The sequence below is a fragment of the Callospermophilus lateralis genome, chromosome 11 (assembly GCF_048772815.1).
Source record: "Callospermophilus lateralis isolate mCalLat2 chromosome 11, mCalLat2.hap1, whole genome shotgun sequence".
NCBI classification, from domain to species: domain Eukaryota; kingdom Metazoa; phylum Chordata; class Mammalia; order Rodentia; family Sciuridae; genus Callospermophilus; species Callospermophilus lateralis.
The window spans coordinates 81,406,497-81,550,675 of record NC_135315.1 but is presented as its reverse complement, the minus strand read 5'-3'; positions in this window follow the sequence as shown (position 1 = coordinate 81,550,675).

Sequence of the window (144,179 nt, the reverse complement as noted above, 5' to 3'; positions counted from 1 at the left end):
CCAGCTCCTGGAATCATACCACCAACTTTGATAGCATTTTTGAAAGTCTGAAAGCCATTTCTTATAGAATCTTTGACTTGAGTTAGCATGGGCTTATAATTAAGGCCTTTGACCAATGAAGTGACAAAATGGAGATTATTACATTTATAGAAAAGCTAAAACTCTCTTCTCCTGATATATGCTCACAACAAATTCTGCCTGTGCCAGTTAGAATGTAAATCATCAAAGGAACATAGAGCTGCCCACCACAAGCAAGAGTTGGCTTCTTTATATTCCTCCTTTTAACACAGAGCTACTCTGTCATCTTTTGCAAGAGTTTCATTTTGAGACCTTCTCTCTTGGTTTGTAAGTAGAAGCTATCTCAGTATACACTCACATGACCTCTTCATTGGCATTCAGAGAAAGCTGTTGGGGGCCGCGATCAAGTCAAGATGGTGCCTGGCAGTTTGCCAGGAGGAGTGGTTTGTGAGGCAATGCCAACCAGCTATTAAGATGGTAGGGATTCCTTATTGGCTGATTGCTGTATCTGGATGATGCTAATTGAGTCAAGCTGTGTGTAATCAGTTAGGTATATATACCTCTGCTGTTTGGCAATAAGGCAGCTCCTACTACCTTGGGTGCCTGCTACCTTGAGTTCCCGCTCAGTTCCCACTGAGTTTCCCCACAATAAAGCAGTTCCCACTTCAGCCTTCAAGTTGCTTGCCACCTCCCAATTATTTTGCCCAGCTGGACTGTGGCAGAAAGCAAACCAGTTATTTGGTGTCTCTTTTTATAAAGGCCTAATTCTATAGGATCATTTATCATAATTGATTCCATAAAGGCTCTTTCTCAAAATTCAGTCATGATAGTGGATTAGGGCTTTAAAATATGACTTTGTAGAAAACAGAACTATTCAGTCCACAGAATTTTTGAGTGTAGTTGGTGATACACTCCAAAAAGTCAACTGTGAGAAATTAAAGTATAATATAAAACTATATTATATTCAAAATATAAAATAACCACATACTGATTATTAGGAAAATACAGGCAAATTATTAGCTTTTTTATTTGTAATATAATTATATTAGTTATAAAATAGCTCCGATTTATCTTTACTTGTTAATTGATAATGAAATTGAATGTTTAGAACTAGTTATTTGTAGATTATGGAAATGTTATAATTTGACTGTGAGGTGTCCCCTAAAAGCTCACATGTGAGACAATGCAAGAAGTTTCAGAGGGGAAATGATTGAGTTAAAAGAGTCTTAACCAATCAGTGAATTAATCCCCTGAAAGGGATTAATTAATAACTGAAGTGGTAGGGTGTGACTGGAAGAGGTGTGACTTGGGCATTTGGTTTTAGGGTACGTATTTTGTATCTGGAGAGTAGGAACTCTCTCTCTCTGATTCCTGATCATGAGGTAAGCTACTTCCCTCCACCACACTCTCCGGCCTGATGCTCAACCTTGCCTTGAGCACCAAGGAATGGAGCCAGCCTTCTATGGAACAAGACCTCTGAAACTGAGTCCTCAAATAAATTTTTCCTTCTTTACAATTGTTCTGGTCAGGTCCTTTAGTCACAGCAGTGAGAAAAACTGACTAAAACAAGAGAACTAAGAAAATTATAATATAGGACTACACAACTGAAAATATTGTGATTTTAAGTTGTAAGATGTTTTTGTGATTTTTTATGTATTTATACATATGTGCATATATATATATATATATATATATATATATATATATATATATATATATATATATATATAAACACACCTCACAAATGTTCATTAATACAAATCTATATAGGTATGCAGATATACCAAGATAGTTTCAATTTAAACTGATAAATTGATGTAGCATTTTAGTTTTTTTCCCCTACCCACTCTCCAAATATTTTTGCACACACAAGCAAAGTTTTATAGGTAGGTATATTTTTTGGACTTTTCATTAATATTTTATTAAGAAATTATGCAACATAATTATTAATAATTATGGTCAATAGCACAATATTAGACTACTGATTAAAGTTATTAACATGGTAAAATCTTTATGTGAACATATGCTCTTTCATTAAAGAGCCTACTATAATTCATTGTACTACATTAGGATAAATTTCACTATTGGTGATGCTTGAGGGTGTTTTTAGTTTTAAAATAAGATTTATATTCATAATCTTCATTTTATAGTCCCTCTAACAGAAAAAAATTAGACTAACATTGTTCAAGACCAAACTAAATGTATTTGATTTGCTCTGATTTTAATCCTATATAACGATATAGCTTGGGAAAATTACAAGACATATATAGGCTTTAGTTTCTCATCATATTAAAGAAGATAAATAATACATGGTTTAAAATAGAATTCAAGCAAAATCTACCATATAAGAGATGAGTTTTGCAATAAGGGTTTAAATGTCTCATTCAGTTATATTCAGTATAACTGAATTGTATTTAATTTATTTCATATTATATTCTATGTAGGCAGTATTTGTTCTCAGCTAATTTTTTTGTAGAAAATAATACTTTTTCTATTCTCATAAAGGTATATGTCTGACTTTAATTTTACTGATATTTTATACACTTTATTTTGATTCTGATATGATTCCCACAGATAATAGATATATTTGTAAAACATTATGTGAATACAGTATTTTATTTTATTTAACTTTATTTAGTTTTATTTTATTCTAGAATGCTACTGGTGTTTTCCTATAATATATTCTTCCTCAAAGTATCCATCCTAAAGAAAATATTATATTTATTCAAGTTTTGACACATATAATTATTTTAAAAACAGTGGCTAAATTGAGAACACACATGATTGCTCATTATAAAATGAATTTTCAACTATATTTCACTCCAAAAATATACTAACAAAATTTGTTTTTATTAATAACTATCACTTAGAACTGGTTCATACAAATGAGTTATCTTAATTTTTAGTTATTGAAATAACAAGAAAATTACTCTGAATAATAAATAAAATTTGTCAAATAATCACTTCAAACAAAGAATTCCAAATAGTTAGAATTTAATCCCTTTTGTTTAAAAACAATCTCAAAGTCTTGTATATTTTCAGAATGAGAATAGTTGAAAGAAATAAGTGATGAACCTATGAGGTTCCAACATTGTTAAAAACCTTGCCCAGCAATGGAATTACACAACAATTACTGAATTCCAGCATGATAAATGGAAATAATATGAACTTTAAAAATATTAGAAACTTCATAATCTGAATCATACTCTATAAAGTATTGATTTAACATTTAATAAAAACATATGTATTAAATTAGCATGTATATTTCCCTGTTGACATCTTCTCAGTTGTTGGATTGTCCTGAAACTCCTTCCCAGAGGATTTTCTATCCTCACATCCATTGATGAAACAGTGATTTTAGGAAGCTCATTAGCAGTACATGTTCCTTGAGTTTATTTTGTTCAATTTTGGTTGGCTTTGAAGTATACAACCAATCACTTCATATATTCTTCAAAGGCACAATACTGGAAGCTTCACAGAAAGGTAATGCTCTATTTTTCAAACAAAAACAAAGTGAAAAAAAGAGGGATAAATAAGTTGGAAATGGTAGTAACAAATGTGAAAAATGAGGGTTGCCAGGCAATAATTATATTTTTGATAGGAGGAAAATTGACTATACTTGGTAAAATCTTTATGAATGGAGAATCTGATGAGAAAGAATTATTGACCAGACAAATATGTCATTTCTATACAGTCAAAATTACTAATTCTGATTGAATGAACTGAAACCAATACATGAACCTGTTTTCACAGCACTACATCTATTCATGTAATTAACTTTAAACAATAAGGATTCACCAAAATAAGTTCAATTGAAATTCTTAGGAATGAGAGACATTATTTTTACTCTAATTTTTAAAGACACACTGGGGAAATCAATTGAAATTTTTTATACACAGTCATACATAATTTTATAGATTCTTAAAATAATTGGATATTAAAACCAAGGGAAAGCTTAGACCAAAGATTTTGCTCTTAACTTGCTTGCAAAGATATGAGCTTTGTGGAAACAAATGAATTTTGTGTGATTAAACATTCAGTACAGAAATTCCACACATAAAGGGTGGACCAATTATTAAAATTTACTCCTGTCTTCTGGTTGCAGCTGAGACTCATTCACTGCTTTATTCTTGGCACATTAATTCTCTTCAGAGTTCTGGGTTCTGAACCATAAGTAGTATTGCTGTAAAATGGGCAAATTATTGTGCTCTGGTGTTATTCAAGATATTTTTGTCTATTATCTAAAACAAAGGGTAAGTGTAGCTCATGTTCCTGAAATGTTAATTTTATGAATGTAGTCATTTGAAATGTTATTTGTGGATTAGAATAAAGATATGATATTCAACAGAATCCATTTGTTAGGGTAAAAATGAGAATCCCAAATATATTGACCCTTTCAAAGAGCATATTAGAATTTAACCCTTTAGCACTGTGTTGTCATTGATGAATGTTATTAGCTAAAATGAATTTGCAACATTTTATAGAATATTCTAGGAGAAGTTAAATGCCATATTATATTGGATTGCCAATATTTGATAAAATAAAACTTGGTTACTTTAGAGGGGAAGTAGTGAACAAGAAGTACGTGTTAAATATGGTCTTTATGTGTGCTTGGCTTAGAGATAACATTATTTCTAAAATTAAAATATTTATGCATTAGTCACATTAAAAATTTAATTAAATTCTTAGGAAAACAAAAGCTGACTGGATTTGTATATTCTCTTGAAAACCTGCAAGCTAAAAGAACACTGTTACCACACTGTCTCTAGAAGACAGCAATTGGGGCAAGCCTTCTGTTGGTAAAGCACATATTCTTCTTGATGCACGCTCCATCCTTCACTATTGTTTACCTCCTCTTTCTTCATTCATTTGCTATACTAGTACATACTTAAGTGCCCATGGGTTTACAAAATAAAGAGTTTTTTTTTTTTTCCAAACAACAACAACAACAAATCTTGAAAACAGAATGAGGCTACTGTGGTTTCTTTGAAGAAAGTACCCCATTCATCATGCAAATACAAGCACAGTTACCTTTTGGAATTTTATCACATTTATCATTTGGCAATTATAATGTTAATAAAATTATCAGTGGAACTCTATCACAAATACTGTATCTGGAGGGAAAGCCCCATTTTTAACAAGTTACAATCCATCTGTGAACAACAACTCAATTGAGGTAGAAAAGAAGAATCAAGAAAGAGGTACAAGATTTAATCAGGAAAGAGGTTTACAAGATTTTATAAGTTTCTGAGATCCATAAAAAGAGAGGTGTAATTAAAATGAGAAAATTTGAAATGTCAAACTGACTGAATTTAATAAAAATGGATCTGATGAAATTATTATACTTAAAACATATTTTTCTAGTGTGTTCTAACACCAGAAAAATGTGGAAGAAAATTCACTAGGATAAACTCTAATTTGTTTCTGAGAAGAGGAGGTTTGATTAATGAGGCTGTAAGAATGCCATTTATTAGAAACAACAACAAAAAATCTTACTTTCTTATGTTCCATAAAAGAGTTTTAGTAGTTTTCAAAACCTTGCTATAGGCAAATGAAATGTGAAACAACTCAGTGCCAATGTAAGTTTTGTTCCTTTGCACTGAGTGACAGAAGTTCCTTGACTATACGAAAGACAGCAAGAATTAGAAAAATCTGCAAATGATTTAAAAAGCATTGTTTCAATGCATGTTGTCTTTCTTTTATCTCCTTTCTGCTTACTTCTTTGTTTATTAGGATCTCCTGCTCTGAAGATACCATTGAAAGCTAATGTGTCAGTGTTTGCCTATTAAAGTTACTGCTTTATGTCCCAAGCAACCCACTCATTCATTAATCAGTATTCAGGGAATTTATATTACAGTTGGGACCCAGAGGTATGAACGAACATAAAAGTATGTATGACTGACAGGTCAGGACTGTTGTTTAGTAAAATATGTCTAAAGAAAGAAGTAGGGATGTTGACAGTATCTCAGAGTTATTGTGATCTAGAGAAGAGCAACTCTAGAGATACAGCAAATTTGATCTTAATCATTCATGGACACAGTGTGCAAACCTTTGTCACTGAAGATACATTTAATCTAGAGCTCTTATTACTAAAGACATAAAAATTTTAATTAAGAAACAAATTTGTGTTTTTAAAGACATAGCTCTGAGCACCAGTATAAGTTGTTTTAGGAAAGATGTTGAATATAAAATCCAGAGCCAAATATAAATATTTTTCTCTTTAAATGTGACTCCTATTGTCATGTGGAAGAGACTCAGGTAATCAGGTATTAAAACTCATTTATTTGTCCTACTGAATAAATACAAAAGAGGTAGTATAGTTGGGCATGGTGGTGCTATGCCTATAATCCCAGCAGCTCAGGAGCCTGAGGCAGGATAATCATGAGTTCAAAGCCAGCCTTAGCAACTTAGCAAAGCCCTAAGTAACTCAGTGAGACCCTGTCTTTACATAAAAAAGACAAAAAAAATGGATAGATATTTGGCTAATTGTTAAGGGCCCCTATACTCTCTTCCAAGTTAAAAAAAAAGGACAGAGTTTTGATTCATCACTGTACAAGAATCCTCCAAAATGGGGATGGGAGATATGCACTATGCACTAATTCTACAAAAAGAAAGGAAAGGGTGACAAGAGAAGAAGGAAACAACAAAATAAAACTTTCTAGGTTTAAGTTGAGAGATTTATCTTTTTACCCTATATTTTATATCCTAATTTATAGCATGTGACAATAAGAGAATTACAGATAATGGTTTGTGTTAAATTTACATCTTGTATAAATGTCCAATATTAAATCTTTTGCTTAATAGGAAATAAAAAATGTGAATTATTTATAGATTTAAAAATAAAGCAGAAGACACCTAAGTGTCTCTGTGGTAACTTTGTCATTATTATTTTGAAAGATATATATTACTTTTAGAAACAGAGATTAATAATCTAGTGAATATAAAATTATACATAAAATTCTATCATACTGATGAATAATATGTCTTAGTTTTGGTCTTTTAATGTGTGCATTATGATTTTATTGTGGAATTATTTTGAAAAGATAAGCAGAATAAATAACTGAGACAGAAAAAAATTTTATTCAAAGCCTGCATATTGACTATTATTTTACTACAAAGTATTTTCATTAGGCATTTCTTTAAACTTATTTTAATTATGCAAGGTGTATGTGTGTGTGTGTGTGTGTGTGTGTGTGTGTGTGTGTGTATATATATATATATATATATATATATATATATATATATATGAATTTGAGAAAGATAAATTAATCACATATCTATCTGATGTGTGAGGGGTAAAGATTTGCTGCCAAGATATAGGCTCTCTATTCACCTCAAAGATTATTTCTTTTGCTGAGAAGAAACTTTTTAGATTGAGTCCACCCCATTTACTGATTCTTGATTTTAATTCTTGTGCTATAGAAGTCTTATTAAGGAAGTTAGGATCTAATCCCACATGATAGAGATTAGGGCATATTTTTTCTTCTATTAGATGTAGGGTCTCTGGTTTTATTTTTAAGTCCTTGATCCATTTTTAGTTGAGTTTTGTGCATGGTGAGAGATAGGGGTTTATTTCATTTTGTTGCATATGGATTTCCAGTTTTCCCAGCACCATTTGTTGAAGAAGCTATCTTTTCTCCAATGCATTTCTTCAGCAAATTTGTCTAATATTTATGTAATTGTAATTTTGTGGGTTCATCTCTGTGTCCTCTGTTCTGTACTATTGGTCTACCAGTCTGTTTTGGTGCCAATATCGTGCTGTTTTTGTTACTATTGCTCTGTAACATCTAGTATAGAGATGCCACCTGCTTCACTCTTCCTGCTAAGGATTGCTTAGGCTATTCTTGGTCTCTTATTTTTACAGATGAATTTCATGATTACTTTTTCTACTTCTATGAGGAATGTCATTGGAAATTTGTTCGGAATTGCATTAAATATGTATATTGCTTTTGGAAGTATGGTCATTTTGATAATATTAATTCTGCCTATCCAAGAGCAAGGTAGATCTTTTCATCTTCTAAGGTCTTCTTTGATTTCTTTCTTTAGGGTTCTGTAATTTTCATTATATAGATATTTCACCTCTTTTGTTAAGTTGATTTCAAAATATTTTATGTATTTTTTGAGGCTATTGAAAATGTGGTATATTTTCTCCTTTCCGTTTCTGAGGATTTGTCACTTATATACAGAAATGCCTTCAATTTATGGGTGCTGATTTTATATCCTGCTACTTTGCTGAATTCATTTACTAGGTATAGAAGGTGCATGCTGGAACTTTTAGGATCTTCTAGGTATAAAATCATGTCATCAGCAAATAGTGCCAATTTGAGTTCTTTTTCTATGTGTATCCCTTTAATTTCTTTCATCTGTCTAATTGCTCTGACCAGTGTTTCAAGAACTGTGTTAAATAGAAGTGGTGAAAGAGGGCATCCTTGTATTGTTCCAGTTTTTAGAGGGAATGCTTTCAATTTTTCTCCATTTGGAGTGATGTTGGCCTGGGGCTTTGCATTGATAGACTTTATGATATTGAGATATATTCCTGTTATCCCTAGTTTTCTTAGAGTTTTGAACATAAAGGCGTGCTGTATTTTGATAAATGCTTTCTCTCCATCAATTCATGCAATCATATGATTCTTATCTTTGAGTCTATTGATGTGATGAATTACATTTATTGATTTCCATATGTTGAACCAACCTTGCATCCCTGGGATGAATCCCACTTGATCATGGTGCACGATCTTTTTGATGTGTTTCTGTATTCGATTTGTCAGAATTTTATTGAGAATTTCTGCATCTATGTTCATTAGAGATATTGGTCTGAAGTTTTCTTTCTTTGATGTATCTTTACCTGGTTTTGAAGTCAGAGTGATATTGGCCTGAGAATGTGTTTTGAAGTGCTGCCTCCCCCTTTTTGTTTACTTCCTGAAATAAATGGAAGAGTATTGGTATTTGTTCTTTTTTAAAGGTCTTGTAGAACTTGGCTCTATATCCATCCAGTCCTGGGATTTTCTTGTTTGGTTAGCTTCTGATGGTATCTTCTATTTAATCTCTTGATATTGGTCTATTTAAATTGTGTATGTCTTCCTGATTCAATCTGGGCAAATTGCATGATTCAAGAAATTTGTTGGTGCCTTCAATGTCTTCTATTTTATTGGAGTGTAAGTTTCCAAAATAATTTTAAATTACCCTCTGTATTTCTATAATGTCTGTTGTGATATTACCTATTTCATGTCATATGCTAGTAATTTGAATTTTCTCTCTCCTTCTCCTCATTAGCATGTCTAAGGGTTTGTCAATTTTATTTATTTTTTCAGAGAACTAACTTTTTTCTATCATTTTTTCAATTGTTTCTTTTTTTTTCAATTTCATTGATTTCACCTCTTATTTTAATTATTTCCTGTCTTCTTATGGTATTGGTGTTGACTTGTTCTTCTTTATCTAGGGCTTTAAGATGTAAAGTTAAGTCATTTATTTGTTGACTTTTTATTCTTTTAAGAAATGAACTCCATGCAATGAACTTTCCTCTTAGAACTGCTTTCATAGTGTCCTTGAAATTTTGATATGTTTTATCTGTGTTCTTATTCACCTTTAAAACCTTTTTAATCTCCCACTTGATGTCTTCTGTAACCCATTGTTCATTCAGTAGCATATTATTTAGTCTCCAGCTGTTGGAGTGGATGTTATTTCTTATTTTATCATTGATTCCTAATTTCATTCCATTATGATCTGATAAAATGCAGGGTAGTATCTCTACTTTTTTAAATATATGTTAATAGTTGCTTTGTGGCATATTATATGGTCTATTTTAGAGAAGAATCCATGTGCTGCTGAGAAGAAAGTGTATTCTCTCAATGAAGGATGGAATATTCTATATATGTCAGTTAAGTCTAAGTTATTGATTGTATTATTGCGTTCTATAGTTTCTTTGTTCAGCTTTTGTTTGAAAGATCTATCTAGTGATGAAAGAGGTGTGTTAAAGTCACCCAAAATTATTGTGTTGTGGTGTATTTGACTCTTGAACTTGAGAAGAGTTTGTTTGATAAATGTAGATGCTCCATTGTTTGGGGCATATATATTTATAGTTGTTAAATCTTTCTGGTAAATGGTTCCCTTGAGCAGTTTGTAGTGCCCTTCTTTATCCTTTTTAATTGACTGTAGTTTGAAGTCTGCTTGCTTCTGCAGTCAATTTGAGCGGTATGATTTTTTCCAACCCTTCACATTCAGTCTGTGGTTGTCTTTTTGTATAATATGAGTCTCTTGGAGGCAGCATATTATTGGGTCTTTTTTTAAAAATCTAATCTGCTGCTCTATGTCTTTTGATTGCTGAGTTTAGGCCATTAATATTCAAGGTTATTATTGAGACATGATTTGTATTCCCAGTTATTTTTGTCTATTTTTGGTATTTAACATGACTTGGTTTCTCCTCTGATTACATTTTCCTTTAATATAATATTTACTTCTGCTGATTTTCATCTTTTTTTTAATTGCCTCTTAGTGGAACATTTTGCTGAGGATGTTCTGTAATGCACGCTTTCTAGTTGTAAATTCTCTTAACTTTTGTTAACCATGGAAGGTTTTTATTTCATCATCAAATCTAAAGTTTAGTTTGGCTTTATATAAGATTCTTGGTTGGCATCCATTTTCTTTCAGAGCTTGGTATTTTTTCCTTCCATGATCTCTTAGCTTTTTTTTATTGGTTGTTCAAAACATTGCAAAGCTCTTAACATCATATTTCATACTTTAGATTCAAGTGGGTTATGAACTCCCATTTTTACCCCTTATACAGATTGCAGAATCACATCGGTTACACATCCACCTTTTCACATAATGCCATACCAGTGACTGTTGTATTCTGTTACCTTTCCTATCCTCTACTATCCCCTCTCCCCTTCCCTAGCATCTTCTCTCTCTATCCCATCTGCAGTAATTTAATTCTCTCCCTTGTTTTTTTTTTATATTTTTCCCTGTTCCCTCACAACCTCTTATATGTAATTTTGCATAACAATGAGGGTCTCCTTCCATTTCCATGCAATTTCCCTTTTCTCTCCCTTTCCCTCCCACCTCATGTCTCTGATTAATATTAATCTTTTCCTCTTGCTCTTCCTCCCTGCTCTGTTCTTAGATGCTCTCATTATATCAAAGAAGACATTGGGCATTTGTTTTTAGGGATTGGCTAGGTTCACTTAGCATAATATGCTCTAATGCCATCCATTTCCCTGCAAATTCCATGATTTTGTCATTTTTTCGTGCTGTGTAATACTCCATTGTATAAAAATGCCAATTTTTTTTTATCCATTCATCTATTGAAGGGCATCTGGGTTGCTTCCACAGTCTAGCTATTGTGAATTGTGCTGTTATAAACATGGATGTGGCAGTATCCCTGTAGTACGCTCTTTTAAGGTCTTCAGGGAATAGTCCGAGAAGGGCAATAGCTGGGTCAAATGGTGGTTCCATTCCCAGCTTTCCCAGGAATCTCCATACTGCTTTCAAAATTGGCCGCACCAATTTGCAGTTCCACCAGCAATGTACAAGAGTACCCCTTTCCCCACATCCTCGCCAGCACTTGTTGTTGTTTGACTTCATAATGGCTGCTAATCTTACTGGAGTGAGATGGTATCTTAGGGTGGTTTTGATTTGTATTTCTCTCACTGCTAGAGATGGTGAACATTTTTTCATGTACTTGTTTATTGATTGTATGTCCTCCTCTGAGAAGTGTCTGTTCAGGTCCTTGCCCATTTGTTGCATGATTCACACTTCCTGCTTAGAATTGCTTTGCTATTCTGGGTCTTTTGTTTTTCCATATGAATTTCATGATTGCTTTATCTATTTCTACAAGAAATGCCTTTGGGATTTTGATTGGCATTGCATTAAACCTATAGAGAACTTTATTGCCATTTTGATGATGTTAGTTCTTCCTATCCATGAACAGGGTATATTTTTCCATCTTCTAAGGTCTTCTTCTATTTCTCTTTTTAGGGTTCTGTGGTTTTCATTTTATAAAGCTTTCACCTCTTTTGTTAGGTTGATTCCCAAGTATTTTTTTTTTTTTGAGGATATTGTTAATGGAGTGTTTATCCTCATTTCCATTTCAGAAGTTTTGTCACTGATATACAGAAATGCCTTTGATTTATGCGTGTTGATTTTATATCCTGCCACTTTGCTGAATTCATTTATTAGTTCTAGTAGTTTTTTTGTAGACCCTTTTGGGTCTTCTAGGTATAGAATCATGTCATCCACAAATAATGATAATTTAAGTTCTTCTTTTCCTATTTTTATGCCTTTTTTTGTCTATCTAATTGCTCTGGCCAGTGTTTTGAGAACTATATTGAATAGCAGTGGTGATAGAGGGCATCCCTGTCTTGTTCCAGATTTTAGAGGGAATGCCTTCAGTTTTTCTCCATTCAGGTTGATGCTAGCATGGGGCTTAGCATATATAGCTTTTACAATGTTGAGGTAAGTTCCTGTTTTCCCTAGTTTTTCTAGTGTTTTGAACATAAAGGGATGCTGTACTTTGTTGAATGCTTTTTCTGCATCTATGGAGATGATCATGTGGTTCTTATCTTGAAGTCTTTTGATGTGGTGAATAGCATTTATTGATTTCTGTATATTGAACCAGACTTGCATCCCAGGGATGAATCCTACTTGATCATGGTGCACAATTTTTTTGATATGCTTTTGTATTGGATTCACCAGGATTTTATTGAGGATTTTTGCATCTAAGTTCATTAGAGATATTGGTCTGTAGTTTTCTTTCTTTGAAGTGTCTTTGTCTGGTTTCTGGATCAGGGTGATGTTGGCCTCAGAATGAATTCGGAAGAGCTCCTTCTTTTTCTATTTCTTGAAATAACTTGAAAAGTATTGGTATACATTCTTCTTTGACAGTTTTGTAAAACTCTGCTGTATATCCATCCGGTCTAGGGCTGTTCTTGGTTGGTAGTCTTTTGATGGCTTCTTTTATTTCCTCCTTTGTTATTGGTCTGTTTAAATTGTGTGTATCTTCCTGATTCAATCTGGGAAAATCATATGACTTAAGAAATTTATCCATATCTTCACTATCTTCTATATTATTGGAATATAGGGTTTCAAAATAATTCCTAATTATCTTCTGTATTTCTGTAGTGTCTGTTGTGATATTGCCTTTTTCATCCGTATGTTAGAAATTTGAGTTCTCTCTCTTCTTCTCTTCATTAGCATGGCTAAGGGTCTGTCGATCTTATTTATTTTTTCAAGGAACCAACTTTTAGTTTAATCAATTTTTTTAGTGTTTTTTTTTGTTTCAATTTTGTTGATTTCTGTTCTGATTTTAGTTATTTCTTGCCTTATACTACCTTTGCTGTTGTTTTGCTCTTCCTTTTCTAGGGTTTTGAGATGAAGTGTGAGTTCATTTATATGCTGTTTTTTTCTTTTTTTGAGGAATGAAATCCAGGCAATGAATTTCACTCTTAAAACTGCTTTCATTGTGTCCCATAGATTCCGATATGTCGTGTCTGTATTTTCATTTATCTCTAAGAATTTTTTGATTTCATTCTTTATGTTTTCTGTAATCCGTTGATCATTTAGTAACATATTGTTCATTTTCCAGGTGATGCAGGATTTTTCCATCCTTCTTTTATCATTGATTTCCAGTTTCATTCCATTATGATCAGATAAGATGCATGGTATTATCTCCACACCTTTATATTTACTAAGAGTTGCCCTATGGCATAATATATGGTCTATCTTTGAGAAGGATCCATGTGCTGCTGAGAAGAATGTGTATCCACTTGATGATGGTTGATATATTCTATATATGTCGGTTAAGTCTAGGTTATTGATTGTGTTATTGAGTTCTATAGTTTCTTTATTCAGTTTGTGTCTGGAGAATCTGTCCAATGGAGAGAGTGGTGTGTTGAAGTCACCCATAATTATTGTGTTGTAGTCTATTTGATTCTTGAACTTGAAGAGAGTTTGTTTTATGAGCATTGCAGCACCATTGTTTGGTGCATACATATTGATAATTGTTATGTCTTGTTGGTGGATGGTTCCTTTTAACAGTATATAGTGTCCTTCTTTATCCCCTTTGATTAACTTAGGTTTGAAGTTGATTTTATTCGATATGAGTATGGCCACTTCTGATTGCTTCCAAGGACCATGTGAGTGGTATGATTTTTCCCAACCTTTCACCTTCAGCCTGTGTATGTCTTTTCCTATCATATGAGTCTCCTGAAGTCAGCATATTGTTGGATTTGTTTTCTTAATCCAGGTTAATAGTCTATGACTCTTGATTGGTGAATTTAGGCCATTAACGTTTAAGGTTACTATTGATATAAGGTTTGTACTTCCAGTCATGCTTATTTATTTTAATATGGCTAGTTTTTCCTTTTTGGTTATTTTTTTTTCTTCCTTTTACTGAGTTACCTCCCACTGTTAGTTTTGGGTGCTGTTTTTCAATTCCTCTTCTTATAGTATTTTCCTCAAAATGCCTTGCAGTGCTGGTTTTCTGGATGCAAATTCTTTTAACTTTTGTTTATCATGAAATATTTTAATTTCATTGTCAAATCTGAATCTTAATTTTGCTGGATACAGTATTCTTGGTTGGAATCCATTATTTTTCAGCATTTGAAATACGTTGTTCCTGGATCTTCTAGCTTTCAAAGTCTGTGATGAAAAATCATCCGTTAAACTAATTGGTTTACCCCTGAATGTAATCTGCCTCCTTTCTCTCATAGCTTTTAATATTCTCTCCTTGTTCTGTATGTTGGGTATCTTCATAATTATATGTCTTGGAGTTGGTCTATTATGGTTTTGTATGTTTGGAGTCCTGTAGGCTTCCAGGATTTGGCAATCCATTCCATCTTTCATATCTGGGAAGTTTTCTAAGATTATTTCATTGAACAGATTTCTCACTCCTTTGGTTTGAACTTCTACACCTTCTTCTATCCCAATGACTCTCAAGTTTGTTTTTTTATGACATCCCATATCTCTTGGATCCTAGCTTTGAGGGTCTTGGTTGAAAAATCTGCTGACATATGAATTGGTCTCCTCAGATATGTGACCTGATTCCTCTCTCTTGCAGCTTTTTAGATTCTACCTGTATTCTATATGTTAGGTATTTTCATTATAATGTGCTTTGGTGTAGATCTGTTGTAATTTTGTACATTTGATATCCTGTAATCCTCTTGTATTTTGTTTTCCAATTTGTTTTTTATGCTTGGGAAATTTTCTGATATTATCTAATTGGAGATATTGTGCATTCCTTTGGTTTGAATCTCTGTGCTTTCCTCTATCCCAATAACTCTTAGATTTGTTCTTTTGATGCTGTCCCATATTTCTTGGTTTCTATCTATATTCACTGTGTGATCAACTTTATTTTCCAGGTTGTATACTTTGTCTTCATTATCTGACATTCTTTGTTCCAAGTGATCTATTGTGTTGGTTATGATCTCTACTGAGTTTTTTAATTGGATTTATTGTATCCTTTATTTCAAAGATTCCTGTTTTTTTTTTTTTTTTTGAGTATCTATCTCTCTCTTAAAGTAACCTTTTGCTACCTGTATTTGCTCTCTTACATCATGGTTGGAGTGATCAATTTTTACCTGTATTTTCTCATTTAGGTTATTTTTTAATTCCCAGAATATTTTAATTATGAACATTCTGAACTGCTTCTCTTACATTTCATCAACTTCACTGTCCATGGTTTCTGTTATTATAGTGCCCTGGTTTGTTTGGGGCACTTTTTTTCTCTTGTTTGTTCATGGTGTCTATATGTCTTCCTTTTTTGCAGTGTGAATCTGAGATGTTACAGTTTCTTCCCTATATTCTTGTAGTACCCATGCATACTGTTTTTACCTCACCTTGGTGTTGGGCTTCCAGACCCTGCTGGTGTCCCTCAGTGAATGCTACTACATCCTGGATCTGAGTCCTATGCAAGTTTGTGTGGGTGAATCTGGTCAGGTAGACTACCTGCCTAGGTGGTTGAGAGCCTGTGGTTCCTGTGAGGGTTGGTGTGGGTAGTCTGGGATGAATCTCGTCTCCCAGGGGTAGTCTGCAGGTCTGAAGGGGTGGTCCTACACCAGAGGCTAGTCTTTGGCAGTTGTCTGCCCCACAAGAGGAGGGTTGGACCATGCCTGCTGTGTGCCTGGGATCCAAATAGGCAGGTGTGGATGGATCTGGGCCAGGGACTTGACCTTCCGAGGTAGTCTGCTGGCCATAAGGGGTGGTCCTATGACAGAGGCTAGGCTCTGGTGGGTATCTACCCCACTGGGGGCGGGGCGGTGAGTTGGGCCTATTGAGAGCATGGGTCCTGTTAGGGCTGGTGTGGGAAGTCTGGGCTGAATCTTGGCTCCTGGGGTAGTCTGCTTGTGGGAAGGGTTGATCCTGCTCTTTTATTTTTAAAAATTTTTGGTTTTTATATATAGTATATCAATGTATATATTCTGCAGTGTTTAAAACAGGTTAAATATATCTATCTACTTTAAGCATTTATCGTGTCTCTATGGTGAACACATTTAAAATCCATTTTGTTTTTTTGAAATATGCAGCACATAATTGTTAGCTATCCTCACCATGCAGTGTAATAGCACACCACTTCTTAAGCCTACAGAAATATAACTTGATATACATTAATAAAGATTTCCCCATTCTTCCAGCTAATAAAGCCTTAAAAAATGCTAACAAATCTTTTATTTTCTCCATTTACTTTATTTTAAATTTTCTGTTACAGACAGCATAATATATTGGAACTGGAATACTCTCATTTTTCAGCATTATTTGAAAGAATCTGACCTCATGCAAAGTAATTATTTTATATGCTCAAATCAGTTCATTTTGTTGCCTTAAATACAGTAACTCCTTATAAGCCTATGGAAGTTCTAATTCCTATATTTTATAAATTGAAAAGATGGAGGATTTAAAATAACAAGACCAGGAGGCACACTAGAAAATAATGTCAGAATTTAGCATTTAGACAAGTTGTATTCATGCTGTGCATAATTTAGTAAGTTATTGTCATTGATTTGAAAATTTTTAAGAAAAATTTTACACTTGTTCTTTTTCCAACAGAACAGTAACAGGACAACTAGCAATGACTAATTACTGGCACTATCATTGGATATTAAGTGTTTATGTCCTTTAATTCATTTTTCATGTAAAGGACATTAAGTCACAGAATGGAGACATTAAACATTCCATTTCTATAGCTTTATTGAATAAACACTTTAGAAGGGTCTAACCTTTTTATGTAGCCACAGTATTTTCTTCGTTGTCATTAAAATACAATTCATATACTGGAAGATTCACCCTAAGGTGTACCATCATACAGTTTTTTCGCTGTTGTTTTGTTTCACTAAGTTTTGCAACATTACCACGTAATATATATATATATATATATATATATATATATATATATATATATATATATATATATATTACCACAAGCTACCACATTCCTAGAAAGGACTAGTCTATTTTCTATCTAAATAACAGTTACTAATTCTGTATATTTCATATGAATGAAATCATGCAGTATCCTCCCTTTTGTTTGCAGTTTCTTTTACATAACCTAATATTTTATATCATATACTAGTAATTCTGCATTATAGAATTATAGTCCATTTGACAGATATATTACATTTTGCTTATCTATTCACTAAATGAATGAGTATATGGATGGCTTCCTTTGTTTTTTTATGAAGAATACTTCTGTAGGCAATTTGGCACATTTTTAAAGTAGAGGTGGTTTCACATTTCTTGAATATATAACTAGGCGTGGGATTGCTGGATCATAATAACTCTTTTAGTTTTTTGGGAAATATGAAAATGTTTTACAAAGCAGCCACCATATTGTATATTTTCATCAAAAGTGTATAAAGACTTCAATTTCTCTATATTATGCTAGCAATGGCTATTGTACTTCATTTGTATTATAGTCATCCTGGTAGGTGTGAAGTGGCATCTCATAGAATTGATATGCATTTTTATAATTACCAATGTTATTGAGCATATCTTCAATTACCTATTGGTTATTTTAATGAATCTTTATATCAAATTTATATATTTAATTAATATATCATTGAAGGAAATGTTAAAATTAAAAGATCTACAGTATTTTAACTTTTCTTTTTAAAAAAACTATTTTGGTTGGACACTTATTTTAGGTTTCTTAAGCTTCCATATGAGTTTTACGATTGGTTTGTTAATTTATACAAATAATTCATCTGCTATTCTGACAGAGATTACACTGAATTTGTAGATCAATTACAGAAAATGTCCATATTAACAATATTAATTCCAATTGATTAGTATGCCATTTATTTTGATTTATACATATCTTACTCTCCTTTTATTTCTTTCAACATTATTTTGTAGTTTTTAACATGCTTTCATTAAATTAATTCCTAAATATCTTACTGGTTTGATAGTATTATAAAGAAATTGAAGTTTCACTTTGGGGATTTTCATTACTAGCATGTGATATGTGCAATACTGCTAAACTTGTTTACTAGCAATAATAATTATTTTTAGGAAATTCCATTGGATTTTGTACATACAAGAACATTTGCAAATGAAGTTTAATGCCTATTTTTCTCCTTTCCCCCATTGCCCTGACTAGAATCTCTAGTCAAATGTTGAACAGAATCAGCAAAAGCATTTGTATTTATATCGTTCTTTTACAAAATGAGGGATTTTAGATGTCCATTATTGGAGTTTTATATAGCTATGGTTATTCTCATACACTCCTTATCAGAGTCAAGAATTTCCTTTTCATTCCTAGTTAAGTGTTTTTGTAAGAAAAAAATGCAAGATTTTGTCAAATGCTCTTTCATTTAAACTGCTGAGACACAGTCATTAATTATTTTTTTCATTATCCTCATTATATAGTGATTATTATATTATGTAGATTGAATCCTATGTATTGATTTCCTGCATAAATCTTATTTATCCATGTTGAATATGCCACATTTTATATTTCTGGATCTGTTCTGCTAGACTTTTGATGAAAATTTTTGGTTTCTTTGCTATTTCCTTTCTTGCAGTGCATTCCTCTCTAATAATGGCCTTATGAAATTGGTTGAGAACTGTTTCCTCCAATTCTATTATTTCAAAGAACTTGTAAATGATTCTTGTAAATCTTCTCTAGATTGTTTATTTTCTCTTTAGATTGCCATTTTAATTTTCATTAATATCTAAGCATTTTCTAATTTACCTTATTAATCATTTGATCTAGTTGTTATTTAGGAGGATGGTGTTTAATTTCTACATATATATGAATTTATATTTGTGAAATTTATAAATCTCCTTGCTACTCATTTCTAATTTAATTTCATTATGCTCAGAGAACTTATTCTTTATACTCTCCTTTTATGGGTTCAAATATAATCTGTCTCAAAGAATTTTTATGTGAAACTTGAGGAAAAAAATATGCTCCTTTTGTTAAGGGCTGTGTCCTGTTGGATTTAGTTAGCTTATAAATTTTTTCAAATATTATATATTCTATTGACCTCCTGTCTCTTTTCTTTGTTTTTCATAAAGGTATGGAGACTATCTAGTAATTATTTTGAATTATTTTCTACTTTTCTTAAAATATATAGTTTAAAATAATTTACTCTCTCCTTTTAAAAGAAAATTAAACACCTAAATTTATATAAACAACCTAAAATTATCTTATGAAAAGTAGCTTTCCTTTGTAATAGAATTTAGTAAGTTTTTGTTTTGTTTCAAGATTCTCTCTTTAGGGCTCATGGCAAGGAAACCTAAGCAGTAGAGCGCAAGCATAATAAGTACAAGGTGCTGGGTTCAATCCTAGTACCAAAAACACAAAACAGATTTGTGTTGGTTTGTCTTTAGGCAATTTTTTAAAAATGCATTTATATACAGATTTCTTTGAGTGTACTCGGTTTTAAATTCATTGAGTTGAAGTGTAAATTAATATTTACTATGAAATTTGGGAGTATTTCACCAATTTTTCTTTACTATTTATGCCATTATTTCCCCTCCCTCTGGGACTTCCGAGATTGGTATGATTGTTGGTATTCCATAGGTCTTCAGGATCTTTGTACTCTTCTTTCCTTTTTTTTTCTTTTTTTCTCCTCAAACAAATTAATGTTGCCTGTCATATTTCTTTCAAAGTGCTTATTTTTTCTTCTACATGATAGTGTTTGTTTTTAAGCCTCTAAATAATTCATTGCATTCATTGTACTTTGCAGTTACAGAATTTCCGTTTGATTTCCATGAATACCTGTGTTTTAATGATGACTTCTGTTCAATGAAACATTATTCCCATTCTCCTCTTTGTTCTTGAGACATGCTTTCCCTTAACTGTGGGATCACATGTAAAATAGGTAACATAAAATCTTCATCCAGTATATCCAATACTGGGGCTGCTTCAGGGAAAATTTATATTGATAGTCTTTGTCTTCAGTGTTTTCCATAACTTGATGGGCCCTTACAGTTTTCTATTTCCCCATGAAATCTGGACATTTTAAATAATGTGGTGTAGCTACTATAAAAATCAAACTATGCCCTCATCGCCCTGTTCAGGGTTTTCTGATATTATGCTTTGTTGTTAGTTTTGTTTGCTCAATAACTTTATGAACAACTTCCCCAAAGTCTATATTCTATGCTATGTATGGCCACATAGTCTCCAACCAGTTATATTAGTGTCACCAAGTGATGTGACAGGATTTCATTAAATATTTGAAAACAAAAATTCTCTCAGACCTGAGATACCTTTCCTCAGATCTGAGAGGCTCATTATGTTTGTCATGAAACACCTTCACTACGAGAACAGGGAGTTTACAACTGTGCATTAGATTCTCTACCTAATAGCACAGAGGCTCACAGGAAGAGGTGGACCTTTAGGAATCTCAGGTGTTTCTAAGCCTATGTACAGCCTTGGTTATGAGCCCTAGAATGATTTCCAGGAACATTTCAGAGTTTGGGAGTTCCTATGAATATCACTCCCTAATTTTTCTAACTTTCATTTATTTATTTTTCTTTTCAATTTATATTGGTTTCTTAAAATTGTACATAATTATGGGATGCATTGCTACATATTTGTACAGTTATATGATGTTGCAATAAAATTTTGCCAATATCGTTCCCCAATATTTCCCCTTCCCCTCTGGTCCTTTTCTTCTACTCTGTTGATGTCTCTTATTTTCATGAGATCTTACCACCATCTCTCTTTCTCTTTTCCTCTCTAGGTTCTACACATGAGAGAAAACATTCAAGGCCTTTCCTTTTCCTTGTTTGCCTTTGTGGCTTCCCATTATGTTCTATCCATTTTCCTACAACTAGTGCCATTTGTTTCTATCCATTTCCCTGCAACTAGTGCCATTTGTTTCTCATTTGTTAACTGCCATCTCAGGAAGTAATTATTGTTTCTAAAACACATCCATGATATTAATCAGTTTCCTATAATCATTTTCAATGGATGCCTCTAGGAAAAATGTTGTTAAACTGAGCATGGTCCATGTTAATTATGTAAGACTAATAGAGGTACACCTTTCAGAAAACCAGTAGATGGCCCAAATAATGAGAACTCTATAGGAATGAGGTTTTGAAGGACCTATAAGACATTCTTTCCCCTTACAGGCTGGACGTCTATTGTATTTCACTAGGAGTAAATGGCATTTGATTTAAGGTTAATGTTTAGCTGGGGATGAGAGGTGGAAATAGGACAAGTTAAAATGTCATAAACTTGTTATTTTTGACAAAAGTCAGTTCCTTGATAAATACTTCCAAAATTTTGGATGTCTGGTTAGTTTTTTGAATTTTAAAAATATGGTTTCCACTATTTCTGTCATTGTTCTACTTCTCTTCATAGATGAATGAATTTTGGGGTTCCTTATTCTGTCATACAGTGTTTTTACCGGTAGTTTTTTTGTTTGTTTGTTTGTTAGTTTTTTAACACTTAAGTAATATAAGCCACAGGGAAATTCAATATTTACAGTATACTGTTATGTCCCCCTTGAATTTGTTTTTTTTAGGTATGATTCCTTGGTAAATATGGTAACTGCGATGACAGAGAAACTAGTCTTTTGTTATTTATTCAGTCTTTTTTTTTTTTTTGGCACTGGTGATTGAACTCAGGGGTACTTTATCACTAAGCTAAACATCCAGCCATTTTTTTTTTAAATTTTTATCTAGATACAGGGTCTCTCACTAAGTTGCTCAGGTCCTTGATAAGTTGTTGAGGCTGGCTTTGTTTTCTTATTTGTTTGAATTTATTCAACAAGTTTCTTTCTTTTTTTTTTCTTTTAATTTATCTGTTCCTTTTAGTATTGAACTTATGATCTTACTGCCTCAGCTTCCTGAGCCACTGGGATTTTAGGAATGCACCTTTGCTCATTGCTGTTCCATCATTTTCAACATACACACCCTCCTCCTTTCTATTCTCAGATTTAATTTTTTCAACTTGGAACATTGTGATTAAATGCTGTGCTTCATAAAAATGTGCTTTGTCCATTATGAGATTTGTAAGATATTTTAATAACTTCTCCCATATTCTAGAATCTCAAAAATTTTGAGCATAGACTAAATATACATATCTCTTTCTACATATCAAAAAAATTGTTATTACTTATGAGTAGTTATTTGTAAAATCAGTTCATTCTCAAATTTATCTTATGACGAGAATCAATCTCCACATGACAATTCATGAAGATGAAATTCTTTGAATGAAATATTGTATTGCAATTATTTATCATATTTTTTAAAGATAAATTTCATTTTAAAGGATTTTTATATCCATTTTCATTATAGAAATCAGCACAGTAGTATAATGCTCAAGAAAACACTTCAGGTGATATAAATATTATAATTTTATTTTATTATTTCCATGCAATTTATTAAATATTAAGCAAAAGATTAATTCCATGAAGAGCTTAAGTCTTGGTTAAGATGTTAAAGTGGCTAGATAGAAGCTTAATTTCTCACTTAATGTTAGTTTTAAAATATTTTATATGTGAATCTTCTACTTTAATTTTACCACTGTTTTAGGATATTTTGTAAAGAAATAAGACAATATACTTCCAAAGGAAATATAAAAAAAGTTTTACTAAAACAATTATTAATGGAATGAACAATAATAAATAGAAACAGGGAGTACATTGACATTGTTCAACAATTTGTCATGGAAAAATTCCTAAGGTATAGTTTATACCTTAGATCAATGAACTACCAATGGTAACTCAATGAAAACTTTGTCAATTTTTGAATGTGTTTAAAGTTGTGCTTCTACTATGCTGAACTCTACACTTCTCAGAATGGAGTGAAAGAGAAACACTTTCTTTGCTATCTTCATTCACACTGATTCAGTCAATTAACTGAATTAACTGGACATAGCCTATATTTTCTAAATGAAAGCAAATTGATTGTTCTTTATTGGGTCTAACTTCAAAAAAGTGTTCTTTAAAAAATGTTTTTGTTTTTAGTTCTCTTCTCTATTTGAGTGCATCGTTAAGGACTATCCCTCTAGACTTTGTTAAATTGATTTAACATATGATATATAATTGAATGATTCAATTTAAGAAACATCACTTGTTCATAAAAAAAAAAGAAAGAAAGAAAAATATCTACCATCAAAAGTTCTCTCATTTGGAGAAGCAAACTCATCTATAGTCTCCAGTTTAAAGTGGCAATCTTACGTTATAATCTTGTTTACTATCCTTCAATTTTTTTGTCTTATACATTACATTATGATTATGTCTATAAACAATATGCTATTTGCTTTAGCATGTTTGTAAAATAAAATTTTATTAAACTTACTTTCTCAGCTTGTTTTCCTTTCTCTTTATGTTATTAATTTTTATCAACATTTCTGAATATAGTGTTTATTTTGCATTTATTTTCACAACTTCATAATTTACATTGTCTAAAAGAAATGAAATATATTTATATAATCTACTGTCTAGTATGTTTACTATATTTTCTTATTGGGAACAATATCAATAAAACAATTTTTTACATGCTTCTTGTTGAGCATGCACAAATTTATGTGGAATATGAACCCAGATAAGGAACTGTTACATGAAAGTATGTGCAATTTTAATTTTATCAGGTAATAACAATTGTTTTTATATGTTTTAGAAATTCATACCTCTATCTTTCCACATCAGTCATGAAATTGTTTTCTTTCTTTGCCACTGACATAGGTTGATATTTATTAGAATTCCACAGTAGATTTTTATAGATATTTAGTCTTTTATATGATCTCAAGAATGTCTAAGACAATATTAAATGTTGCAAAATTATTTAATCTATATTTCACATAAGTCTTGCAACATCTTCAGAATTTCTTTCTATTCTTATATATTGTATAAAATTTTATTGTTTAATATTCACATATGTCACGTATTCTATGACCTTTGCACACCTGAGAATACTCATAATATAAATTCTTATGTTAATGACAGTTCTATTGAATTCTATCCTCCCAATATTTATAAAATCTGAATAAATTTACCTAATATAATTACTGAACTACTTCATGAAATTCTATTGTTTCTTTCATTTCTCTTTATCTTTCTTCCATGCCCTTTGTTGGTTTATCCTTTCTTTATCCCTTTGAAAGAATTTTTCAATCTGATATTTCAAACTTGTTATTTTGCTTCCTATTGGTAAACAGTGAGTAATCATACCATCTTCCATATTCTTTATTGTACATCTTTTAGTATCCATGTGAAATTTGCATGAATATTTATTTTATTTTTTTTTTAATTTTTCTTTTCATATGCCATAGTTATAATACATGCATCTCTTTTATTGTGTTTAAGTTATGAATTGTTTACCATCTGTTCTTCAAAAGTGCCAAAACATCAGCTTCTTAATGAGTCTTTCATTCAGCTTCTTGATTTATTTTTAAATAAATACAGGTTCTATTCAGACATCTACTGATATGCCTGTCAGCTCATATTTCTTGCATAAACAATACATGTGGACTAAAGTATATACTATAACTCTTCTAGAAATTTCACTGAGGTCCCTAAATTTTTGTCAGATTTATTTCCCACACTCTGATACAAACATATGTTATTTGTACCAATAGTGTAATTGTGTGTGTGCACATGTATTGTGCGTACATTTTGGAAAATCCTAACTGATTGAAATTTTGATACCAAGAGATATTTTAGAGGAAAAAAAAGAAGATGAGATTTATGAATTGGTTCTGAATTTTCTTTCTAAAATTGGTTTTTTAATTTGACTAGATGTAGAGACTCTAATAACACTATATGCAATATTCCTAACTGAATACGTATGAAATGTAATGCTCTGGGTCACCATGTATTGAATACTTTAGAATATTTATTTTTAAATACTTCTTCAATTGCAGATGGACACAATACCTTTATTTTATTTATTCTTTTTATGTGGTGCTGAGGATCTAACCCAGTGCCTCACACATGAAAGTCAAGCACTGTACCACTGAGCCACAACCCCAGCCCAGGTTAGAATATCTTAATCAAACTAACTAGCATGCAAATATTAGCTGATTAGTCCTGAGTTCTCTAACATCTCATTCATATCATTCTTAAGAGACCTGTTATTTCCCTTCAAAAGACTATAAATATTGTGTTTTTCTCTGATATTAACTACTATGTCTCTCAAATACCATCTGGCATCTATTTCATTTTCATTTCCCAGTTGTTCTCCCTAAATGCCTAAAGCTGAGACTCTATTTGTTCACATACAAAAATCACTCAGGTTTTTTGTTTATTGCATATGTGTATGTAGTTGTGGTTTATATTTGACTTACTAAAAAAAGCTACATTAATTTTCCTCTTGTGTTTCCTAAGATTACCAACTAAACATTTAAAAATTTCCTCCTTGATCTAACTTATCTCATTGTGAGTATAGTCATAAATGCATGTTCTAAGGTTAGTGTTAATGGTAGCATACCTTTTAAGCTTTTGCTCTGTTATCCTTGCTAATTTCCTATCCTAAATGAATCTGTACTAGAAAAACTGGTTCAGGCTCTCACATGCACATTGCCACAATTTCCCTGTTTTAGAGCAATTGTTAAAAGCTTCCCACAATACATCCCCCAAAATAATGCCAATAATTCAATACTATGCTATTTTCCCATGTATACATTAAGGTATTTGAATAAGTTTTCTTTGGCTGAGACTCATATATGCTTACACTCAGTAATCTGTACTGTGATTCTAAGAGAAAAGGAAGGTTATGGCCATTGAAGATATGCTATTTTGTTCCACTGTGCTAAGACTCTTCTTGTAAAGCATATGGAGATTGTGATTTATTAAAGAATTCAATTCAACTGCCTTTCAACTGAAAGAATGACTTCTTATTTCTTAATAGTGCATTCTACCACATCTTAGGCTCAACACCACTGGCTCCTCTAGTAACTTTTTTTTTTCTTAAAATTCAGGAGTTATATTTGCTGAAAGACTACAATAGTCAACAAGCATTTATGGCCATAGTTGGAATTATATGTAGACATCACTCAAAATGAACTACTTTGGTTGTTGGACTTAAAATTACTACTGTTACATTGGTAGGTAGGCATGATTTTTTTTTCTTTTTTCTTCATTTTTTTTAACAACCACCTAAACTGACAAGTGGTCACAACCTTAATTAGGTTAGACAATCCATTATCCTTAAACTAAATAATTGTAAATCTTCATGGTTTTTTGAGAAATATACAGAGCTTTGTAAGTTAAACCCATAAGTATAAAATTCTGTCTTTTGATTTGCTTGCTACTTTGTCTAAAATATAATTTTTAGGTTTAACATTCACAATGATTTTATAGCTGACATTGCTTTTATTTGGTCTCATATATTGAAACCATCTAGTCCACAGGATTACTTTTTATAATTTTTGTCTATTTTCTTATAGAATCATTTTGCATTATTCTTTCCAGAACTAAATTTTACATAATTCTAAAGAGTCCAGATAAACAGTGCACTCTCTTTATATTTTATGCAGTCAGGAATATGGTGATTATTTGTAATCTGTGTATACTAGTCATGGTTTTTCATAGAAACAGAAAGAACCAATTGTTTTTTAATGAATTAATGTGGAGAGCAAGTATAAGCATATATGTGCATGTAAGCATGCATGCTTTAGTGTAGAGATTTATGTTAAGGAATTAGTTCATGTGAATTGGAGGCTGGCATATAAGAATGTGTAGAGTGTGCCAAAGTTTGGGGATTGAAGCAGATCCAATGTTCCAGTTAAAGTCTGAAAGTCATCTACTCTCAGAATTCTCTCTTGCTTGAACAGTCACATTTTTGTTCTATTCAGTCCTATGAGTGATAAGACTCATCCAGAGTATGGAGGGAAAGCAGCTTTACTCAAATTAAACTGACTTAAATTTTAATCCTTTCCAAAAACACTCTCAAAGAGACCTCCATAATATGCTTGATCACATAGTTGGGGCTTTTGCCCAATCAACTTGGTAAATAAAGTTACCATTCATATCATATAAGTCCACACTTATTTTTTATTCTAAATACCTGCTTTTTGCTATTTATGCCTCAATCTAATTTGATTTTATGTTAGTATGAATTAAGTGCATAAAACATGGAGAAACACTGTAATGGTGCTCATTCTCCAGTGTTGTCCACAAATGAAAATCCACTTAGGCTATAGGATAAATAAATATTTTTTTCAAAATCAGATTATAATTTAACTGATTAGAATGATGAAATTATGAAAGACATGGATGAAAGGTGTGGTAGGAAATAATAGCACCAACAAGTATCCATGTCTGAATTCCCAGAAACTATGAATATTGCCTTATATGGAAAAAGGTACAATTTTTATTATATGAAAAAAGATGTGATTAAGTCTCTAGAAATGAATATATTCTCAGATTATCCAGTTGGACCATAAATACAACCACACATATTCTTTAAATAGGTACAGACAGGGAGATTCTATAATAGGAGAGAAGGGAATAAGACTATTGAGGCAGAGGTTGAAATGAAACAACTGAAGAATTTTATCCTCCTCCAAAAGCTGGAAGGGACAAAATGACTTTCTTGTGGAGTCTTTGGTGGAACTGTGGCCCTAAAGACACATTCATTTTGCTCTAGAAAGCCTAATTTCAGACTTTGGGCCCCTGAAACTGTAAGGGAATATATTTTTTCTGTTAGTTTGAAACACCAAGATTGTAATGGCATGATGTAAAAATCCAGGACATTAATAAAGAAGACAAAGTAATATTGGGCTTTTCAATGTGAGGACAAATTCTTCTGGATATTTCTCTTTAGAATAAATTTTAAGTTCTTAGTACTTAATCTCAGTAAAATAAATTGGAAGTTTCTTTTAGAATTTTTTCCCCCAAAAGTGATTATTAGCAGCATCTAATAATGTCAGTAAATTTAGGATGTATTTGATCAATAACTGTCATTTTTCCAGTTTAGATTTGTTTCCTAATCAGTCAGATAAGAATATTGGTCCATGAAATTTTACAGTAGACATATACTTGGGCTGCCCAAACTGTGGTTATAGTTCCATTTTCCTTCTTCTTCGATTTTCATGGAAATAAGACATTTTTATTTCTAGATATTTGAGCTGCATGTTCAACTGACTTTCCATTGTAGCTGGTATGTATTCTACCTTTTGATTGAGATTAGATTTCCTCCCAAGAAATTGTTATGGTGTGAAAGAACATAAAGAGTTATGCAATAGCAGAAATATTTTTAAAAGTGTATATAGTAGGAGAATATATATAGAGAGAAATCTAATAAGTGATGACTGGGATCTGGGGAAAAAGAACAAAGAGAAATGGGGACTGACTCCTAATATTTTTGGAGTTTCTATTTTTATTTGATAATAATTATAAAGAATATAATAGCCAGAGAACAACATGAACATATTAAGAATTATTGGTTTGCATATTTTAAATGGGTTAATTATATAATAAATAAAGTAAATCTCAATATAACCATTTTCAGAAAAAAAGAAGTCTTAGCAATGAATCATTCCATAAACAAAAATTACCTTGAAAAATTTTTTTAATTTAATATTAACCAACTCAATATCTATACTAATAATAATCTGTTTATTTGTCCTAAAAATTATCACATATAACAAATTAGAATAAATAAATATATATTTTTTAAAGTAAGTGTCTTTTAATAATGTACATTTATCTAAGCCTATGTCATTTTTGAGGACTCTGAAGAATTAAAAAAGTTTTGTAAATGTTTTATATTTCTAACAATGCCATAAAGATGTGAGAAATTCAATAAACTGGATACAGACTGTGGATTCAGGAGAAACACCAAGACACAACTTCTCTTTTCTCAATTCTCCAGAGATGACCTCAGAGGCAATTTGATTCAAGATTTCCTAATGATAGCAAGAATCTCTATTACTGATCATACACACACACACACACACACACACACACACACACACACATATATATATATATATATATATATATATATATATATATATATATACACATATATATGTACAGTAATATTGCGAAGAAATAATAGACTCATTCCCTTTGTTATGGTTTGGATCTGGGATGTCCTCCCAAAAGCTCATGTTTTCAAAGCATGGGTCAGAGGTAGGGCTTTTAGAAAAAGATGGATTGATCAGAATTATGACATCATCAATAGATTAATTCATGGACTACTAATGAATTATTGGATAATTAATTAACTACTGAATCTGTTAGCAGTTCAGGACTTAGCTGTAGGATGTAGAACACTGTGGTAACATCCTTAGAGATTATACCTGTCTCCAAATTCTTCTCTTTTTTCTTCTTTTTCTTTCTGGTTTTTCCAGGTGCTGTGCAACTTTTTTCTACTCTACCCTTCCACAATGATGCTGTGCTCTCACACACAACTTGCAAAGAGGAGACAAACTGGGTTTAAAAGAGCTGACAGCAACATTACACTAAGAAAGCAGTGAAAAATCATGCAACACAGACAGAAGTTTTTTTCAGATTGAGAGCAGGATGGCTCTGTGGCCTTATGAGTCAGCTTCCACACTGGAAAGAGTGCTTGAAAAGAGAGAATGAGCCTGGAATCCCTTTATTTTATAGCAGAGACATCAGAGAGGGATAGGTTTCAAGGATGAAGTCTTGCTTCATGATGTCTTCTGGTCAGCTGATTGATTGACAACTTGGCAAGTCATACCCATGTCAGGTGCTGTGTGGTATCTTACGCAGAACTAGAGGGGGAGGCACACCTGCATCATGTGATCACTCCCTGAGAGGGAGCCCTCAATGCCAGTCATATCCCCTAATTTTGGTACTATGCAAAATAGTTTACACACACAGCCTAAGGATGGCTTCTGACATTCTCGCTTACCATAGACCCTAGAGCAATGTATTCAGCCAATTAAGTACTGAGACTTCTGAAACCATAATTCCCAAATAAGTTTTTCTTCCTGCTTGTGTTAGGTATTTTGTTCACAGCAAAGAAGAGCTATCTAGCATACCTATACAGTGCTTGGAAGTTTTCACAAAAACCCCTATAGTCACTTGAGACTTTTGTTTTTATTATGATCTAATGAAAATATCAGATCACCATGTTTACTTAGTAAAGGAATTTTATACCACCATAATAAAGGAATTTGCTCCTTTTAGAGAGCTTTTAAGTGATCCTGGCTTTGATGATTAAAACTTTTAGGACTGTCCTATTTTAGTGAAGGACCCTTGTGATAAACAGATCAGACACACTGGCAGTAGTTTACAATTCTTTTGGTTGATCTGTGGTTACCTGATTTCCCTAACTCAAAATGATGGATTGAGCACTGATTTTTTTATGAAAAATAATTTATAATCATCTGTACTCGCATGCTTCATTGAATCTGATATTTTCTTTATTACTGTCACAAGACACCAGGAACTGATAAAATCTGTTTTGGCGACATAATCGTCTACTTACTTTCTCTTCATTTCCATGTTGTCTTCTCGTTCACTAGGAATATTTCCTTCCCCACTCTAAAATAGTGCCTTAGCATCTTTTCCTGGTATGAAACAGTATTCCAAACTCATCCACTCTCATTCATCAAATGTAAATCTTAATAATAAGAACAATATGTACTAAATTGAATAGTCTCTGACTTCTATAGACTTAATCAGGTGTGAATAATTTTCTGTAGAAGCAATACATCAAAAAATTTATGGCAGAGAATGAACCTTAACATAGTTCAAATATTTATTTAGGTCTATTGGACCTATGATAAGTTTCAACTTATATCATATGGCAAAATGACAGGAAACAGTCTATAAATCTTATGTGTGTGTGTGACTATTGCTGCTGCTGCAAACTCAAACTTTTACAGAATACGTATGTTTCCTACAAACTCTGTGAAAGAAATTTGGATAATTTCAATGTCCAACCTCTAATATCATCAGAGAAATCAACTGTATTAGAGGCCAGTGAAGAATACCTAGCCATCCAGCTCTTGTCCCCCAAATGCTAGTATGTGTAGACTTTCTTCTACTTAAGCTTCCTTCTTCTACTTGAGCTTCTTTTCTAAGTGATTTTTATGTTGGCTATCTCTGAGGCTGACACTGGCTCCAGAAGTTATATTGAGCTGAGCCTCCAGGCTATAGTCAGAACACATAAATAGTTAATTGACAAATATATATGTATATATACATATATATTTTTTTAGCTAAGTGGTATTTTTAAATAATATATATGTTTGGTTTATATTTTACAATATGTATTTTCATGTCAGTGCCATGTAAAAAATTACATATACATATTTGTGTATTGAGGTATACTTAAAATATTACTGGTAGGGATAAATAACAACAACAACAAAAATTCAGAAACTATTATTCTAAATAATTGAGTCTTTGTTCCACCATTCTAGAAAACTGGAGTTTATGGTGAGCCCCAAACTGTTACTTAAAATTTATCCCAAGCTTTGAAAGAACTGCAAAGCTATTTTCTGGAGTAGTTGTATCATAATGTGAGTAATGTATGAATGACCACTTTCTTCATATTCTCCCTAGACTTGACACTGTCAGTATATTTTAAAAACTTTCAGCCCTTTTGAGAGGTGAGTGATGGTCTGAAAACTTACAAGTGCCATGTATCCTGACAGTTGCACTCTTAGAAATTTGTTCCAGAGAAGTGAAAATTTATACTCACACAAAATCTTCAGATGAATGCAAAAACTACATCCACATGTTTAAAGATTAAATATAATAGATATTTTTAGCATATTTTAGTTAAAAACTCAAGTACAATGAGGTTATGAAAAAATGTTCAGCAATAAGTAGAAATCAACTGATTGAACAGACAGAAACCAGTCTGAAACTCTTAAGAATTATGTTGAGTAAAACAAACAAACAAAAAAACCCACAAAAGTGTACTTACAGTATGATAACATTCATATAATATTGTTAAATGACAAAAATAAAAAAATAGTTAACACTCTAGTAGTTACCTGTAGGAATGAGAAAAAGGAAGAAGAGTTCTTGAGAAAACATTCTATATCTTCACTATCAATGTCATAATCCCATTTATGATACTGTCATATAGTGTGAAAGATATATATTTAGGAAAAATAAGTGGTATATGTGATTTTACAATGTGATTTGTTAAAATTACACTTGAATATATAATTATTTGTAAATTAAAAATGTGATATAAAATGTAATGTGACTTTTTCTTTTACTTTGGCTAATTATCATTTTTACTTTTTTATTTTCACTTATTTTTATTATTTTCCCTTACTTATATTTTTCAGTTGAGGAATTGTAAAAGAGGAAAAACAAATGAAGATCTTCATAATGTTAATTATTCCTGAACATCAATATTCTATCATAATATTAATTTTAGAGCTCAATAAACAAAATATATTACTCATTTTATAATCACCATATTTCACTTGCAGTTTTTCTTATTTGCTCAAAATTGCAAATGTCCATAAATTTTTCATATGTTTGAGTAAAAAATAAAAGGAATACTTAAAACAATCTAAATCAGCTCTCTAGTTTGATCTTTTTTCTACATTGTTTTTATCTCCAAACATTAAAATTTTTAAAATATTTACTAAGTGACTGCCAATAATTTTCTGAATTAGTTGATTATTCAAAAGATGTCATTTAAATTGTGGGCTAATTAATTCTCCAAATGTTTTAATATGTACTAGAGATTCAAGGCAAATACCTAATACAGTGTACTGTGGATATATCATTATATCCCTACCCAGTGTTACAAATCACACTGATGCCATTATTTTTTTTTTGAATCACAATATAACTGATTTATAAAATTTTTCATTTTATATTAAAATTCAAGAATTTACTTAGAGATATGATGTGGAAAATAATGGCTTTCCAAAATTGTTACAAAAAAGAAACCAAATTTTTACTTCCAAAGGGATGAAGTATGTGTATATTTTTTCTACATCCTCTAGTAGCCTCAAATAAAAATGCTGGAAATTGCATACAAATATTTAGAAGATCCTTAAAGATTAAGAAGAAAATAGAGAAGCTACAACCTTGCATCCTAAGAACAGTGATGAATTTCTTTAAGTATCCTTTTATCTCATGCATCACACACTTCAGCCGAAAAAACTGAGAGTCTCCAAAATACTAATAATTGTCATCAAATATAAGCTTTAACTAAAGAACGAAATTATTGTATTTACAGTAAATGGATAGGACTAGAGACTATCATGCTAAATAAAATAAGCTAATCCCAAGAAACCCAAGTCCAAACATTCTCCCTGATATGTGGATGCTGACACACAATAAGAAGAGCAAGGGATGGAGGGCGTAGAAGAGAAGTCCATTGGATTAGACAAAGGGTAATGAGGGCAAGGGAGGAGGGATAGAAATAGGAAAGATAGTAGAATGAATCAAACATACCTTTCCTATGTTTATATATGAATACATACCCAGTGCAACTCCACATCATGTACAACCACAAGAATGGAAACCTAAATTGTACTCTATGCATGCATTTTATGTTGAAATAGACCCTGCTGTCTTGTATACCTAAAGAGAACAAAGATTTTTTAAAAAGAATAAAACCATGTAAGATTAAAACAAATCATTATTTATCAGAATTACATACGTAAAATTGGATTCATTATCAGTAGATAATTGGTAAAAGCAGTGCAATTAGGATAGAGTTGACTTTTTAATCTTTCATTATACACTGAACTAATTCATGGGAAAATAAAAAGCCCACGTATTACAGGACCTAAGAAAAACAATATAGTTATTGTAGCTTATTTGTGGCTTAAATAAACTTCCAAGTAAATAAAACCCTCTGCAAGAATCAGAGAAAAAAATAAAAAGCTTTTAACCAAAGTCTACTCTCTTTGATAAAGACCAAGAAAGGAGCAATTTCATGAGGCAGAAATCTTTTAGATAATACCAGAAAACATTGCAGTAAAAAACTGACCCCAACCCCCCCTCAGCCAGCAAAGTGTAAAGGAAGGAGTCTTGGACTTCCTGACGGGAGGTTGTGAGGATGGAGGATATGTTCAACACCACCACCAGCGTGGTACCAGAGGAGGTCAAGCAGAGGACTGCATTGATCCCTGTGCAGCCATCATGAGTCACCTTTGCCACCAAGCAGTGTCAGCAAAGATGATGATGATAAGAGCCTGGACTTTCAAGCCCACTCTGAGGTATTGAACACCCCCATCTACTTTCCCACTAGGTGATATCCAAAGAAGTCAAAGGCAGGAAAAAGACACTGCCAACACAGTGCTTATAGAGACAGTAAGAGGATGCAGAACTCCCTTTTTCCCCAGAAGTTGAGGAACCTCCACCAGAATGTGTGGCAGTGGAGGCCCAGTGAGGACAACAAGCTTCTAGTATCTCCAGATATTGAGAAGAACATTGCTTTCCATTTTCCAAATTATGTCAGAAAATGTCAGTTAAAATGGATTTCAATAAGACCCAAATACTTATAAAATGAAAATGTGTAGGTTTCAGAGAAGCAGGGGGGGGGTAAAACTTAATGGACATAGCTATAAAAAGATAACGTGATGAAACCTCATGGAGATGAAAATGTTAAGTATTCTAACTGTAGTAATGTCCATGTTCTGGTTGATGTATTGTACTACAGTTGAAAATATGTTAACATTGCTGGAATCTATGTAAACAGTAATTGGATCTCTCTACATTATTGCTTAAAAGTAAATATTATCTCCAAATAAACAGTTAAAAAAATAACATTTTCATGTGAAAACTATGTATCACAGATAATTAATAATTGAATTTATTTAAACTTTGTTTAAATAAATGGAAACATTTATATGGTCATTCATATCAGGACATTTTAATGTAATTGCTTATAAATAAGCTGATGTAAAATTATAAGTAAAAAATTAGTATTATAATATTAAAAATAATAGATATGAATTATTTTTGTAATTAGCCATATAGTTAAAAGATATTTACAGCAAAATACAATGTCTAGCAAACTAATATTATAACAAACATAATTAAATTTTATATCAATAATCCCCTTTGAAAAGAAGAATAAAGGCAAACACTAATAGTTCTAAGCACATTGCTGCCTATCTCAAAGAAACTGAAAATTTATAATATTGTTCAATTTTGTATCAGCATTTTTAAATGCATGCAATATCCTCAGGGGATTCTTATTCCAATAATAGATTACTGCAATGTGCTGGGCCATCGAGGAGCACACTATTATAATGAGTTCAAACCAGATTCATATGAGTCATAAAAATATAATGATAATAATATAATGATAATGATGATAAAGTGACTTGAACTAGGTCACTGTAGTGAGTCAGTAGTAAATGCAGTTGGGAAACTTAGGTGTTCAGATCATCCACTAAATCATTCTGCCTCTCCAATTTTAAACACTCAATAATAATACATATTCATTAAACATGTAACAGAAAAAAATTAAAAAGCAATACTTCCTGACTGCCTAAAGGGGTACAAATGGTTTCCACTTCTGGTCATTTGCCTTATTCAACTATGGTATTACCTAAGATATAAATCTCCTTTGTTATTTCTGGAAATTGTTGGCTTGAATTGACTACCTTTTGCCAGCTATATCTTCTGTAATGCCTACAGGACTTGAGAAAATTTAATGGCCATATCAAAGATAAGGTCAGAGTACTAGTTTGCTAGGGTTGCAATAGCAAAGTGCCATAAACTGGGTAGCTTAAATAACAGAAATGTATTCTCTCACAGTCTACAGGCTACAAGTCCAATATCAATGTGTCAGCATCTGATTCAGATGTCTTCTCTGGTTTTTAGATAGCTGTCTTCTCCTTGAATTCTCCATTGTCTTCTCTTTGTCCATATCTGTGCACAAATATGTTTTAGTCAACTTTTTTTTTGTTGATGTGACCTAAATACCTGATGAGGACAATTTAAAGGAGAAAAGGTTATTTTGGCTTATAGTTTCAGAAATTCAGTCCAGGGTCAGCCGACTCTGTAGCTCTGCGCCTGAGGTAAAGTAGAACATGGTGATGGAAGGGTGTGGCTAAGGGAAGCAGCTCAGGACATGTTAGTCAGGAAGTTGAGAGAGAGATCCCTTCATAATCAAAATATAAACCCAAAGGTATACCCCCAGTGACCTACATCCTCCAGTCACTCCCTACCTGCCGACAGTTACCACCTGGTTAATCCATAAGAGTGGAGGATTAGGTTATAACTCTCAGAATCTAATCATTTTACCTCTGAACTTTCTTGCAATGTCTCATTCCTGAGGGAAACACTTCATATCTAAACCACAACAAAATTGCCTCTTGTATAAGAACACTGATCATATTGGATTAAGGCCAACCCTAATAGACACATTTTAATTTAGATAGACAGTATATCAATCCTGTCTGATGTAGCCACATTCTGGGTTACTGCAGGTTAGAATTCCAAAATATGAATTTTCCAGAGTATTCAATTTGACAAACAGTGCCTCAAATTTTGTTTCTGTGAGGATATGAGAATGGAAAGAGTAAAAACTGAATATAGTAAATTGTAACTTTAAGAATACAAATTTAAATGGCTACCTTTGTAAAGACAAAGAGTGATGTATGCAACTTGCATAGCTACTGACATTTTGTATAATCAAAAAGATATTATAAGGATTATACTGTATATAATAAATATTAATAATTAGAATACATGACTTCAGCAATAATGGGTAAAAATTATCAGCCTTTTGGCATTTAATTTTTCTCAAATATAATTAAGAGATACAGTTTGCTCATTCACAGAATTTCAAAATGCAACATATATATTTTCTGATTTGATTTTTTAAGACAGAACAATTATGAAAGCATGACTCATGCTTCATTGTGAAGAATTACTTATAGGATTATCAATATTGAAAGGTTATCCATGATACCCTATTAATAATAATAATTATTTTTTAAAATTTTTATTTGTTTTAATTAGTTATACATAACAGTAGAATGAATTTATGCACTTTGATATGTTATACATATATGGCATATAACTTCTCAATTTTCTGAATGTACATGTTGCAGAATAATGTTGATCATGCAGTCACATACATACTGTCAGTAATAATATCTATTTTATTGTACTATATTTCCTATCCCCCCATTCCCTGCTCTTCCCTTCCTTCAGTTCCCTATCCTAATCTAAAGTAACACTATTCTTCCCTAGAACCCCACTCCTTATTGTGAATTAGCATCTACATATTAGAGAAAACATCAGGCCTTTGGTGGGATTGGCTTGTTTTACTTAGCATAATATTCTCCAACTCCAACCATTCACTGGTAAATACCATAATTTTACTCTTCTTTAAAGCCACTAATAATTATTAATGATAAAAGCATGAAAAAATTTTGAAATAATTTCTTAGCTCATCATCATTCAATACTATCTTGTGGGAAGGTCTCACTGAGTTGCTTAACCCCTTGCTTTTGCTGAGGTTGGCTTTTCTATCCTCATGCCTCAGCCTCCCAAGCCACTGGGATTACAGGCATGTGCTAGCACACTCAGCATATTCCTCTCTCTTATAGGAGCTTGTCATGAAGCATATTTGTTAGTTCTAAGAGTGAAAAAACTCAAAGGCAGAAAATAAATTTTTTAAAAAAGTTTTCTTCTCTGTTTAAGGACATAGATGAGATAAGGAGATCAGTCCATCTATATAAAGAAGAAAATTTGTAATCTTACTAACATCAAGACCTGTAGTCAATGACCAATATTATTAAACATTGAAATTCAGTTTTAGTATTAAACCCTTAGGTTTTTTAAGGATCTATATACGTACATACAAAATATTTTAAAGGTCAGAAAATCAATCAGCTGTATTTTTCTTGTCTTGCCTCCTGGGTTTGGTCAATATAATATAGCAAGTACTATTTTGTATTTCAGTTTTGTCCCAGCCTAATTGATTCACTATAAACCCGTTATAAAGGTCAGTATACTGTAGGTCAAAGGTTGCTGTGGGATGAAAAGAAAAAGGATGGTGGAAGGTGAGAATAAGCACATACAACATGTAAAATAAAGATTTTTTCAATCCTATAGTTAAAAATTCTAGTAGCAGTCATTTCGAAGAGCCTTGTAAAATGTTTATGTGGCACAGGACTTTATAACAAGGTGAAAACATCTATCATTCAAAAAAAATTTTTTTTGGAGCCTAAGGACTGAAACAGTCATTTACAGGTTTGAGTATTTGGGGCATGAAAATATAATAAACTGGATGAGTGAAGAGGAAGCTGTGATATATTGTGCCAAACATGACTGTCTTCCTGCATTATAACACTAAGTTAAAAAAAATCTAAAGAAGCAAAATAGCACATGCAATACACGAAAGTAAAAGAATCACTCACTACTTATTATCATTGTTTATAAAGATGTAAAACACAGTCTAAGTGCATTGTATAATGTTATAACATTTTTATTCAATATAGAGGAAATGCATGATTGTAATGTGTGTGGACAAACAGAATCACACCTTAAAATTTCAGTAGGGTTTCTTGCCCTCATTGAGGGTATATATGTTCCAAAGGGCAGAATTTGGCATTAACTTGCATTTATGAATAAAGACAGTTGTTTATGGGAAAATTATTTAAAGTTATTTATAGTGATCATAAATTATTCTTGTGGCAGATTTAACAAAAAGACCAATTCATCCAATAATTAATTGGAATTTAGTTGCCTCTTAAAGATTTGTCTGTTTGCTTATATTTTATCATATTTATTATTTGTGTTATTTCCTTCAAAGAAAGATCATGTGTCTTTAACCATAACCTTTTGAACACAATTATGATATTTAAAAAAATAAAACTAAATTTAAAACTAACCTAAATTGACATGAGTCAATTTATACATGTTTAAAAAATCAACACTTTTAACTAAGAGATCTACAAATTAATTGTTTCTCCAGACTGTTTTGGCTATTTTATCATAGATACAGATAATATAGAGAACAAAGCAAAATGAAATTGAATTCTGAAATATATGTAACCTTAAAGGTTTGAGATAAAAGTTTAGCTGCCTGTTTGTCATATTCATATGAGGATGATAAGACTGGTAGAGTTTGAATTTTGCAAGATTATGTTGTTAATCAACTCAATCCTATAAAGTAATTGTTACAATTTTCATTTATCTATCTTAACAAAATTAAAACTGAGAGTTTAGGTAATTTGTTAAACATGCCCAATTAACAACTTTCTCCACAGACAATATAATTTCTCTGTTATAATCATCCTATCTTATCTCTCAGTGAATTTGATTTTTGAGCTTTTTCTTTTGACTACTTTTATGGATTATTTTGCAGCCATCATGCAATTTCTATACAAATGTCATCTCTAATGTAGTTAAAATAGATTTTTTTGTGTCTACTAAAGTAAATTTTCTAATCAATGGCTCTGTGGGTCAATATATGCATCTTTAAATAATTATTTCACATTCCTTACTACCACCTATATCATTTTATTAGGTCCATATATATCTTTAGACATTTCCCTCTATACCATTTCAGACACACACATGGTGTGTTTATTCTAGAGACTTTTTCCTGACTGTGCTTTATGACACAGACACATGCTGAATTTATGCATATTCCTATACAAATATTAGTTCATAAGACAGGGCTCCCCTGAGTGCCATATGTATTATACCATATATTATTATACTATAAAACTAATGTAAATATCTTTCCCTTCATTAACACCTTTTCTATTTTTACTTTATTCATTTTTGTAATTGTAATTACTAATTTTAATTATGCTATAATATTAGTCATTTACTAGTTGATTATCAGTTTCCTTATTTTCCTTATTTTTTATTCTTTTTCTTCTATATGCTTTTCTGTCTATCAATATTATCACTGAAGTTATGAAGATATTTTAGTAAAATATTTTCCCCTGATGGTTGGAGATATCATTCATAGCTTTTATATCTGTTTCTGCAGTTCTTATTACTAATATAGAAACTCCAAGGAAATTGTTTCAAAATAAGTAAAAACAAACAAAAAGTTATCTTGGAAAGCATTAACTATAAAATATCTAGTTGATATTATAGTGTATTGTGTTTTAGTGTAAACGATTTTAGGATGAAAGGCCAAAGGAGGAGACTAATTAGCAATGGATACAACACAGAGAGAAATAATGTATAAATAATTAATACCAATACTTTTCAAGCTATTTCAAGAAATAGAAAAAGAAGGAGCTCTTCCAAATTCATTCTATGAGGCCAACATGACCCTGATCCCAAAACCAGACAAAGACACTTCAAAGAAATAAAACTACAGACCAATATCTCTAATGAACTTGGATGCAAAAATTCTCAATAAAATCCTGGCGAATCGAATACAAAAGCATATAAAAAAAATTGTGCAACATGATCAAGTAGGAGTCATCCCTGGGATGCAAGACTGGTTCAATATACGGAAATCAATAAATGCTATTCACCACATCAATAGACTTAAAGACAAGAACCACATGATCATCTTGATAGATGAAGAAAAAGCATTCAACAAAGTACATCATCCCTTTATGTTCAAAACACTAGAAAAACTAGGGATAGCAGGAACTTACCTAAACATTGTAAAAGCTATATATGCTAAACCTCAGGCTAGCATTATCCTAAATGGAGAAAAACTGAAGGCTTTCCCTCTAAAATCTGAAACAAGACAGGATGCCCTCTATTACCACTTCTATTCAATTTAGTTCTTGAAATACTAGCCAGAGCAATTAGATAGACAAAAGAAATTAAAGTCATAAAAATAGAAAAAGAAGAACTTAAATTTTTGCTATTTGTGGATGACATGATAATATATTTAACATACCCAAAAGGGTCTACAAAGAAACTGCTAGAGCTAATAAATGAATTCAACAAAGTGGCAGGATATAAAATTAACACGCATAAATCAAAGGCATTCCTGTATATCAGCAACAAAACTTCTGAAATGGAAATGAGGAAAACCACTCCATTCACAATGTCCTCAAAGAAAATAAGACACTTGGGAATCAACATAACAAAAGAGGTGAAAGATTTATATAATGAAAACTACAAAACCCCAAAGAGAGAGATAGAAGAAGGTCTTAGAAGATGGAAAAATGTACTCTGTTCATGGATAGGCAGAACTAACATCATCAAAATGGCGATATTACCCAAAGTTCTCTACAGGTTTAATGCTATGCCAATAAAAATCCCAATGGCATTTCTTGTAGAAATAGATAAAGCAATCATGAAATTCATATGGAAAAACAAAAGACCCAGAATAGCAAAAGCAATTCTAAGCAGGAAGTGTGAATCTGGAGGTATAGCTATACCAGAGTTCAAACTGTACTACAAAGCAATAGTAACAAAAACAGCATGGTACTGGTACAAAACAGGCAGGTGGATCACTGGTACAGAATAGAGGACACAGAAACCAATCCACAAAATTACAACTTTCTTATATTTGATAAAGGGGCTAAAAACATTCAATGGAGGAAGGATAGCATCTTCAACAAATGCTGTTGGGAAAATTGGAAATTCATATGCAACAAAATGAAACTGAATCCCTTTCTCTCGCCATTCACAAAAGTTAACTCAAAATGGATCAAGGAGCTAGATATCAAATAAGAGACACTGTGTCTGATAGAAGAAAAAGTTGGCTATGATCTACATACTGTGGGGTCGGGCTCCGAATTCCTTAATAGGATACCCATAGCCCAAGAGTTAATAACAAGAATAAACAAATGGGACTTACTTAAACTAAAAAGGTTTTTCTCAGCAAGAGAAACAATAAGAGAGATAAATAGAGAGCCTACATCATGGGAACAAATTTTTACCCCTCACACTTCAAATAGAGCCCTAATATCCAGAATATACAAAGAACTCAAAAAATTAGACAATAAGATAACAAATAACCCAATCAACAAATGGACCAAGGACCTGAACAGACACTTCTCAGAGGAGGACATACAATCAATCAACAAGTACATGAAAAAATGCTCACCATCTCTAGCAGTCAGAAAAATGCAAATCAAAACCACCCTAAGAAACCATCTCACTCCAGTAAGATTGGCAGCCATTATGAAGTCAAACAACAATAAGTGTTGGCAAGGATGTGGGGAAAAGGGTACACTTGTACACTGCTGGTGGGACTGCAAATTTTGTGAGACAAATTTGAAAAGCAGTATGGAGATTCCTGGGAAAGCTGGGAATGGATCCACCATTCGACCCAGCTATCGCCCTTCTTGGAATATTCCCTGAGGATCTTAAAAGAGCGTACTATAGGGATACTGCCACATCAATGATCATAGCGGCACAATTTACAATAGCTGGACTGTGGAACCAACCTAGATGCCCTTCAATAGATGAATGGATAAACAATTGTGGCATCTATACACAATGGAGTATTATGCAGCACTAAAAAATGACAAAATCATAGAATTTGCAGGGAAATGGATGGCATTAGAGCATTATGGCATTATGCTAAGCAAAGCTAGCCAATCCTTAAAAAACAAATGCCAAATGTCTTCTTTGATATAAAGAGAGCAACTAAGAACAGAACAGGGAGGAAGAGCATGAGGAAAAGATTAACATTAAACAAAGACGAGTGGGGGGAGAGAAAGGGAGAAAGAAGGGAAAGCATAAGGAAATGGTAGGAGACCCTCAATGTTACACAAAATTACATATAAGAGGTTGTGAGGGGGAAAGAGGGGGGAAACAAGGGAGAGAATTGAACAACAGCAGATGAGGCAGAGAGGGAAAATGGGAGGGGAGGGGAGGGGGGATAATAGGGGATAGGAAAGGTAGCAGAATACAACAGTCACTAATATGCCATTATGTAAAAATGTGAGTGTGTAACCGATGTGATTCTGCAATTTGTATTTGGGTTAAAAATGGGAGTTCATTACCCAATTGAGTCAAATGTATGAAAGATGATATATCATGAGCTTTGTAATGTTTTGAACAACCAATAAAAAAATTATAAAAAAAGAATGTATAAGTGAATAAAATGTATGAAGAAATCATAGGGGAAGGATATAAAATAAATAATATGTTAACACATCTGTAAATCTACTCTTTTATAATACACATGTACATATATGTGTATGTATAATATTTAAGTATATATAACTAGTTTGAATTATCAAAATACCTATTTTGATATTATTCTTTTATCTCTTGAATTTAATAGCTAGAGAGAGATTGGAGAATACAACACATTTCATAAAAATCTGTCAAAATCATAAAAATTCACTATTTTAGTTTCACAGATAGGCTATTGAATTATTTAGATTTTCTTGATCAGTAAGAACCAATAACTATTATTTTCACAGTTTCTTTCTTTTTGACCAACAATTCTGTGTAAGCAAAATACAAAATACAGCAGAATTAAAAAATATAATATATGTCCTTGCAGTCATTTGACCATTAACAAGACCTGAAGCAAAAGGACTAGGGAGTAGACTACATTTAACAACATTTTATTTTGTTTTTTTCCATTTTTATAATGAGGATTTGTGGGTTTTTTAACGTGGGATTTGTATTTTTTTCCATTTTTATAATGGGGATTCAAGGTATTCACAACCAATTTAGCAATATATTGAATGAATTATTAACATGAAAATGCAAATGTTTATTTGTAGATTTCTAGTGCTTTAAATTACATAATAATCATATCACTAATTTCTCTGAACCTTTGTTCTGAAACAAGAGCATCAAAATATGCATTTGTTATTAGTATATCTTAAAAAACATTTTATGAGAATAGTTAATGCAAGTCTTCAATGTTTGTCTAGGGAAGACAATAAGATAATACAGTTCCAAATGTAATGAGTTCAGAAGAAGGCATGGATTTTTTTTTAAATGTATATTAGCTTCAATGTATGGTAACACTTGGTTTTTCAATTGCCAATTCACATTTTACTTTATGTATTGTTATTAGGTAACATATCAACAGAATAAGACAAAAAGATACCAATTTGCAGTCCCACCAACAATGTACAAGTGTGCCTTTTGTCCTACATTTTGGAAACACTTATATTTGTATATATTATTAATAGTTGCCATTCTGACTGGAGTGAGACTATATCTTAGAGTAGTTTTGATTTGCATTACTCTAATTGATAGCAATGTGGAACCTTTTTTCATATATTTGTTGATTGATTATATATCATCTTCTAAGAAGTGTCAGTTCAGTTCCTTGGTCTACTTGTTGACTACATTATTTGTTTTTGTGATGTTAAGATTTTTGAGTTCTTTATATATCCTAGAGATTAGTACTCCTCTATCTGATGTGTGTGTGATAAAAACTCTGTAGGTTCTCTATTCACCTCACTGATTGTTTCTTTTGCTGAAAAGAAGGGTTTTAATTTGAATCCATTCCATTTTTGATTCTTGATTTTAATTATTGTGTTATAGGAGTCTTATTAAGGAAGTCGAGGCCTAATCCCACATGATGGAGGTTTAGACCTAATTTTTCTTCTATAAGGTACAATGTCTCTATTTAATTTATAGGTCCTTGATCCACATTGAGTTTTGTGCATGGTGAAGGATAGAGGTTTAATTTCATTTTTTTTCATATGGATTTCCAGTTTTCCCAGCACCATTTGATGATGAGGGTATCTTTTCCCCAATGTATATTTTTGGTGACTTTGTCTAATATAAGGTAACTGTAATTATTTGGGTTAGTCTCTGTGTCCTCTATTCTGTACTATTGGTCTACAAGTCTATTTTGGTGCCAATTACATGCTTTTTTTTTTTTTTTTTTTTTTTTTTTTTTTTACTATTGCTCTGTAGTATAGTTTAAGTTTTAATACAGTGATGCCACTTGCTTCACTCTTCTTGCTAAGGATTATTTTAGCTATTCTGAGTCTCTTATTTTTCCAGACGAATTTCAAGACTGCTTTTTCTATTTTTATGAGGAAAGTCATTGGGATTTTGATTGGATTTGCATTAAATCTCTATAGTACTTTTGGTAATATGGTCATTTTAATAATATTAATTCTGCCTGACCAAGAACAAGGGAGATCTTTCTATCTTCTAAGATCTTGTTTAATTATTTCTTTAGTGTTCTGTAGTTTTCATTGTATAGATCTTTAAACTCTTTCACTAAGTTGATTCCCAAGTATTTTATTTTTTTGAGGCTATTTTAAATGAGGTAGTTTTCTTTGTTTCCCTTTCAGAGGATATGACTCAGATATATGAAAATGCCTTTGATTTACTGGTGTTGATTTTAAATCCTGCTACATTGCTGAATTCATTTATTAGCACTAGAAATTTTCTGGTGAAATTTTTTTGGGTCTTCTAGATATAGAATCATATCATCAGCATATAGTGCTAATTTGAGTTCTTCTATTCCTACCATATCCCTTTAATTTCTTTTGTCTATCTAATTGCTCTGGCTAGTGTTTCAAGAACTATGTTGAATAGAAGTGGTGAAAGAGGGCATACCTTTGTTTTTTCTGTTTTAGAGGGAATGTCTTCAATTTTTCTCCATTTAGAATGATGTTGGCCTGGGGCTTAGGCATAGATAGCTTTTATAATGTTGAGATATGTTCCTGTTATCCCTAGTTTTTCTAGTGTTTTGAGCATGAAGGTGTGCTGTATTTTTTTGAATGCTTTTCTGCCTCTATTGAGATAATCATATGATTCTCATCTGTGAGAGAGGGGTACCCATGAGCTATATTAATCATCCTCTATTAGCCTTAACCCAAGGGGCTGTTGGTCTGGAATTGCACACTGTCTGGACTGTGTGATGCAGGTGGTCTCCACATTCACTCAACAGAAAGAAATCTGCTTTCTCATAGCTCAGAAACTGGGTGTTACCCACTGGGTCTAGGCCAGTCCACCTCTGCCTTATTTGGTGAAGAACATCCTAACAAAACTCCTTTGTTAAGTTCCCTATAAATAAAGGTGTTCCAGGTGCACACTCTCTCTTTCCAGCACTCTTTCCAGCATAGAAACTGACCATTAATGTTGAAGAGCCATACCAGTCTAGAGATTTGAAAATCTTTGTCTGTTTGTATGATTTTCACCTCTTTCTTCACTTAATGTTGCCGCCAGCTCTTTTAAACTCAGTCATCTTGTCTGCGTGAGTTAAGGGAAAGACATATTTTTAAGTATTTTGATGTAATGAATCATATTTGTTGATTTCAGTATGTTGAAATAACCTTGCATTCCTGGGATAAACCCCAGTTGATCGTGCTGCACTATCTTTCTGAAATGTTTTCATATTCAATTTGCCAGAATTTTATTGAGAATTTTTGCATCTGTGTTTATTAGAGATATTGGTCAGAAGTTCTCTTTCTTTGATGCATCTATGTCTGCTTTTGGAATCAGGATGATATTGATCTCATAGAATGAGAATGGAAATGCTCCCTCTTTCTCTATTTCATAAAATAATTTGAAGAGTATTGGTCTTAGTTCTTCTTTAAAGGTCTTTTAGAACTCAGTTGTGTATCCATCTGGTCTTGGGCTTTTCTTATTTGGTAGGCTTCTGATGGTGTCTTCTGTTTCATTGCTTAAAATTTATATTAAACAGATAAATTTAATACACAATTTAAACAATTGTGTATGTCATGTTGATTCAATCTCGGCCAATCATACGACTCCAGAAATTTGTTGATGCCTTTGATATTTTCTATTTTATTGGAGTACAAGTTTTCAAAATAATTTTTAATTATCTTCAGTATTTCTATAGTGTCCGTTGTGATACTTTCTTTTTCATCATGTATTTTACTAATTTGAGTTTTCTCTCTCCTTCTCTTCATTAGGATGGTTAAGGGTTTTTCAATTTTATTTATTAAAAACTTGTTCTGTCAATTTTTCAATTGTTTCTTTTGTTTCAATTTCATTTATTTCAGCTCAGATTTTAAATATTTCCTGTTTTCTACTGCTTTTGGTGTTGATAAGTTCTTCTTTTTTTAAGGGCTTGAGCTGTAATATTTGGTCATATATTTTTTTACTTGTTCTTCTTTTAAGTAATGAACTCCATGCAATGAACTTCATTCTTAGTACTGCCATCATAGTGTCCCAGAAATTTTAGTATGTAGTATCAGTTTTCTCATATACCTCTATATACCTTTTTTTTTATCTCCTCCTTCATTTTCTTTGCAACTCATTGTTCATTCAGTAGCATATTATTTAGTCTCCAAGTGTTGGAGTCCCTTTTATTTTTTATTTTATCATTGATTTCTAATTTCATTTCATTATGACCTGATAAAATGCAGGGTAGTATCTCTACTTTTTTTGTATTGGCTAAGAATTGCTTTGTTGCATAATATATGGTATATTTTAGAGAAGGATAAATGGGTTGCTGAGAAGAAAATGTATTTTCTCATTGAATGATGACATTGTTAAAGTCACCCAGGTATTTTGTGTTCTATTTAAATTTTGAACTTGAGAAGGGTTTGTTTGATGAATGAAGATGCTTCATTGTTTTGAGCATATATATTTATAATTGTTATTCATCGTTGGTGTATGGTTCCCTTGATCAGTATAAAATGTACTTCTTTATCTCTTTTGATCAACTTCAGCTTAAAGTCTACTTCATTTGATATGTGGATGGAAACCCCTGCTTTCTTCTATAGTCCATGTGAGTGGTATGATTTTTCCCAACCTTTCACCTTCAGTCTGTGCATACCTTTTCCTATGAAATGAGTCTCTTGGAGTAGCATATTGCTGTGTCTATATTTTTAATCCAATTTTCCAGTCTATATCTTTTCATTGGTGAATTTAAGCCATTAACATTTAGGGTTATTATTGATATGATGTGTACTCCCAACCACTGGTTGTTTGTGCATGTTTTTAAGCCAGTACCTATTTTTTTACCTGTTTTGAAACATAATTTTCTATTCAAAATTGTAACATCTTCAATTTGTTTTTCTTTCACAGTATTTGATTGGTTATTCAGGGTCTTTTCATAATTTCATGGTGAATTTTACAAATTCACTTTATTCTAATTTTAAGAATAATATCATTAGAATTTTTGAAAACCTATATTTCTTTGCATAGCATGTGTGTGTATTTGTTTGTTTTAGTACTGGTGATTGAAACCCAAAGGAACCTTTCCACTGAGCTACATCCCAAAGTCTTTCTTTCTTTCTTTCTTTCTTTCTTTCTTTCTTTCTTTCTTTCTTTTCTTTCTTTCTTTCTTTCTTTCTTTCTTTCTTTCTTTCTTTCTTTCTTGTCAGGGTCTCACAAAGTTTTTTAGATCCTTATAGTTGCTGAGGCTGGCCTCAAACTTGCAATCTTACTGCTGTAGCCTCCCAGGTCACTGGAATTATGGGCTTGCCACCACACCAGAAGAAAGCATGTATATTTTCAAAATATTAATTCTTCTGATCAATAAGCATGGATTATCCTTTCATACTTGCTTCTTCTTCAGTTTCTTTCATCATCACTTAATTCATTGAATAAATTCTAAAATCCAGATTTCCACCTCCCTAGTTGAACTTATAACTTAATAATTTCAAAATTTTCAATATAGTATTATTTTTAATTAACATAAGTATGCATATCAATGAGGTTCAGGTGATATTTCAATACAATACAAGCATTCAATATATACTAATTAAATTTAACATCCTTTCATTTTTCCTTATGCCCTAACAGTTGGTATTTTACATTCAGGTTGAATTTTTTTTTTTTTTTGTTATGACATGAGAAAAACACATGGTAACTGTTTCCTGTATTGGTTTATTTCATCTAACATTATTTCTTTCTGCTTCATCCATTTTGCTTGAATTGACAGGATTTCATTCTTCTTCATGATTAAATGGTATTGTATTGAATCTATGTACCATATTCTCTTTATTCATTTATTTCTCAATAGGCACTCAGTGTTCTATCTATTGCGATGGTAAATAGGATATTTTCTTAATTTCTTCATCATGTGAGGGTTTTTTTGCCCAAAAAATGTGATTGGTTTTTATATATTGATTTTGTATCTTGTATCATTTCTTATTTCATTCACTACTTGTAAAAATTCTTTTTTTATTGTGGATTTTTACAGATCTTCCACATACAAAATTATCATGTCGGTGCTGGGCTTGTGGTTCAGTGGTACAGTGCTTGCTCAGCACATGTGAGATCCTGGGTTCAGTCCTCAGCACCATATAAAAATAAAGAATAAACAAATAAAGTTTTTTTTTTAATAAATCATGTCATCTGCAAGTAGAAATAACTTTACTACTTTCTTTCCTTTAATTTACTTTTCTTGTCTGATTATTTTTGTTTGCAATCCCAGTATTATATTGAATGGGAAAAGAAACAGTAGGCTTTTTCTCAATAATTAAAATGTTGAGAGTTTTACATAAGTATTATTTATTTTGTTGGGAAATTTTTCTTTTTTTTTCCTAGAGTACTGAGAAGTTTTATCAAAAATGGATGTTGAATATTTTCAAGTGGTCCTTCTGTGTCAATGAAGTTAAGCCTGTGTTTTCTTTCATTCTCTTAAAGTGATGTGTTGATTGATTTGCATGCACTAAATGTCTTGATTGTCATGGATAAATCTCATTTGATTGTGCTTTGTTGGTGAATTCAGTTTACATCTATGTTCAATTTTTATTTTGATACAGGATGTTTCAGCAGGCTATGAACTCACAATCCTCCTATTTCAGCCTCCCAAGTTGCTGGGATTGAAGAATGAGTCACAGCATATTTTTAAATGTAGGCATTTATAGCTATAAACTTCCCTCCTAGAGCTATTTGTTGAATCTACACATTTTGGTATGTTGTGTTTCCACTGTAATTTGTCTCAAGATCTTTTTATTTACTTTTACTTTCTTCTTTAATCAATTGGTTGTTCAAGAGCATATTGCTTCATTTATTCATAATTGTAAATATTCAAAAATTAATCCAGTTTTTTTTTTTATTTCTAGTTGCATACTACTATGGTCAGAAAAAATACTTAATATGATTGTAGTATTTTTTTAATTTGTTAAAACTTATTGTGACCTACTATACAGTGTATTCTGGAGAATAATCCATGTGCACTAAAAAAGAATATATATTCTGCTACTGTTCAATGGGAAAAAAAGTTCTATAAGTGTATGTTAGGTCCATTTGTTATAAAGGACATTTCAAGTCAAGTATTTTCTTGTTAATTTTCTGTATGGTTGGTCTATGATTACTGAATTTGGCTCATTGCAGTTTCCTGTTATTACTATATTGACACCTATTTTTCCCTTGTATCCATTAATATTGCTTTATATACTTAATTACTCTGAAGATGAATTCATATATGTATTTGTAATTGTTATGTACTCTTGACAAATTGATTACTTATCATTCATTACCTTCTTTGTCTCCTATTTCAGTTTTTTAACTTGAAATATTTTTTTCCTGCTAAATGTGTAGCCTCCCTTGCTATCTTTTGACTGTCATTTGCATGAAGTCATTTGCTCTATCTCTTCATTTCCAGTTTTTTTGTGTCATTAAAATAAAGTGTCTTGTAGTTGTCATATACATTACCTGGGTCTGGTATTTTTTAATCCATTTAGCCATCTATATATCTTACTTGGAAAACTTAACACATTTGTATTTAAGGTCTTTACTGCTAGTATTTTGTTATTGTTTTTGATTTTTGCCTTTATCACATTTCCATCTCTTTTTGTATACATTTATAAATAGCTTTATTTTTTATACTACTGTTTTTAATTCTTCATTACTTTTTGTATGTATTATACTTTTTTGCATTATGGTTACCATCGCCTTATATAAAACATCATATAATTTAAAATTTCATTTTAAAGTGATTCAATTTAACTTCAGCTAATTTAACTTCAGCTGCCTGTGTAACTATAGGTGCTTGTCCTTTCCCCATAATTTATGTTTTTAAAGTTATAGTTTTTATATTTTTATATTGTGTATGTCTTAAATTATTGTAGCTATACTTTTTGTGTTTTGTCTTTTAAGCTTCAAATTGCAGATATAAATAATTCACATATCACTACTCAAATATTACAGTTTCTGAATTTGACTAAGTAGTACCCAATAAGTTTTAAACTTTCTATATTGCTAATTATAAGTGCACTTTGCTTCCATTGGAAGTCACAACCATAGTCTATTACTCTGAGTCACACTCCAGTAAGGTAGGCCTAATTGGCAAATATAGAGCTGTGACTCTGCCTCTGGATTGTAGACTGTCATTGCTCTGGGAAAAAGAAATTCTTTAGAGCCTCTGGCCCAAGAATGCAGGACAGAGCTGTAATTTATGGTACTGGAGCTAAGACACCATGTATGGTTTTTAAGTCCCTGAGAAATGAGGCATTAGGCAGAGGTGATGCTGAACCCTGGAATAGTAGGGCAAAGGAGAGTTCCAGGCTCTGTGAGGCTACATAAAGTGGCAACAAGAACCCAAGAGTAGTAAAGTTTACCTCTGATTTAGGACCTGGAGGCTGGAAGCAACACAGCATTGAATTTACTCTCAGGAGATGCAGAGGACATCACCAGCTCAGATTCAGAGGTGGTGGGGAGAATGGAGAGCCAGTCCAAAAAAGTTGCTCAACCAAGATTCTGTCTACCTGTAATACAGAGTTTTCATGTCAGTTTGTCCCCAAGAGGCACAACTAATTGGCTCAGCATGTTTCTATTTCCTTGGGGCTCTAGGCCACATGTTATCTGACCAAAATTATTTTTGTCAGTAATAAAAATTTCTACAATCAAATTCAATGTAAAAATATTGAAGAATTATGTTATTTGTAAGTAACACTTTGGATTATGCATTTTTTGTTGATATATGTTATATGAGTACATTGGTCTCACACTAACTAGTAGAATCAGTCTCACCCAGAGTAAATTATAGGTTCAGGTCTGCCTCCGATTATTGAATGAAAATCTGCATTTTAAGAGTATCTGGAGTGGTTTATATGTATATTAAAGTTTGAGAAGAAGAGAATTTAAAGGTAAACAATAAATAGCAGGTCCTCTACATAAAACACATGTTTATGAGAATGAGAAATAGGAGAGCAGAAATGTTTTAGAGTCATGAAGAAGAAAAAAGGAGTTGTACCACAAACACAAGCCAAATGAAAGATAAGCCAAAAAGGAAAGCTGGATTTATATGATTTATAAGACATCCATACCCCATTTTTCTGTCTTTCAGGAAATATAAATACCATCTTCTTAGATAATCACACCACAAATCCAGGATTTACTCTTAATGCTTCCCTTTTCTTCACATCCTAAATATAATCCATCATCAGGTACTGCTAATTCTACTTGTACACTTCTGTTCATCTTCATTCTAGCACTGAGCCCACATTGGTCAAGAGAGAACTGACATTCATACTCCATTTTATTCAGATTATAAATGATATTGTTAACATTCTTCTGAATAAATTTCACCTAAGAATATCCTCCTACAAATATGATAGAAAGGAATGAGTAGGTCAAAATTTAGTTAATGAAACATTTCTTAAGGTTTCCTGATAGAAGAAAATGATAAAATAGCACATGATTTTTATGCAAAATTGTGAGTGTATCAGGAGGTAAGATAGAAACTGATTAATTGCAGATCTGGTCCTTAAACTGGGTATTAAGATAAGAAGCTGTTTAATAAACATTTGCTAAATGAATATATTCAGCTGCTGGGGAGGAAGAGCTGTGAGGCTCAGAATTTTCTAGTAATCACTTATTTACTTTCTGAAAAAAAAAATTTGAATGACAGAGAGATCTGTAAACCATGCATATTAAAATTTTAGACATTATAGTGAAAACAAATGGAAGCCCTCACACCTTTTCTTTATCAAGGATATTTTGTTACACAATGCAAAAGTTCCTTTCCTTTCAATGTGGTATATGATTTTCTGATAGTACTTAAAGAAAGGTGTGCAGATATAGCACAATTCAGCAGTGCAGGTAAAGAAATCATGAAGATTTCAGCAAAGTACAAACAAGTGGGAATATAAAGGAGTTTTTAGGGTTATATAAATGGGATTTATAAGGTTCATCAATTTAGATTTGTCATTAGGGATGATTTTCAAATTTACAGCTCCTGAGACTTGACAAATCAATGGCACATTCACTAAGCAAAAGAATACAAGATCAGAAGTGTGCTTGTAGACATCCATAACTGTAATTATTAAGAAGAAAATGTCTATCCTCAATTCCCTCATTGTGTGAAACCACTCGCAAAGCTAAGAATGAGCATTCTTGCAAATGATACTGTCATTGTATTTATGTATATTTAGTCAGAATTATATTCTATGGAGAAATTATGCTATATAGCAATGACAGTCTTAAGACATGCCAGACACTGTATTAAGCACTTTATATGCTCTCTGTTTTAAAACTCTGAAAGTCCTAGAGGTAAAATATACTATAGTTTTCATTTCATGCGTGACAAAATGAAATTTTTAAATGATTAAGCAATTTACCTATTTGTGTTGCTCATTATTGAATAAGTCAATATTCAACCCAGAAGTACCTAAGGTGTATATTTTGCTCAATCAGTAAGGACTCCTTTTGAAAACAGATGGTACAATTTCACTTAATTTCATAAGTGAGGTTTGTACAGGGACTGATAAAAAAAAGATGTTTGGGAAGAATTAGGCAGAATTAACAAGGGATGGCTGTGGAACATCCCAGGGCAAGCTGAAAATTACCTCTCCTAGACCAGAAGAAAAAAAAAAAAAAGATCAGAGGGGATACATGGGACCCAGAAAAACAAACAAACAAACAAACAAAAAAAAACCCATCAAACAACTACAACAACAGAACCTGCTTTAGCACCTGCTACAATAGTAGAAAAGATTACCCTATATACAACTGGTGGGATTCTACATCATGTTTAACGAGAAGATTGAAAATTTATACTCCAATAAAAATAAAAATGTTGTATCGAAGTGCATTCTACTGTCATGTATAACTAATTAAAAAATTTAAAAATCTGAAAAGGAATAGAAAATATTCCTCCTTCTCTGCCTCATTCTCCTTACTCCTCCTTTCTGCTTCCAGAAATCACCTCCTGGAATAAATCACCTTTATAAAAAAAAAAAAAGTAGGACAAAATTTCCTTGAAGGAGTTATGGTTTTCAGAAGAGAAAGACAGATCCTGCATTTTATAATCACAGAAAAAGTACTACACAAACATTTATTTCCAAAATGAAAACTTGTTCTAATGTATCGGATATATTATGGAACATTGGTGAAGGAAAGGGATTTCACATTTAATTATGTGATAATTGATGTTCAAGAGACAATAAGTGAACTCAGAAAACTGTATCCATTGAAAAGGAAATCACAGGGGCATGCAATGTTCCCCTACATCTCAAAGACCTAGCAGATTCTTCAGTTCACCCTAAATGATATGGATCATGCACTTCACTTCTTGGGCAACAACTTTCTACAGCATTTTAAGTAACTCTTTCCCCTTATTATTGATTCACAATAATTCCCTATATAAAACTCTTCCATGCCTATGTCCATAGGCAAACCTGAGGTCAGTTTCATAAAAGGCCTACATTTATTGCAGTATTTATGCATTTCTTAAGCATTAAATGTATGAAATTGTACTTACATTTTCACTAGTTTTCTACCTTTTAAAAAAACATTTATCAGTAATGAATCTGTGTAGTACTATTCCCCAATCTCAGTTTTTCTAATACTCCTATGGTTTTTACTGCATCATTTTGCATAAATAAGTTAAAATTAAGATGAATATATGACATTTTAGCAGGACTAAACATAAGTCTTTTCTTGGAATCCAAATGGAGCCCACATTAAAAAAAAAAAGAACCAAATGTTACAATCCATTAATTTCGGCTGTTTGGAGCACGAACATGAAAACAGTAGAGAGAGGACCTAGAGAAGCAAACACATAACCACAAACAACTATGCTATTCTTAGTCTCCTGAGAAACAAACACGTTCTTGTACTATGTTTATAAAAATATAAAAAATATTACAACAACATAAAGAGAATATAAATAAATCAAAAACATGTGCTTAAGAAGACTCCACAATAAGAACACACATGTTGCTAACATATATAGAAGACAAGATACATACTGATAAATACAGAAGAATAAACTAAGAGATACAGAAGGTTGAAAATAATCAAATAATAAAAAATATTCACTTCTTCTTTCAACCAGGGATTGGACAAAAGTGTGCTTAAGCCACATCACCAGATTTTCTTATTTCTTTTTTAAGTTCTGAGGCTGGTTTTGAATTTTAGATTCTCCTGCCTTGGCCTCATGAGATGTTGGGATTACAGGTGTGTGTCACTTCACTAGAAAACAACTAAAACATTCTTAAGTTAAATATGAACTAAAGAATACAATTCAAAATTCTTTGTTAAAGTTCTGGGAAAATATTTTTTAAATACTTCTATAGTTATATATGTGAAAATTAGTTAATATAGAAAATGAGAAGTTAAATGTGCTAGCTAGAAAGAAATCCAGTACTTAGGTTCTCCTGCACAATATGAAGTTCAAGCAGACAATGACAAAATAGTACAAACTGAAAAATATTGTATCCGATAATGCATTTTGTTTGAGTAGTGGTAATAAGATAAAGATTTTACATACAAAGGCACTCATATTCCTCAAGAACTGGAAATTCTTGTTTAAAATAATATTCAGAACAATACTATATACGAGTGAGGAATTAAGCAAATAGAATATCCAGAGGTATAGGTGTATGTAAAATATAATTAAATTATTATGTCACAGAATCATTTATGAAGCAACTAATTAAGCAAAGAATGGATAGATATAAATGAAAATATAAAAACCAGCACTAAAGATGCAAATTATAGGTAATTATATGATCTAAACTCTACAAGATAAATAAATTTGTGATGGTTTAATTTTTTGGAGGAAAATATATACAACTTCCTATCATTAAGTGGTGGGAATAAAATTGTAATAATGAAATAAAACAAAAAACTTTATGGGAAACTGTTGGAAACTTACACATGGTAATTAAATTAAATCTTACCCTATAAATCTCCACTCTGGTGGTTCTAAAGACATATCTACAACTTCTTTGGTACTTCCCATTTCTTTCCTTTGAACATGAACCAAATTTATTGACATACTCATGAAAAATAGATTATAGAGAGAATGATGTTGCATCATTCTGAAGTTTGGCTATGAAACATGAAATTCTCCACAGTTTTCTGTTTCTTAAGATACCATCTTGTGAAATCAACTTGCTATACTGTTAAGACATGCAGGCCATATGTAGATATTCTAGTTGATATCACCAGCTAAGTTCCCAGTGATGGCTGGTACCTACCAGTAGAAATGTGTGTGATCTCAAATGTAGATGATTTCAAGCAATTGTTAGTCAGGTTTTCATTGCTGTAGACAAAATACCTAACAATAAAAACTTAAAGGAGAAAAAGATTATTTTGGCTCACAATTTCAGAAGTTCAATCCATGATTAGCTGACTCCATTGCTCTGGGCCCAAGGTGAAACAGAGCATCATGGAGGAAGAGTATGGAAGAGTGAAGCTTCACAGCGCATGGAAGCCAGAATACAGTGAGGGCAAGAGAGGAGCTAAGAACAAGATACACTCCAAGTCCACACTAACAATGACCCACATCTGCTAGCTACAACCCACTTGCCAATAGTCTATTTAAAGTTTTAATCATTGCCTAATATCTTTTCCTCTGAACCTTGCTGCATTGGGGATCATGCTTCAAACACATGATATTTAGGGAATATATCAGATATAAACAATAACATTTGACACCTGGCCCCAAAAGTTTATGCTCATCTCGAACTACAAAAAATGCATTATGTCCACTTCCAAGAATCACCCTAATCTCAACATTTCTAGTATTTCTCAAAAATTTAAGTCTATGAGTCTTTTCTGAGAATAATGGCAAATTATTGGTAATGAGCTAAGTTACATACCCGTACTACCAGAATCCTAGGCCAAAGGCCTGAAGCTGGAGATTTAAAACGTCTTGCCAGTAACCCTAAACCTAAAAAGGAAAAGGTAATGGTACAAAGCATAAAATGAACTTTAATCATTGTAGCTACATTGGGAAGATAAGGACCCATATCCTTAAACTTGTCTTTAAGGAGCTGACAATGACTTTGACATTTGATAGAAAAATGAGAGCAAGGGTTTGGGTTTTGCATAGATGGAGGCTTTTTTTCTGCCAACACAGGTAATCTTAATATTTCATTTTTTTTTAATGAGAGAGAGAGAGAGAATTTTTAAATATTTATTTATTTATTTATTTATTTTTTAGTTTTTCGGCAGACACAACATCTTTGTTTGAATGTGGTGCAGAGTATTGAACCTGGGCTGCAAGCATGCCAGGTGAGCACACTACTGCTTGAGCCACATCCCCAGCCCAATCTTGATTGGGTTTTAATTCAGCCTTGAAGAAAGTCTCAAAACAAAGATAAAAGGTAAACCAATTCTTTGCCAAAATGTGACATAAATGGCCTCAAGTCCAATTTCCAATAGTGCACTCATTCCTTTCTGAAACCTCATGAACACAGTCTTTAATGTCCACATTCTTATTGGTATCTAAACTCATAGAAAAGTTACTCATTAAACTCTGCTTAAAACATTGTAAGGCTGTTTTATTCTGCATTTCCAAACTTTCCCAAAGACCTTCCTTAAACCAGTTGTAAAGGCTTCTGAATGACATGGTCAGGTAAAATCACAGTTTTTACTTCATTGCTAGTTCAAATTTCTATGTTAGTGACCTATTTATCAATGTGACCAAAACACTTCATGAGAACAGCTTAAAGGCAAAAGTTTTTTGGGACTTTATACACCATGGAGTATTATGCAGCACTAAAAAATGACAAAATCATTGAATTTGCAGGGAAATGGATGGCATTAGAGCAGATTATGCTAAGTGAAGCTAGCCAATCCCTAAAAAACAAATGCCAAAGTCTTCTTTGATATAAGGAGAGCAACTAAGAACAGAGCAGGGAGAAAGAGCAGGAAGAAAAGATTAACATTAAACAGAGACATGAGGTGGGAGGGAAAGGGAGAGAAAAGGGAAATTGCATGGAAATGGAGGGAGACCCTCAATGTTATACAAAATTACATATAAGAGGTTGTGAGGGGAATGGGGAAAATAAACAAGGAGGGAAATGAATTACAGTAGATGGGATATAGAGAGAAGATGGAAGAGGGGGGATAGTAGAGGATAGGAAAGGTAGCATAATACAAAGTTACTAATAAGGCATTATGTAAAAATGTGAATGTGTAACCAATGTGATTCTGCAATCTGTATTTGGGGTAAAAATGGGAGTTCATAATCCACTTGAATCTAATGTATGAAATATGATATGTCAAGAGCTTTGTAATATTTTGAACAACCAATAAAAAATTCATATATGAAAAAAAAAAGAAAAAGAAGTTCTGTCTATTGGTCAATTTCATATCTTTGAGCCTGAGGTGAGGCAGAACATCATGGCAGAAAAGTATGGTGGATAAAAACTTCCCAGCTTACAGCAGTCAGGGAGCAAGAAAGAAGACTTTGAAAAGACAGAATCCTAAAAGACCTGCTCCCAGTGACCCACATCCTCCAGCCATACCTCACCTGCCAACAGATAAACACAGTATTCTATTTCAATTTTTATCTAATTATATTCACAAAACCCCTACTTCTGAACCTGCTGCATTGGGAAAAATGATTCTAACACATGAGCTATTAGGGACATTTCAGATTTAAGCCATAACATGATTAGTTTTTGAGCCAACCTAATTTATGCCAAATGGGGCAAATAGATGACCTATTATCATAGAGCCTTTTCCAAATTGCCAATTCAGTAATAATAATAAAGATATTTTTGTTATTTTAGCCAATAAAATTCATGTGGCTTATTAGAAAATGTCAGATGAATGCAACACTCCCAGAATTTTAAAACAGAAGAACAAATGGAAAATTTTGGCTATTTAGAATATTCATAGCCATGATTTCCCATGATTTTATATTCTATTATATTCATAATAAATCACTGTTTAAGGAAGTTTCAAAAAGACAGTCTTAAGTAAGGATTATGGGAGCATTAGGATACCTTGGAAATAGCTTAGCATTTCATGTTCTATCAGTGAATTTTTCCAGGAAGGAATCAAAAACAGTCTCATAATGTGCCAGGAGGTGGGACCACATAACAAAAAATTTGGAAGAAACTCTGTCACTATTGCATCTACTTCAACATTAGTAATACTCTCTTTTTTAAAGGTATTGATTGAAATTTGATTGTAAAATATTTAAAAAACAAACCTTTTTAAGCTTTAAATGTTTTGCTTATATTTGTAGCTGACTGAGCATCTATATTGGAAAAATATTAAATGTGTGTTCCTATTTTATCGGGTGTAAGGCAAAAACCATCTATAGAGTCATATACATTGCCAGTGGAGAGGATAGGCTCTTGGTTTAATGATCTAGGCTCAGTTCTTTCTTCTGCATTTAGCAGTTTCCTGAGCAAGCTACTTTTAGTAGTTTACTAACCTTGTAAAACATAATATGACAGATACATCCTTAAGTTATAATTCAAAAATTAATTAATAAATGTAATGTATTTGGAACAGGGGCACCTAATATATATCATATACATTTACTATTATTTTCATTTTATTTATTGGACATATTGGACATGGAATGGTATCTCTTCAATAACATATCGAATGCTATTCTATATTATAGTTCAATTTTATCAATTTTTTAAAAAATATACCCTTAACTACATCATCTCAAAAACTAGAAATTAAGGAAAGTATACAACATATTTTAGGAAGCTAATGGTAACCTTATTCACATGTAGCCATTTCTCTCTCACTCTCACCCCAACCCCTTAGTGTTATTCCAAGAATTAATTGAAAATAACATATCCTGATAAATATATAACAATCATTAATAAATATTTCAGTTAACTATCCACTTGTTGCCTTCTATTCTATTGTGTGTAAACTAGTATAGTCTATTTTCTGATTTTGTATAATTAAAATATATAAATGTGGTAAAAACTGATTAACATAAATTTAGGGATCCTGGAAAGTACATTATACTGTTAAAAGAAAAAAAATATATGAAGATAAGGAGATATAATTTGTCTTAGATGATTATATGCTATGGTCAGTGATTATAAAATATTGAAATTCAGAAAAATTCAATATATATGTCAGATGTAATCTTATCATGTAAAATTTAATAGGTTTCTTCTACAGCACTATGATCAAACAGAAACAATTAAAGAAAAGAAACATTCAAGTGACAATTTAATGCATAGAATAACCATTTCTCTTTCTCACTTTCTTCCTCACCCTTTAGTATTATTCCAAGAATGCATTTAAAATAACACATCCTAATAAAGTATATGATCTAATCATTTGTAAATACTTCAGCATTTAAACTGTGTTTACATGGAAATTATTATTTTTACATTGAAGTATCAAAATGTACTTATTATAAACTTTGGATAATATAGGTGTTTTTATCACACTAATATAATGTTTTCAGTCTGCTTTCCAAATTATTTCCTGGTGACCACAAGTGTTTAAATGACATTAACTTCAAGAGTTACAGATAGCATATGTGGAACACACACAAAATTTACATGAGTATGATGCATACAGTTAAAATTTTCCCTGCTATAAAATTAAGAAAGTTAAGAGGCATTAATATGAATGGAACACATACACACAAACACACCACATAAACAAAACAAAAACCAAGAGACCAAATTTATACCAATGTATAATGGGGCTAAGATTATGGTGAAGTTAATGGAGTACTCACCTCAGGCACAAAATTTATGGGTCACAAAAACACTCAGAAATCCAGATTCATTCTTGTAGGGCAGTTTTTAAAAGCATAAATTTAGTAAAATCAAATAGTGTCAGATATCCACAGGTAGTACAGAAGCAAATCATAATTAACAATCTCTGATATATCTAATAACAGAAAATGTAAAAAAGATAATTTTACTTTGATTCTACTCAGAATTAGGTAGTGTGTAAACCATAACTAACATCAGTAAAGTATAATATTGCATATTGTGTTTTATTTTCTACATTTGACAAAAAATAATTAACAAATTACCTATTGCTACACCATTTTAACTACTGTAAAGGTAATAATTTCATACAATAACGATATATTTTATAGACTGATTCTAGGCCATTAGCAGCCTCAATTCTCTTCTATGTTACTATGCTAATATCATTATTAGACAATATCTACCTGTTTATATTGTAGTTTCAAGGCAACTTTCCAAGAGTTGAAAATGGAAGCTGCAACATCTCTTGAAGCCAAGTACTATAGCTCACTCATTTCCTTTAATTTATTTGACCGAAGGTCAAATACAGCTAAGATTTACAAGGCATATGAATAGTCCAATTGGGGATTGAAGGAACAGAAAAACGTGAGACCTTATTTATTCTATTATAGGAATTCTCATTTGTTACATCAATTATCAGGTAAATTTTTTATAATAATAGTTTTAACAGAATATTTTTAAATTACTGGTAGATAAAGCCTTTTCAACAATTATAATTCAAAGAATTATAACACATATTAGAATTAAATACATATATATACATATATAATGTGATACATTATATATATTACATTATATATATTTGTACATATATATATATATATATATATATATATATATATATATATATATATATATATATTTGTGACATAATTGTGAAAGAGAGAGAGCGAGAGATGAATTGTCTTCTTCAAAGTTTTAGGTCATCTTTCAATTGTACTTTTTAAAATTGAGCTTCCATTCTTTAATACAATTGTTTAGGAGTTGGCTTTTCTAAAATTAGGATATTTAACAAAGCTATATGGCACCTTCAGTAAGATGTTGAATACAATTGATAAGAACAAACATCTTAGTCTTTTTTCCAATTTAAGACAATGGAAAACATTTAATTGTTCGCTATTTAAATATGATGTCAGCTGCGGGTTTTTCGAAGTTGGCTTTTATTAGGTTTAGGAAGTTCACTTTTCTCTTATTCTGTTGATTATTTTTATCATGCAGTTTTATATTATGTCAATGCTTTTTTCTGCATCTACGTAGATGATCATATGTTTTTGTCCTTCATTCTTTTACCATGATGTATTCCTGAGCGGGGGGGGGGGGGGGGGAGGGGGGGTGGAAAAGTTACATAGTAGCTGTGGGAATGTTCTATTTTCTTGTGTTAAGGCCAAATGACGCTGTACCTGTAAAGGTTTCTACCATCAATAAGTGATATATGAATAAGTATATATGAATTCTACGAATTCTGGGTCTGGATCATTTCATAAAATATTCTGAATTTTATTTTCAGGAGCAGTGGTCATAGGTAGAAGTATTCACACACACACACATACACACAAACACACACACAGTAAAGATAAAGTGTTGATAGAAAATTAGTAGACAACAGTCACAAATTGCTTATGTCCAAGTGTCCTAGAAAGTGATTTAGATTGACATATATCTTGGAGAGTTGCTAAAACTGGACTATATGTCTGATAATTCCAGGGTGATGACAGTTGAGAAAAGTGAACATTGCCTTGATTGGGTTACAAAATTTGTGAATATCAGAATCTCTGTGAGAAACTTGAGAGGCACAGAAACATACTCATGCACACACGCCAGAGGCAGATTATAGGCTTTACTTGAGCATCTCTTATGACAACTTCATGACACCATCAACCTTTCTCATGTCTTGTTGCTTTTTCATCAGACAGAATCATCCACTCTGCCATCTATCTGATCATGAGCCATAGGGCTTTCTTGCTATATTCACTTTGGATTGACATGCCTCAAACCAAAATTTTTAAGGGCAATTAGAAATTCGAAGAAATGATTTATTTTACAATTTGTCAAAGCTTTAAATGGACTTACTCTGAATACCTTAAAAACATAAATGTTAACAAATAAAAATATTATGTTAGTACTTTTAAATCTTTGAAATATTATAAATGTGAGAAAAGAAAATAAAGATGCTAAATGACATTAGCTTACTGTGAATTCATGGAAATAAACTTGAAAAAAGAAACTTTATATATGTAACCTTCATCTGTAGTAATGAAAAAGTTTTAATAAATTATAGTAAATATTTACATGTGAATTATTATAAAAATATACTGGAAATATTTAAGTTTATAATAGTGGGAGAAGGATACAGTCCAATAATTAAGATATAGTTCATCTCCTCCTGCCTGTTAAGCTCAGAAACTGCTAAATTATTGCATGCACCTCAGAGCAAGACAGACAGTAATAATCTTATCTTCAACAAGGAACATAACACAAAGATTGCACTTGGCATTAGATGCATTTTTGTTTTGGAGATACATGAGATGGAACTCTGGTCTTTTATGACTTCAGTTGGAAATATGAACTAGGAAGTATCTAAAAATGTTAGACAATTTGTGAAAGCACAATTTCAGAAAGAAACTGGAGTAAAAAAAATGGGAGAGAAGGAATATGCAGAGTGCAAGAAAATTGTGATTGAGAATAGAATCTTAAAGGACTTGAGAAAATGTCATCAAATAAAGCTTGAAGGAACAGTGATGGACAAATACAGTACTCAATAAAGAAATAAAGACTTTCTTAAGAGGAAAATTCTCAGCTGGGTATGATACTATATGCCTATAATCCTAGTGGCTCAGGGGACTGAGGCAGGAGGATTTTAAGTTCAAACCCAGCCTCAGCAACTTAGTGAGGCCCTAAGCAATTTAGGGAGACCCTGCCTCAAAATACAATTTTAAAAGAAGAGCTGAGGATATAGCTCAGTATTAAACACTCCATGGGTTCAATCCCCAAACCAAGAAAAAGGTAGATGATGCTAAATGCATCCGACTTTATATAATTTTATCTTTGTGTAATTTAAAAATCAAACATTAAAAATTTTTTACACAGAATCATGTTTTATAAGATCTTTATGAGCATAGGGATGATTAAAATAACTACAGATTAACACATTCTCTAAATATTAATCAATTGGCCTAATTTAACATTTATTAATCATTTTGAATTGTCTCATAAGCATACAAGCCCCATTTTAAATATTTCACAATAGTACACTTTGGAAATTTCAACAGTTCATTTATGTAGTAAAATTTGTGAATTAAAAAATCTATATAAAATAGTAAGAAATTTATGGCTGTTAATAATATTGTGGGAAAAAATATCATCTGTAAACATTTATGAAAAAGTATACTGTATCCACTAGATCACATGTTTATGATTAAATGGCCACAAAACTACATGAGTTATTTTATTGGTTGATAGTAAGTTTACTGTTCATGAAAGATTTGGTGTCACTTTGAAATCTATGTATCTTAATTCTGGAAATAATGAAAAGAGATAGAACGTAGTTAATGAGACTTTTTTCTTCAGAGAACATGAAATTCATACACCTTTCTCTCTAAGCACAACTGAAACACATGACTATGTGCTGGTGGGTGTGTGTATATGTGGAAAGAGAGAGATCAACATAGAAAATAACAAGAAGTCTCCCTACCATCCATCAATAAAAGGTACCTAACATTAGATGTCAATAGAGACCAAGTCGGGAACACAGGAATGCATCCTCCTTGTGGCAGTAATTATACGACCCTACCCCATTCTATGCTGGGGCTATATCAGTGCAATTTTGCTAAAACACAAGTTTTAATAAGATGCAAAATCACATAATATAACATCAATACTTCAACTGAAAATCATACCTCGAACCAGAGAAACACAATTTTTATGGAGAAAGAATATCAATATGAAGATGACTGAGATGTTGAAACTGATAATTGTTTAAAGTAGCTGATTGTGGTAGCACACATCTATAATACCAGCTATTCAGGAGACTGGGGCTAGAAGATCACAGGTTTAGGCAAGCCTAGACAACCCAGTGAGATCTTGTCTTAAAATAATATACAAAAAGGGCTGGAAATGCAGCTCAATCATAGAGCATGCCTGGATTCAATTGTGCGTAAAGGAAAAAAAATGTTTAAAGTAGCCATGAAAAATCTTGAAACAAATTAGAACGTCCGAAAAAAATAAACACAAGATGTAAGGAACTAAATAACCAAATATAAATAATGGAACAATAAATAATAAGAATGTTCAAAACTTCAATGGATGGACTTCACAATAGCTTTAAGAGGACTGTGGGAAAAAATAATTGGTGAACTTAAGGATAGAGCAAGAGATTTCCTTAGTCTGAACAATAGAGAAAAAATAACTACAAAAAGAAATATAGAAAAAGGTCCTTGGAGACTTGAAGAGCCAAAATCATAGATCTACTAATCATAAAATCTGGGTTACAGAAGGAGAAAATGATCAGGATAAAGCTGAAAATTTTTGAAGGAAATAACAAGAAGACTTCTTAGACAAAGGGCAGTGATGTATAGATTCAAGAAGCAAATGCATTTCAAGAAGGATAATCCTTTAATAGTCAAGTTTACAAAAACAAGAGAAAGAAAATGACTTGTTATGGTTTAGAATGAGGTGTCCCCTAAAAGCTCCGTTTGATGTAGGAATAATCAGAGGTAAATGATTGGATTATAAGAGGTGCTCCTAGATTGGACGGATAGGATGGTAACTGTTAGGTAGGTAGTATGATGCTGGGCAAGGAGGTGGGCCACTAAAATCAGTGTCCTGGAAGGGTTTATTTTCCTTGTGGTCCTTTGCACCTCTCTCTCTCTCTCTCTCTCTCTCTCTCTCTCTCTCTCTCTCTCTGTACCATGAATAGAGGAGTAGCCTTCCTCCACCATGATCTTCTGCCATGATATGCTGCCTTACTTTGTGTCCAAAGCAATGAATTTGACTGTCTCTGGACCGTAACCTCTAACACTGTGAACCCTAAATAAATTTTACCTACAATAAGTAGGTTTTGCCAGGTATTTTAGTCACAGTGATGAAAAGACATATAACTTAATATCTGTAAGAGAGAAACCATGCTTTACCTGTAAGGAAAAACTAATTTGGATGATATTGGATTTCTCATCAAAAACACTGAGGACCAAAAGGTAGTGGCATAATATTTTTCAAGAATCAAAAGAAAGGGATCCTCAAAAGGAATTTTATATTCAGTAAAAACACTATCTAGAAATATGCGGTAATCCAGACATTTTCTTATGAAAAGAATCTAAAATAATTTGTTACTGACACACCTACCATAAGGGAATAACTAAAGAAAATTATCTAAACAGAAAGAATGTGATCTGAGAAAGAATTTTGAGGTATCAAGAAGGAAGATCAAAAGGCAAAAATTTTAGTGAAAATATGGGTAAACATAATATTTTTCCCTCTCCTCCTGATACACAAAATGACTTGTTTTGTGGAGGGAAAAAAATCCAAGAAGATCACATACTGTGTGAATTTACTTATATGGCTTTTTTGAAATGGTAAAACTATAGAAATGGAGAAATGATAAGTGAATTCTGGGGTTAAGAGTAAGAAATATATGTAGATACTTGAAGAGAAAATGTGAGGCATATTTTGAGTATGGTGTTGTGTCTTGATGCGTCATTATCAATAATTTGTTGATATTGTACTATAGATTTACAATATATTAACATTAGGGAAAAGTATATGACATCTTTGTATTATTTTCTACAATTTCTTGTGAATCTAAAATTATCTCAGAATAAAAAAATTTTCTAAAAATTATTTAATGGTAATACTGATAATATTACAGAAAATAAAATTCTTTTCAACAGATATTTTTAGATCTATTTCTATATGAGCATTTGCAAAAAAAAAAATTAGATCATTTCAATACAAGACTTAACTCGGATCATATCCCACAGGTGTAGGAAGAAATGGCCATGAATGTAGTTACTACTGTGTAGTGTTCACAACTGTAAGACTGTTGTGAACATGCAAAATTGTGAAGTAAGCAAAGTAAGACATCAACAGAAGCAGTAAAGAATATGGTTTTCAACAGAGAAGGGATGAAGAGCATGAGAAGATTAACATTAAACAGGGATGAGAGGTGGGAGGGAAAGGGAGAGAGAAGGGAAATTGCATGGAAATGGAAGGAGACCCTCAGGGGTATACAAAATTACATACAAGAGGAAGTGAGGGGAATGGGAATAAAAATGTAAGGGGGAGAAATGAATTACAGTAGAGGGGGTAGAGAGAGAAGGGCGGGGAGGAGGGATAGTAGAGGATAGGAAAGGCAGCAGAATACAACAGACACTAGTATGGCAATATGTAAATCAATGGATGTGTAACTGATGTGATTCTGCAATCTGTATACGGGGTAAAAATGGGAGTTCATATCCCACTTGAATCAAAGTGTGAAATATGATATATCAAGAACTATGTAATGTTTTGAACAACCAACAATAAAAATTAATAAAAAAAATTTAAAAAAAGAATATGGTTTTCAATCCTTTTCTGGAGGGTCGACATAAGAATATTATTACATTACTTATTGCATGCATTTTTAATTTCATAATCCCAAAATGTTTCATTTATTGAGCTTAGTGTTACTAGTCATAGAACCATAGAATTTATGCACATTGTAGACTATAGGTGGTGATGGCAGTTAATTCTTCGAAACTCCAAGTTTTTCACCTGAAATAAAGTGAGTATTGTTTGAAGAACAGAAATATGTGAGTGTGTGTGTGTGTGTGTGTGTGTGTGTGTATAAAACATTTTTAAAGGTGGAAATTATAAAAGGGGCGAAAACATTGATAGTTACCAGAGATCATAAAGTAGTGGTGTATCTGCCTATAAAAGAACAAACTGAAAAACTTACTAATTTTACAGATATGTTTATACCTATGCATAGATTATTTTTATGTGTGTGTACATACAAAAAAAAACTCTTGCTTACATCCTGATGTGAGTCATGTGATTAATGTACAATACTCATTATTTTGTTCAACAATTGTTGCTATTGTCAATAACAATATTTTCAAAATGAAAAAATGTTATCATGAATAGAATACTGGGAGAATAAAGAGGTAATGGTAACACAGTCATGCCTTGAAGAATAAGAATCATTTTCAGAAACAAATAAAAGTATAAAAATAATATCAGTCCAAATCAATTTACTGTCATCTAGTGCAGTTCCATAAGCATTAGCAATATCCAGGAAACAGAACAAAGGAATCAGTGATCATAAAGAACAGCACTGAGGATGCTATGGCAGAATTTCAGCATGACATCAGCGCTCAGCTCTTTATCACTAGTATTGAATTTGTTTCATATTGAAAAAGTCATCCATGAGATCCTCAATCACATTGATTCAGAAAAAGATAGTAAACAGACTTTTAACTAAAATAACTTATTATCCTAAATTGTCAGCCCTGAATATCACTAAAAATGGAGAGACACAGAAAGGAAATGAGATGTGTTAGAGATATGAGCAAATAATATAGTGTGATTCATTCTTAAAATAAAGAGGCTATTATACTCAGCAACAGAGTATCTGTGAAAGATATATTTAATATAGAGAGAATTCTTAAAAACAAAGCTGAAAAATATAAGGAAATATCATGGAGCTACAAATTAGATTTAAATTTTCAGTTCAATAATGAATGGTTATTAGGTCATCACAAGGTCAGTGCAAAACTTCAAGATCACATATGAAGGAAAAACAAGAATTTTCCTTTTTTTTCCCTTGATGTGTTTCTCATTATGATTTAAGAGAAGAAAAATAATAATGTCAGCTATTATTATCTATTGTACCTCCCTGTGTCAGAGGCATTAATTGAGGCCTATTAAATTTGTGAACTATTCCCATTTCAACCTCTGAATTTCTATATTTTCATTCTATTCTATAATCAAGGAAATTGCCTACAGAGGGGCTAATTTTCTTGTCCAAAATGAGGAAGCTATTTGTTACACTATAGGAGGAAATGGAAAGAAAAAGCATGTTACACACAAGTGGAGAAGGTGGCATATTTATGTAATGGGATTCAAATTTACACACTCTTAACCTTAAAAGGCAAACATTTTTCCGTCTAAACATCATTCTTTCATTTACACATTTACATATAAATTTTTAGTAATTGGCAAATGCAAGATGTTTATTAGGTAGCATTATTTGTCCCAGTGTCAAAATTGAATTAATTAGCCACTCAGCTTTACTTATATATAAAATAGAAGTATTGTGTGATTACAAATTATGTACTTTTTCAATATCAAAAGTACATTCTTCTGTTGATCAAAGATATAATGTGTAAAAACAGCCCAGCATGGCATGGGAAATTGCCAGTTTGCCTGTTTCCATTTATCCAGTGTTTAATGTGCAGATAGCAATGTGTGAAGAACTTGAAGTCAACTTTCCTTTGTGCTGCTGAGTATGGTAGCCTGGAAGACATCTATGTGAGACCATATGTATAAGGAAAAGAAGAGAATGGGCATTAATCCCATGAATTAATTATGGCAAGAGTGTATTGTCTGGGACATTCTGAGAAGTTTTTCCTGTTTATTTTGTGGCCTATGGCTTGTTGAGTAATTGCATTCTAAATTGCACAGCCACAATTAATCACAAGAAAAAGCTAATATTTATCAAATATTTATTTTGTTCTGCCCACTGTGCTAATGAGCTTCTTATGGACTACCTCAATTATAACTAGAGTCTTAGTGGTAAGGATTCATTTTATGAATATCTTGAAAATGAAGACAGCAAAGCTTAAAAACTTAAGCAACCTTCATGATCTCAAAGTTAGTCATCAGAGAGAAGTGAAAACCCAGGAAACAATATGTTCCTGTGTATATTCCCTTAACAGAAATATTTAGAAATCTCTAGCATCCTCATACCTCTCTGCATTATTCAGACTGGCCTCTATTCAAGGTAAAGCAAATGTCATTAGGGGATCCTGGTGGAGGTGAGGAATGGCTCTGCAAGAGAGGTTTCTGGAACAGCAGCAGTGGTGTGCTCTGGGAATATGTTATCAACACAGGTTGCCAGGTTAGCAGTCCAGGCCAAGTGGGGTGAAAGCTCAGCTTGTTAGTTGGGGTGGTCTAACATGAATCTGATTTACACTGAACTACAGGTGTAGAGTATGGTCACAGTTGCTGGGATCACTTTGTTTTCATCACTGATTGAATATTTATGGCAGAGTTACTCAAGCCATAGAAGCTTCTGATGCTATTCTTGGGCATTTTACTTCTCAAGTTCTTTTCCTGGAACACATGAAGATTAATGATTAAAGATCTAATTCCATTTTCACAGACTCATTCAGGTATTCTTAAAGTTTCCTAAATAGATAATACCTTTCTCATATGTTATCTGGTGCTAATCAATAAAAATTATACACACACACACACACACACACACACACATACATATATATTAAGGGGGGTGGGGGAACCAGCAAGAGAGAGAGAGAGAGAGAGAGAGAGAGAGAGAGAGAGAGAGAGAGATTGAGATTGATTCATTTCAGTGGAAGGAAAGGTTGAGTGATAATTTTGAGTTCTTCCCTGTTTGTATTCCATGACATACTATTGCCATTCTGCAGCACTCCTCTGTTGTGCTTCTCATCTGCCCCTTACTTTATAACTAGGCACGTCAACAGAATTTCATGCCCTGTTTTATCTAAACAGAATTTATAGCTCACATGATACCCTAAATTTTGTGAACATCTCAAATCAATATCTAATACACAAGGATTACTATTTTAATAGAGTTATGAGAAAGCTTGAAATCTACCCTGCATAGTTATTGCCTATGTCTGTCACACATTTTTGTGGGCTAAAATGACACACTTTTAAGAAATAAGTAGACTCTTAACTGCTCAGGATACTTGCATTTTAGAAGATGTTTTCAATGTGTCATAATTTTCACTCCAGGAAATAACATTTCCTGAAAATCTGCCTATTATTTATAGTCAGCTAAAAGAAATTATAGTCAGTTGAAAGTAATACCATTCAAATACTATAGTATGTTTTAAGGTATCCATTCTTTTCAGACTCTCATTTTCACATCACTGCAGTTTTCCCTGCCTACCATTCTTTCTCTTAAAAGAAAAGAAAGAAAAAAAGAAAAGAAAAACAGTAATTCTTATTAGAATATATTCATAATAAAAGATGTTTCAAAATAGCTTCTTTTGGATTTGGCCATGAATATATTATATTTTTGATTGCTTGTATCATACAAAGTTTTGCTTTGTTTATAAAGTTTATATATGAATATGCCTAAATTGGATGCCAATCAATTATTGACAAACCAATTAGCATCAAATTTATATGTAGATCTGCCAGAACCACTTTGCACTACAGATTTATATTTCTATGTTCACCTTACTAATATTCTAAAATTTTGTAAACCAATCAAGAGACAATCTAATGAATGCAACTTGTCTTCCCAAGTTATAAAAATGTTCATGATGATTGATGTAACATTGCTAGTGGGGAAATCATTGCTCACTCGGTAAATCACAGGCATCAAGTCGATCGGTCTTGGCTCTGATATGCTAGGAAATCCTTTCTCGGAGCACTTTTCATACTCCAAAAAGCTCACTGATAAATTATTTCAAAAATGAAACATCATTAGCAACATCATTGTTTGGTTAAATGAAACGTACAAATTTTCATTCTTGTTATTGTTTATGAAAAAGAACTTTCTGTCATATTTTGTGATCAACATAAAAAAAAAACACTGGAATGCATGAGGATTTCCACATGACAAGGAAGACACATTAGGTATCAGTTGGAAAATTTTACCTCAAAGTGGTAGCATAATTAAACAACGACGGTGTGAGAACTAAGACACTTATTGAAGAACATTTTCAATGATCAGTTTGTGATGTTCATGCTCATATATGTAGCTACTATACTATTAAATACAATTTTTTAAAAATACATCAAACCATCAACAGACTTTAATAAAACCTGATGGAATTCATATCAAGTATTAGATTTATGGAAGTACAAATGTAGAGGAAGAAACTGACATAATGGATCTTGGGATATCTGAAGCTGAAGTAATAGTACTTTGTTTATTTTTCTTTTTCTTAAGACATACAGTAATAAATAGAGCTGAAAATGTTTTCCTCCTGCTGGAGATTTTTAGGGTTATGTAACTGGCCCAAATCAAGGACTGTTTCCAAAAATTAAATTGCTATTGAAAAAAACTTTACTAACATAGAAATGTAATTGAGAAGACAAAACAGAAACTGAATTTCTCAATAGCAATGTTTAAGATTAACTAGTTCACAGAGAACATATTAGCTAAAATGGTTCATTTTGTATATTCATTGATATCTTCATCATAATAAACTATTGCTAGAAGAAATAAATAATATTACTTTCATACTGGACATTATTCCAATAATATTCAGTATTACAGTTTAATGAGCATCTTTTATAAAGGAGTTCAAGGTACATTTATCACCATTGTGTTAAAAAATGATCCAACTTCAACTGGTACATTTCTGGCTTCATATTTTGTTTTATTCCTGTTATCAATTAATAAGCACTTGAATATAAAAGAGTATTTTATCATGTTTGATTTATATCTGACTGTTCTAAGGGTATATACATATATATATATATATATATATATATATATGTATTATGAACCTATATATGTGTTTGCTAATACATATATAAAACACACACACACACACACACACACACACACACACACATATATATATATATATATATATATATATATATATATATATTTGTTGAAAATGGTAGTTGATTCCAATTTTTCAGAAATTGCCCACATGAAATCAATATTATTAATTTTTTAATTGCTTTTTTCCCCTCTGTGTTATTCCTAGAAATCAAGACAACTGACAATGTAAAGGTTTACTTAAGGGATGAATATTACATATTTATTATTTTCAATGGGTGAGAAAGGAACCAACAGGGCTTTTAGGTATAACCTCATGTGGTTTCCAGTCTAATTAGGACTGAAGGATTGAATAGAGAAGCACAGTTTCATAATTAATGATCATTATAGCATTTATCCTTCCGACTTAGAAGGTTTGTAACAAACACTCAGGGCATTGAATGATTGCTGAGGTTTATTACTGTTTACTCATTTGCTTTCTCTGGTTTCATTTCTACCCTGTAATAAATTCTGCTAGATAATCAATTGTTTGAGGAAATGGTTTCTGTAGAATCAAAGAGGTTAATATCATAAATAAGACTAGAAAAATTTATAGACGATTAATGAAACTCTTTGTTAAGTTCTTTGATTATTGGAATTGATTTGAATCAGGCTGAAGAAATGAGAATATATTGTTGAAACTTTTTGTATGAATAGATCATAATTAGACAAAGAAGACTATTTATTGAGAAGGTCTATTGTTGAAAATATTAAATTCATTTATTTAAAGGGGATAAATTTGTCTTAAGGGCAATTTCCTTTATTAATAATTTTAGTTCTATTCATATTGCGTAACATTTTTTTAACAACATGCTCTAATTCTTCTACTGTGGAATCCTAATTCTCAGAGTATTCATTACAAAAAAAAAAAAACGAGTCTTTGGTACTATTTAAATGCTCTTTTATTCCTCAAAACTCAAGGTCTTTGATTGCTTCATGTGTATATGATTATAACTTTTAGGTTGAGTACCATGATGAGGATGTAACTCTCACTGTGAGTAAGGATCTTATTGAAAACAGTCTCAATTCTTTCATTTTCCTTCTCTTTATCTTCAGTGACAAGAGAATGGAATTGAAAAAAAAAGTTTTTAAAAATTGGGTTATTCCAGGTACAGTGGTGCACACCTGTAATCCCAGCGGCTGTGGAGGATGAGCAAGAGGATTGCAAGTTCAAAGCCAGCCTCAGCAACAGCCAGGTGCTAAGCAACAAGGGTAATCCTGTCTCTAAATAAAATACAAAATTGGGCTGGCGGTATGACTCAGACGTCAAGTTCAATCCCCTGGCACCCACCTCTGCCTCCCCCCCAAAAAAAACTGAGTTAGTACAAAATCAATAGTTTTAACTAGGCTTCATCTAATATCTATCCTTAGAGTCTATTTATCTTGAAATAAATCCTAGAAGCTTAAATTTCCTTGTTTGTTACATGTCCCAAGAAAAATCTTGTGTTAGATTCAGAACAATATATTAATTTCCTAGTATATAGTATGTGGTGATATTTTATAACTTTTATCTTCTTCCTTTTTAGCATACAATTTATCCATTCAGTTATTTAAAAATGTATATGCTTACAACATGTCACTCAACAAAATGCAGGGGAGATAACATAGTCCTCATAATCTAGTGACAGAGATGACCATTTTAAAAGTTTATCTTATACTGAGAATGAAATTCTATTTAGCCCAATGAAAGAAAATAAAGTCAATAATGACTTTAAATATTTTCATTATATGTACAAACCATATTTGCTCTTAGAAAACATTGTTTTCCTGTTAGCTCACTAAGCAGTTGAGCTAAAAGAAATGCTCATTTGTAACTCCACTGACTTTAGATATCCTATGATTATTAACATGGATTTTTGGCTCAAAAGCAGTCTGCCAACTTGTTATTCTAAAATCTAGGTTCAGAAAGAAGTATTCATCAGCAAATTTACTTGGAAAACATATACTTTCCTCTCAGCAATGTACAATAAACATATGAATAATGTCAATCTTTTGTTTCATAAACTTATTTAACAAAATAATTTATTGTATCCATCCATTAACACAGTAAAGTATCACTTCAGATATGATGACATAAGTGAAACATGTTTGTCAGTGTTTAGAAAATGTTTGAACTAAAACATGCTAACAGGGTTTCTCTTCAGGGATAGATCTCATGATTCTGTGCCTTTCTTTACAGTTTTTCCATTACCTGGATTTTCTAATAGGAAATAATAAAGTAAAGCAATGATTTAAATGTTCATTATTTGAGTTTATCTACTGGGATGCTCATTTAATTATTAGCATTTTGTTTTATACCAGAAATAAATATAACCAAAATATTATATGGAAGATAATATATGGTGTTAGGATTAAAAAACATTATTAAGGTCTAACATACCTATCAATATTAGAAGATATTTTATTATCCTTGAGCATGTGATGGAGAAATCAGAAACTCAACAAATATTTTATGGAAAGTAAACCAGAATAGTAAATTATAATTTTGCTATTTTGTCTAAAATTCACAGAATGTTGAGTAGAGAATTCTTAGAATAATATTTAGGTCACGATTTGCACATTATAGTTATTAAAAAGACTGTCTACCATCAAGTCCTCCATGTAGCACTTTACAGAGTTGGAGTAGACCCAATATAAACAATGATCCAAGATTTAACATATTGCAGAATATAGAATCAATGATATTACTAGGACTGTCACTATTACAATCTGATTAAAAAGAAAAAAGAATTCAAATGAAAAAATTGTAATTCATAAAATTACCTCAAAACAACATTTCCTTTTTCTAATACTATTTTTCACTTCAATGATATGAATACATTTCCCCATCAGTTAAGATTACATAGATCTTGCTTCTTACCATTTATAAAAATATGCCTAATTTTCATTTCCCTATCATTTCCTTAATGATTCCAAAATATAAAATCTGAATTTCTTTCTGAGATCATACTTATTTCAATGGATAGCATTGCCTATCAATACTTTTAAGAGGTGTAGTAATGTACAAGTAATTCTGTTACATTGGTGTCGATTCTTCCATTTCCAAAGAATATAATAGTCTATAGTCCCCACTTTTTATTATATGGTTTTATTCTCAAGCTCTATTTCCAGAGGCATATGTTACTTTTGGTGGGCACATTTTTAATTTGTCTAAAAGATAATTTCTTTCCCTTATGTTGGGATAATGTAAAATTTTAAGACAGATGAGAATCATGTCTTACAGAACTTCACATTTACAGTTTAATAAACTAATACTCCAATGTTATTTATTCCACAAACCCATTTGTGAAAGAAAAAAAAAGAATTCACTTTGTGAGTTTTTTTTTCTTTTTTCTTTTACTTTTGCAATATCTGTTTAGCCACTATGGCAAGCTCATTCTAACTTTGCTAGAAGGTTTTAGACATTGTGAATTCACATCAAGTCAAATAAGGAAGATATGTACATAGTAAAGTGGAAAAGAAAGCATCAGGGTAATGCTCATTACATCTTAATAAAATGTCTTTAAGAAAACTACCCTTACTTCAGTAACCTGTAAAATGCAACCTTTACTCGACTCCCTGAACCAGTTTTACTTTAAAGTGATGATATATCAAAACCACTTTTCACTGTAATGAAATCACTATAAGGTGAGCTGAGTTTGAAAATCTACAATACTGAAACCTTTCTACACCTTTTCCACTCAAACACAGATATACATAAAATTGTATATTTTGTATATGATAGAATAAAATACAACAGCCTGATTTTTTTACTACATCTAGATTTTCACCAATTATAAAATATTCTCTGATTTCAGGTGCACCAAAGTGTGAAAAAATAACCACTACCATCGTAAAGATATGTCAACTTTAAGATTTGTTCTGTATTCACACTTATAAATCATTAATAAAAAGCAAATTTTAGAGTTTCTTTTGAGTCATCAGAGTTGTCTGTCAGGAAATGGCATGCTACTTTCACATCTAAAATATGTTAGATTATGAATCATTTCTTGTGCTTTCTATAATCCTACCATGAGAATTTTGCTTTTCCCAGTCTTCCCCAAACGAATTTCAAACCTCGAATTTTCTTTAATCACAATGTGTCAACTAGTAACAAGAAAAACAGTAGAGCCATCATAATTGTATTTTTATATTGAACATGTTTAAACTTCTGCCTCATCTTCAGTCCAACCACACCCTCCACACAAAACACAGACATTAAACTTTTACTTCACTCTTCTGCCATTACCATTTTGTGGTGGTATCTAATTATCTAACCAACAAGCTTATTTCAACTGTTCAAAATAATCTCAAAGTTTTACATAATCATGAGAAAGTTAGGATAGTATTACAGATGCATTAGACTAGATTTCAGAGCTTAGCACCCATAACAATAAAAATAATGTACTTATTTTAAGATGGTAGATGGCAGAAAGCTACTTTCTGGAAATGATAAGATTGTTGGGTAAATTAGTTTGTGGCTTTTTTTTCTAATTTATAGTTTTATGTCATTTTGACATGGGCAATTTTGTCATGCCTGAGATGTTTTCTGTTTCAGAATATAAATTTGGGCTAAAATAGTGGTTTATAGTTCAAATCACTCTTCTAATATAAATAAAGTTGCATGATAGATTTATAACTACATTATCACATTCTAGTATTATTGCAAGTGATATTTTAGAATTTGTATTTCCCATTAAGTCTTGCCAGTATGAAGAAATACTAGCTACTCCTTGCTCATTCTGCTGGATGAGCATGATATCAATATAATTGGTCAATATTATGATCTGTGGGACGAAACATTAGTCTAGGTTCCTTATAACTATATTCTGAAAAAGTTTACATAATTAAACCTGGAACAATATATAAAGTAGTAATCTTGACAGTTAAAGTGAACACAATTTGTATCTAATTACTATTTTTTTTCTGACAGGATAAGAAACATCTAAGTAATCAAATCCACTGCTGCATAACTTTTACCTTAGACTTGCCCTCTACCAGTGATAACATATATTGCATGCCAATATTGGTGGCAAATTGCTTGAGATTGTAGCAGTACATAGTAATTTTCTATTTGGCTTCTGCAAGGATCAGACAGTTTAAATAGAGTGATGATAGGAACTCCCTTTGTTTGATTGTTGCATAGTAACAATGATTCTGTTAATTTAGGTATCACTGATAGCACAATCTGCTAACAACCAATTTATGTGGGTAAAACCATTTTGGTTGGCCCTCTGTCTTTCCACAATTTATTCTGTCACTTTGTTCTTACTTCTGTGAGGTAAGTGATACCACCTGGCTTCTGTTACTTTGGAGCTTCACCATCTCCAGGTTTATAGTCTTAAATGTATCACCAATACTGACTTCAGAATTGCTGACCCAGGAGAAGAGCTACCAATGAACTCCTCAGTGATGTCAGGGACCCATTCACCAGCACATTTCTAATGCCCTCCTGGATAAATCTTCCTCAAATCTACTCTTAAATGTCTTCTACTAATCTCTGTTAGTGTGTATCACATAGTTCTTTCTACTCAACCAGGGTGGAATCTCTTTTCTTCTTTCACCAGATCTAGTCAGAAAATGCTTGAAATTATCTAATTTTCAGATGTCCCAGCAAGGAGGCCTCTGTTTCCTTGAAAGGCAATAGTAACTGGAATATCTTATCTTTGGAGGAATATGCCAATTTACAAAGTATTTTCTTCAAAACAAGTGTTTTAATTCCACATAATATTCATTATAATAGAATCTACCCTTCATTAGAACAAATTCTATTTTTTCTCTAGTAAATGTTAAATATATATTTACAGCTTGAAATTTTATTATTCTCCTTTTTCCTTGTTTTTGTATTGTTGAATATCTGTACTTCCAAAAGACATATTTGAAAATATTTTACAATGAATAGCAGAAAACATAAATTGAAATATGTTATGTACATTGAACATAGACTTAAAATAATTTATCATGAAGTTTAAGAATAGACAATTATTTAACTTGACCTAGTAATCACGTTTATGTTTTTATAATGCATGATTTTTATAGTTTTTTCTCTTACATAGAAGTTCAATATTTGAATCTGCTATATTAAAGGAAAAACTTCTAGCATTTCTATTCTGTTTTAAGTAATTAGATACCTTAGATTGCCAAAAATACCAAAAAGAAAATTTAAGATTATTTTTATTCTCATTAATGTTAACATATTAGGGAAATGGTAATATACTAGGATTGGTAAGGTAAATAAAACAAGATTATATGGAAAAATAGCAAAATTAAATATTTTATAGACAAGTGAAGACATATTTTTGAATTCCAATGATAACTTTTGCTTGTGTAACTGTTTACTTATAGGGTAATATATGAAGGTGTTTGAAAAACTTAGGAAGATACCCTACTGAAAAGAGAGATCATTTCTCTGGAGTACTTTTTCAATAAGCCTAAGGAAATTATATGCTATGTAAATGCTCAATTTTTAGAAGTGAGGTAGTATGTATGTGTATATACTTCCTAGAGAGTGAGCATGTATGTACTTCATTGACATATTACAAATTTACAAGGTTCCCACTAGAGAGGATGAAGATTAAAGATTCTTTTGCCACAGAGAACAGACATAAACCTGGAAAAGTGGTTTTTACTTCACAAAAAATGGCCCTTGCATCTATATTATATTCATTTAAGGTTAGTTTTTCTGGATAATCTGTGAAATGGAGTTTGGGTTGCAAAATACTTACTAGAGAAATAGTTTGAAAAAGTAAAAGAAAAAAGCAAAATTAGGTAGCTGGAGATGATGACCCAACAAAACTTGAAGCTTTTCCCTCCACACTTTGCCCAGAATAGCACTGGGAATTTTCTGAAATGGTATGAGTCAAGATAGGTAAGGCAATCCACAAAGGAACTGACAGAGGCTATCTTCTTTTTTTTCCTGATTACAATTTTTTATATTTTTAATTTATATATGGCAGTGCAATGCATTACCATTCATATTACATATAGAGAGCACAAATTTTTCATATCTCTGTTGTATGCAAAATATATTTACATCAATTTGTGTCTTCATACATGTACTTTGGAAAATGATGTCCATCACATCCCACCATCATTTGTAACCCCATGTCCCCTCCTTTTCCCTCTCATCCCTCTTCCCTATCTAGAGTTTGTCTATTGCTCCCATGCTCCCCGCTCCCTACCCCACTATGAATCTGCCTCCTTGTATCAGAGAAGACATTCGGCATTTGACTTTTTGGGATTGGCTAACTTCACTTCATATTATCTTCTATCTTCTATCGGAATTCCCTGTAAAAGAGCAACCATCCTTGCTAGAAGGAGGGTTATGATAGTCCATCTTTTTGCCTACTAGAATTTGAAACAGTTTGGGAAATGTATTCCTCTTTATCTGAACTTCTTCTAAGCAAAATATTGGTAAGAGCAGTATTCTATACTGTAGTATAAGCTAACCAAGTAAAATTACTATGATAACTGTAAGTTAGAAACCTCAAGTAAAAGAATACTGCATTTTGATATTATCAATATTTTAAAAGAAAATATAATCATACTACTATTTCCTTAATACCACTTATTTATGTTTTTTTTTTCCTTCAGAACTAGTGGTGTGTATTTAATTTCTTTCTTAGGAATCATATTTCTTTTTATCTGAGCTTATTAAATTAAAAACATAAAATTTCTAAATTTTTATGTTTTTAAAATACAAATAAATAAATGATGAAATAAAAATAGAATATCCTTTGTATTAAAAGTAGGTTATCATACTTTATTTTAAACCAAGAACAAATAGGTTTTAAAAATAGAAGCATGGGCAAACATTTTACCAAAACATTTAACTGCAGCTATAAAGGATTTTCTATGGATTACTGAGAAGCTATGTCTCATGCTCTATTCATCTCATATGATCCATTTGAATATGGAATCAACTGCAGAGTTCAGATAGTAAACATTTTACTGGAAACAACATCCTTCTTTCTTTTGATTATCTCCAAATATACATTAAACTGATTATTTCACTTGAAAAAGAATAAGCACTATTGAAATCCCTTGGGTCCTTTTTTATTCAAGCTCTGATCTGCTGCCCAATATATTTGGCATGTTGCTTGGGTTTTCTTTATAAAAAGACCTTGATTTAACTCATTTTGTGCCCTTAAAGTAGAGTTTTAAATTTATTTCTCACAATAATGATGGATAATTGAATCATAGTTGAAAATGGACTGTGAATGAAAAAATCAATCAAAACACATTAAATTTTAATTGAGTGGGGGAAAAGGGAGAAGCAAAAGGAAAGACAAATACCAAAGAAGCATTAAAGCACAATCACAAAAAATAGTCATACAAGAGATCGTACAAAACTTATTTGGTGAGTAATATAAAAATAACCTACACCATTATTATTTTATCTTTCTCCAACAGAGAGGTACTTTAGAGACAACATAACAAAGTAAACAATATATAACTTCTAGATGACTTGAGGTCTCTAGAGTTAATTTCAAATGAAATGTGAACTATAGCATACATGGTATATTTCTAAATAGTTCTTAGATATGCTTAATAGAGTCTTCTTTTGATTCAAAGAGTTGTTTCAGATCCCTACCTTGTGTTTAAAATTATTCTGCTCCTTCAGTTGGAACCTGGGAACTTCATGTCATTCTATTTACACTCCCTTTCAATCACTTTCATCTGTCTCTTTGACTTTGTTCTTGCCCTATGGCAAAGGGTTGCTACTGTGGTAATGAACCAACAAAGGGAACCTCAGAACTTCACAGTGAGCAATTTCCCTCAGGAACTATTAGTTGTCACCTTGAAAATGCAGCTCACCAAGTTCAGCTTACCTCCCAAAATTCTATTGTTGTAATTTTAACCTCACTGAAGTTTACATTTTACTTTGGTGTCTGATGGAATTTAGGGTGAACGAAGTTTTGAGTAAGGTACATTCATAGTTGTGTGTATGTATGTGAGTGTATGCGTAGATTTTGCCAACCTACAATTTAAGGTATAATAGGTACAACGAAAAAATGCATATTCATATACTAAAATAAATTGATGTTTGAAATCAAAGCTATTAAGCTAAAATAAAAAAAAATGTTTTAGAATGATTTTCCAATAAAATTATGTGTCATTATGTCCAAGGATGGAAGAGATGATGATTTATTCTAGTAGTGTAATTATTTACATGAATAATCCATTTTAACTTGCTCTAAAATGTAAATTAATATAAACAGATAATATGGAGCATGAATAGAAATTTAACAGAATCTTTAAAAATCTCAAATATATGCAAATACAGAATAACTACTGTACCAAGAAGATACAAGGAGATATTAGTGTCTCTTGAAGTAGATGTAAAACAGTAAGAAAAATAGTACTACTGCATTTATTTGGTTTTGAACTTTTGAGGTTATGAGAAAGGATTCTAGGATCACTTGCACACTATGATTCTCTTTGGAGCCACTGAGTAAGTTACCTAATTTGCATAAATTTGCACATTTGTATATACTAAACATGTCAAAAATTTCTAGCCCTCTGGAATTATCCTTATCTAAATACCTGAATGAAATGATTGAATCACAGTGTGCATTGGTACACACCTTGTTATCCCAGAAGCATGGGAAGCTAAGACAGGGGATTGCAAATTCAAAGCCAGCCTCAGCAAAATCGAGGTGCTAATCAATTCAGTAAAACCCAGTCTTTAAATAAAATGCAAAATAGGGCTGGATATGTGTCTCAACAGTCAAGTTCTCCTGAGTTCAATGTGCTGTACCAAAACATACACACACACAAAAAAATTGAATCTAAATCCATATGCCTTGGAAAATATATCTATCACATAATTCAGATTAATGGGTGTCTGCATTTTTTGAGTGTCTGCTCCCCAACTAACTCATCTTACTTGATAAACATATACCCTATATTTTTAAAAATGTTTTATTAGTTATTGATGGATATTTATTTATTTATTTATTTATGGTGCTGAGAATCAAATCCAGTGCCTCACACATGATAGGCAAGTGCTCTAACACTGAGCCACAACGCCATCCCAGTACCCTGTATTTTCAAAAGTGAATATTGGGAGGCAGAAATCCCACCATGGTTGAAGGAGAGTTTCACAAATCCTTTCTCTATAAGTAATTATAGCTGATTATTTTGTTTGTTTGTTTGTTTTTTAATAGCCACTTCTGAGCTCTAAAATAAAGCAAAGAATTCATTGAACAGAAAAGAATTTATTCACAATCAACAATCAAACCTCAGATAAAAACAGTGGGAGTTGGTGAATTTATAGTCTGGGTCTGCCCCTTAGCCCTAAGAAAAGCTCAGTCGGCAACAGTAGTTCTATCAGGACTGGGAAAGATGGGAAAACCAGTTTTGCTGCCTGAAGGAGTTCCCTTGATTTAGATTGGATCTCAAAAACTCTATATCCTGCAGCATCTCAGTCACAGGAGGTGATATTGGTGGGAAATGAATAAGAGAGGCTAGCTACATGCTTGCTCAGTTGCTTGTCAGTGCAGGGAGAAGATGAGCAGAAATACCATAAATACAACATGGAGATCAGGACAACAATGCAGGTTTAAGGGGCATTGAGACACCCACACAAAACTCTTTTTAACTAAAAATTTATATGCATGCACTTAAATATCAGATTGAACCATAATAATCAGGTTTACATTAGAGTTTACATTACAGTTGAACTTAATGAAATAGGAATCATCTTATTTACCATAGTGAATTTCAATAAATATAAGCAGGGAGTTTTTGAGAAGGTTATTTACTTTTATAAACCTAAGTAATATTGATTAACAGAAAAGGATCACATGAAAAAGATAAAAATAAACATACTTGTAGTACATGAACAAATTCAAACATCTAAATTAAGTAGTAAAAATTCTTTGAAAAATACTATTTTACAAAGCTCACATAAGAAAAAATAGAAAATTCTCATTCAATATACATAAATCCAGGCCCAGAGAGGTTTAATGTGTCATTTTCTCCAAATATATTGAGCTACCAAATTTGTTAAATATTCCCAAAATATGCTATAAAATACACATGGAAGCTTAAATTTTATTTACCTAATATGTTATAATATTATAAAGTTTATTAATAAACTTTTTTTCCAGCTTAAGACAGGAAACTTATAAATTACAATTATACAGCCACACACTTACATACATTTACCTCTGAGAAATATGGATGGCCTAATTGTAATTCGAAATTTTTAGAATGGTTATTATAAAAATACAGAAATTTGAGATGTGATCCCTGAGATTATGACACACAACATCTCCCCACCACAAGCTCCTTCCCATGCGATAAAAACCTCACATAATGGACCATAAGCTTTGTCTATATGTCCTCCAACAATTCCTTATTGGCTATCCTTTGGAATTTGGAATCAGGAAAAGGCTTCACAGATCCTATCATAAGTATATTTATGTTAAATAATGTAAGTATATTTATTGTAAATAATATTAAGTATATTTATCATAAATGATGTAAGTATATTTACTGACAACATCAGCAGAACTTTCTGGTATCCTAGAAACCTTAAATAGGGTTTCATAAGAGTCAGAAACCCCAGGTGAGAATGCACCTTTCACTGCTGAAACTACATGCTTTCATAAAATGAGTTGAATAGTGTAGGGACAGGCCCCAAAAGATCAACCTTCCAGCAGGCTATGTTGTTTTTAGTATGTGACCAAGGCCATTAATTGGCTGTGTTATAGGTGGTGTGCATTCAAGATCAGAAATACTCTGATTCAGTATATGTACTCAAGGTCATAATTTTTATTGTTGTGAGCATGCCTCCTCCTATATGATTTATTGGCAATGTGCCTTCTTCTTTTGGCCTTCATATCAAAAGTCCTATTGAATAGATTTCTAAGGCTAAATGCAACTGACTGGGTTATATGGAACTAGCAATAAATGACTGGAGGCTGCAGCTGAAGCTGGGGCCTGGCTAGAGGCTGTTGTCATCTCTAAATAAGGGATGACTAATATCTTAAACATGCCTTGCATCTTCTTCCACATGACAGGATATTGAATCCATTTCTTGGGTCTGAGAACCCTCATGATAAATAATCATACAAGAAATAAATTGTGGCCCTCCAAATTGCAAAGTTTGAGATAGTATCTAAGAACCAATTTTTCCTCAATAAACATTATCATGCCAGTCTTCTCAGCCATATGTCCAACCGACTTTCTTGCCTCTAAATCTGTATTTCAGATAATCAACTCAAACTCAAAACTCTGTGAAGTATGGATTATATTATTCAAAAATTCTTGGATTGTACAATTCAAGATTCTGAGAATGACCCAAGTAACATGGCTTCCATTGTGTCTCTGGTTATATTGTTCTCTCTCCTTCAATCACCCAGTTTCATATATACTAGCATTTTTGAGTCTTCTGAAAGCACCAGAAATATTTCAAGTGTGGTTTCTGGATGTACCTTCTTTCTATTCCTCAAAGTTCTATTATTCAATATGTCAATATGTAACATGCATGTATGTGCATCTGTGTGTGCCTGTGTGTTCAAAATACAAAAAAAAGAAAAGAAAAGAAAAACAAAGCATTATCAAGAGGCGAAGACAAAATCAAATTCAGAAATGACACAGGACTTAGAATTATTCCATAAGGACTTTAAATTAACTGTTGTCAAAATGCTCAGGAGACTTGTAGGCAATATGCATGTATATGTGGGTAATTTCAACAAGAGAATAAAATTATTTTAGATGCCAAATGCTAGAAAAACACATGATATATAACAGGATAATATTTTTGGACTTAATAGCAGATTGTTCATAGCAATGAAAATAAAAAGTAAACTACAAGATAAGTCCATAAAAATTATACAAAACAAAATGCAACCAGGAATTAACTGAATTTTTTTCATTTAAATAATAAAAGAATTATAAATGAAAAGTATTCATACTATTGAAAATTGAGTATAAGAGTAAAGAAAAAGAGGATAGGCAAAAAATTTTATACGAGTAAAATAATATAAATAAGAAAGTTTCAAAATTATTAAAAGATAAAAATGGTAATCTAAAAAACCATTGAAACCCTTTAAGCATAATAAAATACAAACTCAGAGACATCACAGTGAAACCTAAATTTCAAATTTGAGCTTCTAAAAAAATTATATTTACTCATTTGATAATTAGACTTACAATAATTATTTTTTGTTTCAGATTATATTTAATGTTCTAGAAAGGTAAAATAAACATGCAACTGAAAATTACACCATTATATTTAATTAAGAATTAGGCAAAAGATGAATCAAATCACTAGAGTAGTATTTATACAGTCATTCTTCTAACAAACTATTTTCAATATTCATAATACTAATGGAGTCTAAAATCATAAGAAAGACAAAGATACATTCAGGAGGATGAAAAACATTTAAACTACTCAAATATGTTTCAGCTATTTAGTGAGAACTTTGGGATATAATTTGTATAGCCTATTGCATGAATCACAATTACTTTCTGTCATTCTATTAACTGAAAGAAAAGAAAAATGCATACTGAATAAAGTTACCACCAAAAATGAATGCCTATGTTGAATATATTTCAGAAAAGTTTATGTCATTCATTTATCTTTCAATATGTAGTAATTGGTAGGTGACATATCATTGACACTGAGTGCTTTCAAATTATCTACCATATTTAGATCTTCAATACTAGCATGATGGACAGTATATTAAATACTTTCTCAAAACAAAATTAGACACCAAAGTAGCAGTTTTCTGTCAATGTACACTTCTAGATATGACAGTTTTAATCTTTTCAGTGTCTACTGATAATGGATGTTCAGAGATCCTGTCACAGAAAATGACCTCCACAACTCCATTTCTTAAATCCAGTAAAGACATTAAGACAAAAAAACACTTATGAAAGATTAGATAGTCAGAAGAATGAAATAACTAGGTCAGTCAATGTTTTAAAATAGGTATATTTTTCTCTGCCACATTCAAGGAAAGTATTTTGAACAGAGTTATTGATATATTCATGTTAATCATTTTTCAAAAATTGGATTATTCAACTTGGTTTCAATAAATGAAGACAGGCTTTAAGTAATTTTACTTAAGCAATAAATACTTGGAAACAAATACCGGCTTAATATAAAATATAAATGCTTAAAATTTCTAATAAGATATTTATATTAGTGATTGTGAAGGTGGATTGTTTATGATTCTATTTCACAAATCATGGAGTGGGTGATTATAGACTTTTGGAATATTTTAGAAAATGTGTTATTTATGAAATACTTGTGAATTAAACCTTTAATTTACAACTAAATTTACAATTAAAGAGCCTAATTTACAACTAAAGAGCAATATCAGTTTTTGAAAATTATAGCCTAATTATAACAGCCTAGTCTTATTTAGACTATTATTTTATATAAGAAGAAATATCAGGGCAATAAATAAAGGGCATATCAAAACTATCTAGTGGTTTAATTTAAAGAATACATTCAGTATCATTAAGAGTACTTTATACTCATTATTCCAAAAATTGAAAGAAGGAATATTTTGTTGTTACCTCAAATATTAACATTAACATCAGTGTATATATAATACAAATAATTATTTCATATAATGATATACTTTTTATTTTTAGCACTTTCTTGAAAGCATTTCCTTTTGAACTGTGACTTTGTCTTATAAACCATTAAGAATTGTTTTCTACTTTTCATAGCAGTAACTCTTTTTATTATTTAATTAGTTAAAAATGAAAGAACACTTTTAAATAATTCACACAATATTTATACTTAACCTGTTTATTCTCAAAACACTTCTTTATATATGAAATTTAAAAGTGCACTTAAATGATATTATATTAGATATGCAGAATTAGATTTAAAGTAACTGCAAGGTTATGAGTAGTTGAAATTGTTATGCCATTCTTAGAAGGCAAAGATACCATTGAGTATGAGAAGTTGTAGAATCTGAGAGTTACTGCATATTTGATGGAGTGTCTTCCTTTCTGAGCTTCAGGCTACAACCCAATTTTTCCTTCTCCAGTCTGTACCCTTCCCTTAGATTGAGAAGTATTCTGTGCCCACCAGGGTCTCACTCTCTTTCACTTATGTAATGCAATGTGTTGAAATGCCCATTGGTGTTCCCATTGTAAGTTCAAGGTGCTAAAACTGGGCTTTGCTGCCCAAGTTCCTGAACTACTAGACAGGAGAGTTTTTTGTGTGTTTGTTTGTTTGTTTGTTTGTTTGTTTTTTAAGACATATAGGAGCTGGAAAATTCCTGAATGGAAATAAAATAGTACCACCACTAGTTAAAATCTATACCTGCAGTATTCCCCAGAGATAAACTATTATCAAACACTATGAACAACTTGACATTTCTTGGGCTTTCAAATATCAAGTCAAAGTGAATTTATCTGTATTCATCTGTGAAAAAGTGGATAACTATAACATTCCACAGAATTATGATAGTCAAATTAGAAATGTCATTTATTTTATCTTAACTAATTAATTAATTTTACATTTTTTTTGAGAGAGAGAGAGAGAGAGAGAGAGAGAGAGAGAGAGAGAATTTTTTTAATATTTATTTTTTAGTTTTCGGCGGACACAACATCTTTGTTTGTATGTGGTGCTGAGGATCCAACCCAGGCCGCACACATGCCAGGAGAGTGTGCTACAGCTTGAGCCACATCCCCAGCCCCTAATTTTACATTCTTAATGTAGGAAGGCCTGTCTGATCTGCTGAGGGTTCAAATAGAACAAAAGGAGGAACATTGAATTCACTGACTGTCTAAGCTTTGAGCTGAACTTCAGTTTCCTGCCCTGTGTATTTCCAGTTTTAAGGCCTTCCAAACAAGGTGGAATCCAGAACACTCTTACTTTCAGATCTAGCTTTCTGGGTCTCCAGCTTGCAGATGGAAGATCTTGGGGAACTCCTCAGTCTCCCTATGTCATGAATCAATACTTTATCATTTATATGTTGTTTCCCTAGAGATCCTAATACAGATGTATTTATTCCTCACTCATTTTTTTTTCCTAGTGTACTTCACTATGGTTTAGAAGTGTATTCCAAGACCTAATATCTAAAAGGCTTGGTTGTAGCCTGTGGTGCTATGTGGAGGTGGTGGAACCTTTAGGAGACAGGGTCTGGTGGAAAAAATGTTGAGTTACTTGGAGCCTACAGTTGAAGGGGATATTGGGACCAAGGCCCTTTCCTTTCTCTCTCCTTCTCCTTGTCTGTCTCTATCTCTCTCTTTCTCTTTTACTCCTCAGCTGCTGTAAAGGGAGCAGACCTCTTTCACAACATACTCCTGCCATGAGGTTCTGTGTCACTATGTCAAAATCAAATAGGACCAAGTAACCATGGACTGAAACTTCAAAAAATGTGACTTAAAATAATTTTTTTCTTCTTAAAAGTTGATTATTTTAGGTTTTGTTAGAATATCAGAAATTTCAGACAGCTATTAATAGATATGAGGAGTTTTGACAAATTATACATCTCAATCAAAATATATAAACTAGTCCACAATACAATATCACAGAAAATGTCTTTATCAGCCTACCTGTTCATTCCTCCTGAGAGATTTTGTCTATGACTCTAAATTAATTATGACTATTATTTATTTATTTTACATATATATAGACTTATACATACAAATTATATAATAAGTTGTAGTTGGCTACAATACCTTTATTTTATTTATGTATTTATATGTGGCACTGAGAATCGAACCCAGGGCCTCCCACTTGCTAGGCAAGCACTCTACCGATGAGCCATAACCCCAGCCCAACTATTATTTACATAAATGTAAATAGGATCTTTCACTTAAAATATTCTTTTGATGTTGTTTATGTTATTGCGAATACTAAAAGTATTTTATAATTATGTTATATTTAATAAACATTGTATACATTTTTGTGCATTATTTACAGATTTAAGCTATCTTGAGAAAGGTTTTTGTCAATATTATTGTACAAGACTTTTATGGGCCAACATTATTATTTCTCTTGACAAACTATATCATTACCTGGATCACATAGTAAATATATTTTAAATATATTAAAAATATCAATCAGACTTTGCACATATTTTGCAATCCAACCACTATTGTGTGAAATTTTTAGAACTTCCACATCTTCAGGTACCTGACAATATAATTTTATCCACTCTCGAAAGATTGAACATAATTTCATTGTTATTTAGTTTGCATTTTCCTGTGGTTGGCTGTCAATCTTGAGTTTACTCCATTTGCTTATTGAAAAAAAGCATAAGTATATTTGTAAATACCTTTTGAATCATTTCCCCATTTTTCTTGTTTATCTTCTTTTTCCTTTTTGTTTTACTGATTTATCATTTTTAAAAATTTTTTCGAAGAAATGACATTTGAGTTAGTAATTTTTTCTTTAGTGTGGCTGTAATCCATTTCATTGACTTATGCTCTCTAATTTGTAATTTAGTACATCTTATATACTTCCTATTGAATTTCCTCAGCTTCTAAAGTTGAAAAACAAGACATGTGGTTTTGATACATTTTTTTCTTATTAGAAAATCATGTAAGCCAAACATGGCGGCAGATGCGAAGAGATCAATTCTCTGACCTCTTCAGCTGCGCGGGCAAAGGGAGTCTTAAACTGTCTGAATGTTGTTTGCTCAGGATCACTAGGCAATGCTGGGCTGACATGGACCTGGGGCAAACAGTCTGCTTGAGAGAGCCGGTCCAGACCCACCCTGTGCATTGGACACCCAGCAAAGGGAACGAACTGCCACCATCTGCATGGGATATCACCATGGCAGATAACTGACATCACCAGAATGCAACGGAGAAGATAACTTCATTGAAACCGCTGGCTGCAGGTGTGTAACCCCCCGAGAGCATGATAGTCAGACTGAGGAAATCAGGAGTGGTGCAGAACTGGCGCCACAGGACCCCCGGCTACTGCTTCCATCAGCGCTGACAACTGAGGTCTCTTACACCAGCTCCCAGGGCGTGGCTACCAGAGGGCAGGCAAAATACGCTGAGGGTTCTGAGCCCAGTGCTCCACAACCTTAGGGTCTGAGGTAATGGCAAGCAGGGAGGGTGTGCCCAGACGTTCAAGAAAATAGGGCTCTCAGGAGCAGCAGACCTGGTGTGTAGCCAGTATTGTGGTGAGCATCACTGGTGAGCGGGGCCTGGCTGGAGAAAAAGTGGGGAAGTGACTAGACACAAGAAGAGGCCCTAGACACTCAGGATTGGAGAGCCGCCCAGTGGGGGAGGAGGAGCCGCTTCACAGTGATTGGTTCCTGCATATTGAGAGGAGAAGATTGGCCTGATGGGCACAGCTCCACGTACTGGAAGATAAGTTAATCAAACTCAAAGACTGCATTTAAAAAAATATATTATTATTATTATTATTATTATCTTTCTTTTTTAATTTTTTTATTTTTTAATTTATTTTATTTTTTTATTTTCTATTTTTTTCTTTTGTCTTTTCACTTCTTTTTAATTTCCTTATTCCCATTTTCTTGAATCCTACCTGTTTACTCTCATTCTCTTTAGCGACTTCTTCCCTCCTCTTTTAATACCTTTCCTCCCAAGCATCACGACGCTATTTATGTGTAATTTACTAAATATGTATAGGTAAATGTTCTGAGGCATTATATAGTGCTACCAATTCCCTAGCTACCCCCAAATACTCCAGACCATTCTGTTAATATTCCTCGTCAAGAGATACCAACCTCAATACCATCATATCACTCGACCTAAACATAAGTCCCAAACCAAACCGCAGACTGCTATATGCCATCAGAATTTGTACACAGTTTAGGAAACGAATGAATCTGCAATAAAGTGCAACAAAACTCATCATATCTAGTTATAGTCTCCCATCACAAAAGAGAGACCCCAGAGACACACAAAACCAAATAAATTTATAGGAGTAAACAGTAACTTAGCAGTCAAACAGAACCGGAAGTAACATGAGCAGAATAAAAAAGCAAGGAAGAAAAGGAGTACAAACAATGCAGGACAGCCTAAATATAGAGGAGAACCTAGAGGCATCAGAAAAATGGTCAAATATAGAACTCAAGGAATACCATAGACAGATGGAATGGAATCTTAAAGTGGACAAGAGACAGCAAATTCAAACAATGAAAGAACACATTGAAAATTAATTACATAAACAGATAAAAGAAGCATATAAACAACTTTACCAGGAGATAGAGACTATTAAAAAATCAAATAATAATCCTAGAAATGTAGGAAACTATAAACCAAATTAAAAACTCAAATGAGAGTATTACTAACAGAGTGGAACAAGTAGAAGCCAGAACATCAGACAATGAAGACAAAATATATCATCTTGAAAATAGTCTAGCCAACTCAAAAAGGCTGGTAAGAAACCATGAGAAAAACATCCAAGAGATATGTGATAACATAAAAAAAAAACAAACTTAAGAGTCATCATGATAGAGGAAGGTATAGAGGTACAAACCAAGGGAATGAGCATTCTGTTGAATGAAATAATTTTGGAAAACTTTTCAGATATAAAAAAGGAAACGGATATACAAATTTTAGATGCATACAGGACACCCGAGCATACAGAATAATAGTAGAACAATGCCAAGACACATTGTTTTGAAGATATCCAATATACAGAACAAAGAGAAATTATTAAAAGCTATAAGAGAAAGGAGGCAGATTACATTCAGGGGTAAACCAATAAGGTTAACGGCAGATTTTTCATCACAGACATTGAAAGCGAGAAGATCCTGGAACAACGTATTTCAAACACTGAAAGATAATGGATGCCAACCAAGAATTTTGTATCCAGCAAAATTAAGCTTCAGGTATGACAACCAAATAAAAATCTTTCATGATAAACAAAAGTTAAAAGAATTTGCAGCCAGAAAACCAGCACTGCAAAGCATCTTGAGCAAAACACTACACGAGGAAGAAATGAAAAACAATATCCAAAACCAACAGTGGGAAGTACCTCAGTAAAGCGAGGGGGCCTGGAAGAAGCTAATCATGAAGAAACAAACCAAATTAAAAAAAAAAAAAGATAAATAATCAAACATGGCTGGAAGTACAAACCATCAATAGTAACCCTAAATGTTAATGGCTTAAACTTGCCAAGAAAGTGACATAGGCTGGTTACATGGATTAAAAAAAACAAATCCAACAATATGCTGCCTCCAGGAGACACATCTGATTGGAAAAGACATAAACAGGCTGAAGGTGAAAGGTGGGGAAAAATCATACCACGCACACGGTCCTTGGAAGCAAGCAGGAGTGGCCATCCTCATATCGAATAAAATCGACTTCAAGACTAAGTTAATCAAAAGGGATAAGGAAGGACATTATATACTGTTAAAAGGAACCATTCACCAACAAGACATAACAATTATCAGTATTTAGGCACCAAATAATTGTGCTGTGACATTCATAAAACAAACTCTCAACAAATCTTCTGAAATGGAAATGAGGACAACCACCCCATTCACAATATCCTCAAAAAAAAATAAAATACTTGGGAATCAACCTAACAAAAGAGGTGAAATATTTATACAATGAAAACTACAGAACCCAAAAAAGAGAAAAAGAAGAAGATCTCAGAAGATGGAAAATTATACCCTGTTCTTGGATAGGCAGAACTAACATCATCAAAATGGCGATTTTACCAAAAGTTCCCTATAGGTTTAATGCAATGTCAATCAAAATCCCAATGCTATTCCTTCTAGAAATAGATAAAGCAATCATGAAATTAATATGGAAAAAAAAATGACCCAGAATAGCAAAAGCAATTCTAAGCAGGAAGAGTGAATCAGGCGGTATAGCGATACCAGACTTCAAACTATACTACAGAGCAATAGTAACAAAAACAGCATGGTACTGGTACCAAAACAGGTGGGTGGACCAATGGTACAGAATAGAGGACACAGAGACCAAGTCACAAAATTACAATTATCTTTTATTTGATAAAGGGACCAGAAGCATGCAATGGAGGAAGGATAGCATCTTCAACAAATGGTGATGGGAAAACTGGAAATCGATATGCAACAAAATGAATCTGAATCCCTTTCTCTCACCATGCACAAAAGTTAACTCAAAATCGATCAAGGAGCTTGATATTAAAACAGAGACTCTGCATCTGATAGAAGATAAAGTTTGCTCCAATCTATATATTGTGGGGTCGGGCTCCAATTTCCCTAATAGGACACCCATAGCACAAGAGTTAAAAATAAGGATCAACAAATGGGACTTACTCAAACTAAAAATTTTCTCTCAGAAAGAGAAACAATAAGAGAGGTAAATAGGAAGCCTACATCTTGGGAACAAATTTTTACTCCTCACACTTCAGATGGAGCCCTAATGTCCAGAGTATACAAACAACTCAAAAAATTAAACAATAAGAAAACAAATAACCCAATCAACAAATGGGCCAAGGACCTGAACAGACACTTCTCAGAGGAGGACAAACAATCAATCAACAAGTACATGAAAAAATGCTCACCATCTCTAGCAGTCAGAGAAATGCAAATCAAAACCACCCTAAGATACCATCTCACTCCAGTAAGATTGGCAGCCATTATGAAGTCAAACAACAACAAGTGCTGGCAAGGATGTGGGGAAAAGGGTCCACTTGTACATTGCTGGTGGGACTGCAAACTGGTGTGGCCAATTTGGAAAGCAGTATGGAGATTCCTGGGAAAGCTGGGAATGGAACCACAATTTGACCCAGCTATACTCCTTCTGAGACTATACCCTGAAGACCTTAAAAGAGCGTACTATAGGGATACTGCTACATCAATGTTCATAGCAGCACAACTCACAATAGCTAGACTGTGGAACCAACCTAGATGCTCTTCAATAGATGAATGGATAAAAAAAAATGTGGCATTTATACACAATGGAGTATTACTCAGCACTAAAAAATGACAAAATCATGGCATTTGCTGGGAAATGGATGGCATTAGAGCAGATTATGCTAAGTGAAGCTAGCCAATCCCTAAAAAACAAATGCCAAATGTCTTCTTTGATATAAGGAGAGCAACTATGAAAGAGCACGGAGGAAGAGCATGAGAAGAAGATCACCATTAAACATGGATGAGAGGGGGGAGGGAAAGGGAGAGAGAAAAAAAATTGTATGGTAAAGGAAGGAGACCTTCATTGTTATACAAAATCACATATAAGAGGAAGTGAGGGGAAAGGGGAAAAAAACAAGAGAGAGAAATGAATTACAGTAGATGGGGTAGAGGGAGAAGATGGGAGGGGAGGAGAGGGGAAGGGAGGGAGGTAGTAGAGGATAGGAAAGGCAGCAGAATACAACTTACACTAGTATGGCAGTATGTAAAAAAGTGGAAATGTAAATGATGTGATTCTCCAATCTCTATACGGGGTAAAAATGGGAATTCATAATCCGCTTGAATCAAGTCTATGAAATATGATATGTCAAGAGCTTTGTAATGTTTTGAACAACTAATAATAAAAAATTAAAAAAAAGAAAATCATGTAAATATATTTTCCTTTGTACTCTTTGTCACATCAACTGCGGACATTTTAATAAATGTTATTTTAATTATTTAGTATGATACATGAGTTTTTAATTTTTGGGGCAATGCATTCTTTGATATATATAGGATTTACAAGTGTACTATTTAAGTTAACAAAATTTGGGGATTTTTTGATATTTTACTGTGTTTTTTTTTTTATTTTTAACGACTTTCCCTTTTACCCAGATGATATGAACTATAGAATTTTGATGTCTGAAAATTTTAGATACTTACTCTAGTATCTTGTACTCAATCTATCTTTGTGGATATGTCATGTGTTTTTTGCAAACATGTGTTTTCAGATTTTTGAGTGTATTATTATACAAATGTAAACAAGGCCAAATAGGGCACTTGAGCTGATATTCTAATATCTTTAGCCATTTATTTTTCTAGTTTTCTTATTAGTTAAAGGGATATTACATTATTCAACTATACTTATGTATAATATATATATTATATATATATATTATATATATATATATATATTTATATATATATAATATATATATATATATAATAAAATCCATGTTCCTTTCAACTGAAAATTACTCTCTTACAGCATGTAAGGTTTTTTAATTAATTGACCCTAATATACTGTGAAAAATTCCTCTTCACTTCTTGATTTGATGTGTAGTTCTTGTGGTGCAAATATCACCTCGCCAGCCTCATCTCTGTCTTAACACACACAGCTGTTAGATATTCCTATACTGCCATTGAGAAAGCAATTTACAGGCCATATCTGGGTATTCTGCAAAATTGAATTAATTGATTCATGACCCATATTCTTAAGGATCATATTGATTTAAAGCCTAAAAATACTTAACCTAATTAATTTCATTTTGTTTTTCATGTTGGGAAGATCAGTCTGCTACTCCTTTTTCAAGCATAGCATTGATTGAAACAGTACATTTTCTATATGATTTTCAGATAATTTTTAGTCTATGATTTAAGGTAAACATATTAAAATATAAATGGTTTTTTTTGTATTAGATTGACTATTTTGATAATTTCATCATGAATATGTATAAATAGATGATTTTGTTTGCAATAGAAAGATTAAAATCATCTAATTTGTTATAATAGTTCATAGGAATTTTGAAGAAAATATAATTTCCTTAAGAATGTTTCAGGTCAAGCCAAAGCCTCTAAAATATAATGTATATAGTTTTCTGATCATGAGTGTGTCTATATTTGTGCAGTTTTTAGAATAAAAATATTTCTGAAAGAGGGACCAGAACTTCTCTTATTTACCCTAACAATTGCTTTCCTTTATCTTTGTTTTAGTTTGCATTTTTGGTGATTAAAAATTACACTATTTTCTTATAAAATTCAAGATTTTTCTAAAATGATCATATGAAATAGTATATTTTAGAAAGCATTGAGTGCTTTATAATTATTAATGGAATGTTTATCTTCCAGTATTTCTTTTTAAAATGAAAATTTAGAATTTAGATGAATGAAATAATTTTAATTTAGATAAAAAAATATACCTAGAGTGGTCACGTTTATATAAGAGTGTCTATTTTATTCTTTGGTTAAAAATATTTTTTAAATATTTATTTATTCAAGCTAAAATATGCCAAAACATAGATAATGATAAGAGAATTTCATAGGGTTAAATTAAAATTCTGGAAGTAGTCTAGTTTGATATAAGATGTAAAGGATTAATAAAGAAGATATAAGAAATGCATAATCATTCATTTAAATAATTTAAAAATAAATCATATATTTTATGTTTTTGTATTTAGCGTTTTTAACTATTTTTCTTTTTATAAATTTGTTGTAATTAGTTATATAATATAGTACAATGCATTGTGATACATTTAACACAAATGGAGCACAACTTCTTATTCTTATGGCTGTACATGTTACAGAGTCACACTGGTATTATAATCATACATGTATTAGAGTAATAATGTCTGGCTTATTCCACTATCCTTCCCACTCCACACATCCTCCTCTCCCCTTACTCCCCTCTGCTCAATTCAAAGTTCCTTCATTCTTCTCTACCCCCACCCCACCCCTATTATACATCAGCATCCACCTATCAGAGAAAATGTTTGACCTTTGGTTTTGGGGGGTTGGCTTAATTCACTAAGCATGATATTCTCTAGCTCCATCCATTTACCTGAAAATGTCATAATTTTATTCTTCTTAAAGGCTGAGTGATATTCCATTGTGTATATGACTACATTTTCTTTATCCATTCATCTGTTGAAGGACATCTAGGTTGGTTCCATAGTTTAGCTGTTATGAATTGAGCTGCTATAAACATTGACGTGGCTGTGACACTACAGTACACTGATTTTAAGATCTTTGGGGTATAAATTGAGGAGTGGGATAACAAGGTCAAATGGTGTTTCCATTGAAAGTTTTCTGAGGAATCTCTATTCTGCTCTACATAATTATTTTGCCAATTTGCAATCCCATCAGCCATGTCTGAGTGTACCCTTTCCCTCACATCCTCGCCAACACTTTTTATTGCTTATTTTCTTTATAATAGCCATTCTGACTAGAGTGAGATGAAATCTTAGAGTAATTTTTATCTGCATGTCTCTAAAAACTGGAGATGAGTAACAATTTTTCATATGTTTGTTGATTGATTGTATTTCTTCTTCTGTTAAGTGTCCAGTTCCTCAGCTCATTTATTGATTGGGTTATTTGTTTTTGGTGGTGTGTTATGGTTTGGTTTTGAGATGTCCCCAAAAACTCACGTGTGAGACAATGCAAGATGGTTCAGAAGAAAAATGATCGGGTTGTGAGAGTCTTAACCCAATCAGTAAATTAATCCCCTGATAGGGATTAACTGAGTGGTAATTAAAGTGGTGGGGTGTGGGTCAAGTAAGTGTAAATTAGGACATAATTTTGGTTTATATATTTGCATCTGGAGAGTGGAGTCTCTCTCTCTCTCTCTCTGCTTCCTGTTCCACATGTGAGCTGTTTCCCTCTGCCACACTCTTCTCCCATGAAGTCCTGCCTCAACTTGAGACCCAAGAAATGACACTGGCCTTCTGTGGAGTAAGATCTCTGAAACTGTGAGCCCTCAAATAAACTTTTCCTCCTTTAATTTTTTTTCTGATCAGATCCTTTATTCATATCAGCAAAAAAACTAACTAAAACAGTTGTGCATGTGGTAAAGATTTTTTCCCATTCTGTATGCTCTCTCTTCACAATATTGATTATTTCCTTTTCTGAGAAGAAGGTTTTTAGTTTGAATCCCTCCCACTTATTTATTTTTTATTTTACTCATTGTGCTCTAAGATTTTGGCTAAGGAATTCAGTTCTTAAGTAGATATGGTAGAGATTTGGTTACATGTTTTCTTCTATTAAACCCAGGGTCTCTGTTTTAGTGCCTAAGTCTTTCATCCACTTTGAGATGATGCTTATGCAAGATGAAAGAGAGGTTTAATTTTATTTCACTACATATGGATTTCCAGTTTTTCCAGAATCATTTGTTGAAGACTCTATCTTTTCTCCAATGTATGTTTCGGTGCCTTTGTCTTGTACAAGATGACTGTATGTATTTGGGTTTGTCTATGCATCTTCTATACTGTACCATTATTCTACATGTCTATTTTGATGCCAATTCCATGCTGTTTTTATTACTATTGCTCTACAGTGTAGTTCAAGTTCTGGTATTGTGATCCTATGTTACTCTTTTTGCCTAAGATTGCTTTGGCTATTCTGGGTCTCTCATTTTTCTTTTCCCAAATAAATTTAATGATTGCTTTTTCTAGTTCCATGAAGATGTCTTTGGGAATTTAATATGAATTTTTTCAAAGCTATAAAGTGGTTTTGTTAGTATGACCATTTTAACAATATTAATTCTGCTTATCCAAGAGCATGGGAAGTTTTCCATCTTCTAAGGTGTTCTTTAATTTCTATCTTTAGTGTTTTGTAGTTTTTATCATATAGGTCTTTCACTTCTTTGTTAGATTGATTTCCATTTTTTTTGAGGCTATTGTAAACGAGGTGGTTTTTCTAAATTTTTTTTGCAGTGCATTCATCACTGATATATAGAAATGCATTTGAATTATTAGTTCTGGAAGTTTTCTGGTGGAATTTTTGGATATTCTAAATATAGAATCATGTAATCTACAAATAGTGATAGTGTGAGTTCTTTCCCTTTAATTTCTTTCATTGTCTGATTGTTCTGGCTAGGGTTTTAAGAGCTATGTTGAACAGAAGTGGAAGAGCACACCCTGTCTTGTTCCTCTTTGTAGAGGGAATGATTTCAATCAGACAAATGAAAGAAATTAAAGACATAAAAATAGGAAAAGAAGAACTTAAATTATCACTATTTGTGGACGACATGATTCTATACCTAGAAGACCCAAAAGGGTCTACAAAGAAACTACTAGAACTAATAAATGAATTCAGCAAAGTGGCAGGATGTAAAATCAACATGCATAAATAGAATGATGTTGGCCTTGGACTTAGCATAGATAGCTTTTAAAATGTTGAAACATATTCCTACTCTTTATTTTTCTCTTTCTTATGTTGATAATTAACATTCAACATGAAAGGTCAAATCACAATTTGTGGTTTTACATGCTTTACTCACATCTTTGTGATATCTTTAAATTTCATGGTTTCAAAATATATTTATACCCTTCCAAGCAAAAACTAGTACCATCAATCCATGATTATTGCTCTAACTAAATATTTTACAATTTCACTTGAGCATCTAATATTGATATATTAGATTACCTTATTGATTCATATATGTTGAACCAGGCTCGCATCCTGGCATCCACTTGATCATGGTGCACGGTCTTTTTAATGTTTTCGTATGTTATTTGCCAGGATTTTAATTGAGAATTTTTGCATCTCTGTTCATCAGGGATATTGGCCTGAAGTTTTTTGGTTTTTTTCCCCTTGATGTGCCTTTGTCTAGTTTTGGTATCATGCTCATATTATTTTCATAAAATAAATTTGGAAGGGTTCTCTCCTTTTATATTTATAGAATAATTTGAGGAGTGTTGGTGTAAGCTCTTCTTGCAAAATTTGGCTGACAAGACACCTGATCCTAGGCTTTTCTTCCTTGGTAGGCTTTTGATGGTGTCTACAACTTCATTAAGATTGATGTGTTTAAATTATGTATATCCTGCTGATTCAATTTGAGTAAGTCATATGTCTCAAGAGATTGGTTGATGTTTTCATGATTTTCTATTTTATTTGGGTATAGATTTTCAAAGTAGTTTTTGATTACCTTCTGTGTTTCGGTGGTGTCTGTTGTGGTATTTCCTTTTTCATGGAAATTTTTAGAGATTTGGCATTCCTCTCTCTTTCTATTTGTTAGCTTGATTAAAGTTCTGTCAACTTTATTTAGTTTGTCAAAGAACCGATTTTTGTTTCATTGATTTTTTTTTAATTATTGTTTTTAAAAATCACTTATTTCTGCTCTGCTTTGAATCATTTCCTGTATCCTACTGCTTTCAGCCTTGCTTTGTTCTTCTTTTTCTAAGGCTTTGAGACGTAATATTAGGTCTTTTGTTCATTGATTTTCTATTCTTTTGATGAATGACCTCAATGCAATGAGCTTTGAAACTTTCCTATTCAATGTAACATAGCATGAAAATGAATAAAATACATAGGTATAAATTTAAGAATAGTGAAACACACACTAAAGTCTTCTAATCATTGCTGAAATAGAGAAATATAAAAGAATGAAAAGGTAAACCACATTCATGAATCAAAAGGAGAAATATTATTTTTTAAGATCAAGTAATCCTCACATTGATCAATAGATTTAATGCAGCATTGCAGCTATAGCTTTCCAGGAAAATTCATAGGTTATCCTTAAAATTCATATGCAAATACAAAAAAAATCATAATAGCTAAAATAAGTTGAAAATAACAAATTTGGAGAAGGCTTACTTACCAGTTTAAAAACTTACTTCAGTTATACAAATACAAACAGCAGGATACTTGCATAAGTATAAACATGATACACTAGAATCATATTTAGAGTACAAAAACAGTTCATACAGGACTGATGTGGTGGCACGTGACTGCAATCCCAGCAACTAGGGAGGTTGAGGCAGGAGGATCTTGAGTTCAAAGAAAGCCTCAGCAAAGGCGGAGGCACTAAGGGACTCATTGAGACCCTGTCTCTAAATAAAATACAAAATAGAACTGGGGATGTGGCTCAATGGTTGAGTGCCCCTGAGTTCAATGCTTGGTACCCTCCAAAAAAACCCCAGAAATAGTTCACACACTTATGGTCAATTGATTTTCAGAAAGAGTGCAAGATATATTAATGGGAGAAATGGTAGTATTTTAAATAAATAGTGCTGGGACAAATGGATAGATGAAAGAATGGAGTAGAACTCCTACTTCACAACATAGTTACAAATTGACTCAAAATAAAACATAGGCACAAGTGTAAGACACTCAATTGTCAAACTCTTTGAAGAAAGCATAGGACTAGAATTCTCATTTCTAAGATGACTCAAAATGCCCAACTGACAAAAGAAAATGTAGGTAAATGGGATTGAATTAAATTAAAAACTTTGGTACTACAGATCATAACACTAAAAAAGTTACACAGAAAGTGTGTACAAATCTGTATCGTTTAAGGAACTTACATCTATGATAGATTAAAAAATTCTTAAAACTCAACAATATAAAATAAATAATTGCAAATGAGTAAAAAGTTTTCATAGGCATTTCTCCAAAGAAGTCTATACATTATTTAATAAGCATATGAAATTATTCTCAGCACAATTAGCCTTTTGGACAATGCAAATTAAAACAAAGGGATAGTAGTTTTCACATACTACGATGTTTATAATTAGAAAGGCAGATCATTTCAAGTGTAGATAAGGGATTTGGAAATCAATTACACTGTTGATGGGAATGTGAAATTGTATAGTTATTTTAGTAATGTTTTCAGTCACTCAAGTTGCAAAGCATAGGATTACCCATGACCCTACAATTACACAACTAGATATATACTTAGGGCTGGGGATGTGGCTCAAGCGGTAGCGTGCTACCCTGGCATGCATGCGGCCGGGTTTGATCCTTAGCACCACATACAAACAACGATATTGTGTTCGCCAAAAACTAAAAAAAATAAATATTAAAGTTCTCTCTCTCTCTCTCTCTCTCTCTCTCTCTTTCTCTCTAAAAAATAGATATATATCTAAGAAAGATTAAAATATGCCTCACAAGTACTTGTACATAAATGATTATTATTACATTTCCATAATGTCTCTATTATGAAAATATTCCAAATGTCTCTTAATTATGAGTGTCTGAAAAATTATAGGGTATCTCTACAATGGAATATTAGTATACAAAAACATTAATACATGTTACAATATCAAGATACCTTCAGAAAGTTATGCTAAAAGAGTCATTTCATATTATTCTATTTAAGTTACATGCTAATAATAAGAAACCTTACAGATACAGAAAGAATAATAGTAATCACTTAGGCCTGAGTGTGTGGATGGGATAGTGATTAGCTGCTGGCTAATGCACATAAAATTTCTTTTAGTAATCATAAAAGTGTTCTAAAACTTATTATGGGAATAATAGCATATCTATGCTAAAATTATTGAACTATACACAACAAATGTTTGAAGTTTTGATATGTAGATTATATTTCAAAGAGTATATTTTTTAAGAAATATCAATATCTTATATCAAGTCTTATAAGAGCTTAATTTAGAAAAGAGCAGAAAATTAACCATTAAATCTAGTAAGATAAAGTCAATTGGTTATATTGACAAGAGGCACTTTATTGTCTGCAAGTGATGAAAGTGAAATTTTTGTAATTTAAAAATTAATTAGAAGTTTTGGAGTGAATATAATAAATGCAAGTATATGTTCAATTTTATTTTTCTGTGAGAAAGAGCAGATAAAATGCTTGTGGAATCCAGGCATAGAAAGATTTTGAAGAGGTGATTTAAATCATACATTTTAATCTATGCTTCTATGAAGTTTTCAATAATCTAGTAGAGAGGAGAAAATGCAATGTAACAACTGCATAAAATTATGTAAAAAGTGATATGATTCAAAATAAGTTCAGAGATGAGCTTGAGGTTAAAGTCAAAAGAACAGTTGTTCTATTAATTTTCAAGGGAGAAAAAAAATAGATGAGCTTCTGGTGAAAGGAGCTTGGGAAATATACCAAAAATAAAATGAGGTCATTTTTGTTTAATGGAGCCTTCCCTCAATGGAATTTGAAATAAAAACAAAAAGCTGAAAAAAAAAATGTTGCTTGTAGATCATTAAAGTGAAATACAAGTTAATGAGTCATTCACAAACAAGAAGAGAGATACAAAATTTCAAGGTTATAGGGTCAGTGTTGAATACCCATTACAGAGTAAAACAGCATCATTCAACACAGTTTTTAAACATCTCCAGCAGTAATGCAGATAGAGCTTAAGTATGATCTACTAGCAATTATTGTAAAGCATGAGTTAAGCAGTGGATAACCTGATAACAACAAGGGCATGAATTTATTCAAGAAAGTGGAATATAAATTGGGTAAAGGAGAAAATAAGGAAATAAGGTAGTGAGGCTTAATTGCAGGAAGAAGCACTGAGTCTGGCAAGGGTATTAGAGGATTTCTTGGGCAGTGAGTTGAGAATGAGTCACCTGAAAAGATGTTAGTTGGAGATTACAATGTAAAATGCTTCAACAGAAATTTTAGAGGTATGCAATTACATGTAATAAGAGGAAAATAGCTCTAATAATGGATATTGAAAATATGATTAAGGAAATAATTTTTAATATCAGGATGTCAAGAAACTGAAAGTTCAGTGCAGATGGTGTAGCCTGTGAAGAATACTACAAAAATGGTGTTAGGAGGAAGAACAGAAGATAAGGAGATCAAGTGAACAAGGAGGGAGGAGTAGGAGTAGGAGTTCCATAGGGAAAGATATGTAAGAAAAGCATTTTTTTCCCGATTCAAAATTATCTTGGGTTTTTGAAAGGAAAAATAAGAAAAACAGTTTAGAAAAAGTAAAGGATAACAAGGAGAGCAAAAACACTCCGCAGTCTAGATCTTAAGTCCATGGTATGTATATGTGGGGCAAATTTTGTAATGTCTTTTCTGACAGCATGGTTTTAGTCAGAACAAGAAGATGCAAGGGTATTCTGAGAAGAGTGTGAATTGACTCACATAATATTCATTCTTCTCCTTTTTCTTAAATGAACAGATCCTTATTTCATTGAGGGTGATAGTGTGCCCAGTTGAAAAGACTTTTCCCAACTCTCTCTACAGAATAGAGCCATAAGACATTGCCCTGGTCAATCAGGTATAAGAGAAAGTGCATGGTAGTACTTCCAGAAAAAGCTTTTTCTAGCTAACTCAGTTTATGTTTTTGATTTTCAGCTTTCCCATCTTAGACCATCAAGGAAGCCACATTGTCAGGTTAGAGAAATCAAAAGTCCAAGTCCATTCCTCATGGAATCTTTGAGTCATCATAACAACACCACTTTAATCACTGACTTCTTATCACTGGAGATAAACACACTTAATGTTTGGTTACATAAATTCCACTTGAATTTTGTCTTAAGTACAAATGGAGAAAATCCTGTAAATAGAGTTTTATTTTGAGCTTTCAAAGTCACACAGGCAGGATTTGGTGAGGTTGGCTACAGTGGTTCCTTAGTCAGTCTGGGTTGATGTAAAAAAATTGCTACTGACTGAGTGGCTTGTGCAACATTTATTTCTCATAGTTCTGGATATCAGGAAACCAAATTAAGTGTATCAGCAGATTTCGTGTCTGGTGAGGGTCTGTTTTGGTCCATAAATAGCTGTCTTCTCACTGTGTCCCCTCATGGCAGAAGAGGGATGAGGTAACTCCATGGAGTCTCTTTTACAAGAGCACTAATCTAGTCATAGGGACCCACATTCATGATCTAATAATCATCTTCCCAAGTCTCTGTCTCCTATTAGTACCACTCTTGGGTTTAGGATTTCGACACATGAATTTGGGGAGACACAAACATTCAATCTCTAATTGATTAAAAAAAGGACTATGCTTACAAATATACAGAAGAGTCTAGATTTGAGATTCCATAAAGAAAGGTTGTCTGGAGTTTCTCTCTTCAAATGACATCTATCATAAGAAAGTATTTGAGGCACAATGCAATTACCTACAGCATTCCCTTAGAAGGTGAGATGTGCCACTATTAAAATTATTGTCCAGATATTTTGCTGGAATTTATAGGGACACATGGAAGCAATCAGAACTTCAGAGTATGTGGGATGTTTGCCAGAATTTTCCTAAATAGAAAGTTATTTTATGAAGTACCTTGAGGAATTTTCTTCTTCTCCCTGGGGCAAAAGTAAACATACCTCACCAGCAGGATGAACAATGTTTAAAAGTTCACCACATTGTGCTTTTCTATAGATGTTGGTACAGGTGGGATAAAAGAGCAAAATAAACACAAATGAGTTAAGTGGTTGAATTGACAAGGACAAAATCAAAATAAGTTCAAGGAAATACAAGGATAATAGTGGTAAACATGCTGTAAATTAACAAATTAGGAAATACAAGAAAAAACTACAAAATAAATCTGGGTTCTGATTCCTTATAAACACTAATGAAATAATTAAAACTTTGAATAGCTCATAATAAAGAAATAAAAGTCCAAATATAATACATTATAATTCAAAGTAGGAAAATGATAGGAAAAACTAAAATAATCTTGTGAATATTTTGCCAACCTAACATAAATATGATACATGAGTTTCTTGGAAACCACTAATTAATAAAATTGAAACCATATTTAAACAGATGAATAATTCAGAAGAAAACTGAAGAAAGTATCAGATTTATACTCTAAAATATTTATGATTAGTTGGTTCATGGATGACTTTACAGAAAAGATGATTTTGCACATTAGCATTTACTGAGGGCTGAGGTGACTTTGAAAATATATATTAATGCCTGGGTCTAATCCCCAAACATTTATATTTTATTAATCACTTTTCAACAAACTCATTCCTTTATAATCAAAAATAGTGGGAATCACAGAATCATAAGATTTTTATCTATATAAAAAGCATAATGTTGTTTCAATGTTTTATTGTGAGTTTCAAATGAAACATTTCATATGGAAATGTGTAGGGAAAAGTATCTAACCTAATTCATTATGGCAGCAAAGTCAGGGTGTTCAATGTTTCATTTTATTTTTTCTCCTGAAAATTAATTCTTTAGAATTTCATTTTCTTTTGGGTTGTTTTGTTTCTTCTTTAAAGGTATAGCCAAATATCTTTCTTATGCAATTTAGAGCTAATTATAATAACTGATGTTGTCATACTAACAAAAGTTTAACATATTTAAAATGTACTTCTACTTTTACAAACTTTGATGTTTAGACTGTTTAGTTCATTTCCATTCTGTGAGTTGCAGTAAATAGGATATAACATCTGAAATCCTTCCATTTCAAGTGATTTCATTAGCTGTGGACTTTTTTCTCTTCTTTTTGTTGTTTTGATGTTTATATGTATAGCAGATGGCAACAATCATAGAAATCAGTACAGCAATCAAAGGGATCAGTGGTATGATGCATCTTTGTCAGGGTCACAGGATGCATCCACTGGGAAAATAGCGACAGCATCTGACGGCAAGTGCTGAATGCTGAATCTGCTTAGTAATCAGACAGGATCAAGACCCAGGGTGACCCAGAGCTCCAGATGAAATAAGAGAGGATAAAAAAGGATGCCAGAAGTTTATTTGCAGCAAGTAGAGTACAGAACAAGATGCATCTTTTTTGCCACTTCAGTAGTTTGGTGTTGATGGCGTTCTTGATAGTTGTATATTTCTTGGGATAAGATAATGAATGCATGAGCTGTAGCAAAGGTAGACATGGATTTGGACAAGAATATTCTTAACTCCTTACTAATGAGCACATTAACACACTCTGAAATTTGAACATTCCCAAGAAAACATCTGAATTCAAATCATGTAAATTCTCACCATTTTGTTTATGTAAACTTATCATGGGTAGGTTTACTGAAGGTTTTATTGCAGATTTCTATAGAACTTCTAAAGTGTTTCAAAATATATATATATATATATATATATATATATATATATATATATATATATATATATATATATATATATTGCTCATCCTTTTCTTATCCTTTTGTCCTTATACAATATGAAGGTGAAGGCTTCTAAATTTTAGGTCATCAGACTTTTCTTCATTTCACTTTCCCAGCAGTGGTCATATCTTTCATTGTTATAGTTTTAACCTCAATGTATACAACAGTCAATTGCTGATTTATAGTTCTGATTGCTCTCTGCTGCATGATTTAAGGATATCTTCAAATTTACCTAATAACTGACATCGTTTACCTAAAAAACACACATTCTGATTTTTGTGTCAGTTAGTATAATTATCACAAGTAAATTCTCAAGAAGACACTTGGCATTTTGTATCATTTCTAATACAAATTCTCTTCTCCAAATCCAATTACTTCTCATCTCTTTGTTTATGAAGTTTTATTATGAGATAAATGACTTACCTTTTTTAAGAATTTTCAATTCATTTAAGCCAAACTCTTTAAAAATCCAATAATGTGATATTTGAATTGGCTTATCCATCTTTAATATATAATTCTTATGCATACATCTATTTGAAAAATTCATATGTGGACTGAAAATCATTCAAAATCATAAGGGGCTATGATTCTTGAACTTCAGCAAGGAAGAAAATATCTCTCTTATTGGGAAGAAGGACAGCAGACCAAGTTCAAAACCACAAAGAGAAGTGAATATTCTCAATTGCAGAATGCAGTAGTAGCTGCCATGTCAAATTCTGTTAAGTAGTTAAAATATATAATGTGAAGTTGTTTTCAGTTCTGTGAACTGAAAGAGTAATGATGGTTTGAAGGAGAAGTAAATTTACTCTTTTTGTTATACAAATACAAATGTATACATACACATACTCACATGATATGTTCTTCCTTAATACAGGATCAAAGGAGCAAAGAACTGAAATCACATAGTAGTCACAGTGTTGTTTTTTAATTAATAAACTTTTAGAGTTCTTTCAGTTTCTAGTGATATTGAATGGAATTTACAAAGTTTTCATCTACCCTTGGCATCACAGGTTCATACCCTCCTCCATTATCAAGATCTCCCAATGAAGTGGTACATTCTCAATAATTGATGAAGCTATATTGACACATGGTTTGAATATTTTATATTATGGTCCAATTTAGAGTCATATATTCTATGAGTTTGGACAAATAAATTATTACACATATCTACTATTATAGTATCAATCATATAGAATAGTTTCACTGACTTCAAAATCCTCTGTGGTCCACCCAATCATTTATTATTCACCTCTAAAATAGGCTATATTGTAATCTTCTTCTTATCTCTGTATTTTTACCTGCCCAAATGCCATATCGTTTGAATTTTTTTGTATGCAGACTTTTCAGATTGGCCTCTTTTACTTAGCAGTATACATTTAATCTTTTTCTTTGTCTTTTAGTGTCTTGGTATCCCATTTTGTTTTAGTTCTGAACAATATGGGTCCACCACAATTTATTTGTTCACTTACATGATGAAGGATATCTTGATTGTTCTAAATTTGGACAATTATGAATAAACCTGCAAGAAACATCTATATGTAGGTATTTGTGAGACCATGTTTTCAGTCTCTTTAGGTACATACAAAAGAGTGAGATTGATGGATAGTATAGTCTGGTAGTCAGCTTTTCATTGCTGTGAGATATTTTAAAAGAACTAATAGTAACAAGACCAATATCCAATGGAATTATGTCTAGCTGTACTTCATGGGCTTCTGTTGCCTGATATTGTTTTTTCTCATGTATGTATTATTATTAAGAAGGCATTGTCTAGTTTCATCATTATGTGATATAATAATGACTTCAATTACTATTACCAAATGTGAATCTATTCATCAAATATGGATTCTTATGTCATTTCTTGGTGTATTCTGTCTGAGAAAATAACCATGGAGCAATAATTTAAACCTTCTAGAAGAGATTAATAGAGAGCTGGATTAAATTTTCCATTTTTTACAGTCAGATTATTGTGAAAGAATTTGGGAGATGGGGAAAAATGGCTCAAATTGGTACTGTAGATGAGGGTGAAGTTCTTGACCCATGGAACAAATTATTTTCATGAGGGCATTAAGCCTCTTTCTGGACACAAGACTTTGTGGAACGTCCTCAGGCCTGAAAATTCATAATCACAAAGGAAGACATTATTAAAGGACTCATATAATACAAAGCTTCATATAAATAGCTCTAAGACAAATTTTCTTTTAAATATAGGAAAGAGCCAAGATAAGGTTTGTTGCTATTTTTGTTGTGTTAATTTTTAAGTTGGTGGAAGTTATATGAATTAGCCAAGGGAAGCTTGAATTAAGAAAGCTTGAAACCTGGAGCAAAACAGAACCATTCAGCAGTTTATTTGGAAAAGAAGAATTTAAAAAGGAGTTGTTTGAAGAGACCTTTTGTCTCCCAATTAAAACAGTCACTTCTAGGTCAATGAAAGTCCTACTGAATGTCTTTTCCAAGAGTCCAGTATTGTGTTTTCTATGTATCTTGAGGCTAACGACTTTGTTACTTTTCATAGCATCCGGGACTCTGAAAGGGAGTGTAAGTGCCCTTCTATAGCCTTATATTATAGCTACAGCATTTGTAGAGAACTATGTGAGTTTGATTTATATTTTGGATAACTGAAAAACAAGATATTTCTAGGGATTTTATCCTAAGAAAGAAACTCCTAGACAATAATCCTGTAGTTTATTTATTTATTTTTATTTTTTGGTACTGGAGAATTGAACTCAGGGTCACTCAACCACTGAGCCACACTCCCAGCCCTGTTGTGTATTTTATTTAGAGACAGGGTGTCACTGAGTTGCTTAGGGCCTCAATAAGTTGCTAAGCCTGACTTTGAGATTATGATCCTCCTGTCTCAGCCTTTTGAGCCACTGAGATTACAAGTGTGTGCCACTGTTGCCTGGCTCCAGTAGTTGTTATGAATTTGATTATGGTTACTTCTGAGTTCTGCAGACTTGGACAAAGTTGTATATTTGGGCAATTCTGCTGACTCTTGCTTGGGTCTCCTTCTTCATCAGGGATGTGAGATAAAGGATGAAAAATAGTTACATTCCACTGATCTGCATCACTTATGATGATAGCAAACTTCCACTGCTTTTCTCTCAGTTGATTACAAGGAGCATCATAGGTAGCCAAGGGGTTTAGGGAAGGAATGATTCCTCTAGCATCGTGGCATCTTAAAAAAAGAATGAGGTTGGAGAAGGCCATTTCTACCTGCAGGTGCAAAAATGTCAGATGAAGAAGAGGGTCTAGGGTTGGAATATTCCTTTCCTTATGCCAGAGGATTCCTTTGAGGTAAGCACTAGGCTATTTGTTACCTGGGTCTAAGTGTCTCAGAGACATAAAGTGTGTGGGGAAATAGCAGTGAGGTATACAGTAAGAGAGAAAACAAATAGTTCATTACACCCACTTAAGCAGAAAGTCAATGAAACGACGATGTCCTTTTTATAATGGAAAGGAAGCCCAAGAGCCTCTTCCTCCAAAGGGGTTTACTAAAATAAGGGGATAGACACAAATGATGGGGTTTTGTTTATTTATTTATTTTGTATTTTTCTAATTTTCTAAAAATATTTAAAAAGTTAAAACCACAAATTACCATCAACACTAAAGAAATGAGAAGCCTTAGGAATAGACCCCTGCAAAACACAAGTTTTTTTCCAGAATCACACCTGAATGCCCAAGACTAGGGAAGTGTGGTTTTAGTGAATAATCACTTCTATTGCCCTAGGTGAACTTCCACCTGGAATAGGAGTTTACACCCCAAGGAAATTTAAGTATGGAGAGACTTGGCAATCACCTGCAATCAAAAAATAAAGAGAGCAAAATGCACAATATAAGATAATATATCTATCTCAAGTTACTCTCTAGGTGTCCTGTATGCCAAGAACCTTTCCAAGAGTTGGTAGTTACTTTAGTTAGCTTTTGTGTCACTATCACCAAAAGACCTGACAATAACAATATAGAAAGGGGGAGTTCATTTTATCTCACATTTTCAGTGGGTTAGCTAACGGTCACCATACTCCATAGCTCTGGGCCACAGGGGATAAGAACATCATGGCAGAAGGGCATAACAAAGGAAAGCCTCTCAGGACATGTCAACCAGGAATCACAGATAACTCTGCTCATCAAAGAGAAAATTTACACCCAAAGGCGCACCCCCAGTGACTTACCTCTTTCAGCCACTGGCTGCCTGCAGTTTCTCTTCTAGCCAATTAATCCAAATCAGTGTATTAATCCATTAATTGCATTTATCATTTCACCTCTGAAAATACTTGCATTGTTTCACACATGAGCTTTTGGGGACACCTCATATCTAAACCGTAACAGTGGTGGTCTTCATACCATCCTATTTATAATGCCAACTGTTTTATAAGACCAATGGATTTCTTTGATGGTAAGACCCAGTACACTGACACTGAGGTAAAAGAATGGCAGACATTTTTATTATTTACATCTCCAAATGAGAAAAAATGCCTGGTAGAGTTACCAGGAGGATCACATGTGAAAATGCTATAATAGCAATCTGGTACTACAAAGCAAAGCTGACTTTTGGCAAGTAGTTTGGGGTTACATAGGTTACTCAAGGGGTCCCCTTGAAGTGGCCAATTTGAAAAATTTCACCCGCACCAAAGTCTATCCCTACTTGTCTGATATTTGTCCTCCAGGCAACTTAGGGTAAAAGTATTTTTGAATGTAGTATGGGATTTTGATAAGAGAAATGCTTAGATATAGACTTAACTACTAGAAAAATATTTGGTTTCTAGTTAAGATCTCAAAATTGGATCAATGGAAAAGTTAAAAATGAAAACAAAAATCTGTATTCCAATGTTTCAGGAACAAAATAACCTCAACATATTCCAACAGATTTATAAGCCTGGCCTCATATGTGTTTTGAGATAGAATTTGTACAAACTATGATCTATTAAATACATGCTTAAGCATAAACATAAAATGTATCGGGGTTGAAAATATAGAAAAGGCAAGAAAAAATTATCTAATTTGCATATCAACAAGAAACTCTGACCTTGGTCTCTAAGAATTCTAAATAAAAAAAAATCCTTCACGTTTTCAGAATTCTAATTATAAGCAAAGAGAAAACAATAAGAGTAAAAAATTTTTAAAGGAAAATAAACTACAAACATAGGAAAAGAAGAAGGAAAGAGTGAGTAAAGGAATGGATGGAGAGAAGAAAGGAGAAATCACCATAAGCAAAGTAATAGAGTTAAGAAGGATCAGGATTGGATGCCAGAAAATCTAAGATAAAAGATAATGGATTGATTGGAGCAATCCATTAAAAATATGTGCAAGACTGAGGGTATAACTCAGAGCTACAGTGCTTGCCTAGCATATATGAGGCCCTGAGTTTGATCCTCAACACCATACACACACACACAAAAGAACAAAATAAAAATGAGTTCATGATAATGGTAATAGTATTTGTATTTGTATATTTAATCATTATTTTTGTTTTTTATTTCTAAAACAAATTCTACTAGTAAAAGCACAGGAGGCAATTAAGAAAAAAAAGTGTTATAAATCATATAATGAAATAATAATGACACATTTTTCATTTTAGAAAGAGATACTGATTCAATTCTACACAGATTGATACTGAGCTTTAATGCAACTCCCAACAGATTATTTTTTTTAATTTGTCAAATAAAATAAAGTCAAATCCTTTATTAAAAGCTGCTAAATTATGAAGATAATCACATCTATTTTTTTTTAGATCTCCTTGTATGGTGACAAATTTATAGATTTGAAAATATTAAACCACTCTTTACTTCTCACATAAACATTTGATGCTGACCCATAATTTTCTTAATGTAGTGGTGAATTCTCTTTGCTAATATTTTATGCAATATCTTTACATCAATATCAATTATTGCTTCTTGCCTCAAATGTTTCTGTCCTATTCAGAGTAGATACTGATAGTGTTCTCGATTTATAAAAAACAATTAATTAAAGTTTTATAAAAGTTAAAATTTCAAATATTTGAAAAAATATGTAACTAAAATTATGTTTTGTCTCCTAAGTTCCTTTCTTATATTATGTTATTGGTATGTTTATTACTTATGCAAATTATAACTTTGTAACAGTAAAAATATTCAAATGATGGAGAAAACAATCTCAGAGATTCAGGATATGGTTTAATAGCAAAATGCATTCAAATTTTTAATGAGGATCAATTATAATAGGAAGAAAGTTTAATAAAAATGGTATTAATTTGTGAACACTAAATTTTTACTAAGAAAATAGTCTGAGAAGTACTGAGTAGGCCCGGAGTTGGAGTAGTTAATAACACAAATAAAATCACTCTCCTCATGAAACTTAGAGACTATTTGAAGAAGCACATGTGTAAATGTATAATACATAAGCATATCAGTTAAGAAAAGTATTCTGGTGAATACAGCAATTGCAAGATGGAAACTTGCAATTTAAGGTAAGTGCCATCTGAATCACTGATTGGAATCTAAAAGGGTGGTCATGATTAAAACTGTATGGATAGTAGAATAAGCTCAGGAAACTTTAGATACAAATTCTTGTTTGTGATATAGTCCAAGAATGTCTAACTTCCTGTTTTGTCTAGTGGATTGTATTGGGGGCCAAAGAATAACAGAAGTGAACTATGTGAGCTTAGAGGTGTCAAAAAATGTAATGCAGATAGATTACTGAAAAAGACTATTTTATTCTAAATTAAGTAGAAAATTATTGGAAGGTTTGAAGATTGTTGTGCCTTGACATAATATTTTACAGGTTCAAGCTGACTACTCTTTTCCCAATTGCTTGTTGGAAACAATGTGGTAGTAGGGAGACCATTTGGAAGGCTGTTGCCATAATCAGGGTGAAAGGTTTTTGGTAGCTAGTTCCCAAGGTCATAGCATTATATTGATGCAATTTAAAATATGCATGTATTGAAGATAAAGCTCATTACAATTAATGATACAAGTGTAGAATAAAATGGAATGAAAAGTTATGAATCCAAGTTTTTCAATTAGCATTGTGAAATATGAATTTTCCATTTATCCACTCAGGAAGCTCAGTGAGTAGGTTTAAAAAAACAAGGAAACATAGGAACTCAGTTTTCAAACATCCACTCTGATGTTTTTCTTTGTGGGTCATCCAAATAGAGACCTAAAAATTTGATTTATAAGCCTAGAGTTAATGACAAGTACTGGAGGATATATAAATTTTGTTGCCCCTACTACATATATTTGGCTTCTAAACTTAGAAAACTGAATAAAATCTTCAAGGTAGTTAATATAGATACAAAACAACAAAAGTCACTGGAAAGATGTGTTTTTTTTTTCTCATATTGCCACTGGAAAAGAATAAGGGGTAAGTAATGATGAAGGTGAAGCCAATGAAGAATACTGAGCTGCCAGCCAACTAAAGACATCATTCAAGAGAAGAAAATGATCAACTGTGTCAAGTGTTTCTGAGAGGTCAAAACTCATGAAGGTTGAGAACTGTCAAAAGAACTCATCAGCATAGTGATCTCAGGTGATCTTGACATGCTGTCAGAATGGTATTCAACAATAAGCTGATTGATGTGGATTCAATACATAGTGTGAAGAGAAGTGAAAATCAAAAGTAACCACATTTGCTGTAAAGGGAGAAGAATGATAGGCCTGGAGGTAGAAGGAAAAGTGAAAGAAAAAAATTATTTCTGTGTTACAGGAAGATAGCACTAGTTGATTGCTGATGAGAATTATCTAATAGAAATTTTAAAAGATAAAGTTAGAAAGAGTTTGAATTGTTTGTGCCATGTACCTGAAATAGAAAGATATAGAAATAAGAATGAGTTGATCATTTATAAATTGATATCATGGACAAATTGGCCAGCAGTTCAAATATCTGTGTATGGCTGCCTTAGCAACTTGATCATAAACATCATATGACATACTTGCCAACTGCATTATTGATAAACCAAGGAAATTCCTTATCCTTTTTATCCACCATTTAATTCTCAGAGAAAAAGAAGGAACTTTCCTATGCATGCTTAGGCTTCTATCCCCAATTTAAGGAACACTCTACCTTCACTGGAATAAATTCAGTAAAGAAGATTAGGAACTAGGAATAAATTGTATTAATCTTCCTCAACTCAAAGCAAACATTAAGTGTAGACAGAATTTTCCTCATACTAATTAGGTTTCAGAATATCAGAAATGTTGGTATTATAGAAATTTTTAGTGTGTATTTATTCTGTAAATTATAGAAAAATATCATATACATAAAACATTACAGCATTTTGATGAGGAGATTTGCATCTCTTGTTATGTGATATTTTTAAATTTACAAGTTACCATACATAACTGGTAAAAACTTGTTAAAATTCTCTGAACTGAATATTTTGAGGATTTTAGATTAAAGACACAATCATTACATTGTGTTGTTTTGCTAGGAAGAACTAAATACAGAAAGATCTAAATAAAGAAACACCAAATAAAGGAACATAAGCGAAATAAATTATCACTGTACACACAAGACATATTTCACTTCATTTTCAAATTTCAGTAAGTTCAAATAAAATGATGATTTGATTGTATGATACTAATGAGTTATGGAAGTCTAAAAATCTGAGATTTCTGCATTATTTCTGAATATGAGTGTTAGAATTGTGGGAAACTGTCTAAAGATAGGTGAAGAGAAACACTATATTTTGTGTCTGGGAATATTTACGTCTAATAAAACATATTGTACCAACATATGGTAGTAGCAAACAATAAAACACAGCTTTGTTTCTGATAGGTGACCCTGATGACTGTAAACACAATATTACGGTTATCATTCAAGCACAGTTAATAATTAGGACTGAAAGGACTTGGAATTTAAACTTGCATTGGTGATGCTTATGATAAAATTAATTTTATTAGATTACAGAGAAAACACTATAAAAATGAGAAAACCCAAGGAGTCTGTGATATTAATTGACAATATTTGGAATCCTCATATTTGGGGTTTTTTGTTTATTTTCCATAATATACATTCTAATGTTTATTAAAATTATATATTTTCAATTCAGTCATATTTTATCTATCATTGGACCTAAGGGATATTTATAAAAACAAATAAAGCCCCCCAGATACAATTACTTATTCATTTCACTATTTATGTATGATTTACATGGAGTTTTATAAGGTGTTTAAATAAAAGTGATGTCTGTACGTCAGCAGTGGATCATGGTTGTTGATGTTACTCATTCTCATAGATGTTACCAAAGCATATTTGTAAAGTGAAATGAGCAAGTAGGTTTTAAGAAATTTTAGACTATTAAAGAAAAAACACAAAGTCTCCCTTAATAATGCATATTCTGCCTGGCAGTGGTGCACTCTCGTAATCCCAGCACCTCAGGTGTAGGGCATGATATAATATGTGGGGCATGGTGCATCAGAAAGGAGGAACCTAACTTGATGTAGGGCATGCAACATGTAGGGTATGTTGCATCAGAAAAGAGGAAACCTAACTTGCTGGCTGCTACCCACTTCCTGGTCCTGGGGCCACATGTGGCTAAGATAGGGCCCAGTGATCAGCCAGAAGGCATTGCCTGGGTTGTGATGAAAAAATCGGACCACATATAGAATAGGCTCAGAAGCCTTCCGCCCTTGTGGACAGCTCATGCCTGTAGGATGGGTGTACACTTGAACTCTCCCCACCCTGCTGACCTTTATCCTGATTGGCTCCTGTACGTTATATTAGGTGTGTGTGCTTTGTCAATAAACTGAGATCCTACTTTGACTGGTCTCCCTGAAGCATCTGATGGTCCTCCAAGGGAAGGCTGGTTGCGGGCAGTCAGTTGGCCTTTTCCTTTCTTGGCTGGTCCTAGTTGGGGTGTGCTCTCCCCACCTGTCCCGCAGGTCAGGAGGGAAAGAGGGCTAAAAACCCCGACACTAGGGGAGGCTGAGGATGGAGGATCATGAGTTCAAAGCGAGCCTCAGCAAGAGCAAGTTGCTAAGAAACTCAGTGAGACCCTGTCTCTAAATAAATACAAAAATAGGGCTGGGGAAGATGCTCAGTGGTCGGGGGCCACTGAATGTAACCCCTGGCACCCCTGCCACCCCCCCAAAATAATACATATTATTTCCTAAATAGGGACAGTAATTAGGATTAAAATTATGTTTTACTAATTAACAAGTTGTATGATCATATAACTTAAGAAAATTGGGGCTAATCTTTGTAACTTACAATTGTATCTTCTGTGAAAGAATGAGATAAGGGCCTGGGGATGTGACTCAAGTGGTAGCCTGCTTGCCTGGCATGCGTAGGGTGCTGGGTTCGATCCTCAGCACCACATAAAAGTAAAATAAAGATGTTGTGTCCACTGAAAACTAAAATAAGTAAATAAATATTTTAAAAAATTTTCTCTCTCTCTCTCTTTAAAAAAAATGGCAATTACTATCAGTGGTACTTACCTTCTTGCAGAATATTTTATGTGAGTTATTGATATTATCAAATAATGAAAATCATTTAGGTGAAACAAATCAGTGCATAACTAATTTAGAATTTTAATGAGAATAGCAATTTTTTATATAGTCTATATTCTGGTATGGAATAACTTTTTATAAACTTTGAAATAAATTTTCATTTGATCATAGTTCACATATTTGTGAAGTTATAGCTAGGAAAATATACAAAGTTTTTCATGTATTTCTCTCAAAAATTCAACTCCATAAACTAGCCATTCAAATTTGGGGACATATAAAGGATACAAGCAAAGGAAAAGGTAACTAGACTAGAGATGTAGCTTAGTCAGAGATTGCTTGTCCAGCAAGTACAATAACCAGGGCTCAATCTCCAGCACAGCAAAAATAAAATAAAATAAAAGATTAGGGACAGGATCTGTAGCCTAGTGGCAGAGTGCATGACTAGCAGATGTGAGGCATTGGGTTCAATCCTTAGCACCACATAAAAATAAACAAATAAAATAAAGGCATGGTGTCTATCTAAAATTAAAATAAATAAATGAATGAATACAAATAAAATTTTAAAAAATTAAAAACAGATAACTAGTTTAGAAGTACATTGAGCCACAATGCAGAATTTCAATAAAAAATGCTAAATCATGTGACCCAGCCTAGAGTTGGCATCATGCCCTTGAAAGGGATTAGGGGATCCTACTGTTTGAGTTTCTCTGTCTCCTGGTTTGTTGTGGAGCCCTCAATAGGATACAGTTTCCTGTCATGATGTGCTGCCCTTTTCCAGAGCACTGGCCATCTACTCTTGGACTTGAAACTCCAGAATCACAAGGCCATATAAATCTCTCTTAATTTCCTAGGTAGCCCCTGTTAGTTATTTCCTTATAGTGATGCAAAGGTGACTAATACACGAACCTTGTGCTTCCTTCTCCAGTCTTAGTTGAAAACCCTCTCCAGTCACTATTTACCATGCTGAATTACACTAAGCTCATGAAATCTATCTCAGTCACCTCTTCTTTGAAGTCTTCTATGATTATTTGAGATGGGGTAAGCTCCTCTTCTCAGATCCTATTGAGTTTTTATAATATGGCATTATTTTTTCAATCATCTTTACTAAATTGGGCTGAAACTGGGACAGGCCTGGATACGGATGTAAGGTAGTTTATCCATAAGCATGTCTGCTATATTAAAGGAGCCAAAGGTAAAAGGATAGAACTAGGGGTTTTTTGATATTTCTAAAAGTATTAGATGACTTATAACATCTAGAAAGTAGTGGGCACTAAAATTGTTTGCTCAATTTGAAGAAAAATGCTATTCCATATTTTTGTAGCTTTTTATCTTTTCTCGATATATTTTTATTCTTGTTTCTAATAAAATACCTCATTATTCAAGTTTAAAAACAAGTATCACATATCTTATGAAATATTTGCCTAAGTTTCTAAATAGTTGTTTTTTTTCACTTACTTTCTGCTCTTATAATAATCTGTAATGTTACAATGATATCACTAATTAGGTTTTAACGTAAACTCATACATAATAATCATAAATGTTCAGATTCAGGCATTCTTGTGATTATGTCATAGTTTCATTTTTTGTGCAAAATTAAAATAGTCTTATAACCTTTTGGACAAAAGGTATATTCGTACAAATTGAGTATATTAATGTCTACTATCTTACTGTAACATTTAAAAGTAAGGAAATGGAGATGGAAATGAGGTATAAAATGTACTTAGAACAACATATTTTTTTTTCTGTTAAAGTTTATGTAAATAAGTAAGAAAATTCTGGAAGAATAAAATAGGTCACAGAAATATACAAAAATAAACTAAAAATAAGTAAAGTAGCATTGATGTCTGTCATATTTGGAAATAAACTTCCATTATTTAATCTTGATTATTTGACTTTTCATTGTGTGAAGATCAAAATTGTGATGATATTAGATATATTATATATGGGCTTTACCCTTATTTTCAAAAGTACGTCATCATAACTACAGTTTATAAAGTCAACCAATGTGCATACCATTTCTACAATTTTGCATATTGGACATTTACTTCTGTATGACACTTTGTCATTGAATATGGAAATACTTTGCCTTATTTAATTACTAGATCCTATATATTTGTTACTAATTAATTATATGTACTTATCTTTTTTAGTTTTGAAATGTTATCCCATTACTTAGTTTTATGAGTCTTATTCTTGTTCACCCTAACATTATATGAACTAATAATAGTAAATATTTGTTTTCTTCCTTTTTATGAAACAAACATCTATTACACAAAAACTAGTGAGAGGTGTTTGTCAAATAATTCACAATTATTTTAGTATTCAGCTAAAATGCATTTTATTGTGCTAAAGAAGTCAAAGTTAAAGTAGATGGTTTATGCTACTATAAGTTATAATTTGATTTACAATAGAGATTTGGAAATTCATGAGGTATTAATCTCATTCCCAAGTTGACGTCTTTAAATATACCAAACGAACTAGTGTATCATTTATCCAAGGTATCAGTAGCTCTAAAAACATAAAATAAAAAGGTAAGTAGGTATAATACATAATAAAGATGACACTGGAATTTAAATTCAAATGTAAAAATTAATCCTCAAGTCTTCCTTAAAATATGTTTTGAATTTTTGCTATATTTTAGAAATAAATTAATTAAAAGAGATAGAAGAGAAATAAATTAATTAAGAAGTTGCATCACTCTCATACCTTTTTCTCCTTATCAGGGATAAACAGATTTTATGTTCACTTTTAGCAAGTGTTTTAAGAGGGACAAAAACTATTGTATTTGTAGAAGTTAAAAATAATAGCAAATTTTTTTCTCATATTTATTATCTTTTCAATAAGCCTTTAAAAATGATATTTGATTCATCCACAATTTAATCCTTCCAATCAACAATCCATTTATTAAAAAAATTTGAATATGTACCATGTGTGAAACTTTTGTGTGTAGTGGTTAACAAATGCCCTCCATTTAGGAAAAGTAAAGACCAAAATCCAGAAAATGGATTCATTTTGGCCTATGTCACTGAAAAGCTGCTTGGGATCAATATACATTTATCCCGTTGACTAGTCTACTATGAATTTCACAAGTTATCACATTATTTTAACTTTGGCTCTTTGAATTTTTATTTTATTATATTTTATTTATTTTTAACTATTATTTAGTTAGTTAACTTAGTGGAACTACAGGCTATTCATTTTGGTCAATAAGTTGACCACACATGAGAAGCTGGTAAGTGCTATATTGATGGATCATTTTCCAACCATTTAAAGAGTGGGAAAAAAAAATAAACATCAGCACGGTGAATAAAGAGGCAATATATATAATCTAAAATACTCATATAAATGCATTAGGTGGATTTCAAATGACAAATATTTCAGATCCACTTGGTCTTTAGAAAACACTAATTATGAGTGGTGATTTGCACACTCCATCTATTAATTATTTTATTTGTGAAGTCAAATCTTACTGATTCATGGAACAGTAAATTTGCCAAATGTATTCAAAGAATGAAAAACAGCTTTAGTAGAGGGCACTCATAATCCTCACAAGACATTTTAATGCTATTGAGAATTTACTGTCTGTTGATAGAAATTAGCAAAACAAAATCCACCTTGTGATACTTCACTTATAAATGAAGATTATTAAAATATTGTATACTTTTATTCCTATGTTTAAAATATAGCCTGAAATTATATTCTTCTTCTGGCATCTTTGATAATAAAAAATTACAGTATTATCAAGAAAGGCTTATTAATGTTTATGGTTTGAAAAAATAGTTGTAATACTTTAATTCATGTTTACATTGAATCAATGACTCTATAGTTCTCTATTTCCTTGCTAAGCTTTTCTTAAAATGCTCATAAATGGGTTTTTATCAGTCATTCAAAACAATGACTGAGATAATAGAAAAATTTCAATATTTAAGAGAGATTAAATGATTTTCATAACTGCAAAGCTGGTGGATGAGTATTAATAATTACAATAGAAGTTAGCAAGAATAATACATGTAATAAAAATAAATAAATAAACATTCTGTGATTTAGATCCCAGAATGTACTCAGAAATGAAAGAAATACAGTGCCTCTACAGCAAGTGTTTGGTATAATACTGAAAATAAGCAGAATGATTTAAAAATATGAAAGAAAATGTAACCCTTGATTCTGTGTACCAAGGCATGCAATCATGGTACTATCCATCTATAGAAGGTTCAAAGTGCTCTGCCCTTCCAAAAAGGTAAACCTTATCCCAATCATTAGGGCCTGTGAAGGCTACCCTACTTAGAAAGGGGTCATTTAATAGTCTTTATTTGTTCTTTTTGGTTATACATGACAGTAGAATCTATTTAAATGTGTTTATAATGAGAATGAATTATATATTATTTTAATTAGATAATTTTGAAATAATGAGCATATTCCGTATTTACACAGTTGGCCTTAAATCCAGTGACAAGTGTCCTTATAAGAGAAAGACAATGGAGATTTGATGAAGAACAAAACAAGACAATAGAGAAAGCAATGAGAAATAAGGCTGGGATTTGTATGATATAGTTGGCATCCAAGGAATGGTGACAATAAGAAGAAATGAAAGATACAATAATAGATTTTCTCTTAAAGCCTCTGGAGGGAACACAACTGTGCCATCACTTTTATTTCAGACTTCTAATATTCAGAACTGTGAAAAAATATATTTTGTGTGTCACTGACTTTGGGTTATTTGTTTTAGCAACCATAGGGATCTAGTACACAAACCTACCCTTGTAATAGGATGAAGGTTTATTGCCTCTGGAAGGTTGATTCAGAAATAATGTGGCACAAATGAAGAGAATATAAAACTGCAAGGAAAATAATTAAGAATGTATGCATATAGAACAGAGAGGCACTGCCCTCATTCACCCAATTCTGATATTGAAAGATGCCTCATTTGATATAGCATATGTTAAGTCGTAAAATTTATTTAAAAAATATGCTGGTTCAAAAGAACATATCAATGTTGATAGCAGTAAATATGCCTTAAATTAAGGCAGAAAAACTTGGTAAATATTTGAACAATGTAAGGCTCACAAATTATAATTTTAGCTACAAAACACAAAGTTCTTAAATATCTCTTTAGAGACATATATTAAGTGTGAATAAGCTACTTAGGTTTAATATATATTTGAGAAAAAAGCTCTAAATATCAGAAAAACTAAAGCAAACAAATAGAAAAACAAATTAACAGAAGCACCTAAAGGATTTCATTTTTAAAAAATAAACAAAATTTAAAAGCCTCAGATTTATAAGGACAACATTGCTTCCTTGACTTCATGCATGATGTGAAAATTATGGATTAAAAAACATATTTTGAAATTTAATGTAAAAATGACTAAGCTATTAGAAGTTTTGTATATAGGCCAATAAAAACTTAAAATTAATATTAAAATGTATTAAATTTTTAAGGAAAAATGTCAGGAGAAAAGGCATCAATTTGAGACTGCCCAGTTGCTATAATGACATCCTATTCAATAAGAGGTTCCTTGCTAGCCAATGAGCTATTAAGTCCTTGACCTTGAAGTTCAGATGCCAGCTGTCCTGGGGTAGAAAGTTATGGATACAAGCTGATTATCATGATCAGGCTGCTTGTACTCATGGCCTTGATTTTCCTTACTTTGAATTAATTTTTTCACAATAAATCCTTTTGATGTTTATACCTCTGTAATAAACGTGTTGAGTTTGTTGTATTTCACTAACTCCCTACCAAGGAGTAGTCAACACCTAAACCCAGATTTTTCTCTATTTGTCTGTTTTTCTTTTTTCCATCCCCTCACTGCCCTGCCTGGGAACCTAAATTACTGGCTATGCAGGTTTCAGCATCAAAATGATAATAATATGTCTAGGAATATATCAACAAAGTAGAAAGAATCACAAAAATTAGAAACAAACAGTATTAAGGGGGAAAAGGAGCAACTGCATCATCATTATTATTATAATTACTATTATTATTATTTTACAAATTGAATGAATCAAATGGAGTCTACTGAATAAATAACACACACACACACACACACACACACACCCCGAACCCATGCCATAAATTTTTATTGTTAATTTTGAAATCTGAAATGCTAGAGATGAAAACAAATATTCTTAAAACATCTAAAGAGGACATGTCATTGAACAGAAAGAGATAGAGAGAAAGAATTAAATAATTGAGAATAGTTTTAAAATATTTTATAATAACACTGGAGTCCACATCATAAAAAAACAGAAATTAAAAAATCAGAGAGTAATTACTTCCCACACCACAAGTCTGTCCCAGTTAGATCATGGACAAATGTGACTGTAAAATAAATATATGTCTAAATATGTACATATTCTTATAATTTTCAGAATTTTCTGAAAGCTATCTCACAAAATGATAGTGAAACAATACCTAGGGTCCAGGAGTCAGAATTTCTAGCATCAGAAAGGCAGAGGATCTCCAAGAGGAAGCCAAAGAGAAGTCCTTAGATGGAGCATTTGCAGCAGACTAGAAAAATACACAGTCTGAAGTAGAATTAAAAGTTGACTTCTAAACTATTTACAGGAGATGAGTTCTTTGAATAAGTAGTTTGGTGATAACTTAATAATAATATATAAAATTAGGCATTATAAAATTAGGCAAATACTAACAAAAGAATAAAAAACAAAAACTTGCAAAGTAAATTTATCAGACTATTTTTGACTCAGCTATCAAAAATATCTAGTCATAAAACATACTAAAAACTGGTTGAACCTGTTTAAAATAAAATTTGTATTATAAAACATCTTAAGATTTAGCGGAAAAAGTATTTCATTCTTCCCCCTGTGATATTAAGATGTAAAATGGAAACATTAATATGTTATAATAAAAATCTTATTTAATTTCAAGTGCGAAGTTAAATGATGGTAACTGATAAAGAGAAGGAATGATTTAAAGAAGCACTTTAAAATGAGATAGTTAAATCTTAACTTTATAGTAATTTAATAATATTTTAACAATATTTTAATGATTAATTTTTATAATAATTAAGTCATTATTTCAAAGATTTTTTTCAACATAAATATTTCACTTTCTTATTATTATTACCTTCCTCTCAAAATAACAAATGGAGAAGTTTATGATGTAGAAGTAAAGTAGTGAGAAAAACGAAAGCTTACAATATTCTACCTTTACTCCTTTCCATAATCTCTTTTGAGAAAGATTTTCCTCACAATTTTAAAAAGATAAGAGTACAGAACCAAGGAATTCTCTTGCTCCAGGAATGTCTTGTCATGTAGCAAGTAATGAAACTTTAGGAATCTAGGACTAGATATCTATATTTAATTGTTGAAACAAAATAGAACATTGACTTTGTTCACATATATACACATATATGGCTGATTCCAATAAACCGTATGAGGCAAGACATGTAGTAATAAGGAACCCAATGCATGATTTCTTATCAACTTCTATTATCTATTTCTGCCATTAGAAATAAGGGAGAAAATAACATTAAAATATATGTGAACACTGCTTCTTTTCATTGTATTCCAAGCAATGGATCACATACAGCATAAGCCAAGATTGTATATAACATATATTCAAATATATATTGGTAGGTGGGTAGATGGGTAATCTGATTTTTTTAAAGCAAGCTTATTAGCACAAGTACGAAATTAATATAATAAAAAATCTCCTAAAAAACTTATGAAATTTTCAATTTTGTAATAACACCATGACATCTTCTGTTTTAGCCACCTTTTTCACCACTGTGACTAAAAGACTCAACTAGAATAATTATAGTGGAGGAAAGGTTTATTTAAGGTCTCACAGTTTAAGAGGTTTCAATCCATACACAGCAGGTTCCATTCCTCAGGGATCAGGGTAAGGCAGAATATCATGGTGGAAAAGTATGGCAGAGGGAAACAGCTCGCATGATGATCAGAAGACACAGAGAGACATTCCATTTACCAGATATCCCAAAGCCACACCCTGATTACCATCTTTTCCAGCCCTACCCTACCACTTTAATTACCACTCAGTTAATCTCTGCCAGGGGATTAATTCACTGATTGAGTTAAGACTGTTAAGACACAATGATATCACCTCTGAACCTTCTTGTATTGTCTCACACAAGAACTTTTGTGAGACACCTCACATCCAAACCATAACATCTTCATTATGTATAGAATAAAATCAGAAGTAATTAGGAGAAAATATACATTATACATATGAGATACTGGTTGTTGTTATTTTGCACATTAGATAAACAGATATAAAATGCTCTCCATCCATATTGTAAAATTTTATTGTATATTAATTTCATGCTAACCAAATAGAACCTTCACATGGTGGGCACAATCCTTCATGTTCATAGTATATGTCATTTACCCATAAATAATCCTGTTGTTTTTATAATGTTCTGGGTTGTTTGGAAAGTCACTCCAATATTCAGACCATGATTATACCTTGATTTACTTTTTGCATAGTTATTAGAAGATTCTGGAAGTTTCAATTATTTTCTCATTGTGATTGTATTGTCTATATGTCATTTTTATAACTTTTAAATATTTTAATGTCTAAATCTGAAGAAATAAAATGCATCTAGAAATCTGGGATGGTACAAACAATATAAAGGAGCTAGATTCTAAGCATAAAAGAATGCACATTTTGATGGTGATGTCACCAAATCTATCCATGTCTTTACTAAAGCAATGATTAACCTGGCAAACCTCTATCAAAATAATCTTCTTAGAACTCTGAAATATAGTCAATTTTACAATAATCTGAGTAATTCCTAATAAAGAAAGAAGCTGTTAAATTAAAAAAAAAATAGAACATGGATGCATGTTAACATGACCATTATCTTCCATTCCCCAGTGATCATGGAGAGGGTCATGCTCCTGGCACTGCTTACTGGTGCTGGAGGGGGCAATGCTAACATTCAACTCAAAGGATCTGGTCTATGCTTTTACCTGCATGGTGGCTTCATGGGGTAAAGTCTGTAGAGCATGTTTGCTTTGTTTAACCCACTTCAGAACACTCTTAGCACATATATGAAAAGTATATAAAGGAATATATGAGTTGTAGTTATTAGACAATAGATGAGATGAGTGGTAGATAGATCAAAAGGCCAAAAAAGGAAGAGGTATATAGAAGAGTTCTCATTTATACAAAGGAATATGTAAGGCCATATTCATGTCTGGGATCTGAATGGACTCACAGCTTTCATTTCTGGCTTACCTTCAGGCTCTATAAAAGTAGGAATTAATGATTTTGACAGAATTGTAAAGGAATTGACTAGCATTGTGGGAACATGTCTAATGTAAAAGTGATCACAAAAATGAGAAATCCATATTTTTCCTTTGTTTTTAAATGATTTAGGAAATCTCTTCTAAGTAAACTGACCACTAAGGAAATTGAAAAAAGAATTCAGTGACACATAGCAAAGAATATACTTGAAAAAGCTAGCTTAAAAAAGTACCAAAACAAACAGGTCAAACCACAGTAATCAGTAACTCAAAGCCCTGGAAAGGTGCAGAATCTGCCTTCATGATTTACCACAGCATAAGTTTCAGAATTCCTAACTTTTAACAAAAAAGAGGAGGAGGAAGAAAAGAAGGAGGACTATGAGGAAAAGGGGAGAAGGAGGGAAACAACATACAAGGGGAGGAAAATCAATAGAAACTGCACATGTGGAACCTCAGACAATGGGACCTAGACAAATAATTTATAACAACTATCTTTAATATACTGGAAGATTTAGTTAAAAAAAAAAAAACTGAAGCCACAATAATGGTGTTTCATCAAATAGAATCTCAATAAAAACATAGGAATTACAATGCATGAACTAAATGGAAATTGATAAAAGTTAATAACTAAAAAAATGCACTGGAATTTAATAATATGTTTGTATATACAGAAGAAAAGATGAGTAAGCTGAATATTAATCAATTAAGATTATCAGCTGTGTAAGAGAAAGCAAAAGAATGAAGAAAATGAACACTGCCTAAGAGACTATGCCTTTTAAGACATTACCAACCATACCAATACAGACACAAAATGAATTCCCGAAGGTCCCGGGACAAGGATTGAAAGAAAAAAAATAGTGACTGAATTCTTTTCAAATATGAGAAATAATATGGGTCTCTACATCCAAATAGCTCAATTAATTACATGTGGAAAAACTCAAAAGATTCACACTGACATATATTATAATTTGCATCTCTCTCTCTCTCTCTCTCTCTCTCTATATATATATATATATATATATATATATATATATATACACATATATTATAATTTGCAAATTATAATATATAATAGCAACAAAGGAGCAACTAATAACTTTTAGGATCAATGGTCAATGTTTCCTCAGAAATTCTAAGTCCAGACAGCAGCAGGATGATTGCTAACCAAAATACTTTATCCAGCAAAACTACCCTTCAAAAATAAGAAGAAATGAAGACACTCTCAGTAAACAAAAGTAGAAGTATTTTGTCTACCCATCTATAGAAGATCTGCCCTAAAATTAATTTTAAATAGAATTCTTCAGGATGAAATGAAAGGATTCTAGGGTGTATTTGGAAGCTAGAAAGAAACAAAGCAAACTGACAAAGGTATCTACATAGGTAAATATGAAAGCTTATGTTTTGTTTTTAGTTTTTTGCCTCCTCTCTTTTCTTACAGTAGTCAAAATACAATTGAGTATAACAATTATTATAAATCTATGTCAATAGGCACACAAGATAAAAAAAGCAATCTGCCAATAAAATATAAATTGAGGGAGGAGCTATACAGATGCAACATTCTTGTATATTATGAAAACTAAGTGGGATTTAATTCAAACAAAAGTTTTATAAATTTAATATACTAAGTGTGATTCCCAGGGTAAACTATATGAAAACAAATTTAGTAAAGAAAGTGAGAAACAAATCAACAAGGTACACTAGAAAAATGCAAGTAGACACAAAAGAAACCAGAAACTGAGGAATAAATGACCACATACAAATAGACACATAGAAAACAAATAGCAACTAGCAGAAGTAAGACCTTCTGTAGAAGTAGTTATGTTAATGCAAACAAATTACATGCTCCAATTAAAAGGCAGAGATTAGCAAAACCTTATTTAAAAAAAATCACCCAATAATGTGCTATATAAAACATAATTAGATATAAAAATGTTAAATGATTGAATGCAATTTATTTTAAATGCACTCAAAAATAACAAAAAGAAATCTAGGATGGCTATAATAAAATCATAAAAAATGACTTTAAACCAACAATCTTACAAGAGACCAAAAAAGTACATTATATACTGATGGAATGGCCAGTCTGTCACAACTACCAACGTATATGCACTTAACAAGAGAGACTAAAATGTATGAAATAGAAATTGACAGAGCTGAAGTAAGAAGCAGACAATTCTACCAATAATAGCCAGAGATTTTGCCACCCACTCTCAATAGAAAATAAAACAATAGCAGAGATCTAAAAGGAAATAAAGAACATGAACAACACTAGCAAGCAAATAGTGGATATACCTAGAATACTCCACCTAAAATCAGAACTTTCAAATGCATATGGGAGGTTCTCCAAAATAAACTAACCATATGACAGGGGAAAAGAAGATAAAGAAAATAAAAATGTCCCAATGCATGTAAAAAGATTGAAATCATAAAAATATCTTCACATAAAACAATGAATGAAACTAGGATTCAATAACAAAAGGAAATTTAAAATTTATAAATATATGTAAATGAAATAACAAACTATTAATCAAAGGATCAATAAAAACATCATAAAGTAAATTAGAAAAAGATTTGAGATGAATAAAAATGAAAACACAACTTTCCTATCCCATGAGATTCAATGAAAGCAGTAGTCAGTAGAAAATTTTCACCTATAATGCCTACATTGAAAAATAACTAAGGTCTCAAATAACCTAACTTTAAAATTTAGATTATAAGAACAAGAAGAGACAATTAAAATGAAGAAATAAAGATAAAAGTGGAGATTAATAAAACAGAATAAAAAAACACATATTTTGCCTTTAAGAAGATGAACAAAATTAAATTAACATTTAACTGGAGTAAAGGAAGAAAAAAAACTCATATCACTAAAATCAGAGTTGAAGCAAAAAGAAAAAAATTATGAACCTGGCAGAAATCATAAGGCATGATATGAAAAACTAATATTTAAAATTCCCCCAAAATTAAATTAACGAGATGAAACAGATATATTGCTTAGATTTTGCAATGTTTTCATGGAAGTGACACCAAAAGCACAATCAACAACAACAACAAAAAGCAGTATTCCGAATTTCATCAAAATTGCAAACACTTGCAATTCAAGGGAAACTATTAAGAGTGTGAAAAGAAAATGCACAAAATTTTGGAGAAAATATTTGCAAATCATATAAGAGATGAGGACCTAGGATCAAAAATATATAAAACTTATAACTCAACAGCAACAAAACAACTACTCCATTTAACTTTTAAATAGGCTAGGAAGCATTAAAACTGTATATTTTGTAGTTGAGGAAAATGATATTTTTGGAGAGGTTAAAACAATCTTCTCCAGAGGTTATTTTACTACCTGCTTGTCCTTATGACAAGTAATCCCATACTTGTGGAAATATGCAATCAGGAAAAGGAAAGTAAAGGGAATACATCCCAGGAGAGATATCACTTTGTGTCAGAGAAGCAAGGAAAGGCTTTGTCAGAGGCTCTAGATCCACTGACTTGTATTACCAACATTTTTATGCAATTATCACCATTATACTATTTTAATTTTGTTCATAAAATCATTTGTGATTTATCCCTTATTATGTAATACTTTTATAAAATTACTTACTTTGTCTCTTGGCCTGCAATGTCTATTTATTTTCTGTCCCTTAACAAGAAACCTTTACTGAGCTTGTTGTAATAATCATAATACGTAAAGAAGTGTCCTGTAGAGTAAAATGATCAATATAACTGTTTTTATTGACCAATAGATTGACCAGTACAGGTTGATATTTGTTGAAAAATTCCAATAATATTTTTCTCTTGTAAGAGCTAAGTAACTGTTTATTTATCTTGGGCACAGAATATAGGCCTTGCTTTTCAAAAGTAATTTAGAAACTCATACACATTTTTAATTTGATCATATAGGCATAGTTATATAATATTATATTGCACCACTGAAATTATAAGAATAAAGAGGCTGCAGTATGTATATTGTTTTGGCTTAATTGCCATAGATATAAACTTAACATTATCAACTCCAGTAGATATTTCTTCTGTACTATAATTCGATATTTAAATGGCCATCTTAAAATATTATATCATAATTAAATGATTTTGGACTACATTTGTGTTAGCTGTACTGTGTATTCTTGTGGCTATTTAATTTGATACTATTATTAAGTCATTGAAACAAATTGTTTTTCTTTTTTTGTTTCACTATATCTTGGTACATATCCATATCCTCTGAAATTGATAGAATTGATCCTAATGCCAGATTTTGAGAAGCTTTAGAGGAAAAAATAGAGTTCTTCTGAGACTATTCAAAATTTTCTTTTTAGCAAAGGGTCTCATATTTCCCCTTCACTATGTTTAAGTGCCTGGAGACTCGGTCCTCCTTTCTTTGTATTCTATGATAAATCCTCTGTCTTGTGTTGTGAAGGTGAACAGTTCTTGAATTCATTCTGCTTAGTGCATTTTGGAACTGATGGTTAGAATAAGTATGTGACACTTCTATATACTTTCAGAAATCCTTCTGTTTCCAGTTTTACCAGGTTTCTGTTTTAAAATAAGTGGTGATGCAAATTTCTTAGATTTTTTTGGAACTAAAAAATCCTTCTTGTTTTTCTTTTTCAGAATCATTTGTACTTGTGTTGCTAAAGCAATAACAAAGTCTCTGCCTAATTTACAAAATCATCATTTTTTTTTCTTTTATCAGGAATGATCTCCACTTTATTCTTTACTGTTTGGATTAAAAAAAATATTTGTAATAATTTTAGTAGTGCTTCTAAAAAACTACTGGCAATTCAATGCACAGTATTTGCCAGTCTAAGTGGAAATTTGCAATATCTTTCAGGACCTCTCAACAATCTGATATTTTCTGACTCTAAAAATCTAGTGGGTTTTCCTTTCAGTTTTTCATCAGATTACTTGGCAACACAACACTAGTGGATTTGAATTACCAGTTGTCGTTTTGAAAGTTGTTACTAATCACAGCTTTGCTGATATTTTATGATAAATAAAAGCAAATTATGTCTTGCTGAATAACATTAATAACTTACAGAAAATAACACCTGTTTTCTACAGCTTCAGGTAACAATTTATTTTGCTGCTTATTTTCTACCATTTTTTTTCCTTTAAAATAAGCAGTATTCTATACGACTGAATAAAATCAAGACATATGAGTTCCTTAGTTTCAATCCCTCTCAGTTTGATGCATCCCTGGAAGCTCTGATTGTGTTTTTCTTTGGGTGATTTTTAGCAGAATAGATGACAGAGCATTAAAATGACAGCAAAAATCCCTAACAGCCATTCTGACTTTTCCATGGCTAATCTTAATGGAATAAAAATTGTGACATGCTTCACATGCAATATGAAAACTAGACTGATATTAAACATATTCAAATTTATTGGAACTGATTTTTTCCTTTTTCAAAAAAATATTTATTTTTTAGGTGTAGATGGACACAATGCCTTTATTTGTATGTGGTGCTGAGGATTGAACCCGGGTCCTGCCCGTGGTAGGGGAGCACTGTACCGCTGAGTCACAATCCCAGCCCAATTTTTCCTATTTTTAGTTAAATGTCATGTGTATATTTGTTGTAAAACAACTTAACATCCAAAAATATAAATAATTTTAGGTTGCAATATATACAAAGATCAAATATTTATTCTATTTCCACAAAATAAATATTTATAAATCTTCATTTTATGTAGCGATATTAACACAAAAGGGACGTAAATTTTTCACCATTATGTTGAAAGAAACAAAATGAATAATCTTCAACTGCATTGAAAATTTTTTTATATGCAAGTGTGTGTTTATAATTTGAACTCTCTCAGTATCTCAACATTAAAAGATTGCTTTGGTACTATTGGAGATGATATAGTACACAGTATTCTTTCAGAAATATTCAGCTAACAACATCATCATATTTATGCTTGTTTTTATTTTAGGAACTGAAGGCAACTTATTCTTGTTTATTTATTTTTGATATAAAAATGTTGAATATTATAACTTTAGAGAATTCAAATAATAATGGAAAAATACATATCTTCTATGGATGATTCTATTATTTTGTTAAGATAATAGAAGTCCTTTTATGTATCTTAACTAATATTTTTATTTAGAATTGTCCTGAAGGGAATTTCAAAGGAATTTGATTTCATTCAGATGAAAAATAATTTTTCTACAAATAAAACAAAAGAATAAAATATATATAACTATAATAGTAGTCATGATCACTAATTAAAAATAATTATTTCTTATAGCCCAAAACATTCAATTCCTTTTTAAAATTGTGGAATAATTTGGGCAAAACTGGTGATAAACTAATGCTTGATTTTATATTATTTTATGTGTTTTTTGTGTATTGTTTTAATGGGTTCCTCAAAATAAGGCTGCTAGGTGGATAGAAGGGATATTTTTAATGAAAATTTTAATTCCAACTAATCAAAATAAAATTTAAAACAATATATATGGATATTTTTCAATGTTATATTTTTGTGGGAATAACCAATTTCAAATTATGAAATATAGATGTCAGCCTAATATTTTAAAAAGTCACCAAGTTTTTATTTTCTTTTGTATGCCTGCAACCTTGGGCTATGATGCATCAGTTTGACCAAATAAGTTGATTGTTCCAATGCTATATGTAGTACACATTTGTTTTAAACATTGGTGGGCATAGGTCATTTTCCGGAGTTTGAAGAGCTGAATCAGACACATGCATGACTGACACCGAGTGACAACCCTGGACACCAACACTTGGGTGAGCTGTCCTAATTGACACCATGTGGTACATGTTGCATTATGATTGCTGGTGAATTAAGTGTATTCCTCTTTGGCTCCACCAGGTGTGGCCATCTGGAAAATGATTTTTCTGGGCTTTCCTCCACATACCTTTTTCCTCTGCTGATTTCAATCTATATCCTTTCACCTAAATAAATAAAAAGTTAGTATAATAGATTTCTGAGTTTCTTTTTAGTAAATCATTAAACCATAGGGTGGTCTTGAGAACCCCTGGCACAGTTAAGTTAAATAATAGATACTATAAATTGACATTTTAAAAAATACTGCTATTCTCTAAGTTGTGAATACAATAAGCCTAAAAATAGTAATTCTTTACTCATTATTTTGAAGATGATTCTTTATGATATTATATACAGACCCTTGTGTGCATTACCCCACATTACAATCTAAGCATCATATTTGTATTAAGAAATTCAATCAAATTCCATGAGGAGAGATTAGGTGGTGACTCAGATAGAGTAAATTGCGTATGAACAAATAAATAATTATAACTGATACATTATGAGTGCTCTTTCTTTCTTTTTTTCTTTTCTTTTTTTTTATTGAAGTTCAGGGAATTGAACCGAGGGTACTTTTATACTAGCTAAATTCCCATTTCCAGCTCATTTTTTCTCTTCCTCCTTTTTTTTTCTTCATGTGTGTTCCTTTCTTTTCTTATTTCCTCTCTTTCTTCCTTTCTTGTTTTTTGAGTCAGTCTTGCTAAATTGCCCAGACTGTCTTTGAACTTGTGATCCTCCTACCTCAGCTTCCTGAGTCTCTGGAATTTGGGGTATGTGCAACAACTCTTGGTTAGTGAGTCTCATTATATTCCAGAAATTTTCCTGAATGGTTTAAATGTATTAACTTATTTAATTTTCAAAAGATCCTATGGCATAAGTTACTAGTGGTATTATCATTTTATAGGTAAGGTCTTAGATCAAAGGATGTTAAAAACATGCCACAAGAGGACCAGTTGATGATATTGAGATTAGAGTCTAAGAATTTTGTGTTTATAATCCCTAATCTTATCTATCCTGACATGCCACTTATTTGACAGTTTTTATACTGTAGAGAAAAGGAAACCAATGTAATATATGTTTTTTGTTTGTTTGTTTGTTTGGTAAACACAGTACTAAGTGTTTGGGATGCATTATTTAACTTATTTGCCTATGTTATCATGTGAGGGCATTTTCCAACTTATAGACAAGAAAACAGTCCCACAAGGAATTGATGATTTATTCAAGGTCACTGAATTAGCAATGAACAGAGGTCTAAGTCAAAGCTATTAGCCTATATTAATGTTTTTCCATCAATACAGTTGATTAGGCATTGAAGGTACGTATAGACAAGAGGAATAGATGATTCCAGTACTCTCATGCCAACAAAAGGCTAAAACAGTAATGAGATGAGTAAAGAAATATAAAATTTATTTAATTATAAAGAACAGTGTATGTCAATTTGTGAGAAATAAGTATAGCAGATCAATTGTTTAAAACAAACCTGAATATTAATAAAGCAAAGGTAAGACTTTAAAAGTGTTTGTAGAGAATAGTAAAAAATGTTTTTTTCTGATGTGAACTAAAAATCCAATATTGTAGCCATGCAGAGTGGTACATTTTTGTAATTCTAGCTGCTTGGGAGACTGAGGCAGGAGAATTGCAAGTTTAAGGCCATGGTCAGCAAATAGTGAGAACCTGAAAAAAAATGTTGTATAAAATAAAGAAGGTTCTATATCTGACACATTTTAAGACACTTCATATAAAATTTTTCATAAACTCATTACCCTGAACAAGGACTAAGTGTAGACAAAATTAGTAGCAAAAATAAATTGTTTTGCTTATTTTAATTTATATGTCCCTATGCTTGAGTTTAATATAACCCTTCCAATTCAGCAAAATAAACTTGTTGTTATTGTCTATTTCCTATATTTTAAGCTAAAGCCATGTAGGATTTGACTGACTAAATAATAAATTCTAATTTTAAAAGTTCAAATTTAATAGACATAGAATAATCATGAAAATAAATTTAACACCATATTTTTGATGGTTTAATTAATGAAATCAGAATCATATCCCTCTTCTTTTTTGTATACACTTCAGGTCCCAGTACCAATGTAAGATTTAATAGATGTTATACTTCTATTTCCAGGTAAACTGATTCTGTTATGCATCACCTATACTACTTAACAAGTAAGAAAACATATTGAACGGTAAAAACCTTTGTTCAATTACATATTCATTTAATATGGGCAATAATTCATTATATCTCCATTATGATCATCAAAGACAGTTGCTTATGTTCTCCTATATCAAGGTTTATCACATTTCAACACTTTGTCTAAAACAATCTAGTGATACACCAGTTTTAACAATCTTCATATGGCATTCATTTGCTCCGAACTCCAAAGATGGTAAACAGAAACATAATAAATATTCTAAGTGTTTCATTTGTTTAAAATCTCATAACAAAAGCAGCAAGAATTTAAAGAAAAAAAATAAAGTTAGTGCCCACTTTATATCAGTTACCCACAGAAGTGGATATTTTAGCTGATAGATTCATATAATTAATAATCCATTCAATATTCAGCAAGCATTGTCTGCCTATTACTTACCAGCTTTTGCTGTTAACTAGAAAAGATATACAACCCCTATTCTTAAATAGATTCTTCAATATGGTAACCTGGTATTTGCAATATAAATGTGAGATGATGAAACTAAAAAGTTTACACAAGATCAAAAGAAAAGACACAAACATAAATCTGGGATAAAAGAAAACCTTTACAAAATGATTTGGCAAATATTCAGGTACAGGGAATTGTCCAAGAAATTTATATATATATATGTATATATTTAACAAAATGTGTGCCCATTTTTCTCCAGTCTTGCTTTAAATAATATACAGTAATTGATTAAAGATTTTCAGTCCACATATTGCATAACCTCATTTCTCTTTAATCAATTTGATAAGATCACAATTCAAAACAAAGAGCTTCTGTCATAATTATAAGGAACTGGGAAAAAATGTAACTAATTTCTGTTATTTTTAATCTGCTCTGGAATGCTGTTATTCTAATTATTATCTTCATACTGTAAATCTATACTACAAATTTGATGAGAAGAAACTAATACCAGTACTACTGAGAAGTAATGACCAGATTTAGAACATAATTTCTAAAGCAAATTAGAATAAATAATATTCTATATTAGTTATTATTGCTTCATACAAAATCAACTGAGAACTCAGTAATAAGAATACCCCTGGCTTTACTCCTTAGAACAAAAAAAAATTAAAATTAAAATTAAATAACAAATTCATTTAATATCTCTCATTTTTTTTCTGCTGTTTTGAATTTTAGGAGCAGCTTGACTGAATGTTTTCATCATGATTTCCAATAGGGCTTCTGTCAGATAATAACAAGCGCTGGAGTAAACTTGAAGCTTTCTTTACTCAGATATCTGATGTAGAAGCTGATGACTCAAAGAATGCAATGAAACTGTTTGGGAAGCTTCTTCTGCATCCCTCTCTACCCCTGTGTGCTTTCTCTCTATGGTATACGTTCACTGTAGTAACTTCACATGAACTGGATTCCTTATATGAAGACTCAGTGCTTTTAAGGCATCTAATCTAAGGAATCAAAAAGAAACAAACTACCTTTATTCTGGATGAAAAAGTCAAGTAGTATCATTTTGCCACATTTCGTTTGATAAAAATAAATCAGCAAAGCAATTTTATATTTAGGGGAAAGGAATTTTGACTCCATTTTTTGTGATCAGAGAAGAGCCAACAAATATGCAGACAAGTCCAGCATCTGGTTAATTCCTAGCATTTGGGGATGTGGAAAGATTGCCATTCCTACTGTTACAACCCTAACAAAAATGTTTGAATGAAATGAAAAGTCGTCTTTTTATTCAATCAAAAAGAGAGAAAGAACAAAAGCCAACAATGTATTCAGACATGTAAGGAAAGATGAAGACCTAAGTAAGTGTGTGGGAGGAAGAAGCTTTTATACACTGTTGGTGCAAATGTAAATTGGTACAACCACCATGAAATCAAAATGGGGACTCCTCCAAAAATTAAAAGAAAAATAGAACTACCATATGATACAGCTACATGCCACTCCTCAATATTTACCTGAACAAATTTAGCATACCTCAGAGATTCATGCATCTCATATTTATGGCAGCACATTTATGAATCAGAAAAATACACTATTTTAAAGACTATGAATTTTCCAAAATTGGTATAAAAAATGAAAGTACTCACAATTGAAATCCCATATTTCTGGAGCACGGGAATTTAGCAAGTTTATTTTACTTGTGTACATATGTAGAAAAAATGCCACAAACAGGGGATTGTGCCCTATCATATATGAAGTTTTTTATTTGTTTGTTTGTTTGTTTGTTGTATTTTTTGTTAGGTAATCATGATGCTTTGTAGTAGCACACAAGTGGCCACATTGACAAATAAAATAATGGATTTAAGGAAGAACATGGGTTCAGATAATTGAAAGGGTTCAAGAAATTCTGTGAAAAGGCAAAGAGTATGGTACAACTAGAGATGGCTTGTCCAGTCAAACATCAGTGAGGACCACCTGTAACAGGATAAGTCTGAGCATTTTCCCACTAGTGCAGATCATATGTGATACCTAAGTCAAAGGAGATGATCAATCTTATTCCAGGAAGGATCGTTCATATACCTTCTTGTCCAAAAGAAAACATGGCTGACATACCAGACTCAAAAGCAGGAGTACCAAAGTAACAGACACTAGGTGGAAAACATCAGTAAGTAGATTTTCTATTAACAATGCTGATGAGCTGGTGTAGATTTTGACTACTTGATATATTTCAATCAGATTTAAGTGGGTTTTGTTTACTACTCCATCTCAAGCATCTAAAATATTTTTAAGGTTTCATTAAATAATTGCTGAAACAATACTTAAATGTGTATTGGGAGTGTGGTGTATTTTGAGCACTCAGCAAGTCCTTTTATGTGCACTTTATTGTTCAGACACTTCAACTTTGTATGTTATAGAAACAGCTCAGAGAGTTTAACACATCCAAATGCTTTTAAAGTTGGGGTTAATGCTCTGATCTATTTCTATAACAAAAGAAGTTCTACTGTTGAACAAAATTTATAAAGAAAGAACAGAAAAATAATTGTTCTCTGGGTATAGTAAAAATAATATTTAAATATTTTATTGTCATAAAATTTGGTTTACCATTCATAATGTTGATTGAACATAGAAATAACTTCAATATTCTTTATTTTTTTACTTTAATGTTAGATGATTTTGGAGATAAGTTTTTCATATTGTCTTTAAAAATGCATACTATTAATATTTTAAAGTAGTTGTTTTGTTATTATAAATTCAATTCAATAATATTTACCGTTATTTCTATGTCTCTTAATTATAATACCTATCAATGTTTAAATTCCTATCAATGTTTTCCTATATATCTAAATACCCTGGATTTTAATATGATTAACACTATTTGGATGAAATACATGGTCATATAAACTTCATTCCTAAATACATTATGTAAAATTTATTATACATAACAATACATTTAAAATGCATGGGGGAAATCATGATTCCAATAATTTTAGTATTTTGTTTTCTTTTTATATGTATAGGAAAACTTGTTGATAGTAAACTATTAATGTATATAATTTTAGAAAAAAGGTTACAGAATACACTATTACACATTTCAAAGAACATTCAAATACATAATGTAATTACTTTGAGATCAGCTGCAATTATATGCATATACATATGCATGCATGTATTTAAACTGTCTTTGAATTTCATTATTGGTTCATGTTGTTTTCCTTTGGTTTATGAAATTTTATAGTACATTATGATTATTATATTACTTATCTTACCTTCTAGTATAAGTATACTAATGTTTTTATCAATTTTTATCTTGCTACTCTGAGATTTATATGAAAATGGTGTGCCAACTCTCTTATTTGGCAGTTCATATTAATCGTTTTCTATTAAATCATTTTCAACTTTCTTAAAATCAGTATAATACTGAATAATTATATATATTTTTTATCATTACATTTTCAATGCTAGTGTTTTCAGCATCTGCCTTTAATAAAGAGTCTCCAAACAACACCATAGGATCCAGCTGGAGACTGGTTTATTTCATGAGTTCATATAAAACTGAGAGTCTAAGAATATAAAGGCACATAAACCCACAGGCATAGTGCCTCACAGGTGGATACTGCACAGAGAGAGCACTCCAGAGTTTGGCAGAGGTTCCTATGTCCTGGGATGAATATTGCTCTACCTAAGAACACTATGAAACTACTGAAAAAAATATTCCATGCTTGAAAAAATATTTGAAAATGTTAGAACTGAAAATGCCTGGCAGAGCAGAATTGGTGTCTGCTACATCTAGTTCAAAAGAAGAAAATATTGATGAAGCACTAAGCTGAATGCAATAAAAGTGTCCTGCCTTAGGTATAGTAAATTATTTGTCATACACTAAGCATTTCCCATCTTTTCTCATAATGCATTATTTATTTATTTGTTTTATTTATTTTTATGTTTCTAAATTTTGAGACAAGGTCTCACTAAGTTGTTCTGGCTGGCTTTGAACTTGTGAATAGTTTCCTCATTCTCCAGAGTTGTTGGGATTATAGCTGTAAGCAACTATCCCTGACTTATTATAAATCTTAAAAGCAAGACTTAACATATTATAAAATGTCCAAGTAAATGAAGAATATCACAAACAAAATACAATAATATTCAAAGAAATAAAAAAAATTCTTTCCTCAAGTAATTTAAGTCATTTTCTAGTATCCAACAACAAATTGCCAGGAATGAATAATTCAGGAAAATACAACCACAATTAGGAGAAGAAAAAAAAATATAACAGGAAAAGAGATAATGACAAAGATGTTAGATTTGTAATTCAATCCATATTTTCAAATTTTAAATAGAGACATGAAGGTATAAAAGATACTCAAATAGAATATGTGGAGAGGAAACTATAATGTGTGATAGGAAAATGCCCTATATTAGATTATTGGATAATTAGATAGTGCTGAAATAACTACAAGTTATAGGAAAAAAAAGTACCAAAAAATAAACCCAGAGATAAGGAAATTTTAAAAATCAAAATATGTAGAACAATTTCAAGCAATATACAATATTTTTTAAAAAATAAAGTCTCCCACCAAAAAAGATAAGAGACACAAGAAGTTTGAATAAATAATGCCTTCAAGTTCTACAAACTCAATGAAAAATCTATTAGATTCAATCTCAAACACAAGAAATATACAGAAATTACACTGAAAAGAATGAGCATATACATAAAGAAGAAATTTCAACAGTCTGAGGGAAAAAAAAAGATGCATTAAATACATAAGAAAAAGTTAAAGATAATAGACTAGTGAAAAAGATCAAAGGTTTAAACAAATGGAAAGATGTATAATTCTATTAGAAAACAATATTTGGAAAACATCAGAACTGTCTAATTCAATCAGTGGATTCAGTGCAATCCAGATAAGACCCCCATAATCATTTTTGTATGTGTAAAAACATAATTTTAATATATGGAATTTATGCAAAGTGAAATAGCCAAAATAATTAAGAAAAAAAAAAAGAACACTCGCATTACCCAATATTATCACTTACTATAGAGCTATATTTAACAAAACAGCACAGCACAGGTTAATACAGACAGACAAGAAGAGAGAACCCAGAAATAGAGATCTGCAAACAGCCAACTAGCTTTTGACAATTTCAAAGATGATTTAGTGAATTAAGAATGATGTGATGATTACTTTTATCTGCCAACCTGAAGGGTGGTTTGGGAAATGATTAACATTTAATTCAGTGAACTATACCTAAATAGATTGTGCCCCATAGGGAAAATTCGTTGAAGAACTGAATAGAAAAAGATACACAACTGATTAATGATTTCCAGGGTAGGGTGGTGATGACTAAAATGGGCAAGCACAGAGAATTTTTAACATATTGGCACTTTTTATACTATACAGAGGTTATGTCATAGCTAAACTCAGAAATAAAATGGTTTGCTTTCTGAATAAAAAAGCAAACAAAAAAACATACTGTTGCAGGAAGCTAGGATTGACAACAGACTAATTCTATTATCATATTATCAAAAATCTGAACTGAAGTTATAGAATAATAAAAGGCTAATAATATTTGAAAAATATTAGTATGACTGAACAACATAAACCTAAAGAAATAGAAGAACTGTACACAAATATCAAATCCTGATTGATAAATATGTGATAAATATGTTTCTCACAGGGGTTTGACTTTGTATTTCTGTCATCACTTTACATGCATACAGTAAGTACATTGAGTAAAATACATTTTAGAAAATGAGACTCAAGATCATTCAAGGAAAGATGCTGTGAATAAATAATGGGAAAAGACTGAAATAAACCCTTTGTACATTGGTTACTCAATACTTCTATGAATTTTTGTAAATACATATATGTATATATGTGTATGTATGTATAAATACAAGTAGATGTATAGATACATGAAAAAATATAAGTCTATGTTTCTTACATATAGATAAATTATTTTACTTATATTTTATATATAATAAATGAATTAATATGGACAAAATGTCTTTACAAAAGATTCTCAATAGTTGTAGAACAGCAAGAAGCTAATGAAGAAGAAGAAGAAGAAGAAGAAGAGAAGGAGGAGGAGGAGGAGGAGGAGGAGGAGGAGGAGGAGGAGGAAAAACTAAAGTAATCCATTAGTGGATAATCCATGGGTGGATGCTAAAATTTGTAGACAAACTTAAAAAAAGAGATTATTTTATAGCCTGAAAGTTTTTATCTGAAAACATTCACTAATTATTCTGGAATTTTTATATGTGTACATAAATTATTTAGTATTCCTTTTTATTCAGTCAGGAGAGTCTTATTTGTTGTCCTTTGTGTTAGAATTAGTGACCTGCCTCTAATGCTTAGAGCATAAAAGATAAACGTAGTAACATACAGGGGTAAAAAATAAGAGATATCACTATAACCAAGTGATTAAAGTATATAGCATCCATAGTAATTTCCATTGATATCATGTACTCTGACATGATGAGATGAGAAGTATATTTTGATCTTTGTTATTCACATTCAGATATATAACCCTAGTTTACCTGGCCTGTATTCTTCAAAATGTCAAGATCCTTAAATGTAAGGAAACATTGAGAACTTGTCACAGATTGTTCTCTAAATGGTATGTGGCATCCTAAACTGTTTATTGAGGCAAAAATTTGGTTAGTGGTAAAGCTGAGAGGATTCAAATAAAGTCTGCAATCTATTGAATATTATTGCATCAATGTTATTATTTTTGACAACTAAAATATTTTTTAATTTTTAATTGAATTTTCAAAAATAAATGACAGAAAAATGCATTACAATTATTATTATACATGTACAGCACAATTTTTTATATCTCTGGTTATATATAAAATATGTTATCACCAATTTGCATCTTCATACATGTACTTTGGATAATAATGTCCATCACATTCCACCATTTTTCTTACCCTCTGCCCCCCTTTTCCTCCCACCCCTCTGCTTTATCTAAAGTTTGTCTATTCCTCCCATGCTCCCCCTCCATACCCCACTATGAATCAGCCTCCTTATATCAGAGAAAACACTCAGTATTTTTGTTGGGTGGGGGATTGGCTAACTTCACTTAGCATTATCTTCTCCATTGCCCTCCATTTACCTGCAAATGCCATGATTTTATTCTCATTTATTTCTGAGTAATATTCCATAGTGTATGTATGCCACCTTCTTTTTATCCATTCATCTACTGAAGTGAGGTGGTATCAACCTAAGACAGGAAGCTAAAGCCTAGAGGTCAGTTCATCCGATGACGGGTAAGAACCATATGTTAAATTGGACAAACCTAACAGGCATAGTCCCTAGCCACATTGCTTGTTGCTTAATTAAACAGAAGTGGGGAGATGCTAAGAGCCACAACCAAGTAATATGATGCATGGCATTTTTGGTTGAAAGGTGACTCCAGCAAGCCATTGAGATGATATGATTATGTTAAGATCTGCATTCATATGGATATTGGACTCCTGCTGTCCACCTCGGCCTGCTACTGAACTCCTGGAGAGTTCCCATTGGTTGGGGAAGTATGGTAGGTAGGAGGGAATTCCGGAGGAGGAACTTCCTCTTGGGTTCCAGGAGAATGCTGGGTGCTTGGGTCAGCAATCTTCCCGGGAGCGTAAGGGGCATTGGTGGCAGTTTCAAAAATAAAGTTTGTTCCTGCTTGAGTGGCTCGTGATTTTGTGCCCAGCCAGA